Below are 126,532 nucleotides of genomic sequence, written 5' to 3'. Positions count from 1 at the left end.
CGCTTGTTTGGTTTTTTGCAATACTGGCTTTATATTATGAATATTATTGTGTAAACTGCCTGATAAGGCGAAATATTTTCAGTTCTTGGCGAAAGATGACGACATTTTTACTGTCTAGATGATTTCGTTTCTCAAGACTTGCTGCGGCAAGTAACTGTAGTCTTTAGAGCCGGCCTGGAGATTCATCTAGGAAGAGTTCTTTGCAGAGTCACATTTATTATGCTTGGACCTTGTCATGAGGAAGCCTTTGCAACTCCTCTCTGGAATTATTTGTAATAATGCTGCTGACGTCTTCTAGCTAATGTATTGTGAAGCGGTGGCATTTCCTAGGTATTCGTGGGTATAAATGCTGTCTGACCAGGAAGCATTCTGACCTCTCCAATTTTTTACTTTGAAACATGTATCCTGTCTTGTCTCTCTTATTTCTTAATTACTGGTTTTCTCTCTCTATTCCCGCTGTTCTTTAGCGGTATCCACACCCACAAAAGATGATTCGAGGGCTCAGCTTCACTAAGTACTGAATTAACTTCTGGACTTGAGCTGCAGATGAGTGACTCCAGTGAATCCCTGTAAGGTGGTTAATCCGCCTGCATTCCTGTCCGATTTATAATCTGTGTAATGGAGACAGCAGGGCCGTATGTAAAGGGAAAGCAGAACCCTGTTCAAAGTAAGAAGCGTGTCTGCTTTCAAAGGGCCATGCGAAGCTGCAAATGTCCAGGCAGCTTTTGAAGCAAAGTGCGTATGGTTAAGTGTGATGCACCTATTGAGAAATGTCACCATTTTGTGAGGTACCTGGGCACGAATAGTGTGAGCATTTCCTCTCCGATGTCTGTCTATCCTCAATCACCGAGTCTACGCTGTGACTGCAGACTGCCAGCAGGGGCAGGGTGTGCCGCATTTTTTGTATGTTGAGAAGGTGAAGTCGATAACAAGACCTGCAGCAAAGCCCAACACATCCCAGGTCCGTTGCTCAATGAGGGATCCAGCGTGATCATTGAGGAGGCGGCTAGACCAAAGCCCAGAGAACAGGGAGTTGTGGGTGGAAAGACTTTAGTACTCGAAGGCTTGGCCTGTGAGTTCTGTCTGCCGAGGTCCAGGCCTGTTTCTGAGCTGTGGGAACTGTGCCTGGCCTAGAGGAGGGTCTCGAATGTATGTGTTAATGGGAAAGTGAGCCCCAAACTCTGAGCGTGTAAAAGGGCCGCAATAAGTGAGGGCTTGTCTCTCCTTATGGCCATAAGCTGGGAGACCGAGTGCTGCAATGGAGCAGCACGTGGCCAGGCACTTCCGACAGAGGCGAGCACGCCCGGGGTTTGTCGTTCTCTGCAGCAAAACGGAAAAGAATTCCTGGACGCTACAGGTAGAGCCCAGGTTTCATCCCCAGTGCTGAAAAATCTTACCCTGAACCTCTAAAATCCATTTAGCCACGAAAGGCCTTGGACTATCCCAGCTTAAACGGAAGTTAGGCACTGTCTGTCTCTCTGCTCGGTTTGAATGATTGAAAACATTCCTCTTTCAGACGGCTGGGAGGTGAACACAATCCCTGAGCAGCTCCAGTTACACGGCTTTCCATAAAGGCTACGATTTGTGCCTCCAGAGAGAAGCCATTCTCAGATGCGTTTCTGTTCGATCAATCAGAACGTTTACAGCAAATGTTCTCGAAGACCAGTGACCAGCTGAGACAAGTGAGCGAAACTCCTGGCTCCTAATGTGCCTTAGAATGTGCTGCTGTGGGGGTTGGTTTGGTTGCTAGCTGACGCATGTGAGTTACCCTCCATAAGTGAAGTTCTGGTTAGAAAAGCACCTTACTGGATTAATTCACTATTTGTTTGTATTATGCCATTGTTTATAGACCCAGCCAGGGCCCTGCTGGGGTAGGTGCTGTCCAGGTGGGTGAAACAAAGACCGTCCCAGAGCCAGCGATCTCACGCTACAAGTTTATGGCCAGAAACAACAAACGGGGAGAGAGAAGGCAACATTATCAGTGTGATTTTGGATTAGCATAGTGCGGTGGCTGGGAGATGCGCCATTCCTGGGTGGTATCTAACAGCCGCCAGCAGTTGGTTGTCGATCTACTTTCATTACGTTGTAGTGCTGGACAGCTGGGTTAGACTGCTGAGCAGGGGGCTGGCAGCGGAAGGGAACTGAGCAGACCAGCAGCAGGCCGGCAGGTGCTCACCCGGCACTGGCAGCTGTCCAGGAAGAATAAACGCAGAGCTAGTCTGATCGCAAGTCAGCTCGGTGAAGAGCAGCATTCCCTGCATAGGGAATGGAAACACACTTCAGAGACTGGCACTGGAAGAGGGGAGAGGTCCTTAAACTGGATTGTCCGTCAGCAGAACCCACCTCAGCCACAGTCACCATTGGTAGGGATGGAGGCATCAGGTGGTAATAGCAATGAATAGGGGGATTGGGTTGCTGCTGCTGCTGTTAGAATGGGGTCTGACGGGCTGCCCCCGCCCCAGCTAGCCTGCGTGCGGGCAGCTACAGACGTGATATGGTAGGAGTCCAGGTGCAATTTCCAATCAAACTGAAGACATCGGTCATGAACTCTGCCAACTCTTCTACCCTCTGTTGAGGGCGAGAGATCCTGGGCTTGGGAACACAATGCAGATAGGCTTCTGCAGACACCCCGGGGCCAGTGGGAAAGGACCCGACTGGTGTGTTGAACGTGCGTTAAACCGTTCCAGTGCTGAAGGAATAAACCTGAAGACGAGGGCTCTGGACTCTCAGTGCTGGCCAGTGTGCCCCAGCACAGAGGTGGTGAGTTAACCCGCTGGCTTAATCTCTAGACACGGGTGCTCATCCGGTCGGGAAGCCAGTCTAACACTGCTTCGGACCACATTTCTTTACAGTCATTAACCAGTGCGACTGAAAGTACCTAGGGGGAAATTCACTGCGGTGCTGAGGGGCAGCATGAGGCCTGTGCGCTCTTCAGACTGGTGAATAGCACTGAAGTGGTGGATAGCTCCCGTCATGTCTCTACTCCCAGAGGCCGGGCTCACCCATGGAGAAGTGATGGCCCAAGTCCCTGAGTCACTGCAGGGCTGTTGCCCGTCTCTTCCCAGCCACCACCTTTGCCCTTGTGCTGCACGGTAGCTTGGAAGCTCCACTTCCGCCGTCTACTCTTTGCACTAGTATTAGGCACTCGGGTGCCCCCCTGCCAGGTGGGGCAGTGAAAGCAGCAAAACTGAGCCCTAAATATTCATTTCATTCCCCTGCACCACAGCTCTCGTCGTTTTTGGTTTTGCAACATCACTTTTACTTTCCTTCTAAGGCACGAAGCTGCAGTTGATGCTGCTAAGTGCTCTTAGGTCTCCAGAAAGAGTCTGGGTTGCCAGACAGCTATTCCTAGCATTCAGTCAGTCCTGCCAACGCTCCAGCCCATCCCTGGGGTAAAAGCCTCTTTAACCTTGACCTGCATGCTGGAAGCTGCAAGTGTGTTTTTGTTGTCAGCTGTTGTATAAAATCTGTGGAATGTTCGGGCAGAATCCTACGTCCCCTCTAATCTCTACTTCCTAGGTATTGGAGTTACTAGTTAGAGTTATAAATGGTAGCTGCAAGAGGGGGAGCGGGGAATATATACCGGCATCTGCTTGCCCACTGGGCACGTAATAGGAGCAAACGGCTTGTCACATCACCCTGGACACTTGCCCAGCGTGAAGGGTGGTTACTGTTGGCACGTTGCTGCACACTTTGCAAAGTAGTCGCTCCTAGGGGGTGTGAGAGACACTGCTGGGCAACAGATGGAAGAACCAGCCCTGAAGAGGCTGGAGATAAATGTGCTGACATGTCCCTAGGGTGATGGTAAGTGGGGTGGAAATAAAATATTTACTCACTCATCTTCTGCTTTTCTTAATTCAGCCACACGTTAGCGCTCGCTAACAGAGCTGGGGAAAGGCAGTGCAGTGCCTCAGACGGTTGCTCACAGTGGCTCAGGAAGAGATGAGTAACTTAAAAACATCGAAATCCTCCTTTTACTTAAACCAGTGGCTCTCAAACTGTTGTCCTGGCGACCCCTTTCGCACAGCAGGCCTCTGAGCGTGACCCCCCCAATAAATTAAACACACTTTTTTATATATTTAACACCATTATAAATGCTGGAGCAAAGTGGGGTTTAGACTGGAGGCTGACAGCTCACAACCCCCCATGTAATAACCTTGCGACCCCCTGAGGGGTCCTGACCCCCAGTTTGAAACCCCTGACTTAACCCTTCGTCTCTTACCTCCAGCACGCTGCGCTATGGCTTGTTGCTCTCCGATGGCCCCTTGTCTTCTCCCTCTTGTGAGGTGTGGGGTGTCTCACACTTCTAAGGCTCTAGTCTCCTCAGGGAAGAGACTAAGCTGGGCACCTTTCCATGCCCCCGGGCTGCTTTCTGTGACACTAGAATCACCCCTGTACTGTCCTCATAGACAGCCCTTGTGCTCCTGTTAGCCAGCAATTCTCCCAATGCAGATTTTATTCTAGCTTGTCCATTATATCCTGGCCCCCTCCTCTGGTGGAACCTGCATTTGTCTCCATGGGCAGGCTCTGCTCCCCGCAGCTCTGTGGCGATGGGGGCCGTACAGTTCAGGGAATAAAACCGCTCCGGAGCCCTTTGATGGGATCCCAGCGGGTCCGTGTTCAGCTCAGGAAAGGAGCGTGATGCAATTACTTACCTCCAGGATACCTCAGCACACGTGCTCTGGCCTTTTGAGTTAGAACTCAGGTGATTTCTCATTCTTAAATGGGAATTCGCTTGAATAACCCATCAATTCTCTTTGTTTTTGGTGCCACCAAGGGGCAGCCGTGTGTACTCCAATAAATATGAGCCCCAAACAAATGCCTCCAGAAAAGAAAGCTCTGACTTTAAATGACTGCAATATAAAAACCCTTTACTCACCCCTTTTGTGTCGACCATTTAGTTGCCTGTCATCCAGTGCTGCACACACCGAGCTGAAGGAATCGTTGTGTGTATCTGGAAGTTAAAAGAACTAGGAGCAATAAGCAACATAAGGTTGTAGAGAACCATTAAAGCCAGATCATTCAAATTGGACTTTCTTGTGGATTGAAACGCAAGGGGAAATGAAGGCAAATGCTGACCAGCCACGTGCTATATGGGGAGAGGGTCTAGGGGTGAGTTGCAGGAATCGGACCTTTTCATTACCTGTGTGCGGTGACCTGGCGCGCTGTCATGCAGCAGACCCAGAGGTAACCAACGTACAGCCGTCTGTACAGGCAGATGTTTATTATGGCCCAATAGTGGCAGAAATGTCCTAGGAGGATGAAAAGGACCAGAGCAATGAGCCCGGAGAGCTTTGATACTCACAGCAGAGCAGGAAAACAAAAACGTCTCAAAGGAAATGGGAAATGAGGGTTTTTTAAAGTGCTGTAGAGGTTTTATTTAGCTGTGAGCGTTGAAAGTGAAATTGAGCTGCTAGCCTCTAATGTCATTGCTGGGCTGCATCCCAGCTCCGGTTCGCTGTCCCCTCACCACCTCTCCTAGGCAAAGCACCCTTGGAATGTCGTTTCACAATGAGAACCTACATTTCAAATGGATTTTCAAGTGGTTTACATGGGAGCATCCAGTTGCTTCACTTCTCCAGAGAGGAAGAGTCAAAACAAGAGCTGGTTGAAAAATATAGGGACTCATTTCTGCAATTTTTTTTAACACAATCAAAAATTCTTGTCTGAATTTGTTGTGGATTTAATTTGAATTTTCCCCAGATTGATTTGAACCCATTATTCAAAATACCTTTTTTCCCCTTTCCCTCTGTGAGTGGGAAGGAAAAGTGCCAAGAGTAAAATACAAAAAACGGACATTGGAAAAAATATTTTTCATTTTCGTTCCATCTGAATTGCAACGAAAATGTTTCTTTCTTCACAACGAGCCCTGTTGGTGCCAGGATATCAGAGAGCCAAGGTGGGGGAGGGAATCTCTGTTGGTGAGAGGGACAAGCTTTCGAGCTGCACACAGCTCTTCCTCAGCTCAGTGCCACAGCTAAACACCAGGCAGAACAGACTCTTTAGCATAAGTAGCGAACACACATTGCAAGGTGAAGTGGCCCATTAATACCTCTCTGGTCACAGAAGAAGGGTGGGGGGGGGGGAGAAAGCTGTGCGGTGGGAGGGGGTTAAGTGGGTAACAGATTGTTGTAATAAGCCATAAATCCAGTGTGTCTGTTCAGCCCATGATTTTTAGTATCTAGCAGAGTTATGAATTTAAGCTCCCAGGCTCGTCTTTTGAAGGTGTTTGGTGCAGATTTCCCTGGAGGACGAGGACTGAGAGGTCAGATGTAGAGTGATCGCTTGGGAAACGTGTTCACCCACGGGTGACAGGGTGGTTTTGCCTTTTATCATTTTCCGGTGTGAGCTCATTCGAGAGCGCAGTGATTGTCGGGTTTCACCCACACAGGAGCTATTGGGGCATTGAGTGCACTGGATGAGGTACCACACAGGTTGGGATAGGCGTGTATAGGACCCCTGGATCTTGAAAGGTGTGTTGTGGGGGTGTTGATCACCGTAGCAGCAGAGATGCGTCTGCAGGTTTTGCATCTGTTGTTCCGGCTGGATCTGGTGCTGTTTGGAATTAGCGTGTCCTTTAATTGGAACCCAAATCACCAGAGTCCCAGTCCTGTGCCCCATGTCCCATGCTCTGGGCTGAGCTGCCTCTCAGGAACGTGTACAACCCCCGTCTGTAGCTCCTGCCATATTCCAAATAGTGACTCTTTACTATCCAATCCTCACACTGACGGGTTGGGCTGTACTCACAAACAAAGGGCAACATCTGGCCTCCCCAGGCATGTCTTTGGGTCTTGCTGAGGGGGGGATGAATTTCAAAAACTTAAAACTATTCCCTTGAGTCCAAATACAATTTTAAACTGAATGTGTAAATCCTGCTGCTTTGGTTGCAGTGGTTTTAGTTTGGGAGGCAGCCAGTTCAGTCACTGCACCCCTCTGTGTTTTCATCCCTTCTCCCACCCAGGCAGACTCCATGTCCTGCCCTCCCCGATGGGTCAACAGTTTCAAGAAGAGATGCCACATGACTCGAGGTGTTAATGGCCATTCTCTCTAAGCGTGTGTGAGAGAGGGCAGGATGGGGTGGGGATGTGAGGGCTCTCATCACGCTCTGTTGTCGTCCATGGAAGATCAGACTTGTTCATCAGCTGCTGTTTCTCATAAATAGGCAGGACCATGTGCAGGAGAACGATTGGTGCCACATGCTAACGACTGGCGACTGCAGACCTCCAACTCTGGATCTCTCTGGCAATGGGGGATCTTCTGATGTTCATAAAGCATTCGCTCGTAGCCGGTTACATTGTGTATCATGTTGGGTCTAAACACCCCAAATGAGATATCAATTGGAAAAAGCAATTCTGTGTCTGCTTTTCTGTGCAGACTTGTGGAGGTGAAGGAGTTCCGGCTTTGCGATCAGTCTAAGCAGATCCTTGACCTATAGAAGTCAGATGCAAGGTCCAAAAAGAAAAACAACCGAGAATGGCCCTATATTATGGCTGGGTTTAACAAACAAGCCTCAGGCTATTGAAAGCAAGGCCAGTGCTGCCAACGCATGGATCGATAGCACTGAAATCAGCTGAGTTTGCTACCATCAGTTAAACAATTTAAAACTGAAATTAGACTGACATGTTCTTTCTTCTCCTTTCCCCTCGTGCTGCTCCAGGCAGTAGCCCTGTGACTGCTGCTCTTCAGGCCAGTACAGACTGGGTGCACTGTAACAGAGGGGTGCAGCTGATTGGTACTGGAGAGCTGCCTGTGGGATGGGGTGGGCCATGCTAGTCTCCTGTGGATGGTCCCGTTATTGCAGCCACCCTGTTTGCAGAGGAGGCACCCGGAAGGTGGTGGCATACCGAGGCGGGGGGAGGGGGGGGCAGTAGGCAGCAAAGGGAAAAGTGTTCTGAAAACATGTTTACTATTGATCTTCCGACAGAGCTTGGTGTTTATCTGTAATGCGGAAGCACCCAGGGGCCCTAAGCATGGCCCAAGACCCTGTTCCTGCAGGTGCTGTAAGAACACAGAACTAACGGATTGTCCCTGGCCCCAGGGACGCAGGTAGCTGGATGAGGCTGTGCAATGGGTGCAGTGTCCTTTATCTGCAGGAATCTTCCCTGCTAAGATGAGCAAATCACAAGGAGAACAATAATCATAACTGGGATGACCCGCATGTTATAGCCCCATTGGGACACCAGGGGGAGCTGGGCCTTAATTTTTCTGGGGACCGCTCCGTGTGTTCCTGGAGCTGCGGCCTGACCCTGCGACTGGCTTTGTACAGCAGTGGTAGGAGGCTGCTGCTAAAAAGTAGCATCCTGTTTATCCAAACCACGGACACAACCCTGCGGATCAGCCTACATCGGGGTCGGCAGCCTTTCCTTAAGTGCTGTGCTGAGTCTGCATTTATTCACTCTCATTTAAGGTTTCACGGGCCAGTAGCACATTTTAACATATTTAGAAGGTCTCTTTCTATGTCTATAATATAGAACTAAACTATTGTTGTATGTAAAGTAAATAAGGTTTTTAAAATGTTTAAGAAGCTTCATTTAAAATTAAATTAAAATGCAGAGCCCCCTGGACTGGTGGCCAGGACCCGGCAGTGTGAGCGCCACTGAAAATCAGCTCGCGTGCCGCCTTCGGCACATGTGCCAAAGGTTGCCTACCCCTGGCCTACATGGTAAACCCCTTCAGCAGCTTGCTGGGTGAGGTCTCAAAGGCCTGGGGAGGACGGTTTCTACCAGATCTGCTCTCGCTCAAGCAGAAGTTGTGGGCTCAATGCAGAAATTCCTGGGTGAAGTCCTGTGGCCTGGCTAATGCAGGAGGTCAGATGAGATCAGCATAACAGTCCCTTCTGGCCTTAAAGTGTGTGTGTGTGTGTGTGTGTGTGTGTGTGTGTGTGTGTGTGTGTGTCTGTGTCTGTGTCTGTGTCTGTGTCTGTGTCTCTCTACAGCAGGAGCCTAATGCCAGGGCCGGCTCCAGGTTGTGCTGCCTCAAGCGGCGAAAAAATCAAATCAAATCAGTGACACCTCGGCGGCAGCTCAGCCGCGCTGCTCTGTACTTCGTCGGCGGGTCCTTTGCGCCCTCTCTTCCTCAACAGCAGCGCTTCTTAGCTGTCCCAGGTTGCCCCAAGGAGCTTGCCGTCTGGACAGAGGAAGTGACTCACTCAGGGTCGCGCAGCAGGGCTGTGTCAGAGCTGGGAGTTTGACCCAGGTCTCCTGGCTCCCAGCCCAGTGCTCCAGCCACGGGGCTGCACTGCCTGCCAGGTAACTCACTGAGCAGGTTCAGGCTGGGCAGTCAGGGAACACAATCCAGCTGTGAAATCGTGCGACTTAATGTACGAATTAGCAGCAAATTAAGGATTTTAGAGCTGTCTTTTTCCAGCCCAGCCCTGCTACACGGGAGCAATAATCAGGGTATCGAACAGCGGAGTTGGCAAGTAGCCGTGGAAGTGCAAAGTTGTTGTGCTCCCACTTTGACTTCCCAGGTGAGATGTTTCCCTCTTTGCAACCCAGCTGGAAGAGCGGCGATGGAAACCTTCTGCTCTTGCAGTGCCCTGTCACTGCGTCTGCATCCTGGAGGAGACCCCCTGGCTAGTCTGCTGGGCGCAGTGAGGGGTAAGGGGGTGTTGACAGCAATTCTGCAACATGGAACTAGTCACAAGATCCTCAGTCGAGAAACTGCCAACGGCCAAGATTCCCGACTGACCGAGGAAACGGTTGTTTAGCTTGAGTTCAAGTCGAACATTTGATCTTTCTCTTTTTCTTGCTTAGGAAAGGTCAGGTGGGGTCAGCGGGTAGAGACTTACTGTTAGGGTCCAACTTTGTTATTAGACAGACAATTCTATAAAACTAGACATGGCCTGCAACCATCCCAGCTCGGGTGTGATGGGCTTGGCTGGGGCTCTCCCTGAGACAACCTAGGTGCGCTGGGCGTGGCTGGAAGAGATGCAGCAGCACGTTTCCCCTGTCACTGGTCCTGATCTAAGGTCCCAGTGTGATGAGAGGGATTCTGTGGTGCTTAAAGTGCTTCTCTGCCTGATTTGGAGCAGGAGCGTGTTTTTTGTTTTCATGTGTGTACACCTGTATGTGTTAAATTGATATATAATTCTACAAAACCCTGGCCTCCCAAATTCACACCTCCAAACCAAGTCCCTGGGAGTCCTACGTGTGCAGTGGAGGGCAGATTTTGACCTCCAGTTTGTAATCAGTGTACAGAGTTTGAGTGCTTGGAGATGTTCTGATGACAAGTGCTGTACAACTGATATTAATGAGCAGAACCTCCTGGAGGCAGAAGTCACTGAATGACTTCCAGCCAAGTCCCACCCATTGCACGCCTGTAATCTACAGGAACCCAAGGGACGCTGACGCGGTGTGAAAGAGGAGCAGGCTGAACTGAGATTGGGAGTTTTCCTGATTTCTGATCACTTCTTGGATAAGAAGTAGCCCCATATGGTGGGAGTATGGCAGGCTTGGGATATTGCCCACTCAGTGGATTTTCTTCTGAGAAAATGCAAGAAAACCAAGAAACACAAAACACACATTGTGCGCTTCACTTTGTAAGCATGTTTAATCCCCACACACAACCACAGGAAATCTTCACACACACGTCCAATAGGAAATGCTGATGAGAACTGTCCCTAGTCTACTAACTAGTTACTGCTTCCACTCCAGTTACCTGCCCTTAGCTAAGAACACACTTTTACCAACATATTTGCTTTTTAGCACCAATCCTATTATGTAATTTCCAATACTAAGGGCACTTGACCGACGCTTAGCTGCCTGCAAAGGAGCACAGGGCTTTTAAAAATTGACAAAGTGCTGAATTTAACTGTTCTGTCTTGTGAGATTTTAAGATTTTACTTCCACAGTTTTCTACCATTTTTGTGCAACTCAATCTTCTTTGAAAATATAGATCTGAAGTAGAAATCTGGATCTTCAGTGTTGAAATGCTAGAAGAGGAGGATTATGTTCCATCACCCACAGTTCAGCCTCTGTTTCCTGTTCTGGTCTCTGTCTATGGTCAGTCACTTTGGCTAAGTAGTTGGAATTATTCCATAGTTTTTCTAAATCTTACTTTGCTTCTATCCTCGGGCGGTTCCAGTTCTTCATAACTTAGATCAACCCAGCCTGCTAGTGAGACTGTCTCAGTAGTGTCATCAATCTGTAATCAATGAAGGCCCTCTGAAATCTCCTTCAATTGTTTTTATGTGTTGTCACTCTCTAGAGTTGTGTGTTGTATACAAAGCATGCTATGTTGTGATCAAAGTCCTGCTCAGTGCTCATCGCAAATTTCAACAACCTTGTGACTAAAACTGTGGACACAAACTTCCTGAGAGTGCTGCCCATGACTAGAAAGTGCTGTAATCACTTATTTAAATTGCCTTCAATTCAGCTGCCCCTCTCCCCCATCAGGTCGGACCAGGTCTTGTGCTGCGGCCTCCTGGCAGTGCTGTGCTGGCAGATTCTCACTGGAGTGTTGGTGCAAAGGGAGGATGGCTCCAGAGGGAGGGCTGGGGCCTGGGTAGTATGGCCGGGGAGGGGGGGTGCCTGCGGGTACGTCTGCTCTGCACACCAAGCCTAGGTTCTGATTCAGGTTTGAGGCCAAGCCCCCTTTCCATCCACACACGAATCGGTCTGGCTCAGGTCCTAGGGCCCTGCTGGGGGGTGTGCAGTGTGGCCGCAGCTCGCGCCGCAGACCCGAGTCAGAAAGGCTGCGTAGTGCAGTGTGGGCGTGGACCCCGGCCCAGTGAGCGAGAGTGCAGGTTTACAAGGCAGTGCGGACGCTCAAGCCCAGGAGTCTACAAGCCTGAGTCCCACACGCCCAGGCTTACAGTGCAGTGTAGACGTACCCTTAGCGTGACCCCCTTGCTTCTGCCTGGGTGCCTTTGGGCCATTGGCAGCTGGCGGCTCTGCCGTAGGCTCGGGACCCAGGCTGGCACGTGTCTTGTGTGCCCCTATGCCCAGTGTGCAGAGGATGTGAATGGGTTACGGCCCTAGTGTGTGTGTCTGTCTCTTTGGGCACATCTACACTTCAGCGCCCGGGGCAGCTGACTCCCGCTCCCAGGGCTGGGGCTGTGGGGCTAAACGAACAGTGTAGACATTCAGGCTCGAGCTGCTTCCCGGGCTCAGAGACCCTTCCCCCTCATGGGGTCTCCAAGCCCACACTCCAGCCCGAGCCCAAACATCTCCCCTGCAATCTGATAGCGCCATGAGCCCAAGTCAGCTGAACTGGGCCAGCTGCGGATCCTTTGCTATAGTGTAGACGTACCCTTGGAGTCCCCACAGCCTGGCCTATGATCTTAGCTCTGGAGGACATTGATTCAGTGCTAAATATTGGACAAAGATGGTGATCATACCAGGAAGGCGACTTCTGCCTTCCCTCGTGGAGCTGCACTGCGCCGTGTGTGGGTGAGAAGCTGGGGCTATCGGATCCCCTAGGGCAGTTCGGTCTGTGGAGAGCCCTAGTGAGGTATGCTGGTTAGTAGCGTGTAAGAAGTGGATGGGCTCATAGAAGGACACACTGGATGATGCTTTCAGATACGGTCTCCCAGCTGCAGCCAGGCTCTGTGTCCAGCCGGAATCCGTTTCTGACTGATTCTGTTTACAGAATTCCTGTGTCAGGCCTGTTGCTTCACTTGAGTCTCTGCAGAGAGCAGCCTCCTGTCCCATGGTGGTCGGCTGCCAATTTTCAAGAGATATTAATGGAATGTTTGAAGCAGGTTTGCAGGGGGTGTTCCGGAGTAGAAAGGCAGTAAATCAAACCGGGCCAGCCAGCACAGAGCTGAGAGAGGAACAGGCACAGATAAAGGCTGAAAACACACCCACCAATACCAAATCACTAAAGGCTGGGTTGGTTTTGACACTTTAAAAGGTTTCTTTCACGTCTGTGCAATTCTGCTACTATTAAATATGGTACTTTGAGGACATCAGAGCTCTCAAATAGCGGGTCCCCTGGCCAGCACTGGGCTTTGGGCTTTGTTGTTTTAAACACCCACATACACTGAAAATTCTTCCTGGGAAGATAAATGAGGCTAATTTCTTGGACGGGGAGGAAAGAATGCACGGCTCAAAGAGTGGGGGAGGGGTCTTGCGGTATCACCAGGGACTTGTGGAAACTCCCTGAAGCTGGAGATGGTGTTTGGGAATGTGGGAGATGAAATTACACTGTCCTGGATACTTACTGATAAAAGGTGACAAGGCAAATCTGGTGTTGAATGCGTGCGCCACAGTCACATCTTCAAGCACCTAAACAGAGGCTTGTGCTCCATGAGGCTACTGTAAGGAATAATTGAGAGCTAAAATGCTGTTGTTTTACACCACAGTTCTGTGACAGGCACACGCTCTCTGTTGCTCCATTACTCACTGTCTTTTACATTCTTATTGCAGAAGTGTTTCGGACAGTATCACGTTCCCGGGTACGAGCTGAGGGAAAACACTGCACATCTATGTAGACCCTAAATTACTGACGTGGTTTTATAGACATTTGAGATGTGATGGGACATTGTGCACACTAAAGAAATGCAAATAAATGTGGGAAGTGCTGTCCAGAGGCACAGGACGACGTTCTGTATCCCCAGGAAAGCCTGTGTTAACCGGATTAATTCTAAACTAAAGAGACTAGAGCTTGAGCTATATATAGGAATGCTCATACTCAGGGCATCTCAAAGCATTGTGCAAAGTGACATAGCACAGGCTGGTGGTGAAGAGACTCTACATTTAACAGCAGCTCACACAGACAAGGACATGAGAACCTTTTTGTAAATAGGGAAAACCGACCAAAAAGTAGGATCTTCAGCTTTCACCTGGATGCCAACAAGAAACAAGCGAAAGGGACCTTGGTTTTGTCTCATGTGAAGGATAGTGCTGCCTGGAGCAGTCTTTCCCTTCACTCGAGCACTGCAGTGTTAATACAGATTAACAGCCCGAGCCCTGGCATAGAATTTGATAACCTGACCTTTTCACCCTCAGGAATGCTGCAATCCTATTAGAATCCTGTTACCATAGTCATTGTGTTAATTAGTTTTGCAATGCCAATAGCAAGATGAAAACGCTGTTTGTCAATAGTTTATTCGTTTACAAAATCTCAGCACATTCCTGCAACTAAATCCATTGTTCACTTTTTTTATAAACAGATTACAGAAAAAATGCTGATACATCTGATCCAAGTCCAGAAAATGATTTGTCCAGTGTCTCTGCCAAATGCCAAGCACACCACGCGAGTGTGATCCAAAGTAATTTGTCAGAAATAGCATGTGGCATGGCAGCAGTGTTGGCATCGGTCTCTTCGCACTTGTCTGCACTTGCCAGCCCAGGTGGTATTGAGCAGTTGATTAATTTGCCATGAGTGAAGGCGTCAAGCAGGGTTTGGTTGTGAAGCACTGGAAAGGCACATTGCATCCCCTCAACTGCCCCTTTGTATGTTGCTCTCCAGGTGGGGAACCAAAACATTTTGCAGTCGCAGTTCCAGGGGTTGTGGGATAGAAACACGTATTTCAGTTTCGGCAGCTCTGCGAACAAGTGCTTGGGAAGGGAACTTAAATTGTTTTTGTTCAAGTGAAGGAATTGCAGTTTCTTTAAATTGGAGAAGGCAGTGTGGGAAATAGATGAGATGTGGTTGTTGTTCAGGTACAGCTTTCTCAGGTTAAGCAGGCTGTTGAAAGAGCAGTTGATTCTGGTGATTCTGTTGGCTTCAAGATGCATGGTCTTGAGCTGGATCAGACCACTGAAAAGCTGATTAGGCAAATCAGATATATGATTGTGTCCTAAATCTAACACCCCCAGCCTGTTTAGCATTGCGAAGGCATCGTTCTGAATCGTCCAGATCCGATTCTTCCGGAGGTTCAGCTCGTACAGGGCTTTCAGATCCTTCAGAGAATCTCGGCCTATGGCTTCGATGTGGTTTCTTTCCAGAGACAGTCTCGTGAGGCTGGCCAGGCTTCTGAAGGCTTGCGGGACGTAACGCAGGTTGTTGGATGTTAGGTCAAGCACCTGTAAAGAGAGCAAATACGAAAACACCAGCGGGTGGATTTCGAAGATGTTACAGCTGGATAAATCCAGGCTGAGGAGGCTGGAGAGTCCCCTGAAGGTATTAGCATGCAGGTGTGTCAAGCGTGGATTCCAGCCGAGATCCAGCTCCCGTAAATTGCTGAGGGCACTAAAGGTTCCTGGGTACAGGAAGGTGAGGTTATTGCGATCCAGCCAGAGGCTGCGGAGGAAAGTCAGATTTTGGAATGTGTTGGCAGTAAGAATCCTTAACAAATTGTTAGACAGATTTAAAGAAACGGCGGATGCTGCTATTTCTGCAGGAGGAGTTCTCAGTCCGGCTTTGTTACAGCGTATGGTGTCCTCAGGAGAGCACTTGCACATGCTAGGGCATGCAGCCACACTCCCACCCAGGCCAATCCTCGCTGCACAGGTGAACAGAGAGAGAATAAGAAAGAACATGACCCGTCAGAGCCCCAACCCCACAGCAACTAAAGCAAGGGTGGGAGAAAAGAGCACAGCCCTTCTGGAGAAGTGACGAGCAAACACTGCAAGACTAATTAGGCCGTGTTCTGATCACCGGTGAAATGAAATCAGGCAGCTTACGAGGCTGCAGCCCAGTGGGGATCAAGTTCTTAGCCAGACAAAAGCTGCTTTGGCGTTTGTTTTGTACAGAATCCTGCTGGGAACCAGGGACGTCCCTCCGCCATGCGCTGCGTTCAGACACAGGGCTGGTTTTCCTGCCCCTCTCTCTAATGGTAACAGGGACCAACAAGCTTTGCTACAGAATCTGCTCTGCAAAACCTGCCACTTCCCGGTGCCCAGGCCTCTCTCACAGCAGGATGTTCCACGCTCTCAGACCCGGCTTGGCAATTTCACTGACGTGCCAGTTGTCAACAGGCAAAAGCTGAGGGCACTTCAGGCCTGGAGAAATGCGGATACAGGATAAGTGAGGGATGCAGACAGCCCCCGAGTGCAGCCCCCCCCCGGACAGCGCTTTCCCCAGGTGCTCCACAGCCAGGCCCTGATACACCTCTGGCCATGCGGCTGGATTGCTGCCCTCCAGCAGCAAGTGCACCGCTGGGAGGGGATGGTCTGGGGAAGTAGATGCTGCTGCAGTTCCTGGCCTGTGGAAGTGGGTATGCGAATGGGGCAGATCACCAAGCGTTCCCTGAAGGGGTGACTGACCACAATGCTCTGACTGAAACCCCGAGCTCCGGTCCTGGCTGGCATCGCAACGGGGTGCAGGGAAAGGGGGGGGGGCAGGCGACCAGAACTGGCCTGGCACTGCTGTGCACTGTTAACAGTAGAGGAGTAGGGAAAATTGTCATCGGCAAATGCAGATTAGGTGAAACCAAAACTTTGTGCCGCAACGTATCCGTGACAACCAAACCTTCCTCCGAGCCGGGCTCCCACTCGGCCAGCCTCTCCGGCTGGAGCTGTTCCACTGGGTCTAAAGAATGAAACGTTCCTTGGGGCAGAGAGAGACCCCACCCCAGAATGGCCACTAGCCCAGTGGGGAGGGCACTCCCTGGGGATGTGGGAGGCCCAGCAGCAAGTCCTTGCTCTGAATGCAGCAGACCGGGTGGATGCCGTCCCCAGTGGGCAATAGGGCATTTCGGGGTGGGGGGCCATGGCCCTGCTTTCAAATAGCATCGGTGCCAACTGTTTGCTAAGGTGGGGGAGCCATAGTAACTGGGGAGCAGGCGAGGCCCCCCGGGAATGAGCCCAGGCAGCATTTGTGCGGAGTGGCTATAAGTGCTGCAGAAGCAGGTATCCTGCATAGCGAGACAGTTGAATTAGACCATTTAATTCAACTAGACTTTTTCTTCCGCCCTTTCCCCTTCAAAGGATCTGCTGCTGCCCCAGCCCCGGGGAAGGAAGTGCCTGGCACTCACGCTGATACCCAGCCAATGGGAAACGAAACCACAGTCCATCTGCCCCCGAGACGCTCAGCCGCTGGGCTCATGCTCTCGTCTACGGCTAGTTCAGGGGCACCACTGCCTGTGCACCGCACTGTGCTGACAATCACATTTTACTTCTCTTGGCCGTTTTCCTCAGCCTCAGTTTGACTCTGATTCAGCTGGCAGGCCGGCTTGTGTCAGAGCGATGGATGCTTTTGGCAGCCTGGAATGCACTCGAATGTGAAACGATCCTGACACAGTGACTGCTTGAGATAAGGCCTGACTGACTGACTTTTCATTTGAGCAAAACCAGATGCCCGCTTCTTGGGACTCGACTCTGGCACCCGTTCTCCACTGCCCGGCCCAGCCTCACATAAGCTGTCCACAGATTAGACTTTGCAATGAGCAACATGGCAGTGGATCCTCCCGTGACTTCAGCTGGGCTCTGCATGGGCGTAAGAGTTCATTTCCATGATCTCACTGCAAGACTAGGGCCTTAGGGTGTAAGTTTACACTGTACAGTGCAAAGGGACTGTTTCTCCCTATGTGTTCAGATGGCGCCCAGGGTGCTATTGGAATTAAAGCTCGGAGAATGACCAATTCTTTATTTCAGTGACTGAACCGAAAAATGGGGGAAGGGGAGAATCATTTCAGGTTGAACACCACATTTCTTTGGACCTGACACAGGACATTTTTGTTTCTGAGGGTTTTTTCTTTAATTTTTTTACAAATTTTGGAAATAAAATTGAAGTAAAATTTGAAATGAAGAGCCATTTCTAATTGAAAAGTTTGAAAAGTTTAATTTAAAAATTGTTAAAACAAATCACTTAGACCTTTTGGATTTTTTTCCATATTTTTTTTTACCAAAACAATTCGTGAAGTTTGACACAAATTCACTAAATATTTCAGTTGACCAGAATCTGCATTTTTGTTTGAAATTTTGTCTCACTCTAATTGGAATGTAAATGGTAAATCATCAATATAGGGGAGAAGCACAGAAACCTTACAAGCAGCATGTTGCCTTTATCCAGTGTTAATCCTCTCCAGTACAGGAGAAGGTTTCAGACAAGCAGCCAGAGCTGCTTCTGGGGTCACATCCTCACGCCCTTTGGTTTTGATCCTGGAGCTAGAATGGAAAGATGAACCTCAACTGTTACTTAAAACCCCGAAGGTGTTTCTGGCTCTTTTCCCTGTGAAGACTGCTGGGAAGACGCAACTTTTTTTTTTTAAAAAGGAACAAGCAACTGGACTCCACTTCTGTATTGCGGGGAGCAAGGCAGGACTGGAGACTTCTGTTAGGGTTTGGAGGGTTCAAATTATCACCCCCCCCCCCAATGCTCATGTAAAAGAAGTGACTTCACTTTAGGGGGATATCCCAACGGATTGCCTCACGGACCCCTCTCCCCACCAAGTCCTGAGACCAGCAATGTGCATTATGGTGGGGTCCTGGTGGACCAGAATTTGTCTGGTTAGGGGCCATGGCATATGTGCTAGGCCTACCCAAAAAGGCTAAGCAAAAGTCCCGGTGAAAGGCCTGGGTATGGACCTAGTATTCTGGCTTCTCCTGTAGTGCTTTTCTCCTTCGAGGTAATGGGGTATGCTCACTGCAGTCTTATAAAGCTGTTCATGAGCCAGCCTGCGACCTGAGCATTCCCGAGCTTTGGGGCCTGCTTGAGCTTTTGACCCAAACCCGAGTCTCTGTAATGGACTGAACGAGAATGTGGAATCCCGGCCGTTCTGCACTCTGAGGCACATCCAAAATCTGGATCCAGACCCATGTCTCAGGTCTGGGGTGTTGGCCCAGCTCCGAATATCGTACTTGGGCAGGGGATGGTCTCAGTTGGCATGACCCAGCCTCCAATCTCAGAGGAGCTCTGTACCCATATCCCCCCAGGGAAGTCTCCAGTCCCACCTTGCTCCCCGCAGTACAGTATTTAATAGGGAAACACTGGGCTGCCGTTAGAAAGAACTGGTGTGCATTGCTGACCAAGGTGCTTGGGGGATTCAGAAGGAGGGGGGGGGCCTGCTACAGTGCAGACCCATTGTCAGACTCCACCCGCCCCAGAGTGGAGAATTTATCTGAGTCGTAGTGAATATCTGAGAGGCCTCTGGGGACTGATTATCATATCTCTGGCAACTGATGGCTGGCAGTGAGAGATCTGATTGTTTAGCTTACGACGCCAAGTTGACTAGACAACTGATCGCAGCTGACATGGTAACAAAATAACCAGTGACACAATCCCTGCTCTTTAATTTTTAATGATTCCAGGGTTTTTTTCTTCTTCCCTCTACTGGAATTCACTAGTTTTAATCATGTCTTTTTAAAAGCACCTTCTCCCTCAGTGTCTCTGTTCCTTTATGCTTTTTTCCCCTTTGACATTCATTTTTCTGTCTGTTTTCAACCCCTTCTGGTCTCAGCTTTTCCTTTCTATATTCTCCAGATTTTGGTTTCCTTCCATTCCTCCCTCTTCCCTGCATCTCTCACAATGGTCTCGCTCCCGCTCAGCCTTGCCAGCTGTGTCTGCAAAGCAGCAGAAGACGTACAATGCACGCTATGCCTGAACTCGAGTGAGAGCGAGATGAATCTCGTTGCCAATGCATTGTGTTATTGTAGCAGCGGCAGATTAGAAGGCTCCCTCTTCATTTGATGCCTTTGTTTGCTGCAGCTTGAGTTTGTTTTTTTCCTTTCAGAGTTTGAACAAAAGCCCCATAAGAACAACTCTTCTCTGGAAGCTTGGCTGGGATCGCAGCATTGGGTAATGGCCTCCACCGCCCAGCTGGAAACAACACCATTTGTTTCATTAGGAGGACATGTGGCACTTTTGCAGATGTCCCTCCTAGAGACCAAATGCTGATTTTTCAGCCCCAAACCTGAAGGCTCTGGCTCTGTGCAGGAGACTTCCCGGAGGGGTGGGGGATGGAACCTGCCCCCCTCCCCCAAACAGAGCACAGAAACATGCACTCTGGGGCCATTAGCTAGACCTTACTGGCTGTTTGCATCCGTGCCCGTGTCTGGAGTATTGGCTAGTGCATTCTGACAGCACCAATCCAAACACATTCCTTCTTCCCAGCCCTGTGTGCCGACACGCACTGTGCAACCGCAGCACGTTGTGTTGTGCACAATTCCCCGGACAGTGTCCCTCTGGCCAGGGGCGGCTCTAGGAATTGCGCCGCCCCAAGCAGGGTGGCATGCCGCGAGGGGCGCTCTGCCGGTCGCCGGTCCCGCGGCTCCCGTGGACCTCCTGCAGACGTGCCTGCAGAGGGTCCGCTGGTCCCGCGGCTCTGGTGGACCTCCCGCAGGCACACCTGCGGATGCTCCACCGAAGCCACAAGACCAGCGGACCCTCCGCAGGCATGTCTGCGGGAGGTCCACCGGAGCCGCCTGCTGCCCTCCCGCGGCGTGCTGCCTCAAGCACGCGCTTGGCGCGCTGGGGTCTGGAGCCGGCCCTGCCTCTGGCTTCACCCTGACCGAGGTCAGCAGAACTGCAACCATCTGGTACTTTTGAGACCTTGTGCGGGCCTCCCCAGGCGGGCAGGGTTACCCTTCTCGAAGCAGGCTGGCAAGCTGCTTTGGTTTTCCAGCCAGGGATGTTCTGTTTCTGTTCTTGTTTACTTTTTGTAGCTAGCTCCTAGTGAACAAGGTAGATCAGCTGATGTGCTGCCCGTCTTATTTACAAGTGCTCTGTGCTTGTTTTCGTGAGTCCATCAGCTCTGCCCACAGGAGGGCTATCCAGTCCTCAACCACGCATCTTCTGGGCATCATGACATAGCCATTCTCTGGGTCCTGATTTCAACTCCGCTCTCTTCCCTTTCATGCTGGCTATTTTGAAGTTAATTTCTTAATGGAAATTTTTAGATATCAAAATTTATACCGCTCTTAGAATTTTTTTTTATTGCCAGATATTTCCTAGTGGACTAAAAACTGAGTGGGAAAATAGAACCATGTGGGGCTGAGGAATATATTGTTGATTCAAAATGTTCTTTAAACACACAGAGGTTTTGGATATCATAAATATCACATTGATATCTTGTTATGGCTTCATTTCCTTGTCTGTTTATAGCCCTTTTATAACTTCCAGATGCATGCAATGGTGACAGCACTGTTGGGAGACAGGCAGCCCCTGCAAGATGCTGCATCATGCAGAACCATTTTTTGATGATTGCAGGTTGGCCCTGTGTGGCCTCACGACATGCAAAGTTGCCTACGCTTCGCACTAGCTGTGACAATAATGCATGTTGCCGTTACGCCAAATGTTGCTTGATTTAGCTGCGTTTCCAGTTAGTTCCACGCAACCCGCGCTCTGCTTCTGAGGCACTCGATGTTCACACAGTGTAATGTACCTAGAGAGGGCTTGTTTTTGTGAAAGCCCCAGGAAATGAAGGCTGCCCAACTTGACGGTAACTCTATTATTTACATAGTGCCATAAGTGTGGGGGCGGGGGGGCTTTACAGACAGGTCAAAGACGAGGTTCCTGCCATGAGGAATTTCCAGTCGAAGGGTCACCTTCTGCTCACGCTCCTGATTTTTGTTACTGCTGATGTACTGCCTTTCATTTTGTTTCCACCATGACACATGAGGGCCATAGATCTTAGTGTTTCACAGGGATGATTTCTTTTGTCCCATTGCTGCTTCTGGTATTAATGTTTCCTGGAGTACCTACACCGAGTGTTTGGCTCAGACATCTCGCCATTCCACTTCGCATGGGACGTCTGAGCCTTTCGAGTTCATTTGTTACCATGTCTCAGGCCCATGCACAGGCTAAATTCCTGTTTTGACCATTCTTCCGGCAGGGATTTCGCTGCTCCCTGGGATTTATTTCCTAGCAGACCCACTGCAGAGGCTTTATGGAGCTGGAGATGTCCAATGTCCTGCTTAGTATTTTACCCAAGCCACGATCCACCTCTTTGGTCACGTTTCTAATTTTCCTGTCCTGTTTAGGTTTTGCTGTTGGACGGTATTAGAGGTGAGAATGCGGCTATGGAGGAGTGGCTGGTTTCAATGCGACTGCCCCGGATGGTTTCATTCCATTGTGCCAAACTTTCTCCTGGTCTCTCTCTCGTACTATTAGCATCAGCTATTTCTCCTAGTGTTTGGTGAGATTGTTGTGCCTTGTGGGTCCAATGAGCTATAAATGCAGCAAACCTTATTTCTTACCTCTAAATGAGGAGAGATGGAGCTAGGATAATTTTGGTACCTTTTCTATTTGACTGCAGGAACAGTGAAGTCTTACTAGTGTTGTTTGATTTGTATTATCATAGGGCTTCTTGGTCCGTATTTCCACCATCAGGACCAGCAGTGCCATTCCAGAGAGAAGAGAGCATGGAGACCTTCCCATGCAAAGCCAGGACCAGAGATGATGGGCCCAAGCAGAACATGGGTAGTCATCCAGAACACTGGCTTACCGCAGCCCGCCCCATCCTCCAAAGAGACTCTGGAGGCCATGCCTTTCCACAGGAAGTGCCTTTGGACAGTGGAGGGGATAGATGAGTGCCCACAATGTTTCACTGATGGCTGCATGTTAAAAATCCCCAAACCTTTCCTGGAGTGTCTCATTCTGTTTGTATGAAGCGTTGTGAGAAAGCAGCTGCGGGCAGGTCACTCTCAAGGTGAATGTGCGAAGTGGCCGCAAGCCAGTGAAAAATAAAGGCATGTTTTGTTTCAAAAGTGCGTGTGCTCTCGGCAAGTCCCTGGGGCTCCTGGCATGTGGCCGAGGCAGACCTTGCTCTCCGACTTCGGGCATCCTGTTCTAAGTCCATCCGGAGTGGGACTCTGCTGTGGGTTACTGACCTACATTTGATGCAGTTTCTTGGGGAGAAAATTTACATGAGTTTTCCCCATGTTTTTCCTAAAAGAAACAAATTAAATCCACAAATGCCTTGTGCATCTGGAGCTGCACGGAGGAATTTGGCAGGCCAAGGAGGTTTTAACCTCAAGAGTACGACTTGACAAGCTGCTAGAACATTTTTGAAATATTACATTGTTTGGAATATTCCAGGCGAGGGCTGGGAAAGCAGCAGCAATCAGCTTCCCTGTGAAACCCCAGACACAAACTCTTTAATGTACATTTATTAATTTACAAAAACAATATGATGAATTATGGGTTCAGATTTACTCTCATTAATCAGCTTTTTTTTACTGTAGTAATTTTCTAACCAACCAGTTAAATGTTTGGGCCGGATGTTAGCACAGATAGACGTGCAGGGCCCAGCCTTCCGTTGAAATGCACGTGTACATGTCCAGTGCAGGCTTCGAGCTGGGTTAGCTTCAGGTAAGGGGGCTGAAACAGAAGGTGCTTCCTGCTCATCTGTCCATCAGCAGGGCTGGGTGGCCTTGCCCCTTTCCCCATCCCCAAAAATCTGCAGGTTGCCTGTCATTTGTCTGAGAGGAAAAGATCCATTTGCCACCATGCATCAGCTTGGTCTTCCCGGCTTCTGGTGCCCCTCAAAAGCATGGTTCCTGATCTAGTGGGTAAGGGCCGTTTCACCCTGGGATTTGCCCCAGGAGGGTTTGAAGAAAGTGCTCAGTGGAAATCAGCCAGTCTCCCCGCCCCACCTGCTCCCACCCTGTGGGCCTGAATTCCTGTGGGATCTCTCTGGGGAGTCTAGAGAAAGGGGGAGTACACTGCCAAGCCCCTCCTCCTTAGGTGCCCCACCAGCCCAGCTCCAGAGATCTCTGCGGAACGGGTGTGTGAGGAATGTGTCCGGTGTGCAAAGACCCACCTGGTCATGTTTTCGCCTGGAGCTGGAGCCAGAGGCCATGCCGGGTTTGGGCCTATCCCTCTGCTACTAAGGGTACGTCTGCCTGTGATCTGAGGGACGATCCCAGCATGGGTGGACGTAGCTACCATGGCTTTCCCCGTTCTAGCATGGCAACAAACAGCAGCCTAGATGCTGAGACGTTGGCTTCCCTGTGGGCCGTACAAGCGCGCCAGGGACCTTGGGTACATCATCCCATTGCTCGCCTGTGCTGCTGCGTCTATGCTTCTCTTTTACACCCTGCTGCGATCACGCCTCAGAGTGCCAGGCTGACCTATTCTGAGACAAGCCAGTGGTGAGGTTTGAGGCGTTCCCAGGGCTATTGGTAGGGCAGATAGAGCAAGTATCCACGAGGAGCGGAAAAGGAGCTGGAGAAGAAAACACTGTTTATATTTCAATCCAAACAATCATTTGGTCTCAGCATCATGCAAAATAAACTTTCACATGCTACTGATTTTTTTTCTTTGTTACAAAGCCTATCAGCTGTTTGAACAAGCAGGGCAGAGGCGCTGTCAGAAGTGGTTCTGTACAGTGCAGCTGGCAGCAAGAATTACGGCTGCAGGGCGACATTCTCTCAACTCCCGCCCGGGAGCACATGAGCACAGGGCTATCGATCAGTGATGTGGGCTTGTGAAAATGTGCAATTTTTCTCCTGTGTGCGAGGCACATGGTGTCAGCTGCAGCTCTGAAAAGAGTCAGGTTTGTGTTGTGCGCATGTGCCAGGCGCTCTCTACGGAGGTGTTCGGTGCTAATTATCCAACAGAGAGCACGGCGCGCCTAGCGAAAAATAACCCTCATTACGGTGTTCAAAAGTGACCTTCCTTCTTGTAGTGCTGGAGCATCATGATATGAGAGAGGTGAATGTTTTCATTTTCAGTGGTTTCTAATTACATGGCGCCTTCTAAAAAAATTGTGGAAAATTTTCTGTTTTAAAATTTTTTTCAGATTTTTTAAAAACTTTTTTTATTTTATTTTGTTGATTTTGTTTCTACTCCTTCTCCCCTGATCTTTTCCAGTGGCTAAAGAGAAAGAAGGGGGAGGTGGAAAACTCCCTGAACTGAATTGAAAATGAGAACAGTTTTATTTTTTTGTTTTGAAAACTAATTGTTTTTCATCAATCACTGAAAAACGTTGAAACTTCCCATGAAGAATTTCAAGAGAACGAGGTTATTTTTTTTGCCCCCACCCCCACATACCATTTTTCAGCTGACTCTGATTCGAATTTATGGCCCACAAATCTTAGCGCAGGTTCTGTGCTAGTGGGGATGTGTGGGCGGGGGAGCTACCCTGGAGGGAGGGTGAATTCTACATCGTCCTTCCTGAAGGATGCGTGTGCTGCTCTGGATTCAGGATTGCAGCTGTGCTGTTTATCTGCCCTTGGCATATGGTTTCCCTGGGACACTCGACTGTTTTCGTTTCATACGTTGATCCCTAGAGCAGCGTCACTGTTGTATCAGTAGATTTTAAATCCTGGGCACGTCTGTTTGGTTGTTCTGTCCATGAAGCACTGGCTTAGGTGCGCTGCAGTGAAAAGAGGGAATAGGGGAGTTTCTCTGCTTTTCAATCTTGTTGGTTTGTGCGGTAAGGGCCAGGTTTTACGACATGTTGAACAAAAGCAAGTCTGCCGAGCAGTGTGGTTGATTTGCTTTCTAGGGAATGGGATGTTTGTGCAAGGAGCCAGCACTGGAGTCAGCCTTTGTGTAGTGGCTGATCAGGTGCAGCAAAATCCTCCCCATTCACACGTGTTCTCTTTGGCCACAGCTCCACTTGGAGTGAGAGGGTAGGTGAGTCTGCAGGGCGCACTGAGCCCCAAGAGTCTCTGCAGACGGGTTTTCACAGCATTAGCGGGATTTCCGAGCAGATGTTCACTCTGCCCTCAGGGGAGCGTGGTGTGGTGTCTCCCTCCCCTGTTCTCTTGAACAGGTCCCTTCCATGTCGCTTGGCTCAAGGGGCTCTCTAAGGGAGTGTGCATTGGAGAGACCGTTTGCCCTATTCAGCTACCCCCACAGAAGGGAGGAAAGCCCTGGGTCCCCTGGACTGGAGGCCGGGGCTCCAGCTCTTAGTGGCTATTGCATAGATCAGCGGTTCTCAAACTTTAGCAATCCAAGGACCCACATTTTGATTTAAAAATGTTCATGGACCCCCCGCAAGCCAGCTTCTCATTTTCCCCAGAGGTGCTCAACCCCCACTCATCCCCAGACCCTTCCCCAATTCCATCCCTTCCCCCAAAGCCCCACCCCTGCCCCTCCTCTTCTCTGCCTCTTTCCACCCCTTTCCCCAAGCACGCTCCTCCTGCATGCGCTGAACAGCTATTCCCTGCATGCAGGAGACATGTGGTGGGAGGGCGAGGAGTTGATCAGTGGGGCTGGCAGTCCAGGACATGACTCACGGACCCCCTCTCTGCGGATCCCAGTTTGAGAACCGCTGGCATAGATGGTCTGTTTTCAAGAGGGCTGTGAGTCATCCAGCCGAGCGGCCAGTAATGCTGCGTATGAAACACTGCAAACTCTGCTCCGCACACAGCTTTTGAAACCCAGATCCTGGCAGGCCATTTCCCCCTACGGATTGTTCCTCGCAATCTGGGCTGTCGCTCACGGTCCTGCCAGGGAAGGCGCCTGGCTGGCCTGGCTCTGGGTAGTGCTTAGGCACGATGAGAATAAAGCCAATGTCCTGCTGGCTGCTGAAAGCATTCGGGGCTGGAGGAAGGCAGGCCAGCGTAGACACTTGTATCTCATCACCAGCTGCCTCCCTCTCCTTTCTGTACTCAGCTAACAAGGTGTCCAACCCCTACACAGGGAGCAGTCGTGGCGTGAACAGGCCTACACTTCTGCACCCTCTGCTGCCCAGGGCAGCCTGGATCCAGGCCCAGCTGGGGATGTGTGCGCAGGTTTGTGGATAATCTGTTACAAGTGGCAGAGCCCAGTCCCATCTGGGTTGGCAGGAGAATCTCCTTCCCTTCCCTCTCACACAGCTTGCTCCGGCCTGGTCTCTGCTCCCGGGACTAGCTACGAGCACTGACCCTCACTGGCTTCCCCTGCAGCAGAAAGCCTGGATGCTGTTGTGTTAAGGCACTAGGCTGGCGTGCGACACGTGGGTAGAGGGTCAGAGCTGAGCCCACGATGGCAGATCAGTTGCATGGCAACAGTCAAAGTCTTTTGTGTTTGTTCCATGCTGGAGCAAAACCAGAATGTTTCAACCCTCTTCCCCAGGCTGTGTCAATGTCCGTTTTCGGATGGATAGCGGAGCTGGTGACTTGGGAAGGGGGGGTGGCTGTGTCCATCCTGCTGGTCAGAGCACTCCCCAGGCATGTGGAAGACCAGGTTCGAGTCCCTGATTTGGAGTGAGCTGGCTCTGAATTAGGCGAGCAGGGACTCGACTCTGGCTCTTCCAGTCCCAGCCAGTGCCCTAGCCAGGCAATAGAGTGTGAGAGACTCTCTCTCCCCTTTCTGATGAAAATGTCTTCAAAAGTGCTACGTCTCCACCCCGGGTTAGGCTGGGAGGGAACAGCAGAGGGCCCTTCCCACCAGCTCGTTTGGGGATCTGGTGCTAGCAAGAGAGGCTGATCCAGCAGGCAGGGCACTAAAGCCAGGCTCTGTGTGGGCCTGAGGCAGGTCTGGCTACGCCGCAAGGCGTGGCCGTGCCGTGGGATGAGACAGGAGCGCTGCCCTGTCTGCCAGGTGACCACAGTAATGGCCGCGAGGTGTGCGGGTCACGTACGTGCATAGAGAAGGGGCTAACTCCCCAAGAACAGCCCCCAGTCTCTATAACCCCAAAGTCACCAGAACGGAGGCAGCTCCCTGCAGCAGCCCCCCGAGCGCCAGCTTCTCTGGGCTGGTATTGGATTGTTACTGCTGCAGGGCTGAGTCTGCCCAGGTCGTGGCAGGCAGTGGGCGGGATCTGCAGGGCAGCCTGGCCCTTCCGCCCCCCGGTTTCAAAGACGGTAGTGGGCTGCTGGCCCTGGGGCCTGGGCATGCCTGAGGGAGCCGGCGCTCCAGACCCAGTGGTCTATGCGGAGCTGCAAGAGGCACGTAGAACTGCTGGTGGGGGGGCTCTGTCGTGCAGGCCACGCGCAATGAGGGAAGCTGCAGCGGGGGCAGCGTTGAGCAGTTGAGGCAGAGAAGAGCTTTCTGCCCTCTGGGCATTTTTAAAGGCAGTGTCCAGCTTTGGCCTGGGGCAGTGTCTGCATGGCACATGTCCCTTCTCGTTGGGAGGAGCGGGCCCATGGCCCCAGCAGAGATGTTTGGGGCGGCAGAGGGAAGCTGACTTCGAACAACAGGACAAAATGTTTACAGCGCTTGTGAATGTTTAGCTTGCACGAGCGTCTTCAACTAAATAACGTACAAGGAAAAGAAGCATGAAATGGGAATGATGTACACAATTTGCTGTGAGTTGTATCTGGGTTTGAACGTGCAGGCTTACAGCTCTGCCGTGCTTTTCAACAATGGGCTTGTTGTTGCTTTACCTCGAAGCACGATTCTTCTCTCTGCTCTGGGATTTGCTCTGCTGCAAACTTAAACTCTTGTGCATCATCTCACAAGCAATGTACCTGGTTTAAGACATCTAGGTAATGTATGTCCATATTGTGCATCAGAAGGCAGCAGCCCTCTGAGTTTTTCCTTCACTTACAAATTAAATATTTTCCCACTGTGAGCTCACCTCAGTTTCCCCTCCTGCTTCCCACAGTCTACATTATCTTCTGCACTTTTTACTCCCTTTGTTGAATTTTCTGTTGTTCCTTTAATAAGCACAAACATCTACTGCTCTCTGGAATTTGTTGTCAAAGACTGAGAATCCTTTAAAGAAAGTGGGATTTTCCCCCTGAAAACCATTAACTACAGAGTGTGTGTGTGTGCGGTGTGTGTGTGTGTACATCCCTAGTATAAGGCACCCACTATCTATGTTAGCAAAACAGCTCAATATGCTTATGCAAATTTCATTTTGTTCTTGTTTCTCTCCTCTTCATGTACTCACATGATCTTGGATGGGGGATTCTCAATCAGTTTTGCTGCCAAAAAAAAAAAAAAAAATCAACAAACTGGCAAGCATTCATATTTCAGTCCTGGAGTTATGTAGGTTAAAGTCTCCTGGTGGAGACAACAGAACGTATCAGAAAGAAAGCAGAGAGCTGGAGATGTTGCCTGCTAGAAGGAAAGTGGAATAAGGGACCATGTTATTCTATATCCATCTCCAGCTTGAATTCTGACACTTTTAAGGTAAGTGGAAGTCACTTCTTGTTTATCTACTGTTAAAATTTTGTTTACGATATGTTGCTTTACCTACCATGAGGCAATGTGTCATGCTGCTTTAAGTGGAAGCATAGCAAATATAAGTACAATACTTTACAAAAAATAAAATAAAATGAAAATAAAAAATCTGAAATGAATCATTTAAGTGCAGACAGCTGAGCATGTAGAAACAGCTGGTGCTAGTTCATGATAATTTATCTACAAGTAAACATAAAACAGTCCTACTGAGAGTAAATCAAACAGATAAGACTTCATGGCTCTATTTCCAACACTTCAAAAGGTTTCAAGATAGAGTAGGCACGAGAAAAAGGTGATCTATACAATTAAAAACAAAAACCAAACCAAATCCCTCCCCATGGTGGAGGAACTGTTTAATTAACAGTAAACTGAGTTTAAGATCCAGTGTGTGTGACTTTAAGTGAAGAAGCACTAATGTATTAGGATACATCCATCTGCAGCCAATTTAATTCTTATTACATTATGATAACCGTGTATTTAAAAGTTCGTTTTACCAGATTTTTCTAGGCAGTGTATTATTTACTGTAGTATTAAAATATTTCGTGCAAAGCATACATGATCATGCATGAGAAGAATTGTCTAAAGTTGTTAAAATGATAGAAAATATTGAGACTTTTTGAGGCTGTCATTCACCCTTTGTTAAATAAAACAGCATTGTTAGATCTCAGTGAGCTAGATCCTGCAGTCCTTACCCGGTCAAAACTCCCCGTGTCTTACCGAGACCTTAGCTAGGTCTGAAATGGCGGCATTTATACCGTGCAAGGATTTTTAGTAGCATAAATATAAATGGTTCCATGAGTATTTAAACAAACAGCAAGTGTTGTTTTATCTTACATAATGACACATATTGGAATGTCAAAATGACATCCTTTTTATTGATTAAACTCTTACATAAGAATATAAGAACATAAGAAAGGCCATACTGGGTCAGACCAAAAATCCATCTAACCAAATTAACAGACTGTTTCTGTACGATACTCCTAGCATTTAACAGAATATCATTGGTCACCAAAGCTTTGGGGAGGCAGTCAGAGGTGTTTCCATAACAGTATAACAGCAGCAACAGTAGTGGCCTGTTGCTCCCTAACTGGATTAATTGTATTGTACAAAGTAGAGATGTGGACACTAATTTCCCAAACCTATCTTGTGATTGGCCAGCTGGGCCTTTGTGATAAGAACGGCCAGATTGGGTCAGACCAGAGGTCCATCTAGCCCAGTGTCCTGTCTTCCGACAGTGGCCAATGCCAGGTGCCCCAGAGGGAATGAACAGAACAGGGAATCACCAAGTGATCCATCCCCTGTTGCTCCTTCCCAGATTCTGGCAAACAGTTTCTAGGGACACTGTCCCTACCCATCCTGGCTAATAGCCGTTGATGGACCTGTCCTTTATAAATGTATCTAGTTCTTTTTTGAAGCCTGTTATACACAACATCCTCTGGCAAGGAATTCCACAGACTGACTGTGTGTTGTGTGAAGAAATACTTCCTTGTGTTTGTTTTAAACCTGCTGCCTATTAATTTCATTTGGTGACCCCTAGTTCTTCTGTTATGAGAAGGAGTAAAAAACACTTCCTTATTTACTTTCTCCACACCAGTCATGATTTTATAGACCTGAATCAGATCCCCACTCTTAGTCGTCTCTTTTCTAAGCTGAAAAGTCCCAGTCTTATTAATCTCTCCTCATACGGAAGCCATTCCATACCCCTAATAATTTTTGTTGCCCTTTTCTGAACCTTTTCCAGTTCCAATATACAATGTGACTAATGCTGTGCTTGTGCACATGCACTGAACGTTGAATTGAAATTTCACATGAAGTAAGTCCTCAAAAGATGTGTGACTGAGCTCTGTCTTCTACTCCTGTATTCGTGGCTATGTGTTGTGGCTGCTCCTGCGTTGTATTACTGAACTGAAGGCCAGTCCTGCTCCCACTAAACTCCAATGACTAAACTTCCACTGACTTCACTGGGAGCAGGATCAGGCCCTTGCTTCCCTGACACGTTCTTCTCTTCCAGTGAATACACAGCACCGGGAGACAGGAGACCTGGGTTCTATTCCCTGATTTGCACTAGTCATTGTGTAACATTTGCAAGCCTTGTAGCCTTCTCCATGCCTTAATTGCCCACTCCATGAAATGGAGCTTTGCCTCGCTTGTGGGGTGGTTGGGAGGTGACATGAATGTCTGTAAAGCGCTGTGAGCTCTTTGCATGGACGTGCAAAGAATGATTGTTTTATGTCAGCTGTGAGAAAGATGGGAAACAGGATGAGCACATGGAGAAGAGAATCAGGAGAAACCCAGCCTGGGACTTGTCCTGAATCAATGGGCTTTCCCTTCTGCTGCCCACAGCAAGAACCTCCTCAGAATCTCAGAAAAAACCCAGATGCTCATCCCTTTGCTAGGCCTAATTAGGATGTGCCATCACCTCTCTTTGGTGCTAATTGTACCCTGTCATTGGAATAGAAGTTCTGAGAATAGCAAAGGTGATTTTGTAGGCTACGATTGACTCTCACACTTGTTTTATATCTGCAGGTGAACAATGCGATGATAAAGGTGTCTCTAGCACGAGAATTTCCAGCAGTGAATATCTCCTTGCCAATACCCAAGATGTATAGTAATTACTCCAGGCTCAACACTACGGAAGAAACGCTTCAAGATGTACATTCCTCCACTACAAACACATCGACTGAGCAGATGTCTCCCTCTCCCTGTCCACTTCTATATTCAGACTATCAATTTACACTGATTCCAGTGCTTTACTGCGTTATCTTTGTCCTTGGGCTTGCTGGCAACAGTGTGGTGGTCGTGGTACTCTGCCGCCATCACGGCCCGAAAACCATTGCTAATATTTACATTTTCAATCTGGCCATGGCCGATTTGTTGTGCCTAGCCACACTTCCCCTTTGGGCAGCCTATTATGCCTACGGATACAACTGGCTTTTTGGATCTGTGATGTGCAAAATTTCAAGTTCCGTTCTGTCTCTGAACATGTTTGCAAGTATATTTTTCATCACCTGCATGAGCATGGACCGGTACCGGGCTATTGTCTATCCAATTCGATCTCAAAGGAGAACACTGCAACAAGCTTCACTGATAGCATTACTTGTCTGGGGCCTCGCTTGTTTGTCTTCCCTGCCAACGTTTTATTTCCGTGACACGTACTTCATTGAAAGCTTGGGGGTGAATGCTTGCATTATGGCTTTTCCCTATGAGAAGTATGCAAAGTGGTCTGCTGGAACAGCCTTAATGAAAAACACTCTTGGCTTTTTGATTCCTTTAATTGTCATAGCCACATGCTACGTGTGGATCTGGATGCACTTAATGAAAGCACGGGAATTTAGGAAAAACAAACAAAAAAGAGACAAAGTCTTGAAACTGGTGGCTGCAGTTGTTGTGGCTTTCTTAATCTGCTGGCTTCCATTCCACATTTTAACCTTTTTGTATGCCCTGGCTCAGATGAACATCATTGATAACTGTGACATTACAACAGTCATCGACACTACTTTGCCTTTTGGAATCTGCCTGGGATTTGCAAACAGTTGCATCAACCCTTTGTTGTACTGTTTCATTGGACACCAGTTCCAGGAGAAGCTCCAACATCTGTTTAAGCTGCGAGTCTATCAGTTTAACAGCACCAGACAAAGCTCTTCTTCAAGAAAAGGGAGTTACCTTAAAGATGCCGAGACCCCTGGGGGCTGTGACAAAGAAAGACTGAACTGTAAACCAACCCTGTAGGTAGCAAACAGGGTTTCTTTGGGGCATCTGGATGCTATTAATGCCACAACACTGTCCTCTTTTTTCTTCCATTTTCCAGGTACAAAATGTTCAAAGGAGAATTTATTTTAATGGACCTGGTCATCTACTTTACCTGCCTTTTGGCAAAGAGCAATGAATGTAGAATTTTTACGTAAGGTGTAATATATGTAAAATAAACCTATACACGACATTTTAAAATTATAAGATTGTATGTAGCTGGGGGCACGTGAATGCAGTTTAATACTACATAGGAAAGGATGACCAAAAATAATGCTACTAAAAGACTGTGCAATAGAGAAAAATGTGAATATTACACCCCCTCATTAAAATGTCTTCCTGAAAGAAAGAGTTTGTCATGATAAAAAGCTGTCAATCGTGTTATAAAATGAGTAAAATACAGATATTACTGTACCTGTTTGTAAGAAAAGATTTTCATTTAGTGAAAGTATTTGATTAAGAGATCAGATTCTTTATGCGTTCTGAAAGAACCCTCCCACCACGTTTTGAAAACACTGGACTTATTTCCTGTTTGTTTGGTTCTGGGACCATTGCAGCAAATAGACAGTAATTGGATCAAAACCAAAACCTTTCGAATGCTGTCCCCAAGCCAGAGCTGCTGAAATATCTAGTTTTGGAGGGGAACCTTTTGATTCAGGAAAGCTTTTTGGGAGGAGCAAGAGACACATACCTGCTCTACAGCCTGGTGGTTGGGGTCGCCGGCTGGGATGTGGGAGACGTAAGTTCCTGATCTTCCTAATTGAGAGCAGAGTTTTCCATCCCAGGTCACTCAGAATCAGGCAGAGCAGCGAGTGGGGCTCCCAGGCCATCGCCCTAGGCATCAGTCTGTGATACTGACCCATCACAGAACAGATACAGCCACAGGAAACCTTTTGGGTTAGCCAAGATTTCATGTTCTCAGAAATGTTCTGACCTGCGCTAGGAATGAGCGGGGCCCTGGTTGATTCTGGCAGTTAATTGCTCGGCAATTACTGAAACCCAGAGTGGAGCTACAACCACACAAATAATCATATTCAGATAATTGCCTGGTATTTAAAGGGACAGGGTCATGGAACGGATACTGTCACCCCTTGCAAGGTCAGTAGTGAGGGGCAATATTTGGCACCTTTCTCGTTCTGAGCAGAGAGGCCAAGCCCTGAATGAATCCTCAATTACACACTAGAAATGTGAATGGGCCCCTCCACCGCCTCTGCTCTCAGCGTAAGAGTCATACATCTGGTCAGTGCGGCACCCTTTACAATCCCTGCATTCTGCCTGCAGTCTCGCTGCCAGCTTCCAGAGGCCAAGCCAAAAAGTTGTTTGGACTGAGAAATGTTCTGTGCCTCACATTTAAATCTAGCTACACTGAAATCTGTAGCCATATGCAAACAATTACTGGCAACCTCTGTGTGTGACCCAGCAGCCGCCAAGTGGAAACTCCTCCTGCAGCAGATTAACAAACACAGCCTGGGGTTCACTATTGCTCCCTCTGGTGATTTGCACAGCTCTGCCGGGAGCTGTGGAGGGGGTGCACCTTGTCTGCTACACAGATATGGTAGGGGTAATTTATAAGCACCGAGGGCCAGTTTCTGCCCTCAGTTGCACCCACGATAGGCTGTAACCCAATGGAATTGTGTGCGTGTCACAGAGGGTGGAATTCAGTGGAGGAGCTCCTGCTGCCAAGGATATTCATTTCCCCCTGCAGGCTGATTGCACTCTTTGTTTCTGCAGTTGCATGGAGATTAAGAACCTAAGAACAGCCATACTGGGTCAGACCAGGGTCCATATAGCCCAGTATCCTGTCTCCCAATGACATATGCTTCAGAGGGAATGAACAGAACAGGGCAATCATCAGTGATCCATCCCCTGTCATCCAGTCCCAGCATCTGGCAGTCAGAGGCCTAGGGACACCCAGACATGGGGGTGCATCCCTGACGATTCTGGATAAAAGCGGAAGCTGGGCCTATCCTCCATGAGTTTATCCAATTCTTTTTTTGAATCCAGTTATAGTTTTGGCCTTCACAACATCCCCTGGCAGTGAGTTCCACAGGTTGGCCATGCGCTGTGCGAAGAAGTGTTCCTTTTATTTGCTTTAATCCTGCTGCCTTATTTATTTCACTGGATGACCCTGGTTCTCGTGCTATGTGAAGGGATAAATAACACTTTCACTTGCTCCCCACCAGACATGATTGTATAGACCTCTATCATATCCCCCCGTAGTCGTGTCTTTTCCTAGCTGAACAGTCCCAGACTTCCTAATCTCCCCTCGTATGGAAGCTGCTCCATTCTCTTAATCACTTTTGTTACTGAGGGGCAGCTACCAGCTGTGGGTTAGAATGCTGGGTTAGTCGGAGCGCGAGAGCAGGACAAAATAAATAGCCCAGGGCCCTAGGGAGCAGCTCCTGGGTGGGACGGGGGCCTTCGGCACATGGATCGCCTCAGGCCCTTGCACAAAGCTGGTCAAGCTGCCTCTGCGTCGATTCCTCTTCGCTGCTCTGTGGAGCTGGGGATCCCTGAGTGGCAAGGGGGCATGAAAGGCGGGTGAGGGGGATGTGCATGGACCTATCCCTTGGGGGGATGCGCAAGGGGACAGCACTCACCCTGTGGGGCCCCTCCCACAGAGAAGTCTGAGGGGTAGCCAAGGATGGGGGGAAGGGATCCCAGAGCCAGTGCAGAGGCAAAGGGTCTCTGGCAGATCCCCTGGGACTGGGGTTTGAGGGGAGAACCCTCTGCTCCTTTGAATAATTTGTCTCTCAACTCCTCCTCTCCCCCTATTGAAAGGGAGACTCTGGGGGAGCTGTATGCGGGGATTTCACCATGTTCCCCCCACAGAGGGGCAGAGCTGCAGTGTGTGGGGGGTTCTACCTTACAGGGTCTGGCTCTGTCCTCACCAGCACGGCAAACCCCAATTTCCAGTTTCCTGCTCCGAACTGCACTGCTCTCCCGTCCGCTTTCATGAACTGCGCAAACCTCCAGTGGGGCATCGCGTCCGTGCAGCTGAGCTGAGCAAAGCAAAGGCCGACAACGCTCACTAATGGGAGCAGGCACTGTGAGTAAGTGGCTTGTTTGCATACTGTAAACAACAAGGCAGCAATGTTTAGTACAGCGTGTTCTCCCTGAGAGGCCAGCAAGCCTGAGCATGTCTTGGCGCCCACTCAGCAAGCTCGTCCATTTCCTCTTGATTTATTTCAGACAAGAATATTTCTTGCCACCCCCAGCTGGCTCGTGTTATTCTGCAGCCCGGCCCACATGGGCTGAGATGCAGCCGAGCTGTCGTAAAGGGAAATGAATGGCCCTGATTGCGGAAATCTTTCCCCATAAAAGTGATTACATTTTAGTGTAACCTGAGGCTTCCCACTGTGGATGTGCATGAACCCCAAAGCATTCGAATGACAAATCCCTGAAGCCTGCGCTTGCTGCGGCCAGCTTTGCTGGTAGGTCCAGAGCTTGCTTTCTTGGGGAGAATTCAGGGGGATTTTGTGGAAAGGCAGCTGTCCATGAACCAGGCCCTCCAGCTGTTCTGGGCCACTGTCAAGCTGGGCGTAGCCCTGCGTGTGGTCAGATTGCACAGCGCTCACTGGCTGCTGCTGCTCTTCATCTGGTGATGGAGGCAGAGCAGATCATAGAATCACAGAATATCAGGGTTGGAAGGGACCTCAGGAGGTATCTAGTCCAACCCCCTGCTCAAAGCAGGACCAATTCCCAACTAAATCATCCCAGCCAGGGCTTTGTCAAGCCTGACCTTAAAAACCTCTAAGGATGGAGGTTCCACCACCTCCCTAGGTAACCCATTCCAGTGCTTCACCACCCTACTAGTGAAATAGTTTTTCCTAATATCCAACCTAGACCTTCCCCACTGCAACTTGAGACCATTGCTCCTTGTTCTGTCATCTGCCACCACTGAGAAAAGCCGAGCTCCATCCTCTTTGGAACCCCCCTTCAGGTAGGTGAAGGCTGCTATCAAATCCCCCCTCACTCTTCTCGTCTGCAGACTAAACAATCCCAGTTCCCTCAGCCTCTCCTCATAAGTCATGTGCTCCAGCCCTCTAATCATTTTTGTTGTCCTCCGCTGGTCTCTCTCCAATTTGTTCACATCCCTTCTTTAGTGAGGGGAACAAAACTGGATGCAATACTCCAGATGTGGCCTCACCAGTGCCAAATAGAGGGGAATAATCACTTCCTGTGTTCTGTCGGCAATGCTCCTATTAATACAGCCCAATATGCCATTGGCCTTCTTGGCAACAAGGGCACACTGCTGACTCATATACAGCTTCTCGTCCACTGTAACCTCTAGGTCCTTTTCTGCAGAACTCCAGCCAGCTCAGATCTTGGTGATGATGGTGGGAAGGGGAAACAGAGGAGGTGATCTCAGCAGGTTCAGACCAGAGGCTAGTTTGCCTTTCCTTTGGGTCTAAATCCTGTATGGTGCTGTTCCCGTTTGCGGGAAATGTTGGCCTTGAAAATCCCTTCCCATTCCAAAGTGGAAGGAAAGACCAAGAGACCCTAAACCTTCACCAAACGAAACATTCCGACGCGTTCTGAGCTGGGAAAGTTCAAACAGAAAATTGCAGTTTGATCATGAATAGTTTCAATTTGATCAAAACTGGCAAGTTTCCATTTTGATTCTCCCAACTGAAAAATTGATGAAAAGTGACATTTTCCTGTGGAAAATTTTGATTGAAAGAAAACCACATTTTCTGAAAGGAAATTTTTTTCAATCACGAAATGTCCTGTACCTCTAAGCCTAGTGCATGAGGGCTGCTTTTGGAAGTCCATATAGCAGTGATGAGCATGTGTGCATTTGTCTACCTGTGCTTGGATGGGTGTTTGCTTCTCCCATGCCAGCACCCCAGGTGTACTTAGGGTATTGTTGCCTCCAGTCTGGATTATGATGATGCACCATCTCTTGCTGTTAGTGAGCACCTGCATCTCTGAAATCCAAGGGAAAGGAGCAGTAAAGATCACACAGCTTCTCTCCGCCCAGAGATGGATAATCAAACCTGCACTCTTGTTTGTCACCTGGCTGCTCCTGCAGCCTGTTAACCTCCTGAACAGGTAACCCCACTGATTTGAAATCAGCACGGGCTTTGGATTCTTCCCAGTAGGACATATTAGAGCTGGCTAAAATCTTTCAGCCAAAAAACTTTCTGTTGGAAAATGTGATTTTGTCACAATCAGCGTTGTTGGCAAGAAAATGTTGATTTCTACAGTTTTTCAAATTGGAAAAATCCAAATTGTTTCAAAGCAACATTTTGAAACAAGAACAGCCACATAAATCATTTTGCTTTTACTTAAAATGCAATTTCATTTTGGTTTTTGGAAACCCTGAAATTTCAGTTTTCCATTTGATGTGGCTATTTTAGTGCCCCCTTCCCATTTCCTTCCAATTTTTACTTTCCCCTTTTCCCCCACTGAAAAAGGGGAGGAAAAAAGGAGAGTGAGGGAAAAACATTTTTCCATGTGGTTTGATGTTTTGAACGGAAAGGGGGGAATTTAGAGCTATCCTGCATTTTCATTTCAAAGGGTCTTGCAGAAAAGCAAAATTTTACAATGGAAAAACTTTGAAAGGGAATTTTTCCCATGGAAAATTCTGCCGGGGAAACCCCTGGTTTCCTGCTCAGTCTGCAGAAATGCCTACTCTTGAGAACTGGAGATTGCTACTCTTGTTAGCCTCTGACTTTAGCAGTCAGCAGCACTTCTCCCCTAAGGCATCTCTGCCGTTTTCTACCGTTGGCAGACATGACCAATGAATTGTTCCAGTTCCGCTCTAACTACCAAGACTGACAGGGTGTCTTCCAGAACCCAGACGTGACAGACTGAGATGGGAGACAGCTGTGTGCTGGCAACACGTTGGCGCATTTATCAGACCCACATCCAAGTGGCAGTGGCAGTCCACAGAGCTTAGATTTCACAACAATGGACTTGATCCTGGCTGAGCACCCGGAAATCCCCCTGAAGTGGCTGAGGAGCCGCAGCACTGCACAGAGCTCTCCATGCGTTATATGATTGAGTGACACCTATGTCACCATGCCGGGAGCCTCAGAGCCTCATCTACTTACCTGTTCCAATTGCCATGTCTCCGGGAGATGCTAATGCGGGCAGGACGGTTTTGAGCTGTGGTAAAAGAGGCTTGTAGAACTTTGGCCTCTCTGTGTTTTGGTCAAAGAGGAGAGACGGCAAATCCAGGGGAGATCCCCTTGGAAGTCTAGCCCAGAGTTAGTAGCACAAGACATAGGCAGAGTCTCCGATGGACGCCAGCCTCGGTCTTGGGTGAGACACTTTGGGGCCTGGGGCAAAGACTCTGGGGACGTCAGAGTTCATTTTTTTCCTCTCAGCTGAATTGGCTATTTTCAAGAGAGTGTCCCGCTATTTGCTCCTACTGTTCCTGCTGGAAAAATCTTATAACAGTACAGAGAATATTGTTCCTACAGGATATTTACACTAGAATTCTAGGGTGAGGCTATTTAAGGAATTCTGTAGGGTGGTTTAAAAATTCTATATGAAGCGCATAACTTTACAAAAAAATGCTATAGCTTTTTAGAGGAGTTTCCATAGACCCCCTATTCAGTCACTCCCTTTGAAATTTGAGAGGGGTTTTTAAGGGGCATGATCACAGTTCTGCGTGATACTTTCTGTAGCTTTCTAGCTTGACACACCATTTGTATCTGATGCTACATGCCAAGACAAAGTTTGTATCTAATGGTATAAGTTACCAGTGCAACTCCATTAATTTCAATAGTGTTACACTGGCATGAAATTGGAGTAACGCTGAGGTAATTTGGGGCTCTTAAATCTACCAACTTAGAATGGGATCCAGAAGAATATACAAAGCTCACTCCTCCCAGCTGACAACCAGCAGTTCACAAGTTTAAGCAAACAAAAGTTTACAGTGCTACAAGCTGCATCTTTAAGGCAAAGACGCCTGGCTGAGGGATGCCAAGATTCAGCCTGGGGCTTGTTTTAAGAATGTTAAGTTCAAACATTTGATTGTTTTTTACAGTAAATACAAGAAAATCAACCAGAACCAAATGAACTGCTATAGTTCAAATGTTACGTATCAAATGCAGATGCCAAACTGACATGAGAGAGAGAACAAGACACAGTATGGGAACCTTCCCTGAGGCTAAAAGAGAAAAAACAGAGAAGTGTGAGCCAAACTGTATGGCACATCCCCAACATGAAAGAGAAATGGGAAACCTGAACTAGAAATAGATTCCTAGGAAGGTTTATTGGGGATATACGGTAGGATGCAATTGAATATTGTGGGGCTGTATGTTTATGTAATGGGCATAACAAAAGCGAGAGATGCCATACTAGTCAGATTATAGACTGTGTGCAAATGAAGATGGGGAGGGAATCCTATAAATAAAACATTATTTCTACTTCCGTTGTGTTGTCCACAGTTCTTTGGCTTTGTTGCAAAGCATTACCCATATATCCTCCATTCTGTCACTTCACAATAGGAGTTTATCCAGAACATCATATGCAAAGTCTCTCTTTTCTAATTGGTAGAGGTGAAACTGGGATTTTTCAGTAATATAATATCATTAATTACAATATAGTTATAATATATATGGAGATACACCTATCTCCTAGAACTGGAAGGGACCCTGAAAGGTCATTGAGTCCAGCCCCTGCCTCCACTAGCAGGACCAAGTACTGATTTTGCCCCTCTCCTGTCTCTATCAATAGTATGTCACCCCTCTGCCAGAAGCCTGCATCTTTCATTCACAATTTGAAACAGAATACCAGGGTTCCTATAACGCTTTGCCACAAGATGGCAGGCATGTACCTATCATTTGAACTCTGAGTCTAACCAAAACTGAAGCCTGGTCTTTGGAAACTTTTTTTCCCCCTCTACAGTGTTTTACACTGTGATTTAGGCAGGGTGACCAGATGTCCCGATTTTGTAGGGACAGTCCCAATATTTGGAGCTTTTTCTTAGATAGGCTCCTATTACCCCCCACTTCATCCCGATTTTTCACACTTGCTGTCTGGTCACCCTAGATTTAGGCCTTGACTGCTACGTGCAATTCACACTCTGGTCACCCGTGTCTGAGAGAAATCCTCAGCCCCATTGACTTATTGCAAATATTTCACACAACACATGGCATTTCAAAGTTATTGTATGGAAATTCTTATGTCTAGTGACATTCAGAAACTCACTTCATCAGATAATGCAGATCCTTACAGTGAACGATGCAGTGAAAATATGAAGACACCGTATAGAATTCAGTGCTTGGAATGCCGGCTGATTGCTCTGACAGAACATTGAGGACTGTGGTCCATCAAGACAATCAAGTTTAGTAAGTGCCTAGGAACTTGGCACTTTGCAATGTGTTAGGAAGGCAGGAAACAACCAGCAGAGACACACATGGACCCAGTATCTCAGTTCCTTTTAGAGAAGAATGAAGCAGCATGCTGCAGGTCGGTTTCCTTATGTCTGTGAGAAGGTGATAGCGAATGACGCTGTGCAATATAGAATCACAGAGACATAGGGTGGGAAGGACTCAAGAGGTCATCAAGCCCAGCCCCGGCGCTGAGGCAGGACCACGTAAGCCTAGACCAGCCCTGACAGGGGTTTGTCCAACCTGGTCTTAAAAACCTCCAATGATGGGGATTCCACAGCCTCCCTTGGAAGCCTAGCCCAGAGCTTAACTATCCTGAGAGTTAGAAAGGTTTTTCCTAACATCTAACCTAAATTTCCCTTGCTGCGGATTAAGCCCATTACTTCTTGTGCGACCTTCAGTGGATGTGGAGAACAATTGATCACCGTCCTCTTTCTAACAGCCGCTAACATATTGGAAGACTGTGATCAGTCCCCGCTCAGTTGTCTTTTCTCAAGACTAAACATGCCCAGGTTTTTAACCTTTCCTCATAGGTTTCTAAACAGTTTAATACTTTTGTTGCTCTCCTGTGGACTCTCTCCAATTTATCCACATCTTTCCTAAAGCGTGAGACCCAGCACTGGACACAGTTCTCCAGCTGGGGCCTCGCCAGCGCTGAGTAGAGCGGGACAATGGCCCCCCATGGCTTACATACCACCCTTGTTAATAAGCCTTTTCGACAGTACGACTGCCTAGCCGGTTAGTCCCTGGTTTCTCGTTGTACACTGGATTTTTCCTGCCTAAGTGAAGTACTTGGCACTTGTCTTTACTGACTTTTATCTTGTTGATTGCAGACCAGTTCTCCAGTTTGTCAGTGTTGTTTTGGATCCTTAGTCCTGTCCCCTGCAGTGCTTGTGGTACTGTCATTGGGAGCCTTGGCTGTGTCACTGGCTGGAGATCTGTGTCGCTGAGCGGGTGCATGCCGAGCCTGTTTGGCTTTACGCTGCTGCTCTTTCGAGGTGAGTTACGGGTGTTGATGAATAATGAAATGCCAGCGCTATTCACTGTGGCCTAGATTCTATGACCTTTACTCACACCGAGTAGCTCCTTACTCTGCACATAGCACCACTGAGTACAATGAGACTCCTTGCAAAGGAAGAATAGCAAAATATGGCCATTTGTAAGTTGCATTCGTAGCCAAGCCCTGTCTGCATTAAATGGGTGTAGATTGCATGCACATGAGGCCTGGTTCCCTGCTTTCATCGTAAAGGGCCGTGCACGCCTGTGGCCTGTATGAACAACAACAGTAATAGTCTCGGTGCATGAGTAAGCAGAGCAGGGTTTGCTCCTCCAGAGGTACCAGGCCTGTTAGGAATAGGGAATTGGCAGTTCAGTGCTTCCTTGGCACAGTTCTACTGGAATGGGTCCCCACAACATCAATACTCAAACCAGCTTCTGTGGTTACTAGGAGAGAGAATATTTATCCGTCTTTGGCATGACTAGAAACCACCGGCTGCCCTTGGAGCAATACAGGGGTTTTAAATGCAAGAGACCCAGGGGACGTGCCCAAGCACCCAGACTGCGGCTTCTTGTTCCAGCTCAGCTCCATGCCAAACAGAAAAGAGAGTCCTCAGTCAGGGCTTGTGGAAACCAATGGAGAGACTCTCATTGACTTCAGGCCTCAGGCTCCTTCGCCTAATTTTAGTTACATTCCTCACCATAGTGCAAAGCTGAGTCTATCCTTCCATCAGCCCCTAGAATGCCAAAGAACAAAATTCCCAGAGGGTGTCAGCAGCAGCCTTCGCTTCAGCTCTGAACCTGGCAGAGAGCTGTGATTCAGGAGACAGCCAGGCTGGAGTGCTAGACAGGGCTCCTCTGATGCAATGATTTGATGCTTTGCAGGATGCTCTGTGGCAGTTTGGAAGTGTGAACAGTGGCACTCTGACTTCATGGTAACAGCTGGGAAAGTTTCCAACCTTGAACTTGCTGCAGGAGACCAGGAGCTGAACTTTCCTGGAAAGCTAGTAAAGGGGGAAAAATTATATGGTCCTTATTATTGTTGGTTAGTGGCAACACCTGCCCTGTCGAAGGAGCTTTCCAGACACTATCTAAGTCGTCTTGGCCACATGCAAAAACCAGATGTTTATGTGCCTCAGAAATGCCTACTAAATCAAACAGCGTGGGTTTTGCATCCAGGCCTCACAAATCCTATTGAATAAATACTTAAGAAAGTTCAAGGGCTCTTTTTTGGTTGCAGAACAAGTGAAGCAACTGTGAGCTTGCCCTGAAATGCAAAGGCACTTTAATAACCACTGGCCCAGTTAAATAGTACTAATTAACTACACAGTGAACTTGAGAAAAAGTCAGAACATGAAGGATATTGCCCTGTTCATACTCCGAGACCCTTCCCATCACAGCTGCTGCCAGGATCAGTCCTTGAATGTTTCAAAGCTGCCAACTGCACTTGTCTACTGCCTTTTACAGATGACTAGCTGCCTCTAAAGAATTTCCAATTTACAATATGAATGTTTTGTCGGTGCAAGGCATAACAGCGTAAAATAATCCTGCAAGCAAACATCTAATGCAGGAAGGATGTGAAATGTTTCTTGCCCCATTTCTCCCTGCTGTGTTCATAGATACAGCAAGGACAGGCATGTTAGAAATGCACAAAGACTGGCTTCCTTCTTCTTTTCAGTTTTCAAAGCCTCATGCCACTGTTTAAAAAAAAAAAAAGTACTAAAATAAAGCAGCCTGAAGTGAAGGATCCAGGATTCCCATGTCACGTGTGATTAACCAAAGCTTAGCAAATTATTTCCTTTTACCAACTTTCTCTCTGGAGATGTGGTGCCATCCCAGGAGCAGCAAACAGCGCGTCGTACTGATTTAGTGTGTTGTTTTAAGAGGGCATGTTGCCATGAAATCAGAATATTTTTATATACATTTACTCAGCAAAAGGAATGCTGTGCCGAGGGAGAATTGATTTTTCAAGAAAGCAACTGTTTTTGCTCTGGTTGGAAAATTTGGAAAAAATCAAAATATTGATTTTTAAAAAAGGTAAAAAAAATCCATAAAATCATTTTGCTGGAGTTTCTTCATTTTTGACCATCTTTAGTTTCCCTGTGAACCATCTGTAGGAAACTCCAGAGCTTCTATTGTGCTGTAGCAGTCAGGTCTCCGTGTCAGAAAAGTTTGATCATCTTCATCTCTCTTCTTAGTTTCATGCTAACTAGGGAATGTCTCCTGGGCGCTTCCTCATTCAATGCTACTCTTCATTGCTGCTGCTCTCCCAGCTCATTGGCCTCTGGAGCCAGGCTGTTGGGCTGAGAGTGGGGTACCGGCTTGGGCTGCCTTTCCAGCTCTCACCTGGAAAAACAGGTAATTAACGGGAAGGGGAAAAGCTCACAATCATTTTACCTTCACCCCTTCTTCCTCTCTGCATATAATTGGGCCAAGGGATATAGTTTTGTTTTTCTGCCATGAGGCACCAGCTGTGCATTGCTGGCAGCTGGTGCATGGATGTGGCAGCAGGTTTAAAGCAAACAAAAGGAAGTATTTATTCACACAACCTCTGGAACTACTTGCTAGAGGATGTTGTGAAGGCCAAGACTATAACAGGGTTCAAAGAAGAACTAGATAAGTTCATGGAGGACAGGTCCATCGATGGCTGTTAGCCAGGATGGGCCGGGATGGTGTCCCTAGCCTCTGTTTGCCAGAATCTGGGAATGAGCAACAGGGGCTGGATCACTTGATGATTCCCTGTTCTGTTCACTCCCTCTGGGGCACCTGGCATTGGCCACTGTCGGAAGACAGGACACTGGGCTAGATGGACCTCTGGTCTGACCCAGTATGGCCATTCTTATGTTCTTATCACAAAGGCCCAGGTGGCCAATCACAAGATGGGTTTGGGAAATTAGTGTCCACATCTCTACTCTGTACAATACAATTAATCCAGTTAGGGAGCAAAAGACCCTACTGTTGCTGCTGTTATACTGTTATGGAAACACCTCTGAATGCAGCCCCAAAGCTTTGGTGACCAATGATTTTCTGTTAAATGCTAGGATATCGTACAGAAACAGTCTGTTAACTGACAATATTGCAAGAAAAAAAGAGGCAAACTCACGCTAGCATGCCTAATCACACATTGCAAACTGGTGCAGTAGAAAAATAGCTGATTGAAAGGTATTGAAACATAGCCTGACTTGAAATAATAGTATTATTTGCAGAAATGAATGGCAATTTCAGTCCTCATTAAATCAATACTGGTGGTACTTCAGCAAACTTAAATGGACAGTTCTATGGACCTGTCCACCATCTTTTAGACTTAAAAGTTCTGGCACAGCCTTATAGCTAGTCTTGGAAAGAAGAGATTTTATTGGTGTACGTCAGTAAACATTGATTTGACCTGGCACACTCAAAAGTGTTCCCTCTAATTCCCCCACCCCATGTGAGGAATGAATTTTGTTACATGCATCAATATGGAGGTGATCTGTGACACATGATCTCCACATTGGTGAACATCATAAAATTCATGTGGTTGGGGGGGGGGCCTCAGGGCTGGGGCAGGGGGTTGGGGTGCAGGGGTGTGAGGGCTCTGGCTGGGGATGCAGGCTCTGTGGGGGGCAGGAATGAGGGGCTTAGAGCTGGGGCAGAGGGTGTGGGGGTGAGGGCTCTGGCTGGGGGTGTCGGCTCTGGGGTGGGTCCAGGGATGAGGGGTTTGGGGTGCAGGAGAGTGCTCTGGGGCTATGGCGGGGAGAGAGGACTCCCCCCAGCTCTCTCTCCCTGCAGCAGCAGCTCCTGGGCTGGGGCGCAGAGGTGCCTCTCCCTGCTGTGGCAGCTCCTGGGCTGGGATGGCAGGATAGGCGCCCCTTCCCTAGCCCCAGCATGTTTGGGCCGGGGCAGGGTTCGGGCTGGGGGAGGGGCCTGGGGCTGGGCTGAGCTGCTCCGGCCTCACTTGGGACCGCGGCACCACAGCTGGGGCCGGGCTGCAGTAGACTTGGGACTGGCAGAGGGGCACCCCGGCCATGGCAGGTGGGGAGTCGGGCTAGGTTGGGGCTGGGGGAGGGGTGCCCCTTCCCCGGCTGTTCCCCAGCCGTGGTAGGTCCCCAGGCGGGTCCCTCGAGCGCCTGCGCGGCACTAAATAGGCTGCCCCGTGGCCGTGCAGCTTACAGGGAACTTGAGTCACCACCAACAAAAAAGTCCATCAATAATCATCAAAATGTACAGCCAGGCAAAGAGAGAGCAATGCTGCCTGAAAACTTCTTAGCGCTGGGCTGAAGGACATTGACGTTGCACATTTAAGCATGGGATGTTGACAATTTGTGTTTTAACAATTATGAAGCTTTAACTTCACCGGGGTCGGGGGGTGGTGGTGTGTCAGACAATAGTTAATGACAGTGGACATTGAGAGTCAAAAAGTTAAAGCTTCATAATTGTTACAACAGAAATTGTCACCATCACATGCTAAAATGTGCAACATCATGTCCTTCAATCCAGTTCTATCCAGTTATCATCATCTGGCAAAATTACACGACCCAACTCTAGAAGGATGGGCACACTGGAAGGACGCATAAATACATTCCCAGCTCGCTTTCTGAGTTTACCGCAAGATGATAGCCCAGAGCTAGGGCCAAAATCTTCAACTCTTATAGGCTTCATGTTCCCTTCCCCCCCCTCAATTCTCAAACATGCTGAGCACCCAGTGCTCCAGTTGGAGCTCCAATGGGATATGCACACACTCCACTCTTCCCAAATCAGGTCCTTTGTGTTTCAAACTGAGCGCCGCAAAATAGACACACCCCAAATCAGTGGCCTCTTGTGCAACTTTGGGCCTATGTTACTTCTAGAACACTGTATAACTGAAACCTTCCTCCCAGCAGATTCCATAGTGAATCCCACGCCTTGTATTGGTAGTCCTACCTTGGCCTTCTGGATCTAGTGGGCAAGAAAGAGACCCAGAGTTTTCTGTTCTCACTAGAGGTCGAGTCTAGGAAGTTAAAAGAAGTTTTTATCTGTGTTTTATTATTTGGTTTGTTCAAGAAGGTACAAAATGTGGAGATACCAAAGCAGGAAACAGGACTTCATTCTACTAGGGTCTGCAAACATGGAGAACTGGAACAATGGTAAATGAATGCACACGTCAGCTAGACAGCATACACGTGTTGGCCTAGTGATGGCGTAGAATTTCACTGCTATTACTTCTGTTTTCACTAGACTACGAATACTAATAGACTTATTCCTAAAATAAATTTGACATAATAATGTAATGTAAAACATAAACCAGACATGGTTGCATCTAAAATAGCATAATGATGAGATCAGCTTTGCTTTGTGTTTGAAGCATTTTTACTGAAAGCCTAAAAAATCTTTTTTCAAACCCCATTGAAATTGCAAAAGTGTAAAAAGAGGCAGTTGTGAAGTTTCAGAGTAAAACTTATTTTAAAGATTGAATCTGACAAATTCCATAAATTTGAATATTACTTTAGACATAAGTGAAATCTGCAGTATGTTTGGGAAATGCTTGTGGCAGTTTCACACTGGGTTTATATTCATCTTGTTGAGTGCGAACAGAATCTGGCATCTTTGTATGGGTACTAACTTCACTGCCGAGAAGAAATGGGTGTGTTTATATGCTAGATTCTCAGGTAGCTGTAACCTCTTAGGAAAATAAATTCTAAATGTCCTTATGAACGTCTTCATGTCTCCTAGACCTTTGCTAATATTAAAGGTAGACAGAGTTTAATCCTCTGCTTGGGGATCGGTCAATTTCTAGCAGATTAGCATTAACATAGATTAACATTTCAGCCTTGGGAATCAAACTATCAGTTTTTAGACTCTCAGATTCATAGATTTTTAAAGCCAGAAGAGACCACTGCAATCTTCTAATCTGAGCCCTATGTAACACAGGCTGAAGAACTTCGCAGAATTAATTCCTGTTTCAAATCCAATAGCTGTGGATTGAACTAGAGTGTATATCTTAGAAAATCAGACAGTCTTGATTTAAAATTTTCCAGTGATGATGAACCCATCACGACTCCTGGTAAGTTGTTCCAATGATTTATTACCCTCATTATTAAAAAAAGGCACCTCAGCTTTGGTCTGAATTTTTTTAGCTTTAACTTCCAGTCCGGGTATGCAAAAAATTTTGCTGGTACATCACTGCACATTTCATTCCTGTAAATTCTTATCTATTCTTGCCTCACCTGAAATGGCCAAATCCCTTTCAAAACATTATCTAAATGGAACAGATGTTGAAAAACCCCACAACCAAATAACATTGTGTTATAATAGCTGCATTTCTAAACTGAAGCAATCAGAATTCCAATCCGCTATTATAAAGAATGTCTGGAAGCTGTACTTGGTACGGGGTGAGCCTTATCATAGTCTTAGCACTTGATTCACAACGGTTTTATATCATAGCTTAAGGAAAGCTGCACCCATTGTATTCAGCCCCGAAGATTAAAAGTTCATTGAGTACAGACTGGGAACTCTGTCTGTAATAACTGACATTTCTGAGCCGGATGCTGGAGTCAACGCTCTTACCCAGATGGGATGGCCCTTGTGATGTTAGCACAGAGGGACACACGGCTGATCAGTTTCATGCCCGACTTAATATAGGCTTAACTGGCTGAAAAAATGTGCTAGGCAGTCTATTGTGAGGGCGAGGCTCTGACCCTCTGCCAGGTGTTGTGTAGCACTTCCCCCGCCCCCATGCGGAGTCTCACTGAATTCTATATTATGTGGGGTCCGTGGGAACGGAACGTGCAGTAAGATGCTATTCAGCGTGAGCCAGGCTATCACAAACTTGTCCCTAAACGTTCTGGTTAAAAGAGATGGTCTCTGCCAGGGATGACCTACTGGGCGTGGGTTTCATTTTTCCTTCACCATTATTAAAGGCAAGCAGAGATTGGGTTCAAGTCCCTTTCATGGCTCCCTCCAGCCTCGGCTCAGTGATATCCCAGTGTAAGAAGAATGTTGTAAAGCAATACATCATCTGAGCGTGTGCTCACAGTAACGAGCACTTCCTGTCCCGGGAGCCTTTGGGCTGCTGGGCTGAGCAAAGCAGGGAGAGCGAGCTTTCTCTAAAACAAGCACAATCCTGAAGAGGCAGTGGGCCGTGCATCCCTGCTCTACCTTTGGCAAAACCTGTTTCCCAGTTTATCTGAAGCAAAACAATTCCTTCATTCAAAATGAATCACCTGGCGGGACTTCCTGGCAGCTTCCCCATCTTTAAGAAGGAGCCAACTCTTGCCTGCGCATTCCTCCAGGGATTTCTGGCCTTGTGCAATTACTAAACATCCATTATTCCTTCAAACGCAGGAATTAAAGTGTCCCCTCCCCCCCGAGCTGCTCTGATAAACTCTGAAATTCCCCAGTAGCAATAATACTGTCATTTTCTAAGCCTGAAGAAATAATAAAGATCAAATAAGAATAAAAAATATCCCCCATTTCAGCCAAGCTCCCGGTCCTGGAATGTTCTGTGCCATCCATTTGCGTAACAGGCCACCAGATTTTTGCTGGTTCAGATAAAGAGAGCTCCGATGTAGAAATGGGTCGCTGCTCGCCAGCCTTGTTCCTCTGCTGTTGACTGTGATCAGTGGAGGTCAGTAAGAGACAATAGCAGCATTCCTAGTGTCTGCGTTTTACCAGGCCCTCTCCTCTCACATTGCAAGAACTAACCACTCGCTAGCCACCCGCTTTCCAAATCCCTTTGTCACAACCTCTGGGCCTGATTCTCATCTGATTTCAGTGGAGTTACTCCTCATTTTACTCTGCTCTGACTGGGATCAGAGGCTGGCCCTGTTCCTTTCACCAGTTACTGGCTCACAAATTCCACTTTCCTTCCCTGGCCTGACCTAGACAAGTGTCCGAAGGACCGGGCGTCATGGTCTTTGGAAAGTGCTGAGGCTGCCGTCGCTGAACAGTTTGTTGTTTTCCATTGCAGGGCCGTTCGGATCCTGGGGTTTAGTTCCTATGACACGGAGAGCAGCTTCTCGAGGGTGGGCCGGGTTTGTCTGGCGAGAGTTGTTGGCATGTGGTTCCCAGCCACATGACTGGGGAATGCAAAGCAAGTGCTGTGTGCCCTCAAACGGCACCATTTCCCGTGGGCAAAATTGGGGGTTCAGGTATGAAGATTTGGGGCTTGAGACCGCACTGCCTCCCTGCTCGTTTACGTCCTGTTCCAGCTCTTGCTCTGGAAGGCTGCGAATTTATCACTCTGGAGGGTATTTGAAATAACAATAAAAAGTCGTTTCTTGTAATGGGAAGGGTGGGGCTTAGTCCATTTGAAGCTGTCAGTCTCTTTAGCCTCCAGTATCAAACTGGCCTTTAAAAACAATCACACTTGAACAAAATGTTCCTATAATGAAATCTCAGCTGTATTCGGAATAACAATTTCACCTTTACAAAAGTATCTCTGCATCATTACAATTGCAGCGAGGCAGGAATTCCAAGAAAAGTCTTAAATCTTGTAGACATCAGTGCCCAGGTCTGATTTTACATCGCATTTCCCATGCTCTGAAAGGCACCTCCCCACAAAAGCCCCCTCATTCCTTTTTGAAGTATGAGCCTTCTGCACAAATACAGGTCTGTCTTGGTTTCTGACAGCTGGTGGCATCTTTCCTGGGTCTTGTTTCTTTGGTTTTTTGGTATTTTTCAAACCCCTGGCTGATGCGGTAAAGTGCAGTAGTTTTGTCAGAGACTTGGATGGGCTATGAATGCCAATATTTAACTACTTTTTATTGATACAGAGACCTGTGCTGATACAGATCGTTCGTTTTCAAAGAACTCTGTAAATGTTCTTCCATGTGCCCAGTATGGATCATCCTGGAACTCACTCCAACACAAACAAGTCTTAAAAAGATAATGGGTCACTTCCTCATGTCATGGCCAAGCTTTTCCCAGGGGCTGTGCTACAGAGCATTTTACCTGTGTGACACTGACTTGACTCTGGGTATGCAGCCATTGACCCAGGTCCTTCTATCACTCTGTTTTCTGCAAGCCTCCAGCATGTACAGAACAATGCCAATGCGCTCTCTCCTTCTCTGCCACTAGGAGGGGGCGGAGTGGGCTTAGTGCAGTGGTTCTCAAACTTTTGTACTGGTTGACCCCTTTCACACAGCAAGCCTCTGTGTATGACCACCCCCTATAAATTAAAACCACTTTTTAACATATTAAACACCATTACAAATGCTGGAGGTAAAGAGGGGTTTGGGGTGGAGGCTGACAGCTCGCAACCCCCCATGTAATAACCTCGTGACCCCCTGCGGGGTCCTGACCCCCAGTCTGAGAACCCCTGGATTAGCAGTTGTGGAGGGGAACCTGACTGAAAAGGTGGCTGCTGCATTTAGCTTTGAATGTGGGAGGAGCTGGAAGGGGAATGTTTTCCCCATCCTGCGACTCTCTCTGAGAGTTTGGAAGTGTTTCCCGTTCTTCCTCAGGATGAGCCTGTGACCTGTAGACGTTCTGTGCTGTGTGTGTGAGAGCATGCCCCAGAATAGCCAACAACGCCATGGTCAGGCACTTCTGTGGGAGGCCTGAGGTCCAGTCCTGACTCCAAATCAGCCACACCACGGACTTGGAGCCAGGACTGCCGCATCCTTAGTCTCTGTTTGCCAGAGGCTGGGAGTGGGCGACAGGGGATGGGTCACTGGGTGATTCCCTGTTCTGTTCATTCCCTCTGGGGCACCTGGCATTGGCCACTGTCGGCAGACAGGACACTGGGCTGGATGGACCTGACCCAGTCTGGCTGTTTGTATCCCAAGTGAGAGCCCTCACCACCAGGTGCTTGGCTGGTCTGGGGCGCTCTCCCTGACCCAAAAGTCCAGCCTGAGTCTGAGAAACTTTTCCTGAGGAAAGTCTTGGCGAACCCAGGACATTCCCACAAACTGGTTTGGTTTTGTCAAATCAGCATTTTCCAGTGAAAAAGCGTTTTGTAGAAAAATTCCAGCGCTGCTTTGCTTGGAGGTGGTTTTCCTCTCCCTGGCGGTGAGTCAGTTCAGCAGTCTTGGGCTGGCTCCTCTGAAACCTTTGTCTGCCACAGTCACCCGCCTCTTCCTGTTAATCAGCAGTTTTGTTGTGCCTCTGCGACATCGCTGCCGTGGGAAGTTTTGGTGGATAGAGAAAGAGGGAGGGAGCAACACCACGCAAGGCTTTGCAAATAGGGGCAGACGCCTTGATGTGCTTGAAGTTCCCCGAGGAGACAGTGCAAGAATCAGGCTGACAGGTTACTGAACAACCGGGCTGCTGCATTCGGAACCCGCAGGAGCCTCTTCATTCCCAGCCAAGGAGAACTGCCAAAGCGCACCCCAGAGGCTGTGCGAGTGTGGGTCATCCTGGCTGGGCCGGCATGGGAGAGGAGCAAGTGCGGTCTCCTGGCCAGCCCCAGATGGGCGAGAGTGGTTTTTGCTCCCGTGGCTATTGGAGCACGAGACCAACTGCGCAGTCTGAAGGCCGAAGTCTTGGATGGAGGGGATTGTTATGGAGAAGGCAAGAGTCCCAAACTCTCCTTGCTAGTACCACACGGTGGGGAGGACTGAATGAGCACAGAGACCTGGGACTGTGGGGAGACGGTCTCTCCGGAACTGTCTTGAGGGACATCAGCTGAGCAGGATGGGAAAATGTATGCACCCAAATGCGTGTCCGTTCAGGGCACCAAGTCATCGTTGTCGGTACTGAACGTCTCCCATTGATGGACGGGCTGAAGTTTCTGGGGCTGTGCATTAACAATAGCATGAATCACTTTGTATCTTCAAAGTGCTGTACAAGAATTAACCTCATACCTCAGAGGGGTGTTGTGAGGAGTAATGTGACAAAGGGTTGCTAGCCCCATTTTATAGATGAGGAAACCGAGACAGAGAAAGTTTAAGTGACTTGCTCAGGGCCACAATCCTGCATTCCACTCACACCCTCAACTCCCACTGACTTCCCTGGGAGTGTAGGGAGCACCAGGAATGTGGCGTGAGTCAGGGAAAAGCCATGATGAAAACTCAGGCAGTTTCGGTTTGGAGTCCCCTCCTCAGTCCAGTACGCCGTGTGGCCACCCTTAAGTCTGCCTGACAGCTGGCTCTAACCTGCACAGGGACAGTGCCGCAGTGCTGCCGATGCACTCAGTTTCCACCCATGGGTTCCATTTATTTCTGTCTATCACTAATGCTAGAATCAGCTGGATAACTTGGGCAGGCCATGGTTTGGTTATCTGTTTGTTAAATAAATCATTTGTATTGAGCAGTAGGTGCATGTTTGCAATGCCAGTGGTGAAGAGCATATCAAAGCACTGCGGTGAGCTAATGCATATGCAAGCAGAGAGGTAATAAAGTACTAAAGTTTTCCCCAAAGGACAGTGCGAAGCAAGAAGAACTCTCAGCTCTGTGGTTTCAGTTTGGCAGCAGGGAAACATTATTCAATAATCTCTGCTCTTATCCCTGACAACATCATTTGGGGTGTGGCCCCACGTGAAGCTGCCAGGGAGAGAGAGACTCACTTATGGGAGAAACACGATTGGTTCCTCATTTTCTCTAGGACATGCTGTCTGTGACCACTCTGGATATGGTCATGTGACTTTAGAGCAGTAGTACTGTAGTTGTTTCATCATCCACAGTGGAAAAAACAGCTGTTGGGAAACTCCGGATGTGTTTTCCTGGGCGTGATAAAATCCGAATCCTCTGACCAGTGCTAAGTGGTCTGTTTTGAACATTATGTTCACAGTTGCCTAGCCCTTAGATAATTTCCATTAATACAAGGTCAGAACGTTACTACACTGGTGAATTCCTACTTTCAGAAAAACAAATGGTTCTAAACTGAGGCCTGGTCTACACTTGGGGTGGGGTGGGGGGTTGGATCTAACTTACGCAACTTCTGGTACGTGAATAACGTAGCTGAAGTCGATGTACTTAGACCTACTCACCGCGGTATCTTCTCTGCGGTGAGTCGACTGCTGCCGCTCCCCCGTTGACTCCGCATGCACCTCTGGGGGCGCTGGAGTACAGGAGTTGATGGGAGAGCGCTTGGGGGTCGATTTATCATGTCTAGACTAGGTGCAATAAATCGATCCCCGCTGGATCGATCGCTGCCCACCGATCCGGCTGGTAGTGAAGACCTACCCCGAGAGTGCTGTAGACTGAAACCCCCCGTTTGGGCAGCTCCCGCCTCTCCCACATCCCCTCCATGGAAAGGCCAAGCTCCCCTTCTCCTCAGCTTTGAAAATTCTTCTTCTGACCTTCTAACTTCGCCCCTTGTAACTGCCAACCTCTCCCTCCCTCAGCAGTGGCAAAGTCCCTTTATCTTCATCCCCTGGCTGCCCGAATTCTCCTCAACTTTCCATAACAAATGGGTTTCAATACAGCCAGCTGTGAAGTTCTACATCTGGGAGCAGAGAATGTCCGCCCTGCTTACAGGATGGGGGGCTCTGTCCTGGGAAGCAGGGACTCTGAACGAGACTTGGGAGTGGTGGTGGATAATCAGCTGAACATGAGCTCCCAGTGAGAAGCTGTGGTCATGTGATCTTTGGATGTCAGAGTTGGGGCTAAATCAAGGACAGGGGTTGGCTCTGACAGCTATTAAGTGTGATTTACTCACAAGCCTTTAAAAAATCAATCGGAGCTGTTGGCGTTTTAAAAATCTTGCCATAAACAGAGCATTGCAGCCTGTCACAGAGCAGCACCCCAGCCACGCTGATACTGCTGCAGGGTCGCCAGCTCCATTTCAGCCATGGAGAGCTGACACGGGGGACTCATCCTGTTCAGGAAATGGCCCAGCTAACAATGTTTTCATCGGAAATAGCCTGGAGATAGTGACCCACAGCCCAGGTCTAAGCTGCTAGTTCATCAGACTGCCTGGACATTGGCCCTGCTGGAGACTTTTTGCAAATCACGGTGCGAAGACGCCATATGCTGTAGACCCCATCCCGCCCCTCAGCACCTTGCTGTAAATGTTCAGTAAGGATGAAGTTTCATTTTAAAGTGAAACCACAGCTCTTTCTCTCTCATCCTTAAAGCTACACATCTGTTTTTACCCTGCAAGATGGGAGGTGTGATTAGAGGGGAGAATTTACATTTGTTAAAGTAAAGCCTTGATTAGGGATTAGGCCGTATTAGTTGTTTTGAAGCCAAAACCACAGCCAGAAGGAACAAGGCTTTTCCATGCCATTTTCAGAACCATTGAACACAGCTGCTTCTGTAGTGGCTTGAGAATTTGGTTCTGGTGCATTTCAAGGTGTCAGTGATTATCCTAAAGCCTGAGGTCCCCATTACAGAAAGGCAGTTGAAATCATCTGGGAAGCTTCTGTTGTTGGTTTCTTAGGTAAAACTTCCTAAAAGGGAGCCCCCTACTCCTGGGTCTTTGCTCCCCTTCCATGGCTCACCAGATCCTCAGACTGGCAAGCTTTGAGCACAAGGCAAGGTTCAGCCGTTTTGTTTCAGTACTGCTGCCTGCCCTCTCCCAGAATTGAATCTGGCAGCAGTTCCAGTGCAGTTGGCCACATGGGTAGGATGACTTTAACCTCTCCTCTTTTGGGTCATGCAGCCATAGCAGGGTGTGTGGGAGCCATGCGACACGCATGCTAAATGTGCTCCGAAGACTGCTGTGATTCTGCTGAGCTAGTCCGTTGTTGCATTTTATTCTGTGGAGTTTTTACCTGTTTATGGGTCACAGATTCTCACTAAGGACAGAAGTTCAAGCTGTCACACTGAATTCAAAGACAGGGAGAGGTGTAATGTGTCTATGTAATAAATGTCCCACGTTGGCAACAGACGGTGTGCCTCATTCACGTATGCACAGTTGTAAATGAGGGATAACTCCCCTGAAGTCAATGAGCCAAATTCAATGTGCAGTGACTCTGTTGGCTTCAATAGATTTTGTGCAAACTCTCACAGGTGTGAGTGACAGTGGAGTGGGCCTGGGAAGTTAATGAGAGAAGAATCCGACCCAACCTACAAAGTTCGTTTGGAAGTTTTCTTTGTTACTTTAAAGGGCAAACAGCATAGAGTGGCCTCTAGTTATTTGGCTAGGCAATAATGATTGTTTCAATGTGCACTAAACAACCTTAATAAACCAATTAGTTCCAGCAGCCATGTGCCTTCAGAAGGACTTTAAGGAGTTGGAATTTAGCTTGCAGTGTAGAAAAGCTGTGCTCCATCAACGAGATCACAGATACAGTGTCCTGGCTTGACTAACTTTCTCATTACCCCTCTGATTCTTTTCAAGAGCTCAGAAATAAACATGGCCAAGAAAAAAAAATCTCCACGGCAGCATTAACAATAAAATAAATCATAAAATACCATGTGTTGGCTTCCCCAGTGTTTCTGAGTTCAGATCTAGAGCGTCTCTGAGTGATTTCTATTTGGTAAGAAGTCAGGAGCATATTTTAAAAGGAAAACCATGTGAAAACATAAACTTCTTTCCCCTATTGCCAAAAACTAAATTAAAATGCCAAAATGAAAAGCTAAAAGCAAAGTTGGGAGAACAGCAATGTAGCTGGGTATGGACTTGAGTGCACGTCGAACTGCAAAGTGGCCGAGGAAAGTCCCAGCCGTTCAAGCCAGCAATGAGTTGAGTTGTGCCCCACCAGGCAGACATCCTGGAGTTCTAGACCCCAGCACTGCACTGAGCTATTCCTGTGTTTAAGGGTCTGCTCACACAGAGCTCAGTGCAGGGCCAGGCCTTAGTTTGTGCTTCAGGTTTTGGGTTTTATAGTGTTGAAATTAGAGATGGCAGAAATGCAGAGGGGCCCCCTCCCCTCAAACACTGTAGGCACCTGCTGCTTGGTTCTCATTGTGTTACCGTCTCTCCAGGATCAACAGGGCTCCATCCACGGCAGTTCTATACCCAGGGATTGAAAAACACTGAGGATGAAGATCAGGGAGGTCAAGAGAAAGAATTAACCTCACTGTAGATAAACTTGGCAGCCTTTAAAGCTTCCTGCTCCAGAGCACTGCAGGTCAGTTCTTGTTGATTTTACACCTGTTGATATCACTCTCTTTTGTATGTGTGTGTATGTTGCTGTTTGAGATAATCATTCTTTAAACAAGCTATAGTTTAAAATACTTGCATAGACAATTTATTTCCAGGTTGTCAGACCTAGCTACCTCCCAAGCTGTGAAAGAGAGTGCTGGAGTAGCTTTCTTCGTACTAATGGCGCTATATTTAATAACATTTAAATCAAAGCTTTATAGTTTTCTGCATTATCGTGGATGACTTGTTACGAACATACAGGGTATTTCTACACTGCGCACTAAGCCTGGGCTCTGGCCCAGGTTTGAGCCCCAGCCCCGCCTTCCATCCACACATATCAGGTTGACTCGGGACTGCAAGTGCTCAGGAGCCGGGTCCCAGGCACCTGTAAACAGTATGGGTCAGAGCCCAGGTTCTGCTGTGACTTGAGTGCAAGCTCTGCCATTTTGCAGTGTGGACACAGGTCAAGTCACAGATCCGAGGCAAAAGGTCTTCATAGCACAGTATGGATGCACTAGCATGGCTGTCAGCCCTGGGTCCAGCAATTATAAACCCAGATTTACAATGCAGTGAGGATGCTCAAGCGCAGGCTTGGAACCAGCAAGTCCATAAGCCCAGGTCCCAGAGACCCAGGTTTACAATGCAGTGTAGACAGACCCGAAGAAATGTCTTCTCAATAATGAAACCTCTTGTCTCATTCATTCAGTGTGGCAAGTGTCGTGTTTGGAACATTGCCACTGAATCCATGGTGATGAATTACTGTGAGTGGTTGGGGGAACCTAAAGAGATTAGGGGGGTTTGATTCCGATCAGCACCCAAAGTTTGGATGCTCATCCACAGACCTTATCTTCACCCCCTTAAGTGCAAAATTGGGCTACGGTTCTTGTGAGGACAGCCCGTTTCCTGCGGCTTGTAGGAATATCCTTTCTTGTGGTGTTTGACAACTCGTGCCAGAAGCAGAAGGAATACTGCTCGGCACTTACATGATGCTTCAAACCCTTTGGAAACACTGGGCCAGCTGCTGCTCTCAATTACACTGCTGGAAATCCAGGACAGCGCCATCCAAGCCAATGGTGTTACTCTGGATTTACATCCGACAGAATGAGAGTAGCGGTTGGCTCATGAATACTCACAGCTCATCTGTGAGGTCTCTTCAGGGCAGGGCCTGCATATTTCTCTTCGTTCTAAATAGCACAGTGTACGCCGCCAGCACCTAATTGAACAATCATCATCCTTATAGTAATGTCCCCATTTCAGCGGTGGTGGAGCAGAAAGAGGAAGAGCAACTTGATGAAAGACACAGAGTGAGTCTGTAGAGGGAGCCAGGCTCAGAACTTTCTATTTCCCTGGCCTGTGACCAGACCATGTGGGTGATGTTACCAGTAAGATGTAAAGAAAGAACCAGGAAGCCGATTTCACGGCGCTTCCAGAGAGGGTTTGGATGGAGGTTTGTTCTGCTCTCTGGGTTGGGGTGATGCTCCCAAATTCAGTGTCAGTAGCACGACCCCAGTGTACAAGAGACCTGTGCTCAGTACAGAGAAACACAACAGGAACATGGCAATGGAGCTTGTATTAGGCAGGAGGGTTTTGGTGCCCTAGGAGAGTTACTGTCTGATGCTAGCTTTGCCCATTGGGGCTCCTTCATTGCTGCCAGGACTCGAGTCAGTGTTGGGCAAACATTTCATCGTGCAGCCGTGACACCACCCAAGCTGGCAGGTCCAGGTCAGCGATTCTTCCGTTCCTGAATCTCCACGTGCCAGGCTCTGCTAGCATGGAGCTCTGTGCCCTGGTGCTCTTCATTCCCCAGCCCTCCTCTCCAGTACCCCGTTCCACTTTCCTCCCCTTGCTTTCCCTCGGTCTTTAGTCACACCTCCCTCTGACTGGAACTGTCCCTCCCTCTCCCCCCCTCGTCCCCAGAGCTTCTCCCCCACCTTGCAATGCTGGATTTTGTGGCACAAATAATACAAACATGTTAAAAGGCTCAGAACTATCTTGCTGCGTGCCTACCCTCACCCCATCGCCCGGCTTGTGTGTCGGATCCATCTGTCTGCCTTTAATCTCTTGACTGTAAACTCTTCGGGGCAGGGACTGTCTCTTCCCAGAGGCTCCTCTGGCGCACAGCACAGTGGGGACTTTGGGCACTGTTACGATAAAAAGTGAGTAACAATGAAGCACGACAAAATCCAATCGGGTTTTAAAGAAATTATCCTAGAATCCTATAGGATTGCACAGAGAGAGAGAGAGAGAGAGAGAGAGAGAGAGCTCTGCTCCATAGGGTTTTAGAATCAGCCTGTGTAGACCATAGAGCAGGGATCAGATCCTCTATTACATTTTTAACAGTTTGGAAAAGTTATGGGGAGATTATTGCTTTCTATTAAATCCTAAAGGACTATTCCATATTGACAAACACCTGGACTGACAAATGGAGCCTTTTCCCCCAGCAGTTGGGGTTGGAATTGGGATTCCCATCAGCATCCAACCTTGGGGTCCCTCTATTGAACCTCTCTCTTTAATATTGCTTCTGGCTAGTGGGTACCTGGTAAATTTTTCAGTCCCTGCATATGCAGCTGTAATAAAGAGACCCAACTAAGGCCATGTCTATACTAGCACTTATGTTGGCAAAACTTTTATTGCCCAGGGATGTGAAAAAAAAACCCTGTGAGCATGAGAGCTTATGTCTGCAGGAAACACTCCTCACAGACATAGCTACCACCACTCACAGAGCTGGTTTTATTATGTCGAGAATGACATAATTTATTATGATACAGTGGCCCAGTTGTATCGGTTCTCCAGTGCTAGGAATACAATCCACAAAGTGTCTGAATCGCAAAAAGCCTATAAGAGCACGGCAATGTTGCTAATTTTTTTTATTCCAAACCATTTGAGTTTCAGGCTTTCCTGCATTTGGTATTGTTTTGGACATGGACTGAAATCCTCAAACTCCCAGGCAGAATGGGTCAAATTAGTTACTGTGGATTAGTTATATGTTAATGGAATCAGATTCTAATTAAGGAAATCTCCTACAGGCTAGATACTCATTGCATTAGTCAACACACAGGATTTTCTGAAGGGTTTCTGTCTTGCATGAAGAGAGAGAAGGTGCAAGGGAGAGGGACACACAAGAATCATTGAAATCCTGGGCCAATAGAAGACAATGAGAGGATTTCCCCAATGCTCTTACCTTCATGGTGATTTGCCCAATAGGACTGAACTTTCCAGCCCGGCAAGGAAGGTAGGTTACTTGTATACTTTTATGCCTCAAATCATAATTAAAGCTCAATCAGAAATTGTGTTACAAAATAAATCACAATTTTCCCCTCCTCTCAGCTTATTCCTCTGGATTTCAGAGGTGGAGGCTTTCTTCAGTATTGTAACACGAAATAGGGAACTATTAAAAAAATTGTTGTGGGTTGTGTTTTGAAAGAAAGTGCCTGACAAAAATACATCCATTCTTCAAAACGTTCACACCATTGTCAAATATTTGCTTTACATTTTGACTTGTGGAAGTGTTTGCTTAGTCTCTACTAAGTGGAATGCAAACTCAATAATATTTGAATCTTAGTCAACTTTTCAGATGCCTGGAGTTGGACTTAAGCAAAACAAGTTCAACCATATCTAAGCCTCAGCATTGTACTCAGTCACTGACCTCACTCGATAACATTCCTTTTTACAATAGAACCTCAGAGTTACGAACACCAGAGTTACAAACTGACCAGTCAACCACACACCTCATTTGGAACTGGAAGTACACAATCAGGCAACAGAGACCACCTCCCTACCCCCCAAAAAGGACACATACTGTACAGAACAGTACTGTATTAAATGTAAACTACTAAAAAAATAAGGGGAACTTTTTTTTTTACAGATTTGACAGGGTAAGGAAACTGTTTCTGTGCTTGTTTCATTTAAATTAAGGTGGCTAAAAGCAGCATTTTTTTCTCTGCCTAGTAAAGTTTCAAAGCTGTAGTAAGCCAATGTTCAACTGTAAACTTTTGAAAGAACAACCATAATGTTTTGTTCAGTGTTACGAACGACCCCCATTCCCGAGGGGTTCGTAACGTTGAGGTTCTACTGTACTTCCTCTTCAAGAAAAATGCACCCACCAAAGGCTGACCTTAGGCTACTTAGGCCTGCCAGCATATCCTTATTAAAGTGATTAAGTAACGCACTATACGCAGTGTGAGCTAGAAGAGAAGATTTCTCTTTCATCTCCATGAAACGAAACTACAGCCTTGCCCTGATGAGGTCATGATTCTTAACAGGACAAAATAACGACCTTCTGCAGTAATTGTCGTTATTACAAAGCCTTTACCCTTTATTTACAAAGGTAACTTTAAATGTAGAAAAATATCCCATTCCCCCATTAAGGCTGGAGATGGCTCCTGACCAGGGGAGTAAACATTGCTTCGGGTATTACAAGGGGCAGGACCAGGAGTAACTGTATGGAACTGAACACAGGAAAGCTAATCCTCGGTATCAGGAAAAATAACTGCAAAGGAAACCAGCCAAGGCCTGGTCCCTTTGCCAGTGATATCCATGTGACTTGTGCTGCTGTCTTCATTGGGAGCAGAAGCTCAGATCCTTAGAAGTGGGACTCTCTCCAAATAGAAGGGGTATGGAAACACCATCGCTTGTGTCGTTGAAAACTGAACTGGACCAAGCACTAGAGAATATGAGACTGAGTGTGAGTGTGTGTCCGAGGGCATGGAAGGTTTGGCTGTTTTCTTTTTGTCTTTGTATGCGGTACCAGTTGTGGCTAGCACTGCTGGCTTTGTTTTGAAGTTTTTATTTAAGAAACATGAACAAAGAGAGAGTGAGTTTTGAACAATAAAGGATCAAACAAAAATCAAATGCAGAGAAGATTCAGATCAGGCAGGGCACAGATCAAGTAAAATACATCGAAAGTTTTAGATTTGTAGAAGTATTGATGAATCACAAGGATAAGTCTCATGCTGCAATTTAAGACACGTTGATAATTTAAAACTTATGCTCATAGCAATTTTGGCACTGGAGAGACCCAGGTGAGTACAGTACTAAATAAAAATAGTCTCTGGATCTAATAAAATGAAATTCATGATCATAATTTTTAAATTCGTCTTCATCATCACAGTAACCTGTGCAATGCTGTAATATCAGAAATGACCAATAAACAGAAATTGTTAATAGCTGCCCTCTCTCATACTCTGGAGTAGATCAGGTCAAAACTTGTTACTTGAATAGTTTTCCCATTGAAAAATGTGTTTGTCAAAATTGAAAAATTAGATGAAAAAATATTGATTTTGATGACATTTTCTGATTTCCTGCTTGTGCCAACTGAAACAAAATTTTCACTTCAAGTTGACATCTTGACACACTGACTTTTTTTTGTTTCAACAAGTCAAATCATTTAGTTTTGACTAAAAAATGTCAACATTTTAGTGTCAACCTTTCTGATTCAGAATGGAAATTAATGGCCAAATATTGATGTTTCCGACGGGAAGAAAATTTCACCTCTTGGCCAGCTCTGTGCACAGTACCTGCAGACCCAGAGCTGAGACCTTTCTGATCCCTTGCCGTTTGCACACAAGCCCAGATCTGGCAGTGACTGGTGGAGAACAGAAAGCAAAACACACCAGCAGCAGCAGCAGGATTAACGTCTATTTAGAACTGACAGTGTCTTACTACCATGCTTTGTGGCCCCAAAGGGAAGTAGTCCTCCAGTTAGTGCTGAGAGTATATCCTGTAATCTGCAAGAACTGCACTGGGTCCATTGTCCGAGGTTTTTCAAAAGCTGCACAATTTAGCTCTTAGTTTATGGCCACCAGTGGAAGTCAAACCACAAGCACATTCTCCTATGAGATTTGCTGGTATGGAAGCCTGCACATTTCTGTGGCATTGGGACCAGATGCATATCCAGTAGCCAACCCCATGCCTGAACTGCTACCCTCCCACACCAGGGTAGACGGCAAGCAGCTGCCAAGGGCAGAACTGCAAGAAATTTCCAGCACTTGTGTTCTCTCGCTTACTCGTTTTCTAGTTTGAATCTTTAAAGGCAGGTAAGAAAAGATTTCTGGTTTAGCCATTCAGAGTGACTCATTTGTTTTGAAGCTATAATTAAAGTATCCAATTAAAGAAAAAAAAAGAAAATAAGATGCTTCCAAACAATCATAACCTCCACTGAGGTTTCAAATACTTTTCTAGCATGAAAATGTTAATTAGAACCAGGAATAAAGCAACAATAAAGCGTCCTTGGCTCACACCCGATTTCCAGTATCTTTGAATCAAATGGGATCTGACTTCAGGAATGATGTAGCTTATAAGCAGGATATGCTTGAGCAGTTCTGAAACTGGTGGTCTATCTGTGCTGAAATTGCATGGAGGTTAAACTACGTCCATGCAGCCAAATCTGGCTTCTGGTGAGGTCGGTGGGAATTTTGTCCTGACTGGGGAGATGGGGCCGTTCGAATGGACTTGCTAGCAGTGCCATCTGCTCTGCTGCATGCCAGGGCCTGCTCTCTTTGCTCACTGCATGGGGAATCATGTCTCTGTGTTTACAATTCTGACTCGGATGGCATCAGATCTGATTGAGCTGTACTGCTTAGCTGGTTACTGCAATATTGATTTGTGTGCTTCTGTAAAAGCACAAAGAAAAATCCTGCAGTGATACCCAGATTACAAGATGATAATACAAAGTTATGGATAAGCCCCCCACACCCCCCAAAATCCTGACTCGGCAAATTCAAAGCAATATTAACCCAAATTCGATCAGGAGTTAGCAGGGAAAGAAACCTGGTGCCTTGTTGTGAGCTGTGTCGCCAAGGCCTTCCCCCGTCAAGCAGGATGGGCCACTGGTAAAATCCATCTGGAAATCTCCTGCCCACCAAAGATCAGTGACAATATAATTTTGCTCTTATACAGCATCTCAGACCCACAGATCTCTGTGACGCCTCCTGTGGGTGCCCAGGGCTGTGAGGCCCCTCGCTCCACAGGCCCTTAGCCCGAGGAAGCTTTGTCTGAGCCTGCCAGGAGAGGTCAGCTCCCAGACATCACCGGCCATGGGCAATACAAGCACTGCCTTCCAGGTCTAGGCCTCTCTGCCACTCCACAGTTTAGTGACGAGGACACATCAACTCCCAGGCCCTCCAAGCATCTCCCGGGAGTGCCTTGCCCCTGTTCCACGCCATGCTCTGTGTTCACTGACCCGCTGCTGCCAAAGAAGCAGGACACCTCGGCGTGCCAGTCCCACCCCAGATCAGTGCTCCACTGGACACACAGCACCTACATACCTTCCGAGTGAAAACCAGGATACGTTTATTTAACAAAACACAGATATTCAAGTAGTAGCAAGTAGAAGTATTGGAAACAAATGGTTCACATGCATTCTGGAACCCAGACTTAATTACCAGGATACTCTCACCTCTTGTCCCTAAATCTCCCAAAATCCCTGCAGCACTTCACAGGCCGGCTGTGCACCCACCCACCCCCATCTCAGCTGTTAGTTTTCCTCCTCAGTGAAGGACCGGTATGTCCCTTTGCACTCCACAATGCCAATCCTTTGTCTTTATTCATCAGCAGGACACCCTCTGCTGTTTGCTTATTCCTGTAAATTTCCTCTGAGGTAGATTTCGCAATCTCTCAGTCCACACTGGCTCAGTGTGTAAATAGGCACACATTGTGAGGCATACAATGCACAATGCACAAATGGCCAGACAGGGAATAAGTGTCAGTTACCTCCTGCCTGCCAGGAACAATTCTGAGGCATGTCGCCTCCCGGTGACCTGCCTTCACTCCTAAACCTTAAGCAGGTAGTATAGTATGGATACATCTTCCTTCAATATCATCAGCACGCACATATCACAATGGTTCTGATGACCAGTGGGCTACTGGCTCTCAGTAGAGACCTCAGACGCCAGCATCTGGTGAACTACTATGCAGATATCTGACCCGGGGTCCCTGTGAAACCCTGTGCTCCCTTGTGCCCTCTGCCAGTTGGCACGAAGGGTCCCTGTGTCACAACCACAAAGCACTTTACAAAGGTGGCTAAGTACGATCGAGAAGGGAGACGGGGCATACAGCAAGCAGGGCAAGAAATGCGGCTAGGCCCCAGGCTGTCACTTAAAGCATCAAGCCATCCCATAGTGACTTGCGTAATGTCTGGTTCATGTGCTGGGGTTTGCCTCTTCCTGGGACTGCAGGTGAAACCTTGTCTCAATCGCTCTGATATATGCCCAGTGCTGGGCACCACAGCAGGATTTTGGCAAGTGTCATTTTCCAGTTATTTACAGGCATGTCAAGTGCTTTTGCAGAAGGCTAATATTAGCTGCCTCTTTGCATGTTTCATTGCTTGATCTTTTTCAGTGACTTGGCATTTACAGGTTGAATTACTTACTAATGTTTGATTTCTATGCTCTGACGTGGAATCCTGCTCGTGGACAAGGGTTTTCTGTAAACTTGATTTGCTGAAGTAGGTTGGAAGGGTAAACCTGGTTATGTGTCTTCATGACTAACCCTGTGCCAGTTGTGTAAACAGAACATCTTCCTCAATCACACGCCAGGTAGGAGAAAACATGCATCATGCATCCCAAACAAAAAAGCAGCACCTCTGTGCTACAGTCAGCAGTGCCTGGGAGGTGCCTGGTTTGTGCAATATTTTTTTAGCTGAGAATTATGCAGGGCATTATACACGGGGGTTTTCCCAAAGCAGATAGTGTGAGGCAAAGGAAGGGCATGTGGGGAAATGGAGGGGGATCTGGGATGGGCCAGGAAGCCTTTAGGGAGTAGGGAGTCTGCAGAGGGAGTTCAGGCTGGTATCAGAGCCGCTGGGGAAGGAGAGCGGTGGAATTCGGTGATCACTCGGTGCTTGCAGGAGCTCTGCCTTAGTCTGTGTCTGGTTGCAGCTGGCTGTGCACAGCAGCAGCAAGGGCTTCACTGCATCCTGCTCAGGTGCTCTGCCTGGGGAGCTCAGCCCTTATCGGCACCATCCGCAACACCACATCTTCCCTTCTACAGCAAAACTTAATAGCGGGCTCCCCACCCCCTTTACTATACCACACAGTTACAGAGACGTATAACAACCCACTGACTAAATGTGTTACCAAGGTTCGCTACGTCTCGGAGGTGCCCTGTGCCGTCGCTTGGACCTGTCGCCTCCCCTGGAACATCAGCACTGCTGCTGGCAGGAGGCAGCCAGTCCACTTGTTCTGGTGGTGTCATAGCCTGGGGCTCTGCTGTGTCAATACGCTGTGGTTGTTCCCTGTCTGACACACGCTCTTGGACAAAACAGCAGACCCACCCTTCCGGGCTTTTGACAAGATATTAGTAATGTAAAACTACTGTCTGGAAACATCATTTTATCTGCTGATTGTAAACAAGTACACGCATGTCAAATGGACAGTTACATCTCTAGGGACACTCTCTCTAGCAGAGTCCAGCTTCTGCAGATGGTCCCTGAGTAGTGACTATGCTATCTTGGAGTGTCATAGGCTTTCTATAAGGGTTGTACATACCTTTTCTTCATGGCAAAAAGGAAAAAGTGCTGCTGGTGGTGGTGGTGCTTTAAATTACTATTATTATTATTTAAAAGGAAAGAAGGCATTTATTTTCTCTGGGCCGGATGGTATACTCATTGAGTTAGACTCCGGTATGATTGTCTTCATGGTTTATCTTAAAAAGTCTTGAAGGGATCTGAGAAAAAATCCTAAGGAAAAAAGTATTGGGGAATAAAATATTCCTTAAAGCGCAAATGAGTTTGTTACTAATTGTTCCAAATGGTTACTCAGCCGTAGGGGTATGTAATGATTAATTGTATATCTTGGTATTGACCTATTCTGTGTATAGAGGTGGTTTGTTGTTTTAACACCTTATAATTAATCATGTTGCTATATTTATGGACAAAGGAACATTACATTCATTTCGCCACAATGTTTGCAGAATGAAATAACCAGATTTATTGACATGAAGCCCCATTCACACTCCCTCTGCTGGGAGGCCAGACATTAAAGTCAAGAGCCGTCATTTTCAAATAGGTTCTGTGTGCCTGGCTGAAGAAGCTTGGTTTTCAGAGTGTGGGTGTTCAGAACATTCTCCTTCACAGTCTCTCCCATTTGGTACCCAGAAACAGAGGTACCCCAAATCCCTAGTCGTGTTTGAGAAATTTGGTCAAGACAAGGTTTGCCTGCAGGATTGGGCCGCACGGGTGAACAGGCAGTTTAATTAACACCTCTGCCATGAATGGCTCACAACCAGATTTGTTTGCTTAGTAACTGCACCAGAGAGTAAATAATTGTTATATGTCAGCATGTGAACATGTGTGGGTCCTAGAACCTGCCCCTTTGCAGTTGCTGCAGAGCTGGTGAGTATTGGTAATTTTTGATCTTCACAAATAGGTAGCTGGCTGCTTTCATTGTTTGGTTGTTTTGGGGTAACTAATGAGGTAAACAGTGTCATAAAGCCAGGAGTAATGTTCACAACAGGGAAGCCTGCCAGAGGAGGAAACAGCTGTTGGGTACAGAGAGAACTGAGCCACTCGAGGGTGTGTGGTGGCAGGGGTCGGACTCCACGGGGCCGTTACACCTTGCTGATGGGAAAACAAATGCAATCTGCTCTTTCTGAAGAACTATTCTTAGATTTTTGCCCCAAACCACGGGAGTAGATTGTATATTTTCAAGCTAGGATAGAACATATCTTGTTGAAAAACTATCATCTGCAAATATAGAGTGTGCCTTAAAACCGCCAGTCAGCTTAGCATTTAGGGATCAGAGGGTGAGGGGAGGTTTACTGAAGTCAGTGATGAGGAGACTGCTCCTGAGGGGCCTACATAATGGTGGCATTCATGTGGATTACAATGAGTAATTTGCATGAGGTGCCTCCCCCACTTAACTTATGTCAGCGTGGTGCTCATCAGCACAGACGCTGCCTCAAGGGAGATGGGTATAGGCAGTTTGCAGCAGGGCCCGAGCCGTAAAAGATGGGGAGAAGGTGGAATCAGAGGCTGGTTCAGCACGAGGAAGCTAGCAGCAAAGACTCAGGAATGGAAGAAAGTAGGTGTCTGTTTATATAGAGTCACAGATTCCAAGGCCAGAAGGGACCATTGTGCTCAGCTAGTCTGGGCCCCACCCCCCATATAGCACAGGCCAGAGAACTGCCCCAAAATCATTCCTCACGCAGAGCTCTTAGAACAACGTCATCCAGTCTTGATTTAAACATTGTCCGTGGTGGAGAATCTGCCAGGACCCTTGGTAAGCTGTTCCAATGGTTAATCACCCTCACTGTTCAACATTTCCATCTTATTTCCAGTCTGAATCTGTCTAGCTTCAGCTTCCACCCATTGGGTCATATTAGATCTTTCTCTGCTACCCTGAAGAACCCATTATTAAATATTTGTTCCCCAGGTAGATACTTATAGACTGTAATCAAATTGCTCCAAGTCTTTGTTAAGCAAAGTAAGTTGAGCTCCCTGAGTCTATCATTATAAAGCAGGTTTTTCTAATCCTTTCATCCTTCTCATGGCTCTTCTCTGACCCCTCTCCAATTTATCAACATCCTTCTTGAACTGTGGGCACTAGAACTGGACACAGGATTCCAGCAACGGTTGCACCAGAGCCAAATACGGAATAGAACAACCTCTGCACTCCTCCTCCGGATTCCCCTTTATACCTCTAAGGATCATGTTAGCCCTTCTACCAGGCGCTCATGTTTAGTTGATTATCCACCAGGACCCCCAAATCTTTTTCAGCATCACTGCTACCCAGGATAGGGTCCCCCATGGTGTAAGTGTGGCCTACATTCTTTGCTCCTAGGTGTATATATTTACATTTAGCCATATTACAATGCATATTGTTTGCTTGCACCCAGTTTACTGAGCCATCCAGATCACTCATCAGTGACCTGTCCTCTTCTTTATTTACCACTCTCTCAATTTGTGTGTTGTCTGCAAACTTTATCTGTAATGATTTTATGTTTTATTTCTGGGTCATTAATAAAAATGCTAAATAGTGTAGAGCCAAGAACTATCCCTGTGGGACCCCACTGGAAAACACCCACGCGACGATTCCCTGTTTACAATTACATTTTGAGATCGATCAGTCAGCCAGCTTTTAACCCGTGTAATATGTGCCATATTAATTTGATATCTTTCTAATTTTTTAATCCTGGGCTTGGAAATTAATAGCTGCGCATCTTTAATCGGCATGCTTGACACTTCCGTAGCCAATACCCAAGCGGATACTGATCTTACATTGCATGCGCACAAGCTAAGTTTGGCATCTCATTAAGAGGGTGGGGAGCAGGCAAAGCATTCAGCGTCTTAGCCAGACAAACGAGTTACACGTGTTCTCCTCCTTCCTCAAGCAAGTGTTGTAGTGTGGCTTTCTCCCTCGCTCTCCATCCTGATATGAACCATCAGTTGTGGCAGTGATGGTATAGAGCATGTGTTGGTTAAACCTGGGTCATTTAAAAGCCTGTCTGTCTAATTTTTAAGAGGCACAATTTGCACAGAGAATAGAATGAAAAGCGATTCCCTTTTACTGACATATGTATTTTCTCAGGATGCAAAAATGTTTGTCCACAAATATTACATAAGGAGCAGTGGGGTGTTTAATATAAGATTATTTTGTAATAACCTTCAAGTGTATTTTACACAACAAAGGAAAACTGTAGCACACAGTCTTCGAGACACACAGAGAGAGAGAGAGAGCGAGCACCTCAGGGTTTGGGTGACATCACAAACCACTCCAGTTTCATCCTTGTGGGGCTTTCCTACTGCCATCACAAACCCGGGTGAGCGTGGGGGTGTGTTTGGCCTATTGCTGACGTACAGCATTGGGGTGCAGTGTCAGACAATAAACTCTCGGCATGTAATAACACCTTGCTGTTACATAGCACTTTTCATTAGTAGCTCTCAAAGCACTTTACAAGGGAGGTCAGTATCGTTATTATATAGGATAATATATAAAGGGAAACTGAGACAGGAAGGTGAAATGTCTTGCCCAAGGTCATCCAGCAGGCCAATGGCAGAGGCAGGCATAGAATCCAAGTCTCCTGACCCCAGCCTGGTATTCCACCCACTAGGCCATGTTTCCTCCCAAGGATGTGGTGTCTCTAACTGATAGTGATTGAAATAATGGAGTTTTTGTTACCGGTTGTAGGGTTTTATTTTGGACTTTAGTTCACGTGTTTTTGGCATAGGGCCCATTCACTCAGCCGGGCCCTATGGAGCACTGAGATTTCCACAGTCATGCGCCACACATCCAGCTGAACTATTATAAGTGGATGTTAAAGGCTTAACATAGAAGATACAAGAGGTTATTGCAGTCATCCTTCCCCAGAGTAAGTTGCTCGGCTCCAAACAGCTTCCCATTCAAACCACATCAGTCTAGTAATTTACGGACAAGTCTTGCCCCTCTCTCTCTGGGCACAGGGAACCCCATCTCCCCTTTCCCAGAGCCTGCTTCCACAGTGGAACCAATGCAGCACAGCAGCACAAAGAGGGGGATGGATTTAGGGAGTGCATCCCCCTATGTGGCCAGAGCCCAGTTCTACACTGGCTCCTAGGACATGAGAAATGGCAACTTTTGCAGCTGGGGGTGGAGCAAGGCTGGAAGCCTGGCTGTGGCATGGATCATCTAGTTCTCCCGCATGGCAGGGCTCTGTTGGGACTATGGAGGGCTGCTGCAGCCATTCAGAGAAGTAGCCTCTTTGGGTTTTCCTGCCCCTCCACCACCTGGGAGATGCACTGCCCAGTACGTGGATGGTCCCACAAATTGCCTATTGAATGGAAGTCCAAAAATAACAAACTTTTTTTGGCAAAATGCAAAAGAAATTGCAGGTGACTGTTTCTGAGTTATAGAACGCGGCGTGTGTTAGAGTTTATGGGAGAGGGGACACAGCCTCACAGAACTCCAAGTCTTGAGGAATCTATGGGTGGAGGTGTCCTTGTGCCCTTTATCCTGCTCAGGGGATAGAGGAAAGGTGTACAAGCTCCATGCACTTACCTTCATCCCAGCCAGGTCCCTGGGGTGCACCAGCACCCTCTCATGGTCGGCACTATTAAATGTGCTGGAATGATCCAGGAGCATGAAGATCAGCATTGCATCCTGGACTGCAACCCAAATGGGAAGGGTCCATGACACAGGAGGAGATGATGAGCTGTTGAGAGATGGTTCATCACCAGGTTCTGAGTCGCTGCGTTCAGGGAATGGAGATCAGACCTTGAGTTGGAGCGGCTGAGATCAGGTAGACTGAGTAATGTCTTCTGTAGTGCTGAAGAAACTGTACTTTAGGGTGGGTGAAGACTGCCTCCTCAAAGGAGGTGTTGCTATGCAGACTAGCAAAGAGTCCACTGTCTTTCGCTGTGGATCCAAAGCACATGTGATGTGTTGAGGTTTCCTTCAGTGCTTTAAGGTCTTGTAGCTGTGTGAATGGGGCAGCATCTGAGGAAGGGACCCTGTGTGTAGAGCTTCCAATGTCTGGGAGCAATAGAGGGACTGAACCCTGGGTTTCACTAACAGTTGTTCCCAGCAGGCTGGGCTGGGATATGATACTGGGTGCAGGTATTCTGCACTGACAGGCTGGCTTACACTCCGGGGAAGTTCAGCAGAACAGGGCTCCGGGGCTGCTCTGAGGCTGGTGAAGGAGCTTTAGTCCTCCTGGGCATTCAGGAACTGCTTGTGCACTACGAGCAATGCTCCATGCCTGCTCTATGCGGGAGCAAGGCCATAACATAGAGGTCACTGCTCTGTCCCTAACCAGCATATCTGAGCTTTGTGCCTAACTGTCCACGACCCACAAACAGGATAGAAGGCAGAGCCCAGATCGTGGGTGATCTCACCGCCGTGTAAGCGGAGACGACTCGCCCATTAACGAAGGAACAGGCGCCTTCTTTTCACTTTTCTAACCCAATGTGGCGGTAACGTCCTTTGGCTGAAATGCCATTCCACAAGCTTCTAGAATATTCTGCTCCCTCTAGAACCGTTCTGGTCCTTCTAGAATGTCATTATCCTACTTTCTGGCATCTCTCATTAACACTGAAACTCGGGTTAACGTTTGCCTTTGCACATCGTCTTGAAAAAAACAAAATAAAAAACCCAAGAGGACAAATAACATCTACGCACAATTAATTTCATTTTTAAGAATTCTGTTTCTTAGTGAGGAACAAACCAGCCATGCTCACAGCATCTGCAGCATACACGGAATGGACTGAAAGCCTAACCCACGGCTCAGGTTTATATCAAGAGAGACCAGATTCCAGGAAAACGATAGGACCACAGAAACCTCGAGAAACCCTATTAAAATCTCAGCCCAGGGAAACCTGAGAAATGTGGATTTACGTACGTTTGAGCTCTGAAAGGCAAAGTAATCACAGCTTCACCAACTGAACCTCATTCCCTTCTTACTGTGAACGAGCCATAGACAAGAACAAGGAAGGGAGCCTGCATGTAACTCAGTTTTTCTGAAATCCAGTTTACCTCATTTTCTTTCTAATGGGAAATCACCCTTAGCGATTACTCAAAAGAATTTACCTTAATACATCGGCAATGTCAAAACTTTAAACTTACCAGCCTCCCTTCATCACCCTGAGAGGAACAGAGGTTTTCCAAACCATTGAATATAACTTGAGGTGTATGAAGAGTTTGTATAATACACACATCGTCTTCACTCCATTTGGAGCCTCCATGTAAACTTAATCTGCAGATTATCTCTGAGGCATGTCCTCCTCTTCTCTCTTGTGTCTGTAGTGCTTTAGTTCTTCTCACCACCTCAGTGATTCTACCTCACTGAGCTCCTGCCGACAGGAACAAACCCTTCTGCAGGCATCATTCCACCAAGACTTCCTGAATTTCTTTACAATCTTGATGAATTTGCAGCTCAGAACTCCTGATATTCCATCCAGCAGAGCAGGTTGTTGGCAGTCATGGGTGGAGTCCTAGTCCCATGCTGGTCATGGTCCATGTTACGGAGCAACCGTGGGGAATTAGTAATGTTGCCGTCTCCTGCCATTGTCCCTTTTATGTTCTTTCTATGCCTGAGTGTTTGCCCATCTTGTTTGGTATGTGATATGACATTTGTATTCTTCTGCTATCAGTCTGTTGTCTTCTTAAGCAAAAAAGACTAAAATAGAGGTCAGTACTATAGCCTATGTGCATAGGCATTTGCTAGATAAGGCACAGGTGTAAATTAAGCCCGTAAAGCAAAGAGCCGTAGGCCTGTGCAACAATAGGTTAGCTAAACCAGGCCGAAGAAGACTTAGCATAAGCAGCTAACCAGAAATAACCCTAGCTCATAAGATATCCCAGTTAGAGTGTTGTGATGACTAACTTGTTGACATGTAACCATAAAATGTCAGTTGATATCACTTTGAGGTACAGTACTTTAAGATTAGGAACATCAGTAGATGCCTGACCACAAGATCGTCATGGTAACTAATGGACGTATATGCTAATGAACCTGAGATAGAAGGACTAGAAACCTATGGGAGAAAGGTCCCCTGTATTGAGGAAATACAGATAAGAAAAAGGCCTATTGAATAGGCAGAGACATAGTGAGCGTCAATATTACATATCATAAAAGCTGTTTTCCGGCCCACGTGCCTTGGCAGATGCCAGGATGATGCCCATGGGGGATGACAATGAGGAAGATGACGATGATGAGGGTGATTGACACTTTGGGTCCTTTTGCAAGGGATGGTGTGAGTATATGGATGTTTAGTTGCTTGTATTGTCTCTACATACCTTGTTGGGTTGGATTGTTTGTGATCTTTTTTCTAAGTGTGAGTGTTGCAACCATGCAGGTTGGGGTTCCCAACTGAACAGTAAGTCTAATAATACTGGGCCTGATCTTCGGACGGCAACCTATCAAACCTCAGAGTGTTATTGGGAATTCCAAGTGATCAGTGTAATGAATGCACAATGAATAGATCAGGCAGCACTGCTCATTTGAATAATGCTCTTCAAATATTCAAGCTCCCAGGTATGTTACCTAGTCCTGGTTTGGATAACATGTTACCTAGGTGTTGAATGGAGGTGGTCTAGAACTGAAACCTGAATGCAAACATCCCAGGAGTTGCAGACTGGATGTCTCTGCAAATTTCCTTGCAGAAATCTGCATCTTCTTTACACATCTACACATGTACCATATGTGTAGCAGCACATTCATTGCCAGTAGCACCCATGGACCCTCTCCCCTGAAATGTCCAACTTACTAAAAAACCAACAAGACAAACGTAGCCGAGTTCTGATGAGATTGTTGCCATCACTGTTCCTCTAGCCTTCAACGGGCAAGTATCTAACCCAGGAATGAAGTCACCCTCCTTGTTATTCCCAGTAAGATTGCAAATGTGAAATGCCTTTGTTTCAATCAGTTCATGGTGTGCAACATGAACAAGTTCCTGAGTCCAAAATGCCATTCTAACGCAAAGGCAAACCTGGCGCTGTCCTTCATTCGTTAATCTGCCCCATTTGTTTTCACCCTCTATTTGTTCATAATACTAGTTTAACAAGTTTGGTCAGACACAAAAATGGCAACTTAGCCAGCAAAACAATTTTGTGTGTGGGATACAGCCAGCTAATTGGAAGCACTTAGGCATATAAAAGAGAAATGTCAGACAATCAAAATTAACCCCTTGCTGGAAATAGTCACACGATAGTGTTGTCTTTTCTTCTGACACCAGTGTCCATTTCTGGTACTAGTGTGACGCCTCTGCTGAGCAGATATTGGTACCCTTGCAGGCTGGCTTTCCAGTGGAGGAGATATCAGTGATGTGAAGTCGGGTATATTCTAAGTGTCACTTGTTTTCTTTACACACATACACCAGCCCAGTGCGGGGCAAACAGCATGGAGGGTAATCTCTTCTCTCCAGAATTTCAGCCCAGCACCAGTTCCCCGTGAGTAACTCCAGCTTGAGCACTGACTCAAATCAGAGACAAGGCATTGAGCAAATCACTCCTGCTTCTCAAACAGCTTCCTCTCCACTGGCTCTGCACAGAACATTGCATAACAAAAGCTACTAACAACACAATAAGCACATTCATCTGATGAAGTGGGTATTCACCCACGAAAGCTCATGCTCCAATACGTCTGTTAGTCTATAAGGTGCCACAGGACTCTTTGCCACTTTTACAGATCCAGACTAACATGGCTACCCCTCTGATACTTAACAACATAATATCTTCCCAACAATATCTGCCAATTTTGGGGCATGTTGTGTTAATCATTTAACAGCCGTGGTTATAGTTTGCAATATTTTACATTTTAAGGCTAGTTTTTTGCCCTAGCCTTACAGATTTCATTCCATGTTCCTTCCCCACTATATTTTTAAAATTCATGCGGACCTTTTTTGCTAGCAACCCAGCGCGTGTCCATACCTTATTGCACTCTGTGAGGATTTGCAGGGAGGGGTTAAGGGGGTTCCTAGAACGTGGGTTTCTGCCATGTTAGATCGCGATTCCTACAGAGGACAGCTCGCTTACTTACCAGAGCAGCGGTCGGAGTCACCAGTGTGGCTAGATGTTCGGCTGCGTGTGTGTGTTCTTTCTGTGTGCTGCCCCAGCGCTGTGCACATAACGGACACAGCACACTGGTGACGCACAGTACTAGCACCTGGCAGACTCCACAAGGATACTAAGACATGTATGCCCGTGACAATGGACGCAGCTCAGTGAATGGCGGGACTTTCCATTTCCCTCTTGGCTGGATAAAGATCCTGCCTCTGAGGTACGTTTTTATACCCTGATACAAACAAGTTACGCACTGTCATCCTGGCCTCACCTGTTAGGAGGGGTCAGCGTGTTCCTGTTATTCTCTGGGAATATTTTTTCTACCATCCTTGATATCAGGATGTGTTTGAGTGTGCCTCTTAGGAATGTGTATTTCTGCAATATCAGCCATGTTCTTGCCAGATTCTGTGAGCAGGTCCTGCCTCATGCAAGGCCTCTGATACAAGGGCTTATGTCTCAGGCTCTTTTGCTACTACCCACTATAAGAAAAAATAATTTGAGAGACATTGTGTACCCATGTACAGCACCTAGCACAATGGGGTCCTGGGCCATGACTAGAGCTGCTAGGTGCTACAGTAAGACAAACAATAAATAATGGTAAGTTTAAATGAGCTGCTAATGCAAAATACCGTAACAGAGCCAAATGGTATGAGGTTAATTAGTCTAATTCTGCAAAGGTACAATTAATAAACTCAGAACTTTGGACCTGAACCATTTACAGGGTTAAAATGAAAATTTATCATCAGATATTTGTGTCAAATTGATCTAGTCTCTTGTCAGATGTCTTGTAACACATAGTAGTTCTTCTTGAAGGATTTCCAGCACTATCATTTGCCACGTGATTATATATAATTCTAAGTGAAGATATCTAACATTATTCTTCCACCTTGAGACAACATGTTTCAAAGCCTCCGGTCTCAGAAACCATAGAGGTCTCTGTCTGCAAGAAATCCCACACATCTTTGCAGTATCCTTTAGACTGGAATGCTCTGGGTATACTAGGTCCAGTTAAACACGGTGCTGTCTGTACACCATTAAACCTTTATAATCCTGATAGATGAAACGAATTAAATAGCCGTGCTGCAGTGTCTGCACTATGCATCCAGAAACCAGTTCATAAATGCTTTGCAAGAGGTGAATATACGGAGTAGATGTCTTATGACTTCTGATTGCTAGTGGAAGCTGAGTATTGTAAATGATCAGGCACTTAAATCAGGGCAAGTGCCTGGGTTTCTATTGATTGAATACATTTTTAAAAGGTGCACATCGTGGAATGTTGCAATGCCGCAAAGATGCCTACCAGTGCTGATTCGGAATGCACGACTGCACGTTGAATGTTAGCAAGCCCAATCTCACTGCCAAGTTTCTGGTTTGGAAGTAACCCCTCTGCAGATGCTGGCCTTGTTGGGACTCCATACTGTGTACTGAGATGGCCTAGCTCTGAGACACATTTTGTAAAGCCCTGTCCACATGGCAACAAAAGCCACTTTCAGGTGCCCTAAGTCAGTGGACTCGTACCTGAGACCTTGAACTACAGGGGCCAAACCTGGTTCTTTAACCCAGGTTTAAAACAGTTCTTTAAAGAAGAATCAAGGCCTGAGGAATGCCCACATCACCAAGAATAGGGAATTCGACCCCCACCCCACCCCCATTCACGTTCAATGGATGTCCATGATGAGTTGGAGCATCTTGTATGGCTGGTCTTCTGTTGGCCAATGCTTCTGTTGATGTGCTGATTGGCCTGGGCACTGTCAAAGCTCCCTTTTCACTGAACCATGGTCTGGGTGGCCCCTCCATGAGGTATGTGGCAGTAGCTTCATGTGTTCCCTGGCTACATCATTCCAGGATGATGTCCACACTCCATCAAGCTGCATTACAACATTACCTTGCAAATGTTTCTTCCGGGCATGTCAGCCAAAGAAAGGCCAGATGTCATCCCCAATGTGGAGAGGTAGCAAATGACGGGCTTATTGGGTTGAGATAATACGGACAAATTAATTATTGCACAAAGGCTGATGGATCCAAAATGTTCTGGGTTTGGATTGGTGTCAGCAGATTTGGATAATCGCCCCCAGGAATGTGAAAGGACCTGAATTTCTGAAGATGTGTCCCTTGACGCTGGAAATCACCTGGACAACCCAAATGTAACAACGATTGATTTGGGGAAATGTCGCAATGCAAAGGGAACACAACTTCTGCACACAAATAAAATCTCTTCAATTGGGGCATGGGGGACTCTGTAGTTAGATCCTGTGGAGTAACACTAATGGGCCAGATTACATATCCAGCTGTTTTACTGAAGGCTGGCAATGCAAAGCAGCTGTAACCCAGCTAATTAGCCATTCACATCAGATTTATTGCTGACCTGTGTCCCTAGAACAGTGCAAAGAAGTCCAGCATACCAGAGAATTTATTCCAATATTTTGACATTTTTTTCTGCCGATTGTAGTGGAATTATGTGTATTAATCTCTTTTCTTATCAGCAGTCAAATAAAAATAGTCATTTATTTGTGTACACTGATGTGTGTAATTCCTCTCAGAGCATGAAATAAAGGTCTGCTCGCCCGTTTGTCCCACAGAAAGTGCAGAAAATAAAATTATGTTTAAAAAGAGGCATAGACACTATTAATTAATTGTGGGGATGAATTCCAAAGCAGCTTCTGGCAAATTCATCTCAGATTTAACTCCACTGGAGAGAAAGGGATGATACATCAGGGATGTATTTATCCCCTCACCTTTTCTATACTGAGACTCCATGAAGTCTGCTAGGACTTTGCTATTGCTAATGCTACTATGTGGAAGGCACTCAGAGTCTACTGCATTGGAGGGTTAAATCCCTTAGCTAGATAGATTAGATAACAGGAGCATACACGGAGGGAAGTACAGACCCTTATTTCAGATGGCACAGCTACCTCATCTTTTCAATTCCAAAATGCCATCATGGTACTATTAGTTCTTCCCCTGTAATCACTGCCCCAGGCAGCCAAATTCTGTCCTCAGGAGTCACTGGGACGTGCCCTGGCATTCCTATGGGTGAATCCAGACCATAGTACAGAACACAGATGCTTGTGTTAGACGTGCTGATGGTTTCAGAGTTTGGGGAAAGATTGTTCCCCCTGTTTTTTAAACACAGTTCTCATTGTTCATGATGGAATGTAGGGGCGGGCGGGAAGACAATGATCTTCTCTCCTCCCGCAGGCCCCTTGCACCTCTGACTCTGCTGGGTGCAAAGGGAATCTATGTGCCTAGAATTGGAAATTCACCTATGTAGAGTGGGGTGCCGTGAGGCCTAGGCACCTCCGGAGGTCTATCTGAATGATTTTCTTTTCACAGACTTGTCCATAATCCTGGTGACTGAGGGGTGAGAAAGGGCTAAATATTGTACTGTGCAGTGGGTATTAAGGGCTGATTCCTGCCTCTGGCATTTTAGTTCCAAATTTTATTTTATTGAAGATCTAGATTGTGCAACCCTTACTCCCGTTGCTCAGCTCTTGCACAGACGAGCAGTGCCGTTGGCTGGGATGGGAATACTTCGTAAGGCATTGCTCCCAGATGGGAGCAGGTGTCACACAAAGAGAAGAGTGGACAGAAGAAGTTACTGTCAGTTACACAAGAGAAAAGCATACAGACTAGCCGAGGCAATACAGGTTATTGGTTACAGCCTGGTGGTCAGGCTGCTGGTGGAGAACAAGGATAAATATAATGCCCTGTAAGATCATGTAATGAGGGGGTTTTAGTATGTCAGATCAGCTGAAACACGTGCTATGTGATAGACAGCCCTTCTCTTTTCATAGACATGTAGGACTGGAAGAGACCTCAGCAGGTCATCTAGTCCAGTCCCCTGCACTGAGGCAGGACTAAGTATTATCTAGACCATCCCTGACAGGTGTTTGTCTAACCTGCCCTTAAACCTCTCAAAAGACAGAGATTCCACAACCTCCCCAGGTAGTTTGTTCCAGTGCTTAACCACCCTGATACGAAGATTTTCCTAATGTCTAACCTAAACCTCCCTTGCTACAATTTAAGCCCATTAGTTCTTGTCCCATCCTCATAGATAAGGAGAACTATTTATCACTATTCTCTTTCTAACAACCTTTTAAGTACTTGAAGTCTGTTATCATGTGCCCTCTCAGTCTTCTCTTCTCCAGACTAAGCAAACCTAATTTTTTAAATCTTTCCTCCTAGGTCAGGTTTTCTAGACCTCTTGTCATTTTTGTTGCTTTCCTCTGGACTTTTTATAATTTGTCCACATTTTTCCCGAAGTGTGTTGCCTGGAACTGGACACAATACTCCACTTGAGGCCTTATCAGTGACGAATAGAGCGGAAGAATTACTACTCATGTCTTGCTTACAACACTCCTGCTAATACGCCCCAGAATGATGTTTGCTTTTTTTGCAACAGGGTTACATCGTTGACTCATATTTAGCTTGTGATCCACTCACAGCCCCCAGATCCTTTTCCACAGTACTTATTCCTAGACAGTCATTTCCCATTTTGTGTGTGTGCAACTGATTGTTCCTTCCTCAGTGGAGCACTTTGCATTTGTCCATATTGAATTTCTTCCTATTTACTCCAGATCATTTCTCTAGTTTCTCAAGATGATTTTGAATCCTGTCCTCCAAAGCACTTGCAACCCCTCCCAGCTTGGTATTGTCTGCACATTTTAGAAGTGTGCTCTCCATGCCATTATCCAAATCATTTATGAAGATATTGGATAAAACCAGACCCAGGACCGACCCCTGCAGAACCCCATTCAATGCCCTTCCAGCTTGACTGTGAACCATTGATAACCACTCTCTGAATATGACTTTTCAATCAATTGTGCATCCATCTTATAGTTTGTCTAGATTGTATTTCCCTAGTTTGCTCATGAGGTCATGTGAGGCCGTATCGAAAGCCTTACTAAAACTGAGATAGCTCACGTCTATTGCTCCTCCCCCGCGTCCTTTTCTGCCTTCTTTTCAAAACAGTTTTCATGTAACTAATGGGGATATGGGTGGTTTCCATATGCAGCAGCACCCAAATGTTACTGAGGAAAATGACATAAGAGACTGATTCAATGGGGAAGAATTTGCTAATAATTGAAATATGTCACTGTTAGCAAGGGCTGGGGGACTCATCTGGGCACTCTCAATAATTGACACTCCAGTCATTATATTGCTGAATATTCATACTCTCAGTTATATTTCTATGAAGAATGATTCCCTGGTTCCCATTATTCACAGCTCTGAAAAAATTCCCCTCCCATTAAGCTACTTATTATATTATGAATTGTGTGCGTTGCCCCAGAGCTTAGGTTTTGATATGTACACACTCCCGGTTTGTATTTTTCATGCAATTTTAACTCCTCCCTTGTATTAGTGGAACTTGTTATGTTGGGTTAATGATATGCTCCCTAGTTGCACATTGCAGTTGCTCAAAGAAAAACAGGTTGAAGATACTTGTGGCTTTTATAAATACAAGGTTAGGAACAGGGGCGGCTCTTTGTTTTTTGCTGCCCCAAGCACGGCCGTCAGGCGGCCTTTGGCGGCTCGCCTGCGGAAGGTCCACTGGTCACGTGGCTTTGGCAGCATTTCTGCGGGTGATCTGCCGGTCCTGCGCCTTCGGCGTACCCGCCGCCCAATTGCCGCCGAAGCCGCGGGACCGGCGGACCTCCCGCAGGCAAGCCGCCAAAGGCCGCCTGACTGCCGCCCTCACAGCGACCGGCACACCGCCCCCCGCGGCTTGCCCCCCACGCATGCACTTGCTGCGCTGGTGCCTGGAGCCACCCCTGGTTAGGAAGAGGAGGCTTGAGGCTTTTTAAAAGTTTATTTCAATTCTTTAAAAGTTGATGATAAAATGTTGTAAGTTTCAGAAAGGAAAAAGTGTTTTTATTCATAGAAAACCCTGAGAAAGATTCTTTAGGTCGAGATTTTTGTATGTTTGACAGTTAGACCAGAGCTATTTCATCCAGTTTCTGAAAGTAATGGAGCCAGTTCTCCCTCAGTTACACAGGACCAACTGTGAGACACTTGAGAGAAGACCAGGGCCCAGTGTCTGTGTCTAATGCCTAAGGAAGATATTGGGCTACCGTGGCTACACTCCTGTTTATACTCACGCTAGCTTGATGAGAACTGGTGCAAGTATCTGCACAAGAGCTGAGGAATCACACCCCTAGCTCCTAGTGTAAGTATCGCCTCAGAGAGTGCTACAATGAAGAAAGATCTCACTGGAGAACTAGTACCTGGGGTTAAGTCAACACTGCTGCCTAGAAAACGATATTGCAGATAATGATGTCGTCAGACATCACTGGTGTGGGGCTCTGCTCTGTTCGATGTTGATAACAGTCGGCTGCATGTGTGTGTTCTCCCTGTGTGCTGCCCTGGCTCTGCGCAGGTCGCTGGCACAGCAGATCTCGAGAGAACCCCAATGACCACAGACTCTACTAAGGTATGAAGGCACCTGGCCAGGTTTATTGCCAAACGAAACACAGTCTCCAGCTCCCTGGATCAGATGTCTACAGTTCTGCTAGTACATCTATGTTCCCTGACAATGGACCAGCTCAGTCAGTGGCGGGACTTACCACTGCCCCCTAGGCCAGACAAAGTCAACCCCTCAGAGGTCCATTTTTATACACAGGTGCAAACAACTTACACATCACTCCTGATGTACTGAGGTACAACCCCTCTACATGTTAAGGTGCCATCTATTATCTTGTCAATGTTGGTTCGAGCAAAACAACTCTATCCATCATATTATCCTTTTAACCCTGTCTTTAGGATGAGTCAGAATGTTCCTGTTATCTGAGCGGGAATGTGCTCATGTTGGAGTGTTCTGGTACCATCCTGGCACGTGTTTACATCCCTTGTGCCCAGTACCTTTTAGGTATGTGTGTGTTTGCAGCATCAGCCCTCTTCATGCCAGAATCTGTGAGTAGGGCCTGCCTCTTGCTCACAGCTTCACTTTGTTTTATATCAGAAAAGTCTTGACCATTACTTTAGCTCAGGTCTTAGGCCTCATACCAGGCCTCAGATACAAGGACTTATATTTTAGGACCTCATCTTACTACAATGTACAATAGAACTGGTAAAAAAAAGTTGATGGAGCAGTTTTCCACTGGAAAATGCCATTTCATCTTAAGCTACTTGTTTTGCTGGAATGTGTCATAAAGATTCAAAACTGAAATGAAGTATTTCATTTTGACTTTCTCAATTCATTTCATTCCATTCCAACCTTCTAGTTTTGACGCATCGTCTGAGAGAAATGACATGTTTTGACATTGAAACGAAATGCTTTGATAAAGTTCTTCTGAACTTTCTGAATCAAAAGTTTTGTGAACTTCTATTCCACAAAAATTTCAAAGTCCCAATTTAGGACAAAAACAACTTTCCAAATGCTGGGATTCCCCGAAGGATGGAAATTCCGTTTTCTGACCAGCTCCAGTGCACAAACAATAAATGTGGCCCTGAGAGGAAAGCTGAAGAAATCCTGGGGGTGGGAAGGGGCGGGGGCAGAGAGTGGGGCAGTTGCTCAGTTATAAACCTTCCAGTCTCCCTATTCTTGCACTGGCAGAGGCTTTGATTGCAAGCAGGAACCCATCTCCTTGAAGTGAATGACAAAACTGATCAGACCCCAACCCCACTTGTTTACTCATGGGAGCAGGCCTATAGAAACCGCAGCTGTAGGCAGCAGGGTTTTCTCATGATCATTTCTCACCCTCACTATAGTTTATTACAACCCCTTAAGAAGCTGCTTCCTTCTCACTGTTTCCTCCTGCAGTGCGAGCTCATTGGGTTTAAGGTTTAGTTGTGCAATTTGCATAGGCTGTGCCCTTGTTTATCCTATGATGACCTCTCCACAATAACACCGGTCCTCTGAACATGAGGGCCAGATAGGGTGTGTCTGCACTGCAATTAGACACCCCCGGATGGCCCGTGCCAGCTGACTCGGGCTCATGGGGCTCTGGCTAAGGGGCTTTTTAATTGCAATGTAGCTGGCCAGGCTCGGGCTGTTGCCTGAGGGCTGGGACCCTCCCACTTTGCAGGGTCCTAGAGCCCAGGCTCCAGCCCAAGTCCAGACGTCTACACAGCAATGAAACAGCCCCTTAGCCCGAGTACTGCGAGCCCGAGTCAGCTGGCATGGGCCAGCCCTGGGGGTCTAACTGCAGTGTAGACAGACCCTCGGTGTCATCCCCTCCTGCCAGCTCTTCCAGATGTGCTTCCCTGCTGCTTGCAGCTGGCCCAGAATGCAATCGTTGCTCACAGGGTGGAGTAACCGGGTTTACATTACACCCACCCTGTGTTACTCTCCATGGGTTGCCCGGGAAGTGTCAGGTTGGTTTCAAGTAGGTGGTGAAGGCTCTGGCTCTATTCCAGACCATTACACTCAGACACCTCCTACCATCTAAGGACAGAGAATGGCCACGAACTCATGAAAAGTACAGAGCATCTCTTAGAACCGCAGTTAATTGGGACTCAGCGATGGCCATTACAGCCTTGCCAAGCATTGCCTTGTGTACCTCCCCACCCAGCATTGCTAGGATCCGTGTGAGCAGGCTGAGCAGAGGGGTGGTCACTCCCGGAGCACGGAAGGCAAGCCTGGAACACCCAACTGCCTCCCTGCACTCAGCTCCCCCTAAATGCACTCACCAGGGAATGGCTCCTGGAGGTTCCCAGCCTCTGCAATAATGTCATTCAGCCTCCTGCTGAGTCTGCAGCTTATGCCCAAGTAAATGTGTTAGTCCTTGTGGCACCTTAGAGACTCCTCATTGTTTTTTCTGATAGAGACTAACACGGCTACCGCTCTGAAACTTCACCCACTGTGCAGTAGTGTGGGAGGACGTCAAGGAGGTCAGTGCCATTCATGGAAATCAGGGAACGTGCACACATGGCAAGTGATGGGCTGGTGGTGTGATTAAGGGCACAGGCTGGGATTGCATAGTTCAGATATCCCCAGACCATCCACTGTAGTAGAGCTGGCAGGTGTGTCAGCTGTTACCGTGGTCACAGACTGGGTGTCAGGCTGGCACCGTTCACCAGAGAGTGGATCAGACCCCACCCCACATGCAAATCATCTAGTCTTCAGTTCCTGAGGTCAATTCCAGGCTGTGCCACAGACACCCTGTGACTTGGCAGGTCCCTTCAGGCTGGGGGCGGCGGGGGGCGAAGTGCAGTTAGGCGCCTGGTGAGATTTTCAGATGCCCCTAGGAACCAAACGTCCACTGAACCCAATAGCAATTTGGCACCGAGGAGCTTTTGAATCTCTCACCAGGTGCCTCTCAGCATCTTTGGGTGCCTAAACACCTTGGAAAACTGGCCCTTGGTCTCTCTGTGTCTCCATTCCCCATCTGTAAAATGAGGATAACATATTCCCCTGTCTTGCCGGGGTGCTGGGTGGTTAGATCATGAATGTTTGTGGGGTGCTTGGATTCTACCACTGCGGGCGCCATATGACATGCAACCTTTTAAGCAGAAGGGCAACCAACCATCGCGAGACGCTACTAAGCGGTGTGGCTAATGTATCATCGTTTGGGATCTTTAAATCAAGACTGGATGTCTTTCTAAACCACACACTCTAGTTCAAACACACACGACTGGGACCGATAACGTTCACGTATATAGTAGGGAAGAATCATTCCCTCTAGTGCAGGAAATACTGAGTGAACTTCTCTGGCCTGAATGATGCAGGAGGTCGTACTGGCTGATCCTGGTGGTCCCTTCTGCTCTATTAATCTAGACGTATAGAGCAAGCGATAGCCTGCGGCCTCGGAGCAGCACTAGCCTGGTGCTGTGATGACTGGTTGGATGACTCAGGTTCCCTTCCTTGGGATCAGGATCGCTTTTCAAGTTGAGTCTGCTGCCGCTGCCTGGTTTGCTAACGGGCTTGTCCACTGACAGGGAAGCTATTGGAGAAGCTGTTGTGCTGAAGTGGGAACAATGGCGCTGCCAGTATTATTGTTGTCAGTCCCTCTGTCAGCGGGAGGACAGGCGTCCACCTCTCTCCCCACGTGCCGTTCTGGACCGGCTGACCCAGCAAGCTCTGTCCAAGGCTCTTCGTGCTTCTCGCGTGAAGATGGCGACATCCCGTTCGTGACCATTCATATGCACTGAGTGCATGTATCGTGTCGTTTCCGGGGCGGAGCAGGGCATCCCGAGTGGGGGCCCCTACTCCGCTGTGTACAGTGCGGGCTGTGTTCTGCCAGGCTGCACTTAGTACCAGCTATGGGTCTGGTTCCTATGCCTGGGCCTTTGTCGGTAGGTGTGACTGGCTACTTTGTGAGTGGGAGTGCAGTGTTCATTTGCATTTTGCAGAGGGGGTGATTTCCCTGGCCTGGGTTATCCTGCAGGTTTCTGTTCTGTCATTGCCCGGTCCAGCCAACTGTCTGTACACAAAGGCTGGGCACGTGCATGTGTTGTCACCCCTTTCCAACAGCAGCAGTGTTCTGCTCGTGCGAGTGTGCACTCTTGTCTGGCTGCTCGCACGGGAGCAGAGATGTGTATGGCTTACTCCCATTTTTCAGCCCCGTCTGTTGGCATGGCAGCAGCTCGTGTCTTTCTGCATTCACTCTGTGTTGGTCGCCAAATGCCTATTGTTCCTGTGGATTAGTTAATCCTCATCCGGATTCCCTCCCGTGGCGTGCAGAGCCTTGGAACGGCTCCTTCCACCTGCCTCTGGGTAAAGGCCATGCCAGATCTGTCACTCCTGCCCCTCAGCTCTTCTTTAGCTCCTCCCCACTGGCATCAGCAGATGCAGAGCCCAGCCTTGCTCTGCTGCTCCCCATTTTGTCTCGTCCCCGTGCGGGACCTGCATACTCGGCCGCAGTGTTGAGCGCATTAGGTACGTGGTGTCCCAGCCGACACAGAGCCTCGGACAGGAGGAGAATCTGTTGACTTTGTCTCACCAGTTTCTTTAACACACGTTGAATGTGTCTCTCTCTCACTCCTGCAGATATGCCGGTATTAACCAATGGCCTCACTCAACTCCCAGTGAAATCACTCCTGTATCTGAAACTCTTTTATGTACTCAGTGAACTTTCCATGTCAAATAGCCTATGAGTATAAAACCACCAGCAGCTGCCCGTGGATCTGATCAGTATGTTGTCATCACAGCAAAAATGGGACTAATGCTTTATTTTTTTTTCTATTAGCGGGATGATTGTTAAAGGAGTTTATAGTAATTTAGGGTGACTTACCAGCACAAGTCCTATTGATTTTCAATGGGACTTGTGCCCCGACTCAGGTGCTTTTGAAAACCTCACTTTGTGCAGGGGTCAAGCTGCTCATTACTGTTGTGTTGCTGGATCAGGAATTCCACTGGTAACTGGCTTAGAAATAAACAGGGGTAATTATTACACTGTAATGAAGTCAATGGTTAGCTCAAGTGTGCGGGAAAATCCCCCCAACCCTTAATGTTGGAGGAGTCAGGCTCTAGGAAGTGCAAATCAAACCGCTTTGATATCAGCGGGTCGAACAAAGCCACGCACTTGGAAGCTCTCCTGCCATAGGCCCTGCCATTTATTTTTACTAAACACTGATTTTTTTAAAATACTGGAAGTGCATAAAAATGAACAGTCACTTGTCAGGAAGAGAATACCTCCCAGGTGCGGTACATTGTGTCGCTGTACTCTGGTCGTCTCTAGTTACACGGAAAGAAAATACCCCACTAAATGACTTCACAACATTACAACATGCACTGAATCTGAATGAGAAGGGAGAGGTTGCAGCTCTCAGGCTGGGGTTGTTTTTTTTCTAGCTTCATTTCAAACTAAGCACATCGCCAGGAACAGGAGCTGGCTTCTGAATCATCACACTGTAGTTCTGAAGAAAATTGGCACTATGATCACGTTGTTCAAAGCAACAGTTTTCATCCTGGCTGTGAAGAGCTGATGACTCGGACTGTGCAAATGGTCAAAAACTCCCCCATAAGCCAGGCCAACTCACCTTGTTCCATGGTCATTTCAAACTCACCGCTTGGAATCCAGTTTGCCAAAAGGTCCACTAAAGTTCATGTTCGATCCCAGTGAACATGGGGCCAAGTCTGAGAGAATTTGGGCTGATGTATGAGTTTCTCTAGCGTGTAGGTGAGATTTGCGTTTTCCTTCAGGCTGAGTTTGTGGGAACTCAGAATTCAGAGGGTAGATGGAAACCCAAGGAAATGCCTTCACTCTGGTTGTAGCTCTTTAAGCAGGTACTGTAGATTGGTATTCTTCCAGCAAGCTAACGCACATGCCTCCTAGGGCTCCTACTGCACAGGATGATCCAACAGAACCCAGTACAATCCTGTTACCTCCCCCAGTGTTCCAAATACACCTTTCACGAATGGTGGATTGTGCCCTGCTTGCTAGTGCCAAGCAGCTCCTCCCTCCATCAGGAGCAGCACAGACCTGTGAAGTACGGTGCTGCTCACTGGGAGTCGGGGTTTTACAAACTGACTCTGAAAAAGAGGATGAGGCATACAGTCAGGGCAGTAGTTGGAAATGGAAGCAGTCAGTCCCCACCCAAGTCCCCTGGCCAAGGAAGGATTCTCTCCCACCATAAGTGTGGAGATGTTTGGCCAGGTTGCTATTTCTTGTCCATGAAGGGCTCTTTGTGAAATCCGCACTCACCGCATGTGAAGCGAGAGACCTCTTTTAAGGAGCCCTTTCCCACCCATAGGCCCTCGGGCTCCTGGCTGAGAGGTGAGTTTGCTTTTACGGTCCATTCTCTAGTGTGACTGATAAGTGATGCCCACCTGGCCCTCTCGGAAAAGGCCACACCCCACCGTGCCTGTCTGGCTGGTGAGTCACACAAAGGGATCCTGGGAAGTTTAATTTAGGAGTTGGAATGTTCATATCTGGTCAATGGTTTGGGAGCATGAAGAGCAGAGGCAGCAGGCTGGCAGGTTAAGTGGATGTGTTGCCAGGAGACGGGGTAGTTAGGAGGATGGGTAGATGTGGGGGGGGGTGGATGTGTCGGTTGGGGGGTGGCTGGCTGACATGTAGGTGAATGCGTGTGTCAGGAAGAGGGTAGGAGGATGGGTGTGTCAGAGGCAGGGGGTAGGCAGGAGGATAGATATTTTGGGGTGGTTGGGGAGATGTCAAGTGTGTGGGGGGATGGCCAGCTGGCAGGTAGACGGATGTGCTGAGGGTGGTTAGGGTGGATGGATGTGTCGAGGGGGGATAGTTAGGAGGATGCATGTGTTGGGTGGGGGGTAGTTAGGAGGATGGATGTGTTGGGGCGGTGGGAGACTGGGAGAGGTATTTAGGTGGGTGGATGTGTTGGGGGTTAAGAGGATAGATGTAGGGGACTGTCTGGGGGTAGGTACGTAGGTGGGAGGATGGATGTGTGAAGGGGGAGGATGGCTGTGTGTGGCGGTGGATGGATGTGTTGGGGGTAGTTAGGAGGATGGATGTGTCGGGGTTAATTAGGAGGATGGATTTATTCAGCATGAGGGTGGATGGATATGTCGAGGATAGTTAGGAGGATGGATGTGTCAGGGTGGATCGATGTGTTGGGAGGTAGTTAGGAGGATGGATGTGTGGGAAGGTGGATACATGCATGGGGAGGGAGTTAGGAAGATGGATGTGTTGGGTGGGGGTTAGTTAGGAGGATGGATGTGGAGGAGGAGGCTGGATGTGTCAAGTGGGGGGTTAGTTAGGAGGATAGATGTAGGGAGGTGCTTGGGGGTAGGTATGTAGGTGGGAGGATGGATGTGCGATGGGGGAGGATGGATGTGTGTAGGGGTGGATGGATGTGTTGGGGGCTAGTTAGGAGGATGGATCTGCAGGGTAGATGGACATGTCATTGAATTTTCTTGGTGTTTGGTTTAAAATATCTTCCCGTGGAACCTGCAACTCAATCACTGTAGTGTGTAGTCACTGTAGTGTTGTGTTTAAGACCCTTCTGGATGGTAACTCGCCTTTAAACAGAAGTGAAACTCACACAGTGTTGCCAACTCTGATGATTTTGTCATGAGTCTCATGATAATTATTGTTTTCCTTAAAGCCCCAGTTCCTGGAGTCAAGTCATCTGTGATGATTTCAGCCTTCGTTCTTAAAGAAAAATGAAGTTTCTAGCCCTCGTGGCTGTGGAGAAAGCTTCAAATGTGACCCCAGTGCACCTTAAAGGCTCAAAAAGCAGAATGTAAATAAAAAGAACCCCAAAATCTATAATTTTACATAATCTCATGATTTTAAAGCCAATCTCACGATTTTTGGTGAGCCTGAGTCATGATTTTTGAACATTTGGTGTTGGCAATACTTGAAAGTGACTTGAAAGTGTCAGTTTCACTCCTGTTTAAGGTCAGTTTCTAGTCTGTTATTCCTAGAGGGGTAACATCCCTAGGGCCCTAGGCAGGTGCAATATAAATAAACTCGCAGGGCCTTGTCCTAGTTGGATGTTATGATCTAGTCCAAGCTTGATGAACTGCAAAGAAGTGACAGAAAGTCATCTAGATTTTGCTACAATTGTTCCAATGGTTGTATTCAGAGTTAGTAACAAAGTAAGAATAGACATTAATTTTTTAAACCTAACCAGTGTCCCTTAAGTGGATTGACACAATATGTCAGAACACGTTAGTTAGAGCTGAGTTGGTCTAATAATTATTTCATTTTCTTTTTTTATATAGGGATTAGAAATTATCTGACAAGAGCACCTATGTTGTTATTTCCAAAAAACAAACACATACCCCCCCCAACAAACAAAAATAACCCCAAGAGTTTTCAGGTGCCCAAATAGCCTCTGGAATCATGGTTAAAGTCCCTCTCCCCCCCATCTGAAATGATGTCCCTAGGTGGGTAGGAGGATGTGTGTGTGGTGAGGGGTAGGTAGGTGGGGGGGGGGGGATTGTTGATGCGGCTGGCTGGCAGGAGGGAGGATGTGTTGGGGTAGGATGAGTGGGGGGGCTGGCTGGATGTGCGGGGCGGCAGGTGGGAGGATGCGGGGTGGATGGATGTGCTGAGGAGCTAGTGGGGAGGATGGATGTGCGGGGGTGGCAGGAAGGAGGATGTGCGGAGGGGAGGATAATTGTGATGGGGGTCTGGCAGGTAGGAGGATGTGGGAGGCTGGATGTGCGGGGCTGGCAGGTGGGAGGATGTGCGGGGGAGGATGGATGTGCGGGGTGGCAGGTGGGAGGATGGAGGGGGATAATTGTGGTGGGGGTCTGCAGGTAGGGGGGATGTGGGAGGGCTGGATGTGCGGGGGCTGGCAGGTGGGAGGATGGCAGGTGGGAGGATGTGGGGAGAGGATGGATGTGCTGAGGGGGCTAGCGGGGTGAGGATGGATGTGGGGCTGGCAGGTGAGAGGATGTGGGGGTAGGATGAGTGGGGGCTGGCTGGATGTGCGGGGGCAGCAGGTGGGAGGATGCGGCTGGCAGGTGGGAGGATGTGCGGGGGAGGATGGATGTGCTGAGGGGGCTAGCGGGGGTGAGGATGGATGTGGGGCTGGCAGGTGAGAGGATGTGCGGGGGTAGGATGAGTGGGGGGGCTGGCTGGATGTGCGGGGGGGCGGCAGGTAGGAGGATGCGGGGGGACTGGATGTGCGGGGGGCGGCAGGTGGGAGGCGGCGGGATGCGGCGGGGCTGACAGGTGATTTACCTGCCGCAGACACGGCCCCGCCCTGCCGCGGGGAGCCCGCCTGGGAGGTGCCCAACCCGCCGCGCCCCACCCGGGGCAGCCCCGGTCCCGCCGCGCTCGTCACGGCCGGGCAGCCCATGGGGGCGGGGGGCGGATAAAGGGCCCGGCCCCGCGGCCGCCGCTCACTCAGGCCGGGGAGCGCTCGGAGCCGGGCTCATGGGGACACTCACGCCGCCCGCCCGCCTCTGCTGCGGGAGAAGGAAGGTGCGAGCCGGGCAGGTGCAGCCGGGGTGGGGGGCTCGGAACCCCGGGCAGGTGCAGCCGGGGTGGGGGGCTCGGAACCCCCGGGCAGGTGCAGCGGGGGGGGGGCGCTCGGTGCCCTGGGCAGGTGCAGCCTGGATGGGGGGGCGCTCGGGACCCCGGGCAGGAGCCCCGAGGCACCCCGGGGAGCCGGGTGTCCCCCCGAAACACCGGCAGCGCCGGGGTCTGGGCTCCGTCTCTCTCCCCGGGGCTCCACGTTTCGGGTGCGGGTCTCTGCCGCCCGCGGGCTCTTGGCCCAGGTGCTGGGAGCAGCAGAGACGCTCCCAGCCGGGCCCGCGGTGACCCCCCCTCTCTGCTCCCCCAGGACTTCACGCTGTCGAAGGGGAAAGATGCCCCCGCGGGGCAGAGCGAGGAGCACTCGGAGCGCGGGCACTGGTCCAGCAAGACGGACTATCTGCTGTCCATGGTGGGCTACGCGGTGGGGCTCGGCAACGTCTGGCGCTTCCCCTACCTCACCTACCAGAACGGAGGCGGTGAGTGCTGCTGCCCCCGGCTCCCTGCTCCGGGGGGGGGGGGGGCTGCCGTGAGCCCCCGCGGCGGGGTCAGACCCGCTCGAGCCCCAGTCTCAGAGCCAAACACCCCGGAGCTGCTGGAGAAGTTGGGAGTCAGATTTGAATGAATGTTACGCTGGTATCAGCCTTTATCACCGGCTAAATCCAAACCCTGGAAAACGGGGGGTGGGGGTGGGCCCCTCTCTAGTTAGAAGTGGATCAGGGCGCTAGGAAGGGAAGGAAAATGTGAAGTATCAGTTCCAAGCTCCTCACCTGCCAGGTAATGACGCTAGTGTCACTGTCAGGAAAGGAGCTGAAATACCCCTCGGGTGGGTTATAACTGCTAAGAGAGACCCCGCCCTGAATGCTCAGGTACTGAGGGACCAGCTACACTCGTTCCTACACCTGCTTTCTACAACCAGCTCTCCGTATAACTAATTCCTGTGTGATGTACCGGAGTAATTGGAGTCTAATATCTAAACTGTATGGTTACATTTACCTACATTTGGGGTATTGCAGACTATGTACTACGTGTCTTTTATGTGTTTTTAAACAAACTTTGTAGTATCTGTGGATAATCTAAGCACTGTACTGGGGTGGGCAAATTTCTTAGTCCGAGGGCCACACCTGGGCATGGAAATTGTATGGCAGGCAATGAATACTCATGAAATTGGGGATGGGAGTGTGTGTGGGGGGGAGGGCTCTGGGGTGGGGCCAGAAATGAGGAGTTCAGGGTGCAGGCAGGAGCTCCGGGTTTGGGGTGGGGGCTGAGGGCTCCAGCTGGGGGTGCGGGCTCTGGGGTGGAGCTGGGAATGAGGGTGCCAGCTGGGAATGAGGGGTGCTAGAGGCTGCTCTAGGCTGGGACAGAGGGGTTCAGAGGGTGGGAGGAGGATCAGACCTGGGGCAGGGGGTTGGGGTGCAGGAGGGACTCAGGGGTGCAGGTCTGGGCGGTGCTTACCTCAAGCAGCAGCATGTCCCCCCTATGGCTCCTAAACAGAGACGTGGCCAGGTAGCTCTGCACGCTGCCCTGTCTGGAGGTGCCATTCCTGCAGCTCCCATTGGCTGCAGTTCTCAGCCAATGGGAGCTGCGGGGGCGGAGCTTGGGGCTGGGGCAACATGTGGAGCCCTGTGGCTGCCTCTACATGTAGGAGCCGGAGGGAGAATGTCGGGAGACACATGCAGTGAGGCAAGCCCCAGACCTCGCTCCTCAGTGGGAGCTCAAGGGCTGGATTAAAATGTCTGGAGGGCCAGATGTGGCCCCTGGGCCGTAGTTTGCCCACCCCTCCACTATGCCCAGATATACAGAGACTCTTTTCTCAACCTGTGTATTATATAATTTTAACATTAGCTTTAATGACATTTTAACCCCATTTAGCACTTAGTTAGTAATGTCCATATGAGGCTCTCCAAGCCAGGAGAATACGATAAGCTTCCCCATCAGACAGATGGGAAAACGAGGTACAGAGAGGCTGTAACTTGTTCAGACTTATGCAGTGAGTCAGTGGCAGAACCCAAACCAGAATCCGGGTCTCCTGACTCCCATTCCAGTGCTCTGTGGACCAAATCTACTGCCAGGGTTCGGGATGGGTAACCAGCCAGAGCGCAATATTCTCAGCATTTGGTAATTCCTGAGGCCTCAGTCCAGCAAAGCATTGAAACACGTGTGTGAAGCTTCAAGTTAGTTTGACTGCTCATGTGATTTACACCTACCTAAGTGCTTTGCTGGCCTGGGGCCTGGAGACACTATTGTCAGTGCAACAGGACTAGTCATCTGAGAGAGGGTTACTTGTGTGAGTAAGAGTTGCAGGACAGGCTTTAAAGCTGTGACCTGAAATAAATGACACACCTTAGAGCAGCGACTCTCAAACTGTGGGTCGGGACCCCAAAGTGGGTCGTGACCCTGTTTTAATGGGGTCGCCAGGGCTGGCTTAGTCTTGCTGGAGCCCAGGGCTGAAGCCAAAACCGAGAGTTTCAGGCCCGGGTGGGAGGGCTCAGGTTACAGGCCCCTTGTCTGGGGCTGAAGCCCTTGGGCTTTGGCTTCAGTCCCCCCTCCTGGGGTCGTGTAATAACTTTTGTTCTCAGAGGGGGTCACGGTGCAGTGAAGTTTGAGAACCCCTGACAGAGCCGATTCTGTTCGTTGTTAATGACTGTTTCTGGTGTAAATGTTGAAGGTTACACTTATCCGTACTTCACAAAGCTGCACTCCAATTAGAAACCCTCCCACACTAAACGGGGCTGCCCAGGACGGGCAAGAGGGGCAATTTGCCCCAGGCCTCGGGCCCCGTGAGCCGCTCCGCGTTTTTGACGGCACTTTGGCAGCGGGCCCTTCCCTCGCTCCGGGTCTTTGGCAGAGGGTCCTTCAGTGCAGTGGAAGACTCGGAGTGAGTGAAGGATCCACCGCTGAAGTGCTGCCGCAGCCTCGGAGCGTCACCCAGTGAGTACAAGCACCGCAAGCGGTGGGGGGAAAAAAAACCAAACGTGATCGGAGGCACTTAGGCTGCTCTACCGCTGCCACTTCATTCTTCGGCAGTAATTCAGCAGTGGGTCCCCCTCAGTGGGAAGGCCCTGCCGCCGAATTGCCACCGAAGACCCGGCCCTGCCCCAGGCCCCCTGAATCCTCTTGGCGGCCCTGACACTAAATGATGCTCAACGCCTATTTATTTTAAAGTGGCCTATTTTAAAGTGGCCTCCCCTTTTTTACCTGGATTAAAACTAGTTTATCCCAAACAAAGACTAAGAATAAAGGTCTCTAATCTATTCACTACAAGGTTACATTCCATGGGTGCCTTGGCAGCGCCTTCACAGAACACGTGACTGGCTTTACCTGACAAATCTCTGGTGAATCACTTGGCTGAATGCAGAGGCGGGATAGACAAACTTTGGCCTGTCCTGTGATTTGTGGAGGTCTGAGATTCTATTTCAGGTGGGAAAAGCAGGTGTTTAAGTTAAATGCCTTAGGGCCCAGTCCAACTCCCACTTAAGGTCAATGGGTGTTTATATTGTAAGTGCGACACAGCCAGATTATGTAACTTTGCATACAGACATTTGAGGATAGATATATGGAGTACACGGTGGCATTTGTGGCATACATCTTTTATTGGCATGTGTTTGGCCTGGTTGCATTACTCATGAGTGATGAAACAGAATTCTAGTCCAAAACGAATGTTAATAAAAAATCAGTATATCACACTGCACTGTCATGTATTTTTGTATATGGAACAAAACAGCTATTCGAGGAATATTTTAGAAATTAAAAAATATTTTATTGGGACTATTTTTTGTATCCTTCTGCCTGTAAGGACAGGTGCCTTCAGCAAGGCACATATGCATTTGCTTAAATTTAAACATGAGTCATTTGCTTGAATTCAGTGGGGTTACTTACATGCTTAAGGTTAAGCATGTGCTTAAATATCTTGCCAAACTGGGTCCCTAATTTATCTTAAACCTCTTTGTGCTTGAAGAGAAAAAGTAGATGAACAGCTGCATGTGCATGAATATCAGCTGTCTTACCGGGCGCTGTTTCTCTCTCACACTTATGCACTACAGCAAATACGAAATGCGGGTCCTTCTCATAGTACAATAGGTCTCAGTAATGAGAGGCGCTGGAAGAATGTATGCAGTGGGGGGCTGAGAGCCATTGAACCAAACCATAAACCCTGTATATGATGGAAACCACTTCAAACCAGGGGATGTGGCAGCCCCCAACCCCCCTATTTCCAGCACCTATGTCCCTGACCCCAGTTTAATGTGGAATTTAGGAAAGCATTCATGCAAGTGGCCAGCTGAGGCTCTGTATCAGAAAGGAGTCAGCCATATGAAACCATATGAAACAAATTACAAACGTTTCCATGTTCTAGCCATTCTAACAGTGAGTGCAAATCACCACTGAAGAAGGTGAAGAAACAGTTCCTTTCTGTTTTAAATTTAAAAGTATAAACTACTGTAGAATGCAAACAAAATCAAGAGTACACACAGCCAGATATCGTCTCCGTCTTCCTGACAGAGCAGTATGTGTTGGACAGTTTTTTATCCTTATTTTCACAAAAGAAAAGTTGTGCCATAAAAATTGATCAGTTCTAAGTTCCAGAGCCTAGCAGGGTGGCTCAGTGCTGTCCGTGCCTGTGGCAGTATGAGGCAGCGCTGCAGAGGAGAAGCAGCTAGAGGCATTGGGCAGTGTCTAAAATTAGTGTTTAAGGTTTCTTTTGATTTACTGTTATTTATATATGATGGGCCAGATTGAGCTATTTTTACTCATATGGGTAGTATATGGCTCACGCTGAGCAGCCCCAGGCTAGTGAGTACACACAGCAGATTCTAATTATCAGTATTTATATCGCACTGTACATTTGCTTGGCACCTATAGAAATAAAAAAGAAATGTAGTCAGGTTTTTGATAATTCAGCCTTTCTATGTGTGTGTGAAAATCCAAGGTGCAAATAACCATGGATGCAGTTTTGAGCCCACATTGATTTGCAGGTAGAACTGACGGAATGTGGAAGTCTAAGTACCTGATTTGTGAGGGCAATACAGTGAACATTTTATTTTGCTTAAATCATTAAAATTCAAATTAATTTTTTATCAATAGTTGGTTTTATAAAATGTTTATTTTTAAATTACAAAATCTAAATCTTGGGCTGAACTTCGTTACAGTGTTCCTGTAAGCAATTACTGAAAGTAAAAAGCAGGTGGGGGAAACCAGATAATTTTAAACCTTTCAGATATATGTTATGCAAGTACATCTGTTCCCTTTTATTCAAATATTAAAGGCCCACCGTTTCGCCTTGAGGTGGGCTTTTAGTTCTGTGCCTTGAATCTTAGCCTTTTAAATAAGTTATTCAGAGATCAAGCCACCTCAGCATCTTTCTGACCTACTGATCTTTTCCCGTGAAACATATTTTCAGTTGTGGCCATAGGCACAATTCGTAGGCAAGCCTGAAGGTATATCAGGGATCTATGTGACACAAGCAAACATCTCTGGATAGACAAGGTAACCAGGCAATTGCGCAGCCTGTTGTTGATGAGAATCATTGTGAAAGAAGTAAATAAATGTGAACTTTATTTTACATAACAGCCATGCTTATGTTACTAACCTTACCTTTACTGGAACCTGGATCAGACCACCAACGAGTAATTACCCCTTTCCTCTGCAAATACTGTTTGATTTTACAGAACACTGTCCTTAAAAAAACATTCTGTACAAAATAAAAACCACTTTGGTATATTTGCATCTGTGGCTATACAAAAGGAGCAGAATTGTGCCGGTATAATAGGTTTTTCTGTTTTTCCCAGGTGCCTTTCTAATACCCTACGCAGCTATGCTGGCATTAGCTGGTTTACCTTTATTTTTTTTGGAATGTTCCCTGGGGCAGTTTGCCAGTTTGGGGCCAGTTTCTGTGTGGAGAATATTACCAATTTTACAAGGTCAGTGACATTAGTTTTTTATGTATAGATCTTCTTTTGTTGCTCTAATAGTCAAAAGCGGATTAATAATTTCCCCATAATGCTTCTGGCTAGTGTCATAAATTAGACTCTAGAGTACCGTACATGGTGTGTCGTGCCATTTCATGGATGGCCAAACTGAGAGGGCTAGTATATACTGCATGAGAGGCAATTGAATTCATGGCACTATATGTGATACATCAGAAGCAGCAATTTTCCAGAGCGTCAATGTAACTTTATTGTTTCTCATTTACTGGCTATGTCTTCTCACTCTATCTGCTAAATAGGGGTCTGCATGGGACATGCAAATCCTGCATTTAGCTGCTCAGATTGGCACTTGCACGTGTAAAGAACCATTTTATGAACCTACGTGCCTATGCACCTGGCCTCTATTCCAGCAGTGTGGTCTGTGGGGCACTGAGCCTGCTGCAATCAGAGACATCCCACACACATGGGAATCAGGATCATGGGGCAAATCCCACCCTTATTTGCATCCATTCTGCTCCAACAAGGCTGGACATAAACGAGGGCATCATTGGGCCTGCATGCCCTCCTGACCACCCCGCTGCATTAAGATAGGAACAAGGAAATTACATTTTAATCGTATTAAGAGCTTTATTTGCCTTTACTGATCCTGTGTATTAGTAGACAATGAAAAGGGATTATGTCCAGGCATTTACTGTTCCTTGCCAGTTTCTGCCTCAAAACTCACCAGAAACAACAAGGCACTGCACACAAGCTTCCAAAATCTGCTCAAGATGAAAAGAAGGATGGATCCAACCCAAAGGCGGTTGGGTCTATAGAGATAGCCAGGGCTGTGTGTGTGTAAACACATATGTCATATATACTCCCCGAGATCATTAGAAAAGGTTTGGTAGGTTGACCTCAAACTCACAAAGTTCCCTTTGACAAAGGAAAAGCTGCAGTGTCCTTGCAAACCACCATTTTATGCTGCCTTTTATTCACTGATGCAATTAGCAATCGCAGTGAGATCTCTACAAACGATGCAATCAGCTCCAGTTTCCTTTCATTTTGTTTCGAGACACCCAGACCAAAATCCATTGAACTTCAGGGACACAAAGTTTAAAACCTCACCCAGACTTCACAAATGGCTCTGATTTTTCTACACGGCTGGCCCAAACTCTGGATCCAAACCCCCATTTGGGATATTCAAAATCTGGATCCAGTCCCTAATTTTGTGGCTACAGCCCATCTCTATGTTTGTTACTGTCCAGGGTAAAAGGAATGAAGGTCATTCTTCTCCACTGATCTTCTGCTTTTCCACTTAACTAGCACCAATATTTTCCACTCCCATTTTCCTCTGTTTAACAGATTTCTTTTAGCGATGCACCCTCTCTTTTCCCTCCTGTCTGTCTTCTTCACCAGTCCTTTCTTCAGCTGCAAAGAGCTGGACATGGTTCCCTTCAGCACATGATTCATTGCTCCTAGTATTGGCTACAGAGAGTGACGTGGTACATCCCCCCTATCTCCCGCTCACAGTCTGTTGGCACCGTTTCCTTCTTTCCTGGTAGTCTGGGATCTGATTTCATCCCCTGCCCTAACTGGACTTCCCGTAGTGAGCTGGCCTGGTTCTTTAACACTAGCATGGACTCTTGGACTAGCATGGGGTCGTTTTCCCCTAGCTCAGTGTGGAATGCAGGAGACTCTCCCTTACTTTACCAAGTTGTTTATATTCATCTTTAAAATTATGTAAATAACCTAATAAATTAGCCTGAATGATCTTAGTTTTACAGCTAGGAAGGATCAGTAAGGTTAAGCTGTTAGTTTATTTACACACGCAAGTGACACGTCTTCGCAGACTTTAGCTGCACTGTGCCTATAGAAATCAGCTATGTCCGAATTTTCCCTTCAGCACCGGACTCCCCTCGGTATCTGAACCAGTGCAATCTGGTCTCCTCTCTTTGGCTTGGACCGCCTTGGAGCAGATGTTGTATTCTGTTCTATTCTTATTCTGCATCTTCACCCTCAGCTGGGCCACTCCACACACTAACATTACAGACTCATGGACTCTAAGGCCATAAGGGATCCTTGTGATCACCTGGTCCAACTTCCTGCACCTTGCAGGCCACAGAACCTCACCCACCTACTCCTGTACTCCCCTAACCTCTGGCTGAGTTCCTTTCTTCCTCCTGCTGCACTACGCTGACCCTTCCTCCCCTACATTTTCAAGGAGGTGTGTAGCATTGGGATTGGGCGACGATATTCCCTACGGCTATTAAAATGTAGTGTGTCTCCCCCACCAACTCTTCAGCAATGCTGAGGCTTTTTTTGTTTATTGCAATCTGCAACCTGTAAATGCTTCCTCTCTGTGCACGTGTGGAACTCCTCTCCCAAGCTGGCCGTGAATGAAGAGTGCATTGAAATGAACCATGCTCATTGTACATGTGCTGGGAATTGATATATGCCCAAGGTTTATTCACGGGGAATTGTCTTTGCCTGGTGTATGTACCCAACAATACTGTGTGATCCAGGGGACAGTCAAATAATTTCTAGGCAATGTGGAGGAAGGGTAGAGAAATGTGGAGTTCACTGAAGTTAGTGATTGACGGTCTCTTTATACTGTGTTTGGGTTGGATGATGAAACTTCTGCTCTCTTTTCTAGGAGTGGGAATCACGATGGTCATCATCACCACCTTGGTGACGGTCTATTACAATGTTATCATTGCCTATGCTCTCTACTATCTCTTTGCCTCCTTCCAAAGTGTACTGCCATGGTCGGACTGCTTTGCGTGGGCAGATGAAAATTGCAGCAAAACACCTGTAGGTACGGTACTTTTAAAATAATCCAAACTATTACTAGGAATAATTCCACTGCTTCTGTTTCCCAGTAATAAACAAAAGGCATTAAAAAGGGCAGTAGGGGGACAATTAGTCGGCCATAATGCTGTCTGGAAACCTTACCTTGAGAACCAGTTGACACCTGGACTGATCTTTCTATCTGCCTGTAGCATTTGCCCATGTGATCTGTTGGGAACTAGAATGACTCCTCCTCTCTGCCTTTCTGCCCATCTTTCCTTCTTCCCTAGAATAACACATTTCTAGACTGGTATAAAATCACCAAACATCCCACACTGCAATTTCCTTAGTGCTTCGTGACAAAGAAATGGCCGTCCTAATGCAAAAGAAATGCACACCTAGTGCATTCACCTGGGGTTCTTCCAAAATCCTTTATCCTATGTGTGTGGCTTTGTTAACACCATGTGTTGGATGGACATTGGCTTCATGTCTCATCATGTCTTTAGATACTATTTCCACGCTATTGATTGCCTGTGTGCATGCATGATTTAAAAATTGTAATTTCCCATCCCCCAGCGAAGTTTAATAGTTTATCACAGACTGCAGTTCTGACATATTACTTAGCAGTTTTACATTTATACATTTCAAGGAGATTCTCATTTAAAAGACTAATAACAATGTTTCACCCCATATTAAAAGAGTGCTGGATTGGTATAAAAGTCAGACAAATTGCCCCAAAATTCTGCACTACAATTTCACCAGGGTTTCACGTCAAGTAAATCCTCTTGCTGATAGTGCTCTTTACTGCATTGATCAACTCTTGTTTGGCTTAAATTGTAGCCAAGAGATTTGCAGTACATTTTGAAGAGAACTAGGAATAATGCCGGTCTGTTCCCATCAATATGATATGGGGTTGCTATAGATGAGTGTGAACTGAAATACTGGATCTGGCCCTTACATTATCAAAGAGTTGGAAATCCTAACTGCACCCAGGTCTGATTTTTGCAAACGTTTCCTATCTTTACGTTAGGCCAGCCAGGTTCCCAGAGCTGGACACACCGGATCTGGGAGTGTTTGGGTAGGGAGCCAAATCCACATCTGAAAGTGGTGGCTGGGGTCTGTTTGTAGTTACCACAAGAAAACACACTGAAGCCATAACAGCATGAAAAAGGCACTCAGTGTAATCAGTCTGTTTCTGATTTCACCACTGAACATTAACAACCCTTTCTCTTTTAGTGAGTGATTGCAATACGACCTTATCAAACGGGATAGTCATTCACACAAACTACTCGTACGTCACCAGCAACAATCTAACCTGTCTCAATGGCAGCTTAACGTATAAACAAGTGCAACTTCCCAGTGAGCAGTACTGGAAGTGAGTATACGGTACCACCTTTACATTGCTAAAATCAGTATGTGCTGGGTGGGGTTTGGGGAACCCCGTGGAACTCAGACCACTCTCTAGAAACAGCTTTGGGCCAAGCGCATGGGACTGCAAACTAAACCTGAGCACTTCTGTCCGGAAACCATTAAATACTGAATCGGGGTGACACGTGTAACACAAGTCACAGAGAGGCACAAGAACAAATTTATAACTAAGAAATAAATAATAAAATTGAGGAACTTTTCTCCCCCTAAAGCCCTGAACATAAGGCACGTTCTTTATCCCAAATTAGGATGTTGAAAATATGCAGCCAGTCCACTTGCCTTTTATAGACCTGTCATTACAGAACACTTTCCAGGACAGGCAAGTGTTCATAATGTGCAGGTGTCTCACCTGCATACCCCACACTTAGGTGTATGAGTCACTGCTGCCTGATGGTGAATAGAGTAATAGGCCCTGCCAGGGTGTGCATTAACATGCCATCAGTTCACCTGGGGCCAGAAGCTGCATGGCTCCAGACCCCCTGGAAGAGTGTCACTCGTGACTCAGTGCTCACCGTAGCGTGGTTTGTCGCTGTGTCCGTCACCCAGGCACCTGGAGCTGCACAAAAGCCCATAGCACAAAGGTGTGTTTCTCCTAGCACGACCCCACTGGCCACTTGCTCCTTCACTTTCTTTACCATCCTCAGCTGGTATAAATAACTGTAACTCCACTGAAGAAAATCTGGCCCTAAATTGGAATCTACCTGCTTCCATTTTTATAATGGTAATTGAGCTGCAATGAGTGGAAAGACTAGCCGAGTTGTTGGAGAGGTGGTGTCCTCCAGCTCCTCTCAGCCTGGCAGCACCGGGCTCATCCTTTCAGTTAACAACCCGAGCTGGCTCTGTGCAGTAAGGTTCTCGTTTTAAAAACAGCACAGTCGTGTCTATACGCCTACTGAGCGTCAACCCGAGGCAGGGCTGAGAGGAAAGCACTGGTTTCTCTTTGAAGCCTCCAAAGAAACCAGCTTTCCCGTCACTCCCAGCCTGGCCCGCTACCCGGGAAGTCAACGGAATGGAAGTACTTGCTTGAAATCAGCAGATGGTTAAAAGTTGAAACGGACACATTGAAGAGCCCAGCTGGGAGGCGGGGGTGGAGCGGGGCTGACAGGCTGTGCACCAATGGAAGTTGATGCATGGGTGTGACATCACCAGCTAGACAGACATGAGCATCCCCTCTCCAGAGGTGGCTCTGGATAATCAGTGGGGCTCTTCATGCTGGCAGCTGCCACGCCCTGGTGCAAGCGACGCGATGCTGATCACGGTGTCCTGTGCTTTCAGTAAAGTGGCCCTTCGGCGCTCCAGCGGGCTGGACGAGACGGGTGAAATTGTCTGGTACTTGGCCCTCTGCCTGCTCCTATCCTGGCTGATAGTCGGAGCTGCATTATTTAAAGGGATCAAATCTTCAGGAAAGGTAAGTCGGGAGGAACCCGTGCTAGGTTTCTGGGACTGATCCTGCTGAGAGACGATCCCAACTTCAGTGGCAGCTCAGCACCTGGTGGGGTCAGGCCCTGATTCACTAGCCCATGACACAGGCAATATCTGACTTGGCTGCTGCTGTTTGATCATATTTTACATGACACAGATAAAGCACGTGGGGCCTGATTCTGCCACCCTGACCCGAGCTCAACGGTCCCTTAGTCCACCAGGAATGATGCTGTTGGGGCTTTTTATGATCACGTGAGAGACATCGGCTGAGTTCCTGTTATAGCCTGGTCTCTTGTGAAGCAACACAGACTGCACGCGTGTGCACACACACACAGTACACACACACACACACACTTCATGCGCACGCACATACACTTCATGCGTGCACACACTGCACACGTGCTCGCGCACACACATGCTGCCTGCACGCGTGCACACACTTCACGCGCACACACGCACACACACACTGCACACTGCACACGCGTGAACACACACACACACTGCACATGCGCGCGTGCACACACACAATATGCCTACAGATTACCTACGTTTAGCCTGAAAGCATGGGCCCGATCCTGCCGCTTCCCGCTGCATTGTAAAGTCCCGTCTCTGCCAACGGGAGCCCTCCAGGCTGTAGTCAGGGACTAGGCGGGAGGAGTTTTTTTCAGACTCAGGCCCGCTGAAGTCACGTGACAGCCTCCGGGCTCTGAGTTCATCAGTCAGTCCAGGCCCTGCAGCTCAGCTGGACAGAGAGACGTCACCGCACCGCAGTGCTCCAGCCAGAGGGGCAATGTCTGCTGGGTCGGCCTCGCTGGTCCTCAGGGGATGTCTAGACTGTAGCTGAGGAGTGACTGCAGCACTTGAGACGCTGGCTTTGATCTCGCTGGCTCCCGTGACAATAGCAGAGAAGCCGCAGCAGCCTGGGCTGTACAAGCCCACCCCTGGCCGTGGGAGCCTACGCAAGGCTAGCCCGGCCTGCCACGGCGTCTCTGCCGCTGTTATTGGAGCAGGCTGGCTGAAAGCTGGCTTGGGGCGTGCTGCAGCCTCACCTCTGAGCATTCATTCATAACCCCAAGTCCTCCCATCCAGCCTGAAAATCCCCCTCTCCCCAGGCCATGAGAGCCGGAGGAGCCGCTGGGGCTAAAGGGGCTCCTCTCCTGCTTTCAGCCAGGGGGCCACTGTTACTCATTTTCCTACGAGAGGCCCGGCCCCCTTGCCTGGTTTTTTGACTCCCTGTTCTTCTCTTGTTCTTCTTTCTTTGCTCCCATAGGTTTCGCCTTCTCCCTGGCTCCTCCACTTCCTTGCTCAGTCCCGTCCCCCATCCCCCATATCTGTCTCTGTCTTCCCACCTGGATCTCCGCCTCCCTGCACCTAGCGAACTTGATTTTCTTTCCCTTCCTCCCACGTCCATCTCCTTCTCTCCTTGCTTCCCCATCACTTTTCTGTGCCTCTCACTCTTCTCCGCAACACAATTTCCTTCCCCGTCTCCTGTCTCTTTGGGCCATACCAGCTTCCATTCCAGCCTCTAGTTCCTTCCTCCTCTTAGGGGTCCTGGGCACTGGCTCTGCTTTTGGCCTATAGGCCCTTCTCTCCCAGCATCAGAACAGGCGTGTCCCTTGGCAATTAGAAAGAGGCTCTTGGAGCCGGTGCAGCCAGTGTGTTGTGGTGCAATGCTACAGCATGATGCAATGCTATGGCAAGGCAGAACCAGCTAATCTGCCTCAGTTACAGAGGTAAACGACAGTGAAACCTGCAGCAAGCGCCACCTCCAGAGTTGTTGTTGTTTATTTATTTGTACTGCGGTAGCACCTGGGAGCCCCAGTTTATAGCCCGTGACCCCGCTGCGCCATGTGCTGTACAAATGCAGGAAAAAAGAAGGTCTCTGCCCCAACAAACTTACAACTCCCTTTGCCCAGTAACTAAATCTGCTCCCCCAGTTTTGTAGTAAATATCCCACTGCTAGCCAGCTGGCTTGGGCAGGTCCTGAGGTGCTCACTGGGACAGGTTGGATGAGGTTTGTTTGCCATTGTCGTGCACAGTTTATGAATCCAGACTGGTAATTTGTAGAGATGAACCAGGGAACGGTCACGTCCAGACTTGAATCCAGACTTTTCCAGCCCAGAGATGAATCCAGTGAATGGTTTGTTTGGATCCAGAGGTTTGGTTCAGGCCCTTTCTGGTCATTTTTATGTAGCGTTTCCCCCCAAGCCTAAGGCTTCTCCCTCCATTTCTCTTGGCAGGTTGTTTATTTCACAGCTCTCTTTCCATATGTTGTCCTCGTTATCCTGCTTGTGCGAGGTGCCACCCTGGAAGGGGCTCGGAATGGCATTGAGTATTACATTGGAACACAGTCCAATTTCACAAAGCTGATGGAGGCAGAGGTGAGACTCAGGGGTGGTTCTGAAAGCATAACATATTTGTGTAATTGCCAGCTGATCTAAGCAAGCGATCTCAAAGTTTATAAAGGCTGGCATGTGGCTCGGTTTCCAGAATACAATAGCTTCCTTCTTAACCAGACAGACTCCTCTTATCCCTCCCTTCCAGTGATGATGTAAAATTGGATCCTGCCTTCCAGAAACCCATCATTACAGCGAAACCCTCTCTCCCCATCTAGAGCCCATTTATCCAGAAAAAGGGCAAGTCTGCCGCATCATTTGAACAAAGAGGGGTCTGGGTAGGGTTGTCTGCTATCACAGCTACATCTGAGGTTTCGGTGTTACCATCCTCCGTTTTTCCGGAGTGTGTAACTTTACTCGCTAGCCATGGACGTACCCTATGGCCCGGTGATAAAGTTCTCGCCATGAAAGTGAGTTTTAGGGCTGCCTGCTTTGGTTCGCATGAATTTCAAGGCATTTTATCTGCAGGTTTCATGAGTGTTTGAGCTTCCGTTTTTGACTGGTCACCCAAAACTGTGCCTTGCCTTGGAAGTTAGATCAGGGCAGAATAGGGGGTGGAGAGCAAGGGAGGAGACTTGCTCCTACATTGGATCTTCTCTGAGGTTCTCTCCAACACCAGCTCCTGTTTGAAGACCCAAGCTCAGGTGTGGTTCTTCCTAGCATGCTCTAATAAAGGCTGGCCGGGGGCTGGGGACAGCACTTAGAGCCTTGAACACTCAGCTGTCCATCCAGATCTCACCTCTGTCACAGCGATGGCTGCTGCCATGTTATTGCTGGTTGGTGTCTGGTATCGTTTGGTTCTCAGTGGATGGGTGTCTGGTGCACATCACCTGAAATGCTGGTGTAACCCGAGAGTGCCTCCCCTGTCACAGAGGCAGTTCTTCCAGGTCCCCGTCTGAGGAGCACGGGTGGGACCGTGTGTGTGGCAGCTTCCACCATTGCCAGCCTATGCTGTCTGTTTTATTTCTATATTGGTGTTTCTATGTTGTTCATATCTCAGCGCCTCCCAGACACATCAGTGAATTACATGTCTCCTCGCTCCTGTGCAGTAGGAAAGTACTTTCCTCACCGATCTGACCTACTGGGAAACTGAGATGCAGAACATTTAGATGACTTTGCCCAAGGTCACGCAGACGGTCAATGGCCAAAGTAGTAATAGAATCAAGATCTCCTGGGTTCTGGTTCAGTGCCTTAAGCACAGACCAGCCTTCGTGCCCTCTGGATAGGAAACGTCACTCCCCGGGTTCATTGATATGTGACACTTCTCACTAAAATTCCGTAACATTATTTAAAAAAAAAATGCAGCACCCCTTACAGAACACACCTAATGGGTTAGAACAAGTATTTCGGGGTAAATAATGTAATAACCTACCTCAAATTATTTCTGTTTTAGGTTTGGAAAGATGCAGCTACTCAGATATTCTTCTCCCTGTCGGTGGCCTGGGGGGGCCTGGTCGCTCTCTCCTCTTACAATAAGTTCCATAACAACTGCTATTCCGATGCCATTGTTGTTTGTTTAGTAAACTGCCTCACCAGCGTGTTTGCGGGATTTGCGATCTTCTCCGTTTTGGGACATATGGCTTTCCTGGCAGACAGACCCGTCTCTGAAGTTGTAGACTCAGGTTTGTTTGATAGTCTCACTATTCATCACAAAGTCTTCTTGTCTGACACACTCTTGAGTTGTTTTCTAAACCGATTTAATCTCCGCTGCTCTGACCGTAGTTTATTGGTGCCAAGCACTTTCAGCGTATAGAGGTTTGAAAGAAGGAGGATGTTCTGTCCTGGTTTTCCATCACTAGTTGACTTCATGTAGTCCACCATAAGTCAATGGAACTTCTGCTCCTAAGTCACTAAGGAGCTATTGAAAATCCCACCCTATGTATCAAGTGTATCTCAGCTGCTGGGCAGGAGCAGTGATAGATTGATACATACGGTAATAGAAGAGGACATTTAAAAAAATGAAAATACAGGCTTGATATTGATTCTATTTGTCCTATTGCATCAAACATGTTAGTAAATCTTCCAACTTATAGGTGAAATTCATCCCATACACAAGGCCTGTGCACAGTTTAAGTCCCCACTGAAACGCTAACAATAGGGCTTAAGTGGTTCTAAAGTAGCACACAAGCCTTTGGGACGACCAGACCTTCTCACCAGGGGGAGTTTCATCTCTCATCTATTTACCAACCCTAAACTTTCCTGTTTTGCTATTGGGATACTTTCTCATTCAGGATCTGCCTGTAATATTAGCCTATTCAAAGCTGAATGAAAGTAATGAAATGTCATTAGCATTTTTCCGCAATCCTATTCAACCACAGCTAATAAACCTGAGCTTTGATGAAGTTTGGTTCAACAATTTCAGGCTACATCCTGCTTTGGTTATAGTCAGTAGCAAAACTTCCATTGACTTTAATGGTGTTGGATTTAGTCTTATATTGCCCAACCAACACCTGACTTTGTATGCTAAGTTCTGATATAATTTCCCATTATTTAAGTTTAAGAGAAATGAGTCAATTTTGCACTGACTGGGTCAGGATGATAACGTATCTTCTCCTCCTCTATTTCAGGGTTTGATTTGGCATTTGTTGCCTATCCATCGGCTCTCTCCAAATTACCAGTTGCCCCTCTTTGGTCCTTTTTATTTTTCTTCATGCTTTTACTGTTGGGGCTCGACTCTCAGTTTGCTTCCATAGGTGAGTAAGACATGACATTAGAACTGGGTCAAATTTGTCAGCTGATTTCCCCTCTCTCCCCCCGCAGACTTGGAATAACCAAAACATTTCAAGAATTTGTGTCAATTTCAGTGACCCTCCCCCGCAACCCTTCCAAAAATCAAATTTTCGTTTTGACATTTTCCAGATGAAACATTTTAATTTTTCAATTTCCAATGACATGTTTAGAAATTTCCTTCAATTTTATTTTGAAGTAATTTTAAAACGCTTGAAAATTTCAGGTTGAACAAAATGTTTTGTTCAGTGCAGAATTATTTTTTTTTCAACTTTTCAGTTTGCTGAACATGTTGAAATTTTTTCATTTCAAGTGAATTGAAGTCGACAATTATTTTATTTATTTATTAACTTATTTTCAGAAGAGCCAGTGAATGAAAAAATCAGTTATTCACACCGTTCTGCTTAAAATAACAAAATGCTTCTTGGTTAGTGTTAGCTGCATTTCTTCATTTTGCTGCCTATGTGCAACAAGTAAAATTCTCTCTTCCCCTGCAGAAACAGTGACAACCACCATACAAGATATGTACCCCAAGATGATGAAAAAGATGAGGGTTCCTGTAACCCTGGGATTATGCATGCTGCTGTTTTTTCTTGGTCTCATCTGTGTCACTCAGGTATAACATTAACTCTTTGTTGGCAATGGGTTTAATTATAGTTCAGCTGGTGGGGGAATTTGTACAAGACAATACAATCATTTCCCCATGTGACAAGCAAGGCTTGTGTTTCTGTATTCTGGGAGAGGTGACCTCCATGCCCCCAATTCTGCAAACACCTATGGAAATGCTTAATTTATGCATACAAGAAGTCCTACTGGCAGTATTTGCAGAATCCAGTCCTCTGAAATGACTATAATCTTTTAAATGGGAGCCTTTGTCACCTTATAATTTGTGAGCTGTTCTTTTAGTGTCTGTGAGCCGTTAATTTAATTTTTTCTTCGGTTCAGGAGATTAATTTGTGTAATCTTTGTGTGTAACCCACACAGGGAACTTCTGGGTCTTTGTCCCCCTCTAGTGGCTGGTGCATAACAGAGAATAAAAGTCAACTTCAGCAGCCCCACTGCTAGTGTTACTCCTTTAGCTCAATCCACAAAAGCTGATGTTATAGAACCCAGGGTCCCAGATTCAAACCCTGCTGTCCTGTTATCTGTGTTTTTATATGTGCTTTGTTATTACAATAGTGATGAGTATGCCATCAAATGCAATTGTCTGTGTTAAATATAAATATTTAAATGAAATAATGTGCAATGAATGAGATATCCACCTCTGGGAAACGGGTTTTAAATAAAAACCCAGACTGAGGTTTAATTCAGTTGGCATGAGCGCCTCGTACTGCCATACAAAAGGTAACTAGCTACCTCTTTATTCTTTGTTTTTCAGGCAGGAATTTACTGGGTGAACCTAGTGGATCATTTCTGTGCTGGATGGGGGATCCTTTTTGCAGCGGTCCTGGAAATAATAGGCATTAGCTGGATTTATGGTAAATCACTGACACTGGAAAATCAAGCTGTGGCAATGCAAATAATCCCGGTCATATCACAAACATAAAACCAAAACATTATACAGGAAAATGTGCATAATATCTCAATGGTTAAAAATATCTCTTGTTCCAGATCATTAGAACATCAGAACGGCCAGACTAGGTCAGACCAATGTTCCATCTAGCCCAGTACCCTGTCTTCTGACAGTGGCTAATGCCAGATGCTTCAAAGGGAATGAACAGAACAGGGCAATCATTGAGTGATCCACACCCTGTTGTCCACTCCCAGCTCCTGGCAGTCAGAGGCTAGGGACACTCAGAGCGTGGGGTTTCATCCCTGCCCATCCTGGCTAATAGCCATTTCTGGACCGATCCTCCAGGAACTTACAATGATAAGGAGCAATGCATCCATGCTTCGTAGCGCTCCCCACACTTGCTTTCTGTGCATATAAAACCCATGTTCTAGACCCGATCCTACAGTGCACTCTTTGGCCATCTTTCCATAGGAGGAAACCGATTTATCCAAGACATTGAAATGATGATTGGCAAGAAGAGCTGGTGGTTCTGGCTGTGGTGGAGAGCATGCTGGTTCTTCGTTACGCCTGTTCTCTTGTGTGTAAGTACCACGGTCGAACTACTTTCAATTTTTGGCCAAGAACATATTCATTCCACCTTGAACAGTTTCCCTGTAGAGATTTGGGGCTGCCCCTCTGAGCCTGCTTTAAAGCCAGCGTAACAGGCCAGCTGAGGATTCTCCACGTGTGGTAACTCAGCCGCCATCCTTGCATCCAAGCATCCCTCCCTGGGCACAGGACACATGGCTGCTGCCCTTGTTCTCTGGCAGTGCCTGGCCAGTGCCTAGCAACTCAAGGGGTAAGGAATGCACAGAGGGTTACCGGCATCGCTAGGAGCCAAAAGGCCATTCCTGGAGATCAGGCTAATGGCAACTAAGTCATTCCTTAAAGTGAGAGCAACAAGGTCTCCATATCTCCTACACTGCCCAGTAGGAGCTGAGTGGGGTTTGCTGCAGCCCTAGGGCTGGTGTATGGCCTTAGCAGAAGGGGAAATGTTTCAGGATCTGTGTGGACCTGAATGTGGGGCGGGGCAGGGAGCTCTCTGGCATTAGTTCCCTTCCCTGGAGAAGCTGACTGATTTCTGGCCAGGGGGCAGGTTCTGGCCCCCAGCTCCCCCACTGGTGTATGGGGCTGATGTTTCCAGGGATGGTGCCCAGCCGCTTCCCTCTGTTTGTCACATCCCCTGGCTCATCCCGGTTTGGGATATTGGAATTTCCTGTGGGATGGAAATTCCATGTTCGGACCAGCTCCAGTGCCCTGCTGAATAGCTCTGACTTTTCCAAACGTGCTCCCAGCCAGTTCTGAATCTACCATCCATCTCATCTTCCTCATACGAAGCCCCATGTATCAAAGGCCTTACATGGAAATACTCATTCATCACTCTGGAATTTCTCCTCTCAGTTCCCACCCTTTCTCTGCCCCACATTCCTGATGGACTTGATTGGGCTACTAAATCCCTGACACAATTCTCCTGAGGCCAATGGCATTACACCTGGGACGAACCAGCCCTTTCACCACATTCCTTATTCTCCAGGTTCTCTCAGATCATTGCTACTTTGTGCTCTCATGTGCTTCTCATCTTTCATATGTGCAAAACAAAACTAAAACCACACCTGCAACTGTGGCAGATCCCTTTCTAGCAACAGCATTATCTCTAATCTCTCTAGGATACCCACGAGGAAATGGTCAGTGTAAATATCTTACCTGGGCAGGAATGTTCTCCAGAACTTAACTCAGCATTCTTTGTCCCAATCCTGTAAACACTCGACTAGTGCACAGAGGTACAGTGAGCTGGCCTTCCACATCCTCAGAGCATGCCTGTGCATGGACCAAATGTGTGAGAAATGTGCCTGCCGAGTTATGTGGATTTCCGAGCAACACGGGTGTTTAAATATAAAAAACCACAGGAAGTGTGTGCATGCAGGTCAATGGATACTTATCGGTCAGTAGGGGGCGATGCATGATCATTCTTATTGCCTGCCCACATTTGGAAACAAAGCCCTGAACTGCAAGCCAGAGACTGCATACAGAAAGCACCTAGATCTCTGTCAAAGCAGCAGAGATAAATAACTTGGAGATAAATTGGTAAATTGTGTGTTCTGTAATCAGTACCAATTGCTCTGAGCTTTAGTCAAGTTTTCTCCCTCTTTTTTCCAACAGGTGATTTTATGCTGGTCTTTGGTCACATTTTCGCCTCCCAAGTACGGCTCAGTCGAATACCCTGCGTGGGGATCGGCCGTGGGCTGGTGCATGATTGTCTTCTGCATCATCTGGATTCCCATTGTTGCGATTGTAAAAATAGTGAAAGCGCAAGGAAACCTGTGGCAGGTAACGGTCTAAGAGAACAGCTGGAAGGGGGCCACGGGGTCAGCTGCCCTGACGGAAGTTAATGGGGACACTCACCGTGACCTCACTGGGGGCAGGATCCGGCTCTGACTTTGTACGTTAATCAGACAAACTTGTTGGATCAAAACAAAGCCCTGGCATTGCCAGAGGTGAATTTGGCCTGACTGGTTGTCATACGAAGGTAATGAGCAATTCCCTTGGCATTTCATAGTCATTTGGCAGTGGGCAGTGTTTCCCTGTGGTACGGACGTGCAGTCTGGCCTGATCTTCATGGTCTCATTTACTGCTTCCGTTGTCATCCCAGTGCTGAACTATGCAATTTCAAACCTACAGTCGGGCTCGCATCTTCACTCGGGCCACATCCCACTGTAGTTAATGAGGGTTTGGACTGAGGAAGAGACAAAGTGGGTGATGGTGAGAGAGACAAGCTTTCAAGGTACACGGAGCTCTTCAAGCCTGGGAAAGGTAGTGAGAGTGTCACAGCTAAATACACAGTCCAGCCGATAATTTAGCATAAGTAATTAGCACATATTCTGAGGGACCATTCAAGGTGAAATGGCCCATTAATATCCCTGCTGTCATAGGACAAAAAGGAGAGGGGAGTAGTGGGTATAGATTGTTGTAATAAGCCATAAATCCAGTGTCTTTATTAAGACCATGTTTTTTAGTTTCTAGCAAAGTGATTAATTTAAGCTCCCAGGCTCGTCTTTTAAAGGTGTTGGTGCAGATTTCCCTGGAGGATGAGGAGTGAGAGGTCAGATGTAGAGTGATCACTTTGGGAAAAGTGTTCACCCACAGGTGACAGGGTGTTTTTGCCTTTTATCATTTTCCTGTGAGAGCTCATTTGAGAGTGTAGTGATTGTTGGGCTTCACACACAGAGGTGTAATTGGGCATTAAATGCACTGGATGAGGTACACCGCACATTGCAATAGGCTTGTGTAGGAGCATGGATCTTGAAAGGTGCGTTGTGGGGTGATGACCATCATACCAGTGGAGATGTGTCTGCAGGTTTTGCATCAATTGTTCTGGCAGGGTCTGGTGCCGCTTGGAGTTGGTGTGTCCTAGTCTGTGGGGAGCTTGCTTGTGATGATGAGCTTGGAGAGGCTGGGGGTTGTTTGAAGGCTGAAGAGAGGGTTCAGGAAATATTTCTTTCCAAATAGGGTCCCCATTGAGTGGGGGTGTAATTGTTTGTTGTTACCCTGTATGGGTTCCAGCGTGGGGTGGTGGGGACAAGTAGGGGTGTGTGGTTGGAGGGAGAGTCTTATTTCTGTATTGAAGCAGGTTCTTTCAGGGGATTTTGGTGGCCTGTTCCATGATGTGATCTAGTTCTCAGGTAGAAAGAATGAGGAGTACTTGTGGCACCTTAGAGACAACAAATTTATTTGGGCATAAGCTTTCCTGGGCTAAAACCCACTTCATCAGATGCATGGAGTGGGAAATAGAGTAAGAAGATATACATACAGAGAGAACACGAAAAGATGGGTGTTGCCATAACAACTCTAATGAGACAAATCAAGTACGGTGGGCTATTATCAGCAGGAGAAAAAAAACTTTTGTAGTGAGAATCAGGATGGTCCATTTCAAACAGTTGACAACTTCCTACTGTATTTTCCACTCCATGCATCTGATGAAGTGGGTTTTAGCCCACGAAAGCTTATGCCCAAATACATTTGTTAGTCTCTAAGGTGTCACAAGTACTCCTCGTTCTTTTTGCTGATAGAGACTAACACAGCTACCACTCTGAAACTTCTCCAGTAGAGTGTCCTTGTTTGGTGAAGGCAGTTTTAAATGTTTTAAGGGGTATTTCCAGACTTTTTCCTGGAAGAATATTCTGTGGTATCTGAGCACCTGGCTGTAGGTAACAGATCTCTTGGTGTGTTTGGGGTGGTTACTGGATCTGTGAAAGTAGGTGTGGTGACTAGTGGGTGTCTCGTATACCCTTCTCTGAAGGGTTCCATTGTCGAAGCTGATCACGGTGTCCAGGAAGTGGATGCTAGTGTGGGAGTGCTCCAGAGAGAGTTCAATGGACGGCTCATGGTTGTTGAAGTGGTGGTGGAAGTCTATGAGGGAGTTTAAGTTGTCTGTGGAGAGGATGAAAATATCATTGATGTATCTCTCATATATCGGATAGGCCAGAAGGGACCATCATGATCATTTTGCAGGCCACAGAACCTCGCCCACCCACTCCTGTAATAGACCCCTAGCCTCTGGCTGAGTTACTGACGTCCTCAAATTATGCTTTAAAATCTTCAAGTGACAGAGAATCCACCATTTACCCTAGTTTAAACCTGCAAGAGACCTGTGCCCCATGCTGCAAATCCCCCCTCCCCCCAGGCTAAGTACCCTGTAAGCTGTTCGGCCACGCAGCAGCCTATCTAGCACCACGCAGGACCTGCCACGCCCAGGGCAGGCACACCCCTCCCCTGGCCCCCACCTAGCCCGGCCCCCAACCTGCCACGGCGCCCCTCCCCCAGCCCCAACTCTGCTGTGGCCCAGACCTGCGGCTGGGGCAGCCCTCCCCCGGCCCGGACCTGCTGGAGAAGGGGCACCTATCCTGCAGCCCAACCCCAGAACTGCCACTGCGGGGAGAGGCGCCTTTCCCCCCAAACCCAGGTGCTGCTGCAGGGAGAGAGAGCTGGGGGGAGTCCTCGCTGCAGCCCTGGAGCACCCTCCTGCACCCCAAACCCCTCATCCCTGGCCCCACCCCAGAGCCCGCACCCCCAGCCAGAGCCCTCACCCCCTGCCCCCAACCCCCTGCCCCAGCTCTGAGGCCCCTCCCACACTCCAAACCCTCCTGGGGGTGGGGTTCTGCCCCTCTAGTGGCACCGAGACCACTTAGAGCGTGTTCAGTGAGTCTGCTCTACAGCCTTAGCTAACAGGCAGCTGGCTTTTAGCTCATGCGGGAGAGGCTCATGCACTGAGGTCCCAGGTTCGATCCCGCCCGACGACCGGGGTCTGTCAGTGTTACACTAGCACAAGTCCATCAACCCAGGCACTTTTGCAGCATGAGCTTTAAATGCAACTGAACTTACTGGGCACTTGTGATTTGTAACCAAATACCTGGATCGCTTTGATTTTGAACCCGAGGTGGGGGGTTGAGGCAGCGGGGAGGTCGGTGTTTAGATTTCTCCCCACTGTTCAACAAAAAATGACTGAATAAAACATGGTGAAGAGAATAAAAACACGCAAAGACATCTCAGCAGCTGGAAATTAAATCCCCTTTGGCGACTGTGTTTTTTGCTTCCCAGCGTATTGTGAGCTGCTGCCGGCCGGCTGCTAACTGGGGTCCCTCTCTGGAATGCCATCGAGGCGAAAGGTACAGCCACATGGTAGATCCCCACAAGGAAAGAGACCAGGAGATCCCCACCGTGGATGGCTTCGTGCACAAGCTGGAATGAGACGCCTGTCCCGGGCTGCATTATTTTTAACACAAATGTATTTTCTTTTTGTTTAATGTTGGAAAATAGTGATCGGAACTATTGAAAGCTGCACTATTTATTGTTAGCTCTGCCTTACAGGGGGGAGCAGGTCATGGAGTGGAGAGGAAAGCCCAAGCCCACAGACTGGGAGGGCAGGAAAATACACTCCAGCCTCTCAGAGCGTAGGGACTGGGAGCAGTCCGTAGGGCCCCTGGCCTGCAGATGCTGCTATGGGGGGATGTGTTCTGGTGCTCTCCTGCACAGGGCTCGAGCCACAGGGCTCTGTGCTGGGCACGTACCAACAAGCCACGATCCTGACGCACCTCCCCGCACGCTCTGTTTTCAGGAGCTGGTGCACAGCTCAGGCTGACGGCACGCAGAGGGGCTCTCTGCTCAGCAGCCCAGTGAAAGTAAATAATTGCTGCTGTCTGGGCCTTGCTCAGGCTTCTCAGGGCTTGGTGCTGAGCAAAATGTGCGTCTGTGTTGTCTGTGTCTCTCGATGTTGAGGGGTGACAAGCTGCCTGGCTTATGAGGCTAGAATGTGGCAAGGCAAGTTCCCATCGATTTATCATTGTTTCCATTGGAATTCCTCAGGGGTCACCTTTTGGTACAGTGTAAATACAGTCAGCATCCACTTGTCTGGTCCTCTCAACCCAGCTTCCTTCGTGCTGAACTCAGGGTCGCCCGGTGGGGGCGGGGGGGGGGGGGGGGCAAGTGGAGCAATTTGCCCCAGGCCCTGCAGAGGCCCCCATGAGAATATAGTGTTCTATAGTATTGCAACCTTTTTTTATGGAAGAGGCCCCCAAATTACTTTTCCCCAGGCCCCCTGAATCCTCTGGGCGGCCCTGGCTGAACTGCAGTAGAAACTTTCACCCTGCAGTTTTGGTCCGTCTGTTCTTCCTGCACCATGCACGGCTTTACCCATCCTTCCCTTCTCTGCAGCCCACACTCACGGCAAAGCTCCCCCTGGGCAGGGGCGCCGCACCAGGCCTGCCTACTACTTCAGCCTTCAAAATAGAGCATGGGTGGGACTTCAGCGTTGCCCAGACCTTGTACTGGTGATCTGCAGCGGAGAGCAGAATTTCACCCTGAGTGCAGGGTATAATTGCAATTCAGCATTTGCAATGTCACCAGCCTCAACCACTCCAAAATCATGAGTGGAGACCCCCAAAATCATGGGATTGGCTTAAAAACCATGAGCGCTGGGTTCTTTTATTTGCCTTCTGGTGTTTGTGGCTTTAGGGTTCACAGTTTTCAGCTCTTCTTGGCATTGATGGGGCTAGAAACTTACTTTGCTTTTTAAATGAAAGCTGAGATTTGCACATAATCACATGACTCCAGGAGCTGTGTCTTTAAGAACAAACACCAAATTTCGTGAGATTTGGGAACACTGAATTTGTTCATTTCCTGCCAAATATGGAATGGGTGGTCTGGCTAAGGGGTGCTGACCGTGCAGACATTGTCTGGAAATCCCAGCCCCTCATAGAAATCATATTAAATGAACAATTAAAACTTGTGCCTGTAGAATAGAGGATTTCTATTTTGCATTATTTAAAAAGCTGGGTGGGATTTTTTTTCTCTCGTGTTAATTGTGGGTTTTTTTGAAACCACATGGCAGGGTTATCAAGTACCAGTTCCACTCAGCGGTATCTTACTACTTCTGGGCATGGAGGGGGCTGGATAGCTGAGTGCTGGCTGTACTGTATACACAGACCTACATTTTATACTGGCATTTTTATGATAAATTAACTATCGTGTTACTGTTTTTAGCAAATAAAATATAGAGTTTTTACAACTTTTGGAACCAGATGATCCAAGTGGCCTCTTTTGTCTCCCGCTGGGTAGAAAATCACCTGAAGAAAGAGCCAGCGGTTCTTACCTGAGATTGTCAGAGCAGCTTTGTAATGCAGCAAGACTAGGGTGTCCTGAAGCAGGGATGAGGGAAGCCCCATCCTGGAGGTATTTTACTGTGGAAGCCAGGAACAGACCTAACAGACCTGGTTGTGAGCTGCGATCCAGGCCCAGTGCAGAGGGCCAAGCTAGCCGCCTGGTTTCCCTAGCTGTCAATTCCTCCAGCATGGAGAAGTGTGCGGCTGGCACTGAGCCCATGTAGTCAGGTGCTGTGCCACCTGAGGGTCCCAGCTGCCCTGGGGAGATGGGGCAAGGTGGAGGCTTGGCTGGAGTGCACTGTTGCTCCTGGGCTGGCAAACAGCCCCCTTGGAGGCTATTAGCTGGAATGTTAGAGCAGCCTCTAGGCTGCTCTAAATTACTTTGGGGCCAGGGTTGTCATGGCACCAACCCCAGCTGCTCCCCAGTGGGAGGCTGGGGAAAGAGAGAGGCTGGAAGTCAGAATCTCCCTGGCTCCACCCTGCCTTGCGCCAAGCAGAAGAGCGGGCAAGGTGTGAGGCGGGACAGTGATCTGTGCCTGGCAAAGCGGAGGGGGGGGGGGCGCAAGGGAAGGAGCAGAGAAAGAATCCAGAGGTTAAGCTATAAATAGAATTTCATACCCCAAATGGGGGGAAAGTGAATCCAACCCAAAACACGACCCAGCAGAGGGTAAATAGGGGCTTTGGAGAAAGTGGATAATACACCCCTCTCCATGTACCCCAAATGTGCCATACTGCTGGGCGCTCCACCAGCTGCAGCAGCCAGGGCATCTCTCCTCGCCCTCTCTGTGCAGGGCGGCCCTGGCTGGAACTCCCTGAGTCACTTTCATGACCCTATCCCAGCCTGGCCTCCCATGTGCGGCCCATAAACCAGACAGCAAGGAGCTTCCCTCCAGCCTGGGGAATCAGGCCAAGCCATATGGGCCAAACCCACTCGCAGGCAGGACTCTTGGGAAACGGCTCCCTAGCCTACACAGCCCTGGTGGCTGGCCGAGCCCCTTGCGGCCACTCCTGGTGGGGCACAATTCCTTAGGTGTCTTTAGGAGCCAAGATTCCCCCACCACAGCCCCTGGCCTAACAGCTGAGACAGGTGCTGTCTCCTCACCCATCGGGAGTCGGCTGAGCTGATCTCCAGCACAGCTCCTGGGGGAGGGCACAGGCCATTAAAGCCGGGCTCTGCTCTGCGCTCCGCTGACCTCAGCACCCTGCTCGCATCAGGGCTGGTCACACAGTGGGAATTCTCCCCTGCAAAATACTCCAAACTGAAGGGAAATGGTCTGTTTTGTTCAAAATCCCCCTTTCCACTTTGGAAGAAATAATTGAAAACAAACAATTGCATCTTGATGCAAACTGAACTGAATCGAACCAAATACTTTGATGGTTTTTTAAATTCTCTTCCCCTCTTTCTCTCCCCTTGGGGCAGGGGGGAGGGAAAGGTCAGAAAAATGAAACAAAACCATCACTTCCATTCCATTCGGTTTGAATCCAAATGAAAATGTGAGTTTTGGTTGTTGGCAGTAGAGTGAGAACATGCTGACTGATGGGAATGTTTTCATAACATCAATAGCAATTTTTTGTCAATTCCCCCCCCAGCCCTTGACAAAAAAACAACCTTCCTCCCATCCCTAATTCCCGTGTACGGAATGCCCTTTGGTGGGGTTTACTCTCTAGTCACAGGGCACATCTGCGTTTGGCCAGTAGGGGACAATGTGGGTTTGCTGCTGCTTCTCGTCCCTCTCTCACTCACTTGCACTCCTAAGATGCAGCATCATGGCACAGCGCGGTGGAGGAGACGGGCGGCTACACTGTGTGTGTTGTGTTCCAGAGGCTGCCGCCACGCCTAATACAGACTGTTAGATGGCCCCCGGCTTACGCTCTTCTGTGTTCACCTGCTAATGAGAGGCTGCACTGAGGAGTTCGTTTGAAAACAGCGATGCTTGTAGCTAAATGTCTTGGTCTGATTCTGTGCGCCCCAGACTCACTCGCCGCCTTGCCCCCGCTTGTTCCCCTCCCTTGCACCTGCTTGCTGGGAGCCGATCAAAAAAAAGAAGCAACAAGCTGCAAGCCACAAACTAGCCCACAAGCAACTCACAAGTCAGTTAAGCCAAAAACAAGCCCGATTTCTGTGGGTTTGGCACGTCCGGTCAGAGGTGGAGCCAGGACTAGAGCCACGTCCGCAGATCCCCAGTCCTGCCGCCTACTCAACAGACCTTGCTGCTGCTCAGCCAGGGGCTAGTTATGCTTAAGGCTGCGAGTCTGTCACGAAGGTCACTCCACGACCTTCCGCCACGTCCGTGACTTCTGCAGCAGCAGTTTGGGTGTGTGGGAAGGGGCTCAGGGGTAGGGTTGGAGAGTGTGGGGAGGCCTCCCACTGGCATGGCCCTGCAGCTCCTAGGCGGCGGAGGGGCTGGGGGGCGGCTCTGCGCCATGCACTGCCTGTGCCTGCAGGTCCTGCACCCGCACTCCCCTTGGCTGGGAACTGCAGCCAATGGGAGCTGTGGCAGCCGGCACTTGTGCCCCTCTGCCACCAAGGAGCTGCAGGGATGCAGAGCCAGGTAGGGAGACCCTGCCAGCCCCACCAACCTCCGAGCACCCACAGTGCACCCAGACAGCCCACTCCGAGCACCCGCGGCTCCCCCAGACCACCCCCCACCCTGATCACCCGCGGCTCCCCCAGCCCAAGTTTTACTCACAGGTATTTTTAGTAAAACTCACAGACAGGTCACCGGCCGTGAATTTTTGTTCACTGCCTGGATCCACCGAGGCACAAAGATATTTTTCCTTGTGCTCAATGGCCAGACAATTGCGTTTGCTTTAGCTGCTATGCCTGGCAGCGTGGCCCCTGTGGAGTCCTAAGGGACCGGCAGCAACTGCAGCGTTTTTGTGGCAGAGCAGCTGTTCAAGTAAATACGTGTTCAACTCCCTAGTTGTCTCATCCCTCTCTGGGGTGGGGGTGGGGGCAGGGGGTCTCCTACCACCACACTCCTGGCAGCTGAAAGGCCGTCGCAGTGAAGCTGTGTCTTTCAGCACATGGAGACAAGGGGGATGGGAGCTGCATGCACTGCCATGCAGAATGCATTGCTGTCCTTCACCAGCCGCTTTGCACGGGTGCTCTGTACGCCCTGCACGATGTTTGCCAATTAGGTGCAGGCAAATGGGCTCTTCAGCAGCTCGGGCTGGAACACATTAGCTTTGTCTGCGGCTTTTGGGCCAAGAAACCAGGCATCTGGTTGCGACGGTACAGTCCTAATGGTCCCTGCTGTTCTCCGGCCTGCACAAGAAGGGCTGGAATCCCCCCGGCCTTTGCACAGGTGTGCAGTGGGGAGCAGGGGGGGAGCGAGTGTGCAGAGCCCTTTGCCTTGCTCCATGTGCAGCGTGGGTCAGAGCTAAGCACCTCTGGGAGTAAGGGGACGGCTCCTTTCCCTTGCCAATGGGCCTGGCTCCCCCCAGCCCCACATGCACTGCCCAGCAGAGCTCACAGCCACATGGGGAGTAGCGCGCTGCACCCCACGAGGTACGAAAGCCCTGGGAGAGCAGATGCCATGTGCCCAGGAGTAGGGTTATCTGGAAAATGGATTAGCCATTCAGTGAGGAATTCCTCCCGTTCGAGCTCTGGTTTCCATCTGAACCTGAGGGAGAAGCCGCGGTGTCCTGCCGAGTGCCAGTCCCCCCAAGCTTTGAGTCAGGAATGTTGACGTATTTTGTATTGTTCATTTTGTTAGTGTCTTGACAGTGTGACACAATGTAAAGCGATCTATTGTATAACAGCGATCCAAGTGTCAAGTGATATTTAAATTAATAGTTCAATAGCATAAGAAAGTTAAAACAAAAGGAATTGAAATGCTCAAGGCAAAACAAGCAGGTTTTGCCCTGTCGAAAGGAGACGTTTTGACAACAAAACGAGAAAGTTGCAATGCTTCATTTCAGCTTTATTCTGTATAAACATTTGTCAAAGTCAACGCGCCCGCTGAACACTTCAGTTTGGACATCGCTGCATTGTCTGATGGACAACTGGTCTCTTGATGTGTTTTTGACCAGCTCTATACATGAGGCACCTGTGCCTGTGAGGGTGCACGTGTCCCCCCTTAGGGGCAGCTCCAAATCACTCGGTGGTGCTACTGTGGACCGTATCCCTAGCTGGCTGGAACAGGTAACACCGGCCCCGCTGTGACGGGCCTACAAGGGGAGCAGTGCATCAACCCCAGGGTCTGCAGGAACCTTCATCACGTCTCCCTCTTGCTTTGCAAACCACCTCTCAGGGAGTTCCTCGGGCAGCTGCAATTGCCCTGGGATACGTTGCCTGACCTGCTGGCATGAGCGAACCGGGGAGGGGAATGCAAGGAGGGGGTCATCTTTAGTGCTTTCAGCTTGGGGACACCCAACAAAATCCTGTGGGAAGTATGGGCTGGATGAATGGACTGTAAGGTGAATAGAAAGCTGGCAAGATCCTCAGGTTCAACGGGTAGTGATCAATGGCTCGATGTCTAGTTGGCAGCCGGTGTCAAGCGAAATACCCCAAGGGCTGGTCCTGGGGCCGGTTTTGTTCAACGTCTTCATTAATGATCTGGATGATGGGATGGATTGCACCCTCAGCAAGTTCGCAGATGATACTAAGCTGTGGGGAGAGGTAGATATGCTGGATGGTAGGAATACTGTCCAGAGTGACCTAGAGAAATTGGTGGATTGGGCCAGACCTAGAGAAATTGGTGGATTGGGCCAAAAGAAATCTGATGAGGTTCAACAAGGACAAGTGCAGAGTCCTGCACTTAGGACAGAAGAATCCCATTCACTGCTACAGGCAGGGGACTGACTGGCTAAGCAGCAGTTCTGCAGAAAAGGACCTGGGGATTACAGTGGATGAGAAGCTGTACATGAGTCAGCAGTGTGCCCTTGTTGCCAAGAAGGCTAAGGGCATATTGGGCTGCATTAGTAGGAGTGTTGCCAGAAGATCGAGGGATGTGATCATTCCCGTCTATTCAGCACTTGTGAGGCCACACGTGGAGTATTGCATCCAGTTTTGGTCCCCCCCACTACAGAAGGGATGTGGACAAATTGGAGATAGTCCAGTGGAGGGCAATGAAAATGATTAGGGGGCTGGAGCACATGACTTATGAGGAGAGGCTGAGGGAACTGGGATTGTTTCATCGGCAGAAGAGAAGAGTGAGAGGGGATTTGATAGCAGCCTTCAACTACCTGAAAGAGGGTTCCAAAGAGGATGGAGCTCAGCTGTTCTCAGTGGTGGCAGATGACAGAAGCAGCAATGGTCTCAAGTTGCAGTGGGGGAGGTTTAGGTTGGATATTAGGAAACACTATTTCACTAGGAGGGTGGTGAAGCACTGGAATGGGTTCCCTAGGGAGGTGGTGGAATCTCCTTCCTTAGAGGTTTTTAAGGCCAGGCTTGACAAAGCCCTGGCTGGGATGATTTAGTTGAGGATTGGTCCTGCTTTGAGCAGGGGGTTGGACTAGATACCTCCTGAGGTCCCTTCCAACCCTAATCTTCTATGATCTCTAAGTAATGAGACAAAAGGCGGGGGGAAGGGGGAAGTAAACATGGACATTTTTTAAAAAGGGTATTAAACATTTCAGGGGAAATATGAGCACAGGAGGCTTAAAGCAGTGCCCGAAAGATCAATGCTGCAGAAAGGGAAAGGGTGCCCCATATATAATATTGCTGTGCAACAATGGCTGCTGAAGTTTTCTGGCTAATAAAAGGTGATGGGCAGATGCTGCTGCCTTTCTGCACTGCAGGCTGTGCATGGAGAAAAGCAATCATGCCTAGCAGGGAGAAGGGAACTGATAATTGATTTCCTTGTCTGTTTCTTTGCTCTATTGACATTCACTCCTGGGATCGGATCCGCAGCAAACCACCAGATGGTCTGGGATGTGGAGGGGGGAAAGGAGCGTAATCAAACCTGGGAATTTCAATCAGTCATTTTTATGGCTGCCTGCATTTGGACGGCAGCAGACAGCACAGTTTTTAGCCCAAACATGCAGTCTATTTTGGGGCACTGATATTTTTTTCTCTGTGTACCTTTCCTTAGCTAATGATTTCTCCTGAGATTCCCCTTCAAACTCCCAGATATGTTAGGCCTCTCCCGTGCTGGTTACCCCATGCACACCCATTTTCAGTACTCCGAAAAAGCAGCTATTTTATTGCACTCATGAATATTCAAAGCCCTGCAAGTTAACTTGCATCTGGTGCTTATTAAAAAGGTAGAAATAAAACATTAAGAGCATGAAAAAGAAAGATTTCCTCCATCTGTTAAATGACTAGCGTGATTAGACGTGAGTGAATTACTACCTTGTTCATTAGAGACACGAGATGGGGGAGGGAATATCTTTTATTGGACCAACTTCTGTTGCTGAGAGAGACCAGCTTTCAGCCCACAGAGCTCTTCAGCTAACTACAGCACCGTTAACTACCTTGCTTGTGAATTTTAGTCCTATAATGTTTTTCTTTAGTTAAATTTCATCCAAAGGCTTTAAAAACAAAGATAAAGCAATGAACAGGCTAGTCAGGGATGAAGAGTCACAGCTATGGATTATGTAGGCAAGGCAGACAGAAATGGAGAAGGGGAAGATATACAATATTGGTGAAGAAGGAGTTGTTTAGGGAGAAATTAGTAGCTATGCAGAATATTATGGAGTTATTACGAAGACTAAACAAATTAGAGGAATCTGTTGTAATGCACCTGACTAAAGAGAACGACTGGAGTGTGAAATGATTAAACAAATTAAAAAATCCTGCAGAAAGGCCTTGTGGTGATCACTGGGATATGGATCAGACTCAAGAGCACATGAAGTGGAAGAAACGAGGGTGGAGACATGACACTGGGAAGGGCACAGGATCAGCTGATAAGGAAGGTGTCAGTATTAGATGTGGCATCTGTGACTAAACTAGTCCAACTGGGCTCCTGGCACCAGCCATAAAGACTCTCCCCTATTCAGAGCCGCTCAGGAAATGGGTATTTTATTTACTATGGAGAATTTCCATGAACATTAATTTTTTTTGGTGGAATCTTTTGTTTGTTTCTGTCAACAAGTTGGAAGTGACTTTTTCTTTCTTTCTTTCTTTTTCTTTTTCTTTTGTACAGCGGTTAAGATAGGGCATGTGCCTAGAATGGCAGGGGCTAAGTGCAGCGGTCTGAGAGCTGTAGGCTGGCCCCCAGGAGTTTCTGTGCTGGGCAGGATGCTGCTAGGACCTACCGTTAGCCCAAGAGCCATAGTCCTGGCCCGTCACCAAGGTTCTAGGTCCTGGTATCATGGGACTACATGGGATGGACTCCCAGTAACCAGGATTTCCTGTGGGCCGAAGCCTGCAACTCCTCTATGAGTTTTGCCAAAGTGTGGGAAGAAGCAACAGCTGTTGCCATCACTCTGGGGTCTGAGCTAGGGGGTGATGTAGCCGTTGTACTAAGGTAGAGGCCACAGCCATATGATGCTAGGTGGCTTGTGGTGTGTTGGGGAGAAGTAGAAGTTTCTAGGTATCAGGCGGAGGAGGCATTAGCTACGTCTGCCCACAAGCAGGTCTGGATGCAGGCCATCTTGGCCAGTCCCTGCTCCTGATGAAGCTCAGTGGTGACTGGCCAGTAGTGACCCATCTAGCAAGATGGGCAAATGCCATCAGCTGGCTGGGAGCAGAATACATCCTCCCACTTTCCCCCAGGGGGCAGGTCTGTACCATAAAGCCAAAGCATGTTTTAAACCCTTGTCTAGAGTCTCCAGTGTGCTAGTTTGACACAGTATTAGACAAGACATGTCTGTATTTGCTCTTCTCGGGGTTTCAGATGGATGAAAACTCTCTTTTTAAAAAAATATCCCTGTGTGTTGGTTTTATGAGTTAGAGGGTTCAGAGTCCAACATGCTGGCATGACTCTCAAAATGCCAATCACTTGCAACTGTGCTGTCAGCTTTGGAGAGGCAGATTAAATCTGGGGTTTACTAAATACAATTGAACAGAATGGGAGTCTGGGGGGAAGACAGAGCCCAGCAGAGGTGTCAGCATGCTGGGAATCAGCAAAATCCTGCTTTCCACCCCCTCACTCTGAGAGGCAGCGACACTAACCTCATCGAAAGAGCTCACATGCCCAGCCCTGGAAAGAGGAGCATTTCCATCTGCTCAGAGAGCAGTGTTGCCTCTGGAGCTTTGAAAAGGTGAACAGAGACATTCTGTGCGTTATCCTTTCATCAGCCAAAATGCTTTCTGCAGATCTCACTTGGTTAGCAGCATTGCCTTGTGGAGGATTAATAGAAGTTTCTTCTGTAACACAAACAAAATCTGTGTAAGCAGGGTCTGAATGAACTATCCCCTGACAGTTAGCTGGGAGGGGGAGAAATTTCAGAGCAAACTGTATTTACATGAACACACCTTCTCTGCTTAGATATCCAGCAGATAGAGCCGTGTTGCTCAAAGTAACCAACTTTGGCTGGTGTTGGGTTGCAAATCACTTTAGTACTGAATGCAGGGTAGTGAAATGCTGTTATCAATGTTGTTGTCTTTATTGTATGAATAAAGGGGAGCTCAACCTGTCCCAAATGAGGGGGACACCCTCAGCTGAAAGGCCTTGTTAAGCCAGGGGCTTGAATGCCAGAGCCCTACAAAAGTAAGAAGGGGGACAGATATCCCAGCCAGGAGATGTGGAGTCTTCCCAATGGTCCCTGGTCTGATTTAACCTGTTCCTCCCCACTGCTCAAAGAAAGAGCTAAATAGTCTTAATTAGGGGCCTCTTTGTTATTTTAAATGCTCAATCAGAGCTGAAATCAGTTGTGGTGGGGCTGTTTCTGCCCAGTCTCTTAAGAGCTAAAAGTCACTCAAGATAGGGCAGTGTTTCTACCCAGCCTGCAAACAGCTGAAAATTACTAGGAGACTGATGTGCAGAGGTCACAGCAGAGAGGCAGGTGGCAGCAGAAGGAAACTGACAGTCAACGGACAAACAATTGGCTGGTGAGCAGAATGTGCCACTGGCAAGGCAGCAAGGAACCACAGCTGTCAGGGTGACCGGGCGGCGAGGCGCGGCGGCTGGCGGGGTGGCCGGGTGGTGAGGAGCGGCAGCTGGTGGGGTGGCTGGGCGGTGAGGAGCAGCGGCTGGCGGGGTGGCCCGGTGGCAAGGAGCGGCAGCTGGCAGGGTGGCCGGGTGGCAAGGAGCAGCAGCTGGCGGGGTGGCCAGCCAAAGCAAGTGCTCAGATAGCAGAGCAAGCAAGGTGCCTTCTTCCCCAGGTGGGAGGTGAACTCACACAGATGCACCTCTGAACCCCAGGTCCTCTCTGATCAAGGACAACCCCTGTGAGTGGAGTGGGGTGGGGTGGGGTGGGGTGGGGTGGGGTGAGGGAGCAGAGGGGGGCACAGAAAAGGAACTTTTGGTTGTAGAACTCAAGACCATGAGGCAGAAGACTCTGCCCCATGCACTCTGGGCTGGGTGTCCTGCTCACAGTTTTATG

The 126,532-nt window shown here is 48.0% G+C and overlaps 3 protein-coding genes across 10 annotated transcripts; 2 read left to right on the top strand and 1 right to left on the bottom strand.

Annotated features, from left to right (window-relative positions):
* Window positions 1–14,918: 14,918 nt before the first annotated feature.
* Window positions 14,919–71,905, bottom strand: LOC120372182. 3 transcript variants are annotated; one of them, XM_039489057.1, is made up of 6 exons: window positions 70,880–71,905; window positions 58,923–59,050; window positions 35,503–35,710; window positions 33,329–33,527; window positions 28,598–28,631; window positions 14,919–14,972 (listed from the first exon to the last, which is right to left on the bottom strand). In XM_039489057.1, exons 1-6 carry the CDS (start codon window positions 70,973–70,975, stop codon window positions 14,960–14,962), a joined length of 678 nt encoding a protein of 225 aa, XP_039344991.1. In that variant the 5' UTR covers window positions 70,976–71,905; the 3' UTR covers window positions 14,919–14,959. The 3 variants fall into 3 exon arrangements, 1 of the variants encoding a protein (XP_039344991.1); XR_005584771.1 differs by lacking the exons at window positions 14,919–14,972; window positions 35,503–35,710; window positions 58,923–59,050; window positions 70,880–71,905 and adding exons at window positions 24,650–25,147; window positions 34,041–34,233; XR_005584770.1 differs by lacking the exons at window positions 14,919–14,972; window positions 33,329–33,527; window positions 35,503–35,710; window positions 58,923–59,050 and adding an exon at window positions 24,650–25,147.
* Window positions 28,530–33,038, top strand: AGTR2 (angiotensin II receptor type 2). The gene is made up of 2 exons (XM_039489056.1): window positions 28,530–28,839; window positions 31,417–33,038. Exon 2 carries the CDS (start codon window positions 31,429–31,431, stop codon window positions 32,617–32,619), a length of 1,191 nt encoding a protein of 396 aa, XP_039344990.1. The 5' UTR covers window positions 28,530–28,839; window positions 31,417–31,428; the 3' UTR covers window positions 32,620–33,038.
* SLC6A14 (solute carrier family 6 member 14) lies at window positions 67,175–115,889 on the top strand. 6 transcript variants are annotated; one of them, XM_039489050.1, is made up of 14 exons: window positions 67,785–67,927; window positions 91,535–91,703; window positions 97,011–97,142; window positions 99,784–99,945; window positions 101,154–101,292; window positions 102,621–102,753; window positions 105,008–105,148; window positions 106,557–106,785; window positions 107,731–107,856; window positions 108,388–108,506; window positions 109,269–109,368; window positions 109,875–109,984; window positions 111,603–111,770; window positions 115,038–115,889. In XM_039489050.1, the coding sequence occupies exons 1-14, from the start codon at window positions 67,814–67,816 to the stop codon at window positions 115,185–115,187; spliced, it is 1,992 nt and encodes a 663-aa protein (XP_039344984.1). In that variant the 5' UTR covers window positions 67,785–67,813; the 3' UTR covers window positions 115,188–115,889. The 6 variants fall into 6 exon arrangements, with proteins under 6 accessions (XP_039344989.1, XP_039344984.1, XP_039344987.1 ...); XM_039489051.1 differs by lacking the exon at window positions 67,785–67,927 and adding an exon at window positions 91,109–91,173; XM_039489053.1 differs by lacking the exon at window positions 91,535–91,703.
* The last annotated feature ends 10,643 nt before the right edge of the window (window positions 115,890–126,532 follow it).

This window comes from Mauremys reevesii, linkage group 9 (genome assembly GCF_016161935.1).
Source record: "Mauremys reevesii isolate NIE-2019 linkage group 9, ASM1616193v1, whole genome shotgun sequence".
Lineage (NCBI taxonomy): Eukaryota > Metazoa > Chordata > Testudines > Geoemydidae > Mauremys > Mauremys reevesii.
The sequence above is the reverse complement of the archived record's forward strand: the minus strand, read 5'-3'. Positions and strand labels throughout refer to the sequence as shown.

Coding starts and splice junctions, on each gene's coding strand:
- AGTR2 (XM_039489056.1), top strand. CDS start 31,429: ATGATAAAGGTGTCTCTAGCACGAGAATTTCCAGCAGTGAATATCTCC.
- SLC6A14 (XM_039489050.1), top strand. CDS start 67,814: ATGGGTATAGGCAGTTTGCAGCAGGGCCCGAGCCGTAAAAGATGGGGA. Junction 97,143..99,783: donor AATATTACCAATTTTACAAG/GTCAGTGACATT, acceptor TCTCTTTTCTAG/GAGTGGGAATCACGATGGTC. Junction 99,946..101,153: donor TTGCAGCAAAACACCTGTAG/GTACGGTACTTT, acceptor TTTCTCTTTTAG/TGAGTGATTGCAATACGACC.
- LOC120372182 (XM_039489057.1), bottom strand. CDS start 70,975: ATGCTGATCTTCATGCTCCTGGATCATTCCAGCACATTTAATAGTGCC. Junction 35,711..58,922: donor CACACAAGCCGGGCGATGGG/GTGAGGGTAGGC, acceptor TGTTGTTTACAG/TATGCAAACAAGCCACTTAC. Junction 33,528..35,502: donor ACAGAGCCAGACCCTGTAAG/GTAGAACCCCCC, acceptor CTAACCCAAAAG/GTTTCCTGTGGCTGTATCTG.